Source organism: Neofelis nebulosa, chromosome 4, assembly GCF_028018385.1.
Source record: "Neofelis nebulosa isolate mNeoNeb1 chromosome 4, mNeoNeb1.pri, whole genome shotgun sequence".
In the NCBI taxonomy this organism is placed as follows: Eukaryota; Metazoa; Chordata; class Mammalia; order Carnivora; family Felidae; genus Neofelis; species Neofelis nebulosa.
Genome location: NC_080785.1, coordinates 63,780,772 through 63,924,950, shown reverse-complemented (window position 1 = coordinate 63,924,950; position 144,179 = coordinate 63,780,772). Strand labels below are relative to the sequence as shown.

The following is a 144,179-nucleotide window of genomic DNA, read 5'->3' as shown; positions in this document are numbered from 1 at the left end:
CACCTAAATAAAATGGGTGTTGCCAAATGACCTAGACTAAACCCCTGACACATTTGATTAATAAAATAAACAAACACTTTCAGTCCTTCAGTTTGGTGGACAAAGATGGTTCATTCCTCTTGCTGGATCAGTCTGTCAACAATACCCCATGCTAAACTCTGGTGCTTGTTTTCAATTTTACAGAGAGTTAAAATCATGATCTTGACCTATATTAGCTATGTGACTGAACGCAAGTTACTTAATTTCCCTGAGTTGCAGCCTTCTCACCTTAAAATGGTGATACTCCCTCTCTTACAGGGTTATATTGTGAAAGACTTGTAAGTCATCTGGTATGATTCTGGCACATACATCAAACATTCACTCAAGAAGTATTTGAATGACTGCCTCGTGCTGCCAGGCGTTTGGGATACAGCAGTGAGCAAAACCAGAGATGGGTACTGTTTCTATCTTCTGCACTAGAAAGTAAGCTCCAGCAGGGTAAGGAATTTATCCATTGTTGCATCCTTCACGCTTAAAATGCTACATGGCACGTGCACATACTCACCACTTAAAGGGCAGAGGAAGGACAACAATAGGAAGGGCTGACTGTTGATAGAGTCGTTTGGGAAGATTTTTCTGATCTATCCAAAGAGCTATGGCTATGGAGAGACTAGAGGGAAAAGCATTTCAGGCAGAGGGCCTTTCGATGCAAAGGCCTTGACTCTGACAATAACTAAATTGAGTTGAGAACTGAGAGTAGACTAGTAGGGTCAGAACTAGTGAGAAATGGAGAAAATGGCAGGACGTGAAGTTGAAAGATCGGGGTAAGACTTTTTATGTAGTTTGACAACTGTGTTTTAGTGAGACTATTTAGTTTGCTTTTATTTTGTCTTTAACATTTATTTATTTTTGAGAGGCAGAGAGACACGGAGCTTTAGTTGGGGAGGGACAGAGAGAGAGGGAGACACAGAATCTGAAGCAGGCTCCGGGCTCTGAGCTGTCAGCACAGAGTGTGATGCTGGGCTCGAACTCAGGAACTGTGAGATCATGACCTGAGCCAAAGTCGGACATTTAACCAGCTGAGCCACCGAGGTGCCCCTTATTCAGTCTTTATATATTTAAATACATATTAGTGTTATCTGTGTTTAAATCTGCCGTAATATTTTTCATTTGTTTGACTATTTCTGTTTTTTAAAATGTCTTTTTCTTCTTTTTTGATTTGTTGAGTATTATTCTTTTTTTTTTATTAACTTATAAAGTTTTCTACTGACCTTTTTTTGTTGTCATAATTACCACATACATCCTTGATTTAGGAAGTTTGAATATAAATTAGCACTTTTGCTGTTTCTACTTTTTGGGCAAATATGAAAAACATAAAGCACTTTTAACTGCATTTACTTCCTTTGTGGTAAAGAGGCTATTAGTGTCGTATATTTTATACACATTGGAGATCTTCTAAGACACAATTATTTATTTATTGCCTACGTATTCTTTTTGCTCTCTACTTTTTCTTGAATCCCTTGAGGTATAACCCGGGATAATTTTCCTTCTGCCTGAAGAAACTCTTTTACTATTTTCTCTAGTATGATCCAGTGACAATGAATCCTTCCATATTTGCTTTCTGAAAATACTTATTTTGCTTTTATTTTTAAAGGGTACTTTTACCGTGCATAGAGTTTTAAGTGGGTTTTGTTGTTGTTTTCAACACTTGAAAGTATGTCATTTTGTTGTCTTCTTATCAGGAGGTCAGCTGTTAGTATCATTTGTGTGTGTGTGTGTGTGTGTGTGTGTGTGTGTGTGTGCTTACATGAGAGTAGTATGTCTTTTATGCTCTGGCCCCTTATAAGATTTTTCTCGGTGTTCAGGTTTTACAATCTGACTATATGTGTAGGGGTGGTTTTATTTGTGTCTCTTTTGGTTGGGATTTATAGTTTCCTCAATTCGTGCCTGTCACATAACACCAACATCTGGTTATCTGTGAGTCTTGTTTGTCTTCCATTTTTTAATTAAATTTTGCCCTATTATATTTTTGTTTATCTTCTGACTACCATACATTGTAAATAAAATTTTAGTGATATTTGAGGCTCTACAGCATGTCATTCTCCAGAAAGAATTTACTTTTGTTGCTGGCAGCTAAGCAAGGGTTCATCTCTCTGGGCTTCTTTTTTCTTTTGGCTCCTTCCCCTAAGTCCCCAGCGTCTCTGCAGCTCTCTTTTCCCTTCAGATAGACTTAAAAACACCAATTGTCTAGCTTTTCTAGTTTCTATTAAGTAGTAGCTTGGTCTGAAGGAAATTAAAAGAAATATTCTAAAAGCTCTAGGAACTTATTAAAGAGTTTCAAGGATTTGACATAATTGGATTCCTATTGTTAGGATGATATTTAAGATTATTTTGTCATCCCTTCCCTTAAAATGTCTCTAAAGTTGCCTTTTATCTCCATTTCTACTGTTATCATCCTGATCTAAAGTCTAGTTACTGGCTTGGGTATTGCTTTATCTTACTCTCAGTCCCTGAAGGCCATGCAGCAAGCATATCAAGGTTAGATTCTTTTTCCTGAGATCCTGTTTCTTTTATGTCTAGATTTGGAACCTAAAAATAGCTCCGGAATCCTTTTACTTAAGTAGGTAGTTTTAATAGTCACTTTTATAGAAGAGCAAAGTGGCTTAAGGTGGTTAAAGAACTTGTTCAGATGGAGCTACAGGTTGAACGCAGGCTTCTTGAATTTCAGAAGGTAGAGCTATTATTCTGTAACCCAGTTGTATTCTACTCAGACTGTATTCACTCCAAATGTAGCAGCATTTGTATTCTGTTACTGCTGCAGAAAAAACTTAGTTAAAATTTAAACAATAAGAAAATGTTAACACTTATCACTGTTCATGCTCACTGACATCAAAGTTGCTTGGACCGAAACTTCTTTTCAAAGATGTTCAGAGATTTTTTTCCGAGACATTTAACAATGGCCTATACAATTGTTAATAATATTTTAGAATAGGAATCCTTTCTATTTATATACAAACATTTAATATTATTTCACATACACACACATAACACACACATATATATGCACAGATGCATGAGAATTTTAGAAAGCATGAAGATATTAAATTTAGTGCTTTGCTAGGGCCCAGTCGATTAAAGCGTCCAACTCTTAGTTTCAGCTCAGGTCATGATCTCACATGTTCATGAGTTGAAGCCCTAACTTGAGCCCCACCTCAGGCTCTGAGCTGACAGTGCAGACCCTGTTTGAGATTCTCCACCCCTCTCCCCCAGCCCTGCCTTTAGAATAAATAAATGAATGTGTAAAAAAGAAAATAGTACTTGGCAATTTTTATTATCTAATCTGATATATATATATATATATATATATATATATATATATATATATATATATTTTTTTTTTTTTTTTTTTTTTTTAAAGGATCAGAAAAATTTGTTTCCTGGACTACAGATTCTATCTTTAATTTGGTATTAACTAGGTACTTTGGTATTCTTATTTTTGAGGTATTTTTAGATATATCAAGTGCTTAAATCACTTATTTCCTCATATATTGGGCTACATGTATGTCTATAAGCCTGGGCATAGATTGGGGGGGGGGGTGTAGGGAGGCAGTGCTTTTGTCATTTTTTCTGAAAATGAAATTGCTAATAACATTCTACTCATTAATCTATGCCCTAATATGTGCCATTTATACGTATTGGATTAAAGTTTCAACTCGATCTCAAATACATCCTAGATTCTTGATATCATGTGTGTCTAGCTCACATATTTTGAACAATAACTGGATTTCTATATATCCTGGAGTGACTATTTTTAAACGCCTGGATTTGAAATATTAGAATTTCAGACCTGATAGAACAGAAGAAGTTAGAGTGAAATGGCAGTGATGAGTTGTAAAGCTCTCTGAGAGAAGGTATGACATCGTTGTGAAGAGCTTAGCTTCTGGAACCAAACTGACTGGGTCCAAAAGTTGTTTTTACCATTTATCAACCATGTAACTTTGGATAGGTTACTTAACCTCGTCGGCACAATATTATCAACTATAAAATCAGATGAATAATAATATACTCTTTTAGAGTTGTTGTAAGTATTAAAATAACCATGAAATGTTAAGTGTTCAGAATCTTGTCCCACCCTTAGTAGGAATTTATTTATTATTATTATTATTATTATTACCAATAAAATTTTCTCTGAAGTGGCCCAGACATAATTGGGTTTGTATGGAAGATCTTCGCAATCCGTGACATTCTGTCAGTTGATGTAGTTTCCAGAGATTCTTCGGCAGTTTGAATGAGCTATGACTCTCCGATATGATATTGTTTATATCTGTACCAGTTCTGCATGTGGCAATCTGTGGTCTGTATACTAATATGCAAATGTTCATTTAAAACTCAGTGTTACAAGAGGGAAGGGTAGATTCTGACACAAATAAACAGGACATAACTAAAGAGATTTTTCAAGAGGCAGCAATAAAATTCTGCTTCCTGGCTGCAGAGAGGAATGTTCAGGGAGGTCTGATTCCAAAGGAGGACCAACAAGGAGCCAACCACAAGTTCCTCCAGGTTCTGCCTTAATTGAGTTTCTCTGACCCCATTTGTAATTGAAAGTCAGGTGGACAGAGGGCTTCTGGTGTATCCAGCAAGTCACTAATATTTCTAAGTAAATACATGTTACCACTTTAATTATACAGCCTTGCCGAAATGTTGATGGCCTCAGGTTTCACAGGTGTAGTGTAATGCTAAATTGGCCATGACCACAAACAGGATGTCATTGCCATTCCTTTCAAACTACAGAGCAGTAATCTGGTAATGAGTGAACACCTGGATTTGTACCGCCTTTAACCTAAAAAAAAAAAAAAAAAAAAAAAAAAAAAAGGGAGAGGAATGGCCTGAATCTAGTTTTGTCCTTATGAGAGCTGACCCATGGCTCTCCATCCCTTTATAAGCATTGTATTTGGGTATGTGCCTATGTATGTGTACATTTTTATTTTTTAGAACAGCTCCTTGAGGGAACCATTACTTTTGCCATATTATGTACAGCAACGTGGGTGCTAAATGAATATTAAGTACTAATAATAACAATACCAGTAATTTACAGGTGAGGCACTGGTTAGTCACCACTTGCTATGCGTTCAATATTTAAACTTGGTTATAAAAATGTATCAGATATTTCTTCTATGAATTTAACTTTTAGCATAATCCCTGGAGTCATTGTTAAGGAAGAGCCTTTTAAATGTTTTTTGTTTTGTTTTGTTTTACTTTTTTTTCCACTTTGTTTATTTTGAGATGGAAAGAGAGGCAGTGGGAGAGGGGCAGAGATAGAGGGAGACAGAGAATCCCAAGCAGGCTCTGCCCTGTCAGCTTGGAGCCCAACGTGGGGCTCAAACTCACTACACCTTGAGATCATGACCTGAGTGGAAACCAAGAGTTGGCCACTTAGCCTACTGGGCCAACAGCCTCTGCTGTTTTGTTTTACTTGCAGTTTTGGAACAATTTTAAACTTGGAGAAAACTTGTAAGAATTGAACTGAAAAAAAAATAAAAGAAAGAAAGAAAGAAAAAAAAAGAAAGAAAGAAAGAAGGAAGGAAAGAAAGAAAGAAAGAAAGAAAGAAAGAAAGAAAGAAAGAAAGAAAGAAAGAAAGAAAGAAGAAAAAAAAAATTTAGCCCAGGAACTTCATCCAAGGTTGGCTGATTGTCTCAATAACATCCTTTAGGACATGAGATGCACTCCAGGATCAATTGTGGTACCTGGTTGTCTCATTTATTCTGGAACAATTCCTCCTTTCCTTGACTTTCTTGGCCATATCATTTTGAAGATTATAGGCCAGTTTTTGGAGGCTGTCCCTCAATTAGTGTTTATCCAATGTTTCCTCATAATTATATCCAGGTCATGCATTTTTTTGAACAAAATCTCACAGAACTGGTACTTAGCTCTTTTCCTTGCACCTAATCATATTGCACATGGTGTTAATTTTTTTCATTACTGATGACCTTGACTTTGATCACTTGAATAAGATCATATCTCTGAGGTCTCTTTACTATAAAAGGTATGATTTTTTTTACATTTTGGAATTAGTAAATTATCTGGTAGGGAGAAATTTTGACACTGTAAAATCTTGTTCTTTGGCCCACTTTCGCTGGTTAGTTTTAGTATCCTTGCTAAATAATAGCTAATAATAATAATAATGATAGCTATTGCTATTTCTTGCCTGATTATTACTATATTGGTTGAGAAATGTTGATTTCTAATTTCTTCATTCCTTCTACAGAAAGGAAATTCCTTTCTTTTCTCCCCATTTTTTTGTCTCTATCATTTGAGGACTCATGAATTCTTTTTTTTTATTCCATGAGCTATAGTCAGGTACTGTCATTATTTATTTTGATGTTCAAATTATCCCAGATTTGACTAGTAGACCCTTCAGTCTGGCTTTTGTGTCCTTTTGACATGTAGCCATCATTCTTACTTTCTGGTACAGTCAGATGATCCAAGCTCATCTTGTTCTTTCTTTATACCAGCCCTGGGATCAGCCATTTCACTAAGAAGCTCTGTTTCTTTTAGTAGAAGGGTACGAAACTAGCCCTAGAAGCTAAGATCAAGATGACTGCAAGGTATGCCCATTGCTGGGATAGATAGATACTCCTGCTTCTAGGCTCCTCTAGTGGAAAAAGGAAATTTATACATATACATACATATACCTCTGTTTCTCTCTCCAGCTCTCTCTTTATATGTGTGTGTGTATGTGTATATGTATATGTATAGACACATATTTATTTATTAATACAAACCGTATTTCCAATTCGTTATTTCCTAACACCACAGAACTCATTATAGGAATTTCCCTGGCTTACGATGGGGGTACTTACTGATAAACCCACCTAAAGTTGAAAATATCATCAGTCAAAAATGCCATGAATATACATAACCTCTTGAACATCATAGCTTAGCCTAGCCTACCTTATTGTGTTCACAAAACTTACAATTAGCCTGCAGTTGGGCAAAATCATCTAACACAAAGTCAATTTTATAACTAAGTGTTGAATATCTCATGGAAGTTGCTGACTACTGTACTAAAAGTGACAAGCAGAATGGTTGTCTGGTACACAGTGTTTGTAAGTGTATTAGTTGTTCACCTTCATAATCACAGGGCTGTCTGGCATCATGAAAAGGGATTGTATGGCATATCACTGGCCTGGGAGAAGATCCTAATTCCCAATCTAAAGTGTGGTTTCTACTGAATGGATATTGCTTTTACAACATCACAAAGCTGAAAAACCATAATCAATTAAACCACTGTAAGTTGGGGGCCATCTGTAGCTTTCTCTCTTTCCATATTTGTACCTTCTTCCTCTGACAGTAAAAAACATGGCTTCCATTATTTCAGTATATATTATTTGCTCAATTCACCTATATGTAGCCAACCTTACTAAGCTGCCTTCCTGCCCTCTTGGTTCTGCCTAATAGCTTTTTCACTGAACAGTAAAACAGGGACAAAGAGAAGGATAGAGGGAGGTAGGGAGGGAAGAAAGGAAGGAGGAAAGAAGAGAGGCAGGGAGTAACATTTAAAATCTAAATTGAGGGGCACCTGGGTGGCTCAGTCAGTTAAGCATCTGACTTCGGCTCAGGTCATGATCTCACGGTCTGTGAGTTTGAGCCCCGTGTTGGGCTCTGTGCTGACAGCTCAGAGCCTGGAGCCTGTTTCAGGTCTGTGTCTCCCTCTCTCTCTGCCCCTCCCCTGCTCATGCTCTGTCTCTGTCTCAAAAATAAAAAAATAAAATAAAATCTAAATTGAAATTTAAAAATAGATTTTTTTGCAGATGTTTTATGTTGTAGGTATTACAGAAATAAAATTCTAGGAATTAGTTTTATTATTTTTTTAGATTTTGAATGTATATTCTATTATTTTGTCTTCATATATTCATTCACAGCATTTAATGGTAAATGATGTTAGCCATACAAAGATGAATGAAACATAGTCTCCAGAGAACACAGAATTTCATAGAGAAAGCAGACATGTTAACAATCCCTATGGTAGTCTGATAAGGGTTCTAGTAGAGGAATACAAAGAGTTCCAGGAGCATGTAGAAGACACCATTAGATTTTGAGAGAAGCAGCTGAACGCTTTTCTTGTCCATTGAGAATAGGGATTGATAGGCTAAAAGGTTAATTTCTAATTGGCCTTCTGAATTCTTTTTCTTCATTCTTTGTTCTGCCCTAGTCATTCTGTAGAAGGCCAGAGAAGGTTAGACAAGAGGAAGTCTCCCTGAGTGGTCAGTTAGGATAGCTACTGAACCATAGTGAACACAACTGTGCCTTAAAGGCCTGGTGTCCTGTTTCTCCCAGTCCTGAAGTTGGGAGACTTTGGCAGATTTTGGTTATAGCTTTTACTGCAATGGACCAGAATTTTATTATATTTAATACCATAATTCTTTTGAATACTATATACTTTTCAGTGATTTTAAAGCCACTATTATAAAATGTATAGTATCACATCATACCAATATTCTAGAATTTTTGTGCAAATCAATTTTGCCATTATGTATAGTTAATGGCCATATAGGTAAATAACTTCAGTCTTTGTTATTATAGTTAAAGGGTTCTTTATTATATAAAGTGTCTTTAAAACATGCTTGTTAAGTCTTTCAACAATGTGGAAATGTAGGTTGGTTTTAACCCTTTCCAATTAAAAGTTATTCATTCCTTCATGGCTTCCAAGGAAGAAAGGTAAGGCACTTAGAGAAACTGGTACAATTTTACATGGTGCAAGTAAAATAAGTAAATCCAGATCAATGAATCTTGACCTCTTTTTTTTTTTGTGCCTTAAATCTTCTTAGAGGTAAATAAACTCCCTGTTCTAATAACGGAGTCTCAGGTTCTAGCTCAGAAAGCCATTGTCCCTTATCAGAACTGACCTTCAAAACTTGAGATGCTCTGTTTTCAAACAAAATCAAATTAAAATAAAAAAAAACAACATTCTTTGATATTACACAAAAGGCAATGGTAATGTAATTTTAAAAAACCCATTTAAAGCTACCTTTTGCCCTGCATTACAGAAACTGACAACTCTATTATATATTATTATTATATTATATATTATTATTATTATATTATATATACTCTATATTATATATACTCTATACTCTATATTATATATACTCTATTATATATTATTATATTATATATTATTATTATATTATATATTATTATAATATTAATATATTCTATTATATAATATTAATGATATTATATATGCATATTTTACAACATAAATATATTCCTTAAGCTAAGTACTAGCATTAAAACTGCAAGTGTCTGTCTGTATTTGATATGGAGCATGGATACTAGGTCACATTTTGATAAGGATCTCAGGCCTGTTGAAAGCTGCTTGAAACCCAGGGTGGAGTCTGTGTGACAGGCCCATTATGATTGTGTCTTGGACACAGCCCAATGACACTTTGATTATGACTTACAAGTTCACACAGTTCATAGGTAATTCATATACACTCAAAATGTTTGAGTAGCCAGGTAAGAGACTATTTGCATCTTAGGGGCCCCTAGGTCTGAGTTTGTGACTCATTTCTATGTATCTAGAAACTTTAACAGTCCTCACCTTGGAATCCTGTCTTGGTGGAGGTACAATTAACTTTCATTACTTATTTTGGATTTGGATGGTTTTAAAACCAGAAAGTCACTGGGGCGCCTGGGTGGCTCAGTCGGTTAAGCGTCCAACTTCGGCTCAGGTCATGATCTTGCGGTCCGTGAGTTCAAGCCCCGCGTCAGGCTCTGTGCTGACTGCTCAGACCCTGGAGCCTGTTTCAGATTCTGTATCTCCCTCTCTCTCTGCCCCTCCCCCGTTCATGCTCTGTCTCTCTCTGTCTCAAAAATAAATAAACGTTAAAAAAAAATTAAAAAAAAAATAAAACCAGAAAGTCACTAAGTCCAGTACAATCATCTTGCATCTTGTTTATTTTTTTTAGAGCTTTCTTTCTATTCCTTTTGATTTTATTCATAACTATGGTAAAAAAAACAAAAAAGGTAAATGTCACATGAATAGATAAGAATTTTGAAAATGTTTTCAGATCTGTCATAGGAAGATACTCTTCTGAGATTTCCCTTCTGGATTGTGTTAGAGGAATGATATGATAAAATCTTTTCACAATTATTTTATCAAGCATAATATTCAACAAATGATAACACTAACCTTATTATACAGAGTCTGAGGAAATAGGTAATAAGTATTATTATTTTGAATTTAGTGATAGAAACATGCAGGCTGACAATAACCAGTGATTTAAAAATAATGATTAAGTTCCAGCTAACCTAGTCATTTGACAAGCATTTACTGAAAGTAGTTGAGAAAGCAGCAGCAGGAGTGATGGTGACAATAAAACATAGCAGGATAGACTTGCCTCTTTCATGTCCGTGGCTCTTGGGCCACATGTATAATTAACAATCCATTGAAACCACCAGAGGAATATCTTGTAACTTAGTTTAGAGAGATTTTGTCCTCAGATTTACTAGCAAAGGATATTCTATCATGATCTGGTAACTCACTGTATTCTACAGATTTTAAAATATTAGGGAATATATAGTTAAAAATAGCCAGTCTGACAGAGAACTCGAGTTGTACCTTTTCTTTTAAACTCTTCCCAGGAACTTCTTGGCATTTTCGCAACTTCTGGGGAATGCCCAGAACGTCTGTCTCTCAGCAGATGAAATGAAGCACCAACAATAGACTCCTATTTTGAAATCCAGCAGTTTCATAAGGCTATTGAAATTATGTTCATTACTAAACTCTGCTGGTATAAATGTTACATAACAAAATTATGACTTACTAGTAAATCATTTCATTTGAACTTTTGTAATGCAAAAATCAAGAAACAACGTATTCTACATTTCTTCCTGCCAATAAATATCTACGGTAAATGTACTTTTAAATTATAGGATCTGCAACCCTATAAATGTCATAATCTTTAAAGATATAAAATTCTGAGAAATAAAAGTGACCTGAGATGTACCAACTCACAATGAGATGTACCAGATATGACTGCTTAGCAGAAATATGAAAGTCTGGCTAATGATTTGTTGAGAATAAGTTTGTAAAATGTTTTCAAGAAAAACTATGTGTGAAGAATGATTGAAAGTTTTTTGTTTAAGAGTTCTCTCTTTTATTTATTTATTTTTAATCTTTATTTATTTTTGAGAGAGAGACAGCATGTGAGCAGGGAAGGAGCAGAGAGAGAGACACACACACGGAATGTGAAGCAGGCTCCAGGCTCTGAGCTGTCAGCACAGAGCCCATCGGCGGGGCTCAAATTCAGGAACTGTGAGATCATGACCTGAGCCGAAGTGGGATGCTCGACCCACTGAGCCATCCAGGTGCCCCGAAAGTATTTTTTTTAATATTGTTCCAATTTAATTAAACAACAAGCCACTTCTTAGTACCTTCCTCCTAAAGTGTTATACACGCATAGGCACATTTAAGGATATTCTCAACCCTTCTTGGATCATGGCACTCTTAGTGTCTCAGTGATTTTTTTCATGGTGGCCCGAGGACAAAAACAATATCTAATATTTCTGTTTATTAAGTAAGTAGACCCACGTTTAATAGTATTGTAGTAGTAGTTTGTGTAGTGTTTGACAGATGTTTCTGTGCTCCCCTCAAAATTTAAAACTACTCTGTGACACTGCTGTGTGTTCATAGCGGCCAGCATGGTTTGGGAGCTATGGTCTTAGCAGCATTAATGGCAAAACACTGGTCATGACTTAAATGCTCATTAATTGGAGGATGTTTAAGTGATAGTGTATCTGTGTGACAGAATACTATGTAGGAGTCAAAGAGAATGAAACAGATCTGTGTATATCGGTTTAGAAAGATCTCCAATACATACCATTAAGTAAAACTTGGAAATTTGTAGGGAAATAACTATGATATATACCATTTAAAACCATACATGTATATACATGTATATGTACACAAACACACACAGAGTGTATATGTGTATATATATATATATATATGTATACACACACATATATACATATATATACATACATTTTGTGTGTTGTGGGCGGCAGACATTTTGTGCTGGTCCCTGACGCTCGCTGCTCTGTCCGGTGTGTTCCCATCCGGTATTGTTCGCCACTCTGAAGTATGCAGTAGATAGCCCAGGCTTCCCCCTCAATAGCGGTTTCCCTTTTTCCAAAACTGCTCTGTCTGGCTCTCCACATTCCATTCTTTTCTCTCCCCTACAATTTTTAAATAATTAAGACAAAATTTTAAGGGAATTGTATTGTGAAGGGAGTAAAAGTTATGCCCTGTAGGACTTTCTTGATGATAGAAGATCAATCAAAATCTTAAGACCTTACCAAGGAGCCCTCACTTGCAGAGCCTCTGTCTCCAACTCAGTTTTCCTGACCTCAGGTTCATGCATTTCTCTCAAACTGTGTCCTCCTCCTTCTATACTTTCCTGTAAGTGGCGTCTCTTGTATGTCACACAGGCAACTCCAAACCCTGCCTAATACATAGTCTAATTCCCTGTGGGATCCTGTTTTCCTCTATGGTCCATCTCCCTACCTCCCCTGGCATGTTTCCTGTAGGCAGTAAACACACACCCCCCCCCCCCCGCGCCCCTATCCATGGGGATATGTTCCACGAGCCCCAGTGGATGCCTGAATCCCTATATATTTTTTTTTCTAAAAAATACATACCAGTGATAAATACCAATGCCTAATTTGTTAAATAGGCATAGTAAAGGATTGTCAACAGTAACCAGTAATAAATTAGAACAATTATAATAATATATTATAATAACAATTGTGAGAATGTGGTCCCTCTCTCTCCCTCTCTCTCTCAAATTATCTTGCCATACTGTACTCACCCTTCTTGTGATAATGTGTGATGATAAAATGCCTGCACGATGAGGTAAAGTGAGGTGAGTGATGAGGCATGGCAACATTAATGTTAGGCTACTATTGACCTTTCTGACTGTGTTGGAAGGGGAATCCTCTGCTCATCTGCGTCTAGACTGTGGGCTGCAGGTAACTGAAACCAGGGGTAAGGGGAGGACTACTGTACCAGGTCTCTGGTACAAGTTGGAAAGGGTTCTCTTGGTCAATTCTGACCATCACAATTGCTCAACAACGTCGTTTGCACACACACTCTAGCTCCCAGGCACCACACACCTGTTTCTGCTTTAGGGCTTTTGCTACAGCTTATTTCTGACATACTGTCCATATCACATTCTCACAGAGGCCTTTTCCAACCTCCCAGTTTAAGAAGTCTCCCAGGTAGAGTTGTGAGATAAAATACAAGAGACAGAACTTAGTTTGAATCTCAGATAAACAATGAATATTTTTTTGTAAAAGTATATCTCATATATTGCATGGGACATATTTATTTATACTAAAAATAATGTTATTTATTTGAAATGTAAACTGAACTGTCTCCTGTTTTATTTTTATTTGTGGGGGGGGCATGGGCACATGAGTGGGGGAGGGGCAGAGGGAGAGGAGAGGGAGATAGAATCTTAAGCAGGTGCCACACTCAGCGCAAAGCCTGACACAGGGCTCCATCCCATGACCCCAGGATCATAACCTGAGCCGAAATCAAGAGCCAGACACTAAATTGACTGAGCCACCCAGGTGCCCCTCCTGTATTTTTATTTGCTAAGCCTGGCAACTCTCCTTCTGGTCATTTTCTAATATAACACCCTGTTGTAATTTTCTCCTGGCACTTACCACTACATGATATTCTCTTGCTTATTGAATTTTGTTTTTGTGTTTAATGCCTGTCATCCTCCACAGGAATGTAGGGTCCGTGAGAGCAGGAGCCCTTTTTGTCTTACTCCCTATTGTTGTCCCAGAGCCTAGGATGTTGCCTAGTATATAGTAAGTAGTCATTATACTCTGTTTAGGGGATGAACACACGTTTTCCAAAGACAAATGTTAGTTATCAAAAGTAGTCCATTTTACACTGCAATATTCCCTACCTATCTCGTACCTTGTATTTTGTGAGGAACCCATCTTTCGTGGAGCTCTGTTGTCACGTAATTACACATGGGTGCAGTTTATTCCTTACCACTCCTGATTGTGTCCTTCAGAACTGCTAAAATAAGAAAGGAGTCATGAAGTCCAGTTACAGAAAGAAAAGCTTTGAAAAGGCCATTTAAGAAACGAACAAAACTTTATTACATTTAGTGATCTTGAAAAAGAGAAAGGAGGTCATGTATTTTACCAGGCATATATATTTTAACGAATTTTTTTAAAACCTTAGTAATAACAATCAAAAATACATCAAAATTAACTCATAGGATATTGTCAACACATTAGGTTGTCCTGGGGTTAACTTTAAATGGTTTTTGGCAAAAATCTCACAATAAAGCCTCTTTTAATGTTTTTGAACTTTTTTTGTAGATGTAGTATTATATGAAATTCATAAATTTTTTTTAAAAAATTATTTTGTTTTTAAGTTAATTGGCTTTCTGGTAGTCTAAAGAAAGGTAAACAGTGTTTCTTGTTCATCCTGGTAAATGACGCTTTTTCTGGATATTTGTTTCCGTGGAATACAAATTCTCTGGAATGTGAATCTTATTGATAGAGGATAAAGTTCTATAAAATCTTTTTCACAAAAAGTTTCTATATCTTCTTTGGGTGAATTTGGCTAAGTGATCGTTAGGCAAAACGGTCTGAGCAAAATTCTGAGTTGAACAATTATGAGGAAAATCTAATCAATATAGACTGATGTTGTATAATTCAGATCTCTTTTTTTCCTAATTCCAATGTAAGGATCAGGATTTTAAATTACGTAACTGTAAATCGTGCTGTTTATTTACTTGAAGTCAAAATTGGTGGTGGTTGGTGTGTGTGTATAGAATCTAAAAATGTACATGAAACCTTTAATAGATTTTAAGTCTCCATTTCATTTGTATGCAACGTATGTATAACATATCAATGTTTTGCTTTCAGAACACAGATCTCTCTTGGACACTGGTGATCAAAGCATCTATCTATCATGATATTCAGAACTCCCCTCCAGTATTAACTAAGGATGTTAGATTTTGCAGCTTCTTTCAGAGCAGTTGCTAAGGTGGGTCAGCATAATTAGAAGGCTTCCCTTCCCCTGTCCCCGAAAGCAACTAGGTTTTGCTTGAGTGAAACAAATAAAAAGCAGGAGGCTGGCCAGAGGTTGTAAAGAGTGGGCAGTGAGCTCCCCCAGAATTCCTCTTGGGTGTATCCTATCTTCTCTTTTGTTTGGTGAGTGTGTGTGTGTGTGTGTGCGCCCATTAGCTGATGAAACCCCCTTCCCGTTGAACTGGGACGGAACTAAGTGAGCAGGGTGTAGCTTTGGAGGGTTCTGAAATCTAAGAACAAGCTTCCTTTCCCACCACTTTATGCTGAGTCAGTTCGCGGCAGAGTGCTCTGCAGGATCTAGAAGCCTTTGTGTTCAGATTATTTTACTAGCTACAAAAGCCACACCCTTGTGCTACACAAACAGAACACTTTGTCCTTCCAGGAGGTCCGTACTTTGACCACAGCCCTGGGATTTCAAAGCTGCCTCACAGTGGCTCGCCTATTGTGATGTAAAGTGTTAGGCCAGTGAGAGTCTCTGAGTTATAATGCAGATTTTTACGATTGTGAGCTCTGGGGCTCACGGGCCAGTGGAAGCTTTGAACAACGACCATCACTTAAAAACGCCTCAGAAATCCATGCATTACACTCTCACAAAAGAAAATAGTACAGTGACAGTGAGAAAGAAATGGAATAATGTGTTTTGATTTAGAAAAATCCAGACTTTTATTTTCTAACAACACGTATTCATTTAGAGCAAATACAGCCCCCCCTCCCCCTCCCCCAGCCCCTCCACTCCTTATCTGTGGTTTTGCTTTCTGGGGTTTTAGTTACCCGCAGTCAACCATGATCTGGAAGCAGATGATCCTCCTCTGGACCAGCAGTCAGAAGTATTATCGTATCTATATGTTGATAGGAGCCTAACCCTCACAGTGTCCACATCACTCACCTGACTTGTCCCATCACGTAGGCATTTTATCACCTCCCACCATCACAGGAAGGAGGGAGAGTACAGTACCTTAAGATATTGTGAGAGAGAGAGAGAGAGAGAGAGATCGATCACATTCACATAACTTTTATTATAGGATATCGTTATACTTGTTCTATTTTATTATTAGTTATTGTTGATCATCTCTAACTGTGGCTAATTTATAGATTAAACTTTATCATAGGTATGTGAGCATAGGAAAAAAAACATAGTATATAATACAGGGTTTAGTACTATCCATGGTTTCAGGCATCTGCTGGGGGTCTTGGAACATTTACCTGGCAGATAAGAGGGGACTACTGTCCCCATTTAGATTTGTTAGGATAGTAAATTATCCATTGGTCCACACTGGTACCAGCAGGAAAGAAGTGGCTGGAGGGCTGAACTTGGAGGCTAAGCCACACCTGGCAACCTAAATCTCCAGCTTCTTCCTAGCATAGCAGCAATCATTTTCATGAGATCTTAGTCATATCCTTATTCTCAAACTCTGTTACAGGCTCCAATGCATTGTACATAATATTATATTTCTAACTCAATACGGTAATAATGAAACTACCTTTACGTGAATGGTGATCACTGCCCTATGCACTGCACTGTACTAAATGCTCCATTTTCTCCTTTAATTCTCAACATAAACTTGTTGTAACTTCTGCTGTAATCCTTTTTTCACTAACAAGGAAAGCGGCTTAGAGGTGTTAAATCTTTAGACATGGTCACTCAGTTAATGAGAAGAATTGGGGTTCTAACAAGGCCTGGTAGATTCCAGAGCTCAAGATCATAACTTGCAAGCCCATTAATTGCACGAGACTTTGCACTAAATTAAGGAGGATTTTGAGAGGTAGCCTGGACAAACTGGAAGGCCAGAGGACTTGCTTTGAAGTGTTGCCCTAGGAAGCACATTGGTTTTATTAGATAGGATGCCAGTTGTGGGGGGATGAGGCACGTTGACAGCTATTGCTAGTCACCTGAGCATCCACCTGGCCTAACCAGCTTTGTCCCCCAAACCCTTGGCAAAACCATTTCCTCTCCTAATGCTTTGCAACCTTTATAAGATAATGTGGGATATCATTTTTCCTTTAGCCAAGTAGATCTTAGTGAATTCTCCCTTTTCACTATTAGCACCCCCCTTCCTGGAATACACATTCATTACCATCCACCAAACTATATCCTAAACCATTCTGCAAAGTGAATTTCACACCAAAGTTATTGACATTTTTTCTGAAGTCTCACACTTAGACCACTCCTGCAAATTTCAGCCATTACAAGAACTATTGTGAAACAACCTACCCCTGGCTTTTTTTCTTAACAAAACCTAATTGTATCTGTATGAGGCATTTAAAAATTTTTGACGGGGGGGGGGGTATGAATGCTCATGTTTTTATTCTTTTATTTTGATACGTGACTTTAATAGCAGCCAAAAAAACTAGTGTGTGTGTGTGTGTGTGTGTGTGTGTGTATACAATTCTTTTGGTAAGTCCTCAAACTGAATGCAAATGATTCTAAGAAGTGTTTCTTTCATTTCTTTTTGTAAATGTGAGCTGATTTGGTCACTTTTTTTTCCTGAAAACACACTCTTCTCATGCCTTCTGTGCCACCACAGTCCTCTGATTTTCTTTCTGTCTCATTTGCTGTTCTTCCTTGCTCGTCTTTGCTAGTTTTTTTTTTTTTTTCTTGACTCAACTGCTCCATCTTGGAGTACCTTGGATTTGACTTTGATCTCTCTCCTCCGTCTCTTCTCTATCCCTTTCTGACCTTATCCAGCCCCATCCGAATTTAAAAACCCTCTCTAGGGCACCTGGGTGGCTCAGTCGGTTAAGCATCCGACTTCAGCTCAGGTCACGATCTCACGGTCTGTGAGTTCGAGCCCCGCGTCGGGCTCTGGGCTGATGGCTCAGAGCCTGAAGCCTGCTTCCAACTCTGTGTCTCCCTCTCTCTCTGACCCTCCCCCGTTCATGCTCTGTCTCTCTCTGTCTCAAAAATAAAATAAACGTTAAAAAAAAAAAACCCTCTCTACACTGAAGATCTAACATTTCTATCTTCAGTTTTGACATTTCCCCTAGTTCCAGATGTCTAGTCCATGACTCCCTCCCTATGTACAATGACAAGATTTGTCACATATACAAAGAAGGGCTTTTAATTTTCTCTCAGAATGATTCCTCTTCTAGTCTCGTCCATCTTGGTTATATTTAAACTGCTACATACCATGTTGTTCATGCTATTTCATAGTCTCTTGTTTCTGTATCTCCCCCATCTCTGTCATTCTTTTCTCTCTCTACAGACTAGCTCTTCACTTGTATTACTTCCCGGTGATGGTGCTGAGGAGAGAGGGACTGAAGCTTCTGAATTCCAACTCCAGCCCTGGCTTTGTAAAGAAAGTCATTTGGATAAGCTCTTGTTAGCTGTCTGTCCTGATCTACAATGACCAGCATGGGACTAAGGTCATATGCTATCATCAGGCCTCACCTCTAGTTATGAGTAAGGCAGTTTTTCAGAGAAGGGTGTGAGATGGGCTTACATCCTGGTAATTGTTTACAATCATATCAGATTTATTTTTATTTTAATTTTTTAAATGTTTATATTTTGAAAGAAAGAGAGACAGAGGGCAAGAAAGGGAGGGGCACAGAGAGATGGAGACAGAATCCAAAGCAGGCCCAGGCTCTGAGCCATCAGCACAGAGCCTGATGCGGGGCTCAAACTCAAGAGTGGTGAGATCGATCATGACCTGATCCAAAGTCGGACACTTAACCAACTGAGCCACCCAGGCACCCAGTGATTTTCAATAATTTTTACAGTCATGGCCCCCTTGACTTGAATGCTCATGTAAAAATTTAGAAAGAATCACACTTTTATCAGTAATGATTGTAGTCAACAGACTTCTTTTTGTGTTCCAGCATTTCTTCTTTTTCCCTGTTGATTAACAAAGAACTTGGACTGTATGATTTCCCAACTGACCCTAACATAAGCTCTTTCTCAAGTTCAGCCCAGCAAGTTTGTTTCCCTTTATTTCTTTACTGAATGTGCACGCCTAGTTTGGACTCTTTGCCAAGTAGGCCTTTTGGGGGTAATCTGATGTACTAAGAGTAGCAGTGACTAAGTAGCCTTGAATTCAACCAGAGTCTGTTAAAATTGATGTAATTATAACCTTTACAATATGATCTTGAGTAACTGGTGGGGGGGGGGGAGGAAATGCACTACAGGAATTCCCCAAAGGAATCTAGTGAGAGAAAAAAAATACAGCAAATACTCTTAATTTTGACAATTCAAGGGAAGTCTGATGGATGATACTCACCTTTCTTTAGCCACAATCTTTTTTTTTATAACTAATTTTTTTTTTAATGTTTTATTTATTTTTGAGACAGAGAGAGACAGAGCATGAACAGGGGAGGGGCAGAGAGAGAGAGACACACAGAATCAGAAGCAGGCTCCAGGCCCTGAGCCATCAGCCCAGAGCCCAACGCAGGGCTCGAACTCACGAGATCGTGAGATCATGACCTGAGCTGAAGTTGGCCACTTAACCGACTGAGCCACCCAGGTGCCCCTCTTTAGCCACAATCTTAATCCATACTAAGTCAGTGCATCACAGAAGGAAAAGTTGAATTGTATATGCTAAGATTTATCTTTCTAAAAAAAAAAAGTCACATTCATGCCCGCCCTCAAAAGGGGGAGGAGCTTCTCTCTTCATGAACTAGAGTTATTCATCTTATTTCTTACCTCATCAGTTTCTCAAGAGTAATTTTCAAATGGAAATCTACTAGGCAGTTTTGTTGGGATGGGCCTTCCTTTCTAGCAATGCAGTTATTTCCATTTAATAATTAGATAATTGTTATGGAAATTCCCTCTTAAAAGCATTACTTTAAAAAAATTGTACAACATTTCTCCTCAAACTTCTTAAAGAATGCGTATGTCACACCAAGAATAAATGATGTGAAATTGCTTTTCCGGGACATTGTTCCATTAGAGTGAAAGTAAAACAGTGTTTTAGTAGCCCTTTGCTTCATAGAATAATCATCATGACTGTCATTGTCATGAACTAATTTTGGTCTATTTGAAGACAGAATTCTCTACATGACAGCTAAATTGTTTTGATTACTTGACATGTCACAATATGAAAAATGGTACCACTGAAATTTCCTCACTTTTCCTCCTTTATTGAATCTGAATTATACACCCAAACTGAGAAAAATCAGTCATTGGATAATGAAGATATTCACAAGCAAATGAAAACAAGAGTGAAAACAAGAGTATATATACATATATATATATATGTATATATATATTAAAAAGGGTGAGTTGCGTAATAGATCTTGTGTTATATAAAATCCATTTATCTTCATGAATGGTGTTGCCACCAGTTTTCAAGCAAACTGATAAAAAAATCTTTGGTAGAGCAGTACAGCCTACGGAGAAGATTCCAGTGGGATCCTTGTTCTGCTTCTTCATTGTTTTCTTCTTATTGGAAAAAAAACAATGAGAACGATCACTGATAAATCTTCAAAATTTCTCCAGAAGGAGAGAATTATAAACTCTTCTCAGAACACTTGCATTGGATAATGAATTCTGTGGTCAGATGAGTTTGGGGACCAGTACTGTATTCCATGATTTTCATAAAATTTCCATGATTTCAGCCATGGTCCAGCCTCTTCTTTAGTGTCACTATACAGCCAACCATCTTAACTGACTGAGCCACCCAGGCGCTCCTCCCCTCCCACCACCCCCCCACCCCCCCGCCCCAATAGCTAGCCATCTTTATAACATGTTTTCCTGGAAGTTCCACAGACAATTCAAACTCCAAAACTGAACTCAGGATTTTGGGGTTTTTTTTTGTTTTGTTTCATTTTTTGTTTTTTTCTTTTTCTTTATATCTGCTTTCCTACATCCATTTCCTGCCAGCTATCTTCTTGTCCAAGCCAGAAAACTGATATTCATCCCATATACCTCTCTCTTTGTCATTTCCCTCCCCCCAACCTTGGTCAGTCATCCAGTTCTTTTTTATTTCATGCCTTTCTGATCTCGCTGACACTTACTCTTTTTCTCTATTGTCCATCAGGCCACTAATCTAGGCTCTCACTTGGAAGGCCTGCATTTTTCTCCTCTTCCTCCAATTCATCCTTCACACTGTTGACACAGATTTCCTACACAGCTCTTGCCCAGCAGGTCCCCTATTTATGCTTTTTAAGTGGTTCCCCTTCAGGGTAAATGTCCTACCTCCACTCTTTCCCCCTCAGATCTTCTGTCTTCTTTTCATGAACCCTGTGTTTCAGAAGTTCCCTAAAATTGATGTTCTCTGTCTTCCCATCACTGACTGAACATACTATTGTGCTGAAAACACTCTTCCTATCCTTTTGCGATAGGCCAATTCCTTCTCATTCGAGGCTCAGCTCCTGTGTAATCTTCCCTGATGCTGAATAATGTGCCCCATCCTTATGCTTCCTAAACACCTAGTACATAACTCTGATATAACATTACAGGGGAATGTGATGGTCTGTGGCTAAAAGAATATTGCCCCTGGAATCAGACAGATCTGTGTTTGAATCATGGATCTACTATTTATTAAATAAAAACCCAGAAATGTGGTTTAACCTCGACAGATCTCAGCTTTTTATCTGTAATTACTTATATTGATAATACCTGCCAAATGGAGTCTATGTAAGTTTTAAGTGAAACCAAGTGTATAAAAGCATAAAAAAAAATAGTGCCTGGTGTAATAGGTAGATATAGTTGGGTCTCCCCCAAAACTGTGGGTGTATCGTGTTCTTAGGATTCTCAGGGCTGGGAATAGAATTGGTCCTTTGAAATTCTGACATCCTGTCAGCATTTGACACTCTTGCCAACTCCCTCCTTCAAAAATACAGTCTCCTATCTTGGGTTTCCTGACATAATTCTCATTTACATTCTCCCTACTGTTCTGGCTACTCTTTTTCCATATATTTTGCTGGGTCATTTCTCACAAGAACAACTGTTTTTCTACTCTCTTAGATTAAATCTCAGAGGCATGTGAATTAAACCGGTGAAAGACAGGTTCATAGAAAAGAAGGCATAAAACTTATTATTTTTTTTTTTAATATTTATTTTTGAGAGAGAGAGAGAGAGAGAGCACAAGGAGAGGAGGGGTAGAGAGGGAGAGGACCAAGAATCCAAAACAGGCTCCATGCTGACAGCAAAAAGCCTGATGTGAGGCCTGAGCTCACAAACCTTGAGATCATGACCTGAGCCAAAGTCAGATGCTTAACTGACTGAGCCACCCAGGTGCCCCTAAAATCTTATTTTTTATTTTATTAAAAAAATTAAGTTTATTTATTTATCTTGAGAGAGAGTGGGGCAGAGGCAGAGAGAGAAGGAGAGAGAGAATCCCAAGCAAGCTCCACACTATCAGTGCAGAGTCTGATGGGGGGCTCGAATTCACACACTGTGAGACCATGACCTGAAGCAAAATCAAGAGTCAGATGCTTAATGGACTGAGCCACCCAGGAGCCCCTAAAATCTTATTTTTAATTTTACACACATGGGGACTCCACAGAAAAGAAGTAAAACTTCCCCCGAAGAGTTTTCATGAAGATTACATAAGGTAATGTGTATAAAGCACTTTGTATTGTGAGAGGCACACAGGAAGTTCAAAATAAATGTTAGTTGTTGCTATGATCCATTACTACTGTCTTTAGCCCGTCAGCCATCCAACATTAGTGATCTTTTAAAAATGCAAATCAAATCAAATCATATTTCTACTACAAACTCTTCAATGGCTTTGTGACATCTTTAGAAAATTGACCTTTACAAGACTTGTGTGACTATGATCCAGCTAGCTGTAGTTGAAAGTCCCAGCACGATCTTATACTGCTCTTCCTGTTGATTTTTTCCCCCAGAAATTCTGGATTTCTTTCATTACTTATCTATATGACCCTCTTTTGCAGGCGGGTTTGCACGCTTCTAGTTCTTTCTTATCTGACATACAGTCCTGGCACTCACTCCCTCCAAGTCCCTCAGGCTTTGGTTGTTTAGGAAATCCTACTCTTCTTTGAGTTTTGTTTTGTTTTCCATCAGGTTTTAGAGGAAAAAAATTAACCAACTTTTTGGAGGTGGGCTTGTTCTTTTGGGTTCACTTCTTTCTTTTTTGTAGTGTTCCTCACGATTGTGATTTCTTTCTTTGCCCATTATTCTCATGTTATGCTTTGATGATGGGGAACATCTCTGTCTTCTTCCTGGTTGCACTTCCAGTGTATACCGTGTGGAAGATGCTCAGTAATTCAATATTCACTAAGTGAATGAATATTATGGCCAAAGTGTTGATAATTTCCCATTTATTTTTTGCATATTTCTTCTCTCTTAAATCTTAAACCAAAATTTTCTCTAGTCTAATCCAGAGATTAGATTCATGCCATCTAATAACTTTGATTATTAGATGTGTATGAGTATTAAGAACAAATGAACGATGCTCTAAAAGTCATGAGATTTCTCTCAGAGAAATGTCTACATCTGCAAAATTTTCTTTAGAAAATAAGTTCCCAGGCCTGATACATTTTTAACGTTCAATGAATAAATTATTCATTCAATAAAATTGAGTGTTCTTGATTATAAAAATACTTCTTAATCAGTACAGCATGTCAGTATGGTTGCTATTCTGTTTATTATGACAAAACTGCTTTCAGACATATTTTTACCACAAAAGGGGACATTAGGTTTTATATGGATAGGACTAAATATTTCACAAAATGTATTTTAATTGTGGTCTAACTTTTTCTATTCCTCAATATACTAGTTTATAAATACAGAATTGATCGGTTCTATAAGCTAATGGAAACCGAGGTCTATTGTATTAAAATATCGGGACCCCTTAGATTGTTTTACGTCTGGTTCGTTATTCTTTAACAGCAAAGAGCAACTTTAGCGTTTTCTTCCTCCAGACTTGTAGCAGGTCATGAGATTTGCCCATAGCATTACCTTTCATCATTTTATTGCTCATTCTACCTTTTTAAAAAATCTCCTCACTGTCCCACGCAGCTAAGATAAATGGGAGAATAACTTAGTGGAGCTCACCCTTTTAATTAGTCACTCGCTTGGACTCTGAGCAACTAAGCCAGCACCCACATTGCCTCCAAGATTTATAGCCCAGGGTGGTAGCTATAAATAGCCCATTTCTATCTACACTTAAGTTTCAAAAAAAAAAAAAAAGGAGTGTTGCTGTAGATAAGGTCAAAAATAAGGTTTAGTGGGGAATATAATTCTGGAAGACAGCTAACCACCGCTTTAGAAAATATTATAAGGAAAGAAAATTTGAGTCTTAGGTCTTTACTGTTTCTATACTGTCATGAATCTTGATACCTGCAGCTCTAATATTGTTTACTTCACACAGTCCCTCTGTGCCTCAGATATTAGCTCTTCTCCCAGGACGTATATAGTGAATAGTGATTACGTGTTGCCATCTTGACTGTCTAACGTAGGCCATGGGTTGTATTATCTCTAATTCTGTAATCCCATATTTTTTACATGAAGAAACTACATATCAGCATGGCTAAGCAATGTGCCCAGATTCTTCTATATAGTAAGTTAGGGGGTCTGATGTTCAAATCCAGACCTTTCTGACTATAGTCTGTTCATTTTGCAGGGTACCACATTGCTTATCCTCATCATTGCAGAGCAAGACAAGACTGTATCCAGAGGGCTGATCTCATTATGATGGAAATCACAATGATGGAAAAAATCTTCCATCATTTTTCATATCTCTTGCAACTCCCTGTCCCTTCCCCCCACCAGGTAGGCTCCTTCTTGGTCCACTCTGTCCACTGCTTATACCTCCCTCCACTTTTGGCAGTTGACCTTCCTTAAAGGCATTGCATCATCAAAATACTTTCCATTAAGAGCTAGGTCTACTTAGAGCTGGGTTTGTTCATAATAAAATGTCAGTTTTTGAACAAAGTACCAAATGAGGGCAGGCCTCAGCTAAAACTATCTATAGAAATCTCACCAATACAAATTTGTTCCCTAAGTGACTTAAAATTAAATAATTTCCCTGAGGGAGTTAATACTTCTTGCCACTGTTTAACTTGAACTGAAGGTTTTAGTCAAATTTTTTTTTTCCTACCAATAAACTGGGACCAGCTTTCCTGAGTGAGTGTATGGGGGGTGGTGCAGGGTAGAGTGAGGAGGAAGGGAAGACAGGCCTGGGTGAAAGAGGATATTCATGAGGTCAATTTTGGATACTGACCTTTCTAGGGAGAGCAGTTCTAGAATAAATGCTATTCGAACTGGAACTGCTAGAGGCTGGCAAAATCTGTTCCTTGTGAGCACGAGGCACAAGGAACATGGTTACGTCTCAGTCTTGGAAATGAGATGTTTCCCAGTGTGGATAAGGGCGGTGCTTGAACTCTGGAAAATTGATATTGTGTTCCCATCTTCACCCGTTCATTTCTTCATAGCAAAAGGCTTCTGTCTGAGCATACTTTCTTTCATGCATTCTATGTCCTACATATGTCTTGATGACAAATTACTAGGTTGCATGCTACCCACTCAACTTGCCTAAAGAAGTTTCTCGTAAGCATCCTGGGGACTCTCATCAAAGAAATGTGCAGAACATATAACTGGCCTCATGGAACTGGGAGATTTGTCAGGAACTGACTCTCCTTTTTTCCCTTTCTGGGGCCACATGGTCTCACTTTTTTTTTTTAATGTTTATTTATTTTTGAGAGAGACAGAGATAGAATGCGAGTGGGTTGGGGCAGAGAGAGAGGGAGGCACAGAATCTGAAGCAGACTGCAGGCTCCGAGCTGTCAGCACAGAGCCTGACCCGGGGCTTGAACTCACGAGCTGTGAGATCATGACCTTAGCCAAAGTTGGACGCTCAACCTACTGAACCATCCAGGTGCCCCTAAAAATTATTTTTATTTTATTTTTTTCCATCATGGTAAGTGTACTCTTTAATCCTCATCCTCTTACCTACAACCATCAATTTGTTCTCTGTAGCTAAGAACCTGTTTCTTGGTTTGTCTCTCTTTCTGTCTCTTTTTCTTTTCTCATTTGTTTTGTTTCTTAAATTCTACTTGTGAGTGAGATCATATGGTCCTTGTCTTCCTCTGACTGACTTATTTTGCTCAGTGTTATACTCTCTAGCTTTATGCATATTTTTGCAAATGTCAAGGTTTCATTCTTTTTTTATGGCTGAATTGTGTGTATACCTACATATATAAAATCACTTCTTTGTCCATTCATCTATTGGTGAACACTTGGGCTATTTCCATATTTTGGCTATTACAAATAATGCTGAAATAAACATGGGGGCACATCTACCCTTCGAATTAGTGTTTTTGTATTTTTGGAATAAGTAACCAAAAGTGTGATCCTGGATCATAGAGTAGTTCTATTTTTAATTGTTTGAAGAACTTTCATACTGTTTTTCACAGTGGCTGCATCAATTTACATTCTCACCAACTTGCATGAGTTTCCTTTTTCTCCACATCCTCACCAACACGTGTTGTTTCTTGTGTTTTTTATTTTAGCCATTCTGAGAGGTGTGAAGTGATATCTCATTGTAGTTTTCATTTAATTTCCCTGATAATGAGTGATGTTGAACATCTTTTCATATATCTGTAGGCCATCTGCATGTTTTCTGCCTATTTTTGAATTGGATTATTTGGTTTTTCGGTATTGAATTGTATAAGTTCTTTATATATTTTCGATATCAATCCTTTATCAGATACATCATTTGCAAATATCTTCTTCCATTCAGTAGGTTGCCTTTTAGTTTTGTTGATTGTTTTCTTCACTGTGCATAAACTTTGTTTTTATGTACTCCCAATAGTTTATTTTTGCTTTTATTTTCCTTGCTTCAGGAGACCTATCTGGAAAAATGACCAGTATCAGAGAGATTACTGCCTGTGCTCTCTTCAAGGGTTTTTAATGGCTTCAGGTCTCACATTTAGATCTTTAATCCATTTTGAGTTTATTTCTGTGTATGGTAAAAGAAAGTGATTCAGTGTTATTCTTTTGCATGTGAGTGCCCAATTTTCCCAATACCTTTTGTTAAAGAGACTAGGGCCACATGAGCTCTTGTCCCAGCCTCTCTGTAGGTGTCTGCTGTACATTTTGGTCCCTGGAGACTACTCTATAAACATTTGCAGAATTTCTGTTCCGGAAGGGTTAGTGACAACAGTCTGTGGTGATTGTGGTGGGAATGTTTTGGGGCTAATGTAGAGGCTGTGAGCAAATAGTTTCAAATGAGACTGTATATTTGGATGGGATTATGGGGGTTTAAAGCACCCATCACACTATCATGTGTCCCCTTTCCATTTGGCCTGTCTGTGAGTATCCTGGCAGTTGACTCGATGTGGCCTTTCAACGTCTTGGCTCCAAATTCCTGGGCCAGAGATTATAGTTGCCCCAACTTTTTTTTCATCTGGTGAAAAATATCAGTGCTCTACCTGGTGTTAATAATTCTTTCCTCGTCTTGCATATTCTTTAGCCCAAATCAAGAAAGACTGGCAAGAAGCTGCAAGTGAACAGCTTTCCATCATAGAGAAAACTTGGAGCTTATACCTTTTTAGATGTTGTTACCTTACTACCTTGGTATTTCTTTTTTTGTACTTGTGAAAGACAAATCAAGTATCCTGACTTAGCATGAAAAAGGAAAACAAAGGCACCCATTGGTAAAAGCCTTCCTCAAATTCCCTGAACCAGACATGTCCCATTTCCTTTGCTTAAGCTCATTTCCTGACAGCCAGCCTTGTGCCTTTCTGAGCTCTTTTATTGTAGTTTACTAAAAAACAAGCGAGTGAGCGCTCTGCCTTTTTGCTCACTAACATCATCTTTGGAAGGTAGCTTCTTAGACTTTCCATCTATGTGATTTCTTTGATGTAATTCATTTTTATACACACATAAAGAATTTTAAGAATAACTTTATTAGTACTTTAAAAAGTCTAGAAATATAATTGTCAGCAAAATTACATACCTTTTTTGTTTTCAGATTTTATGCTTACACAACAACAACAAAACACTGAACTCTTGCGCACTTACTTTAAGGAAATCGTTTTCTTTCCTCTGTAGCTTTTGGGAGGAAAGCAGCCTGATCCTTTTTTTAATCTTTTAATTTGTGTCAGTGTATAAAGTTGGACATTTCTTGATTATATTTCTAAGAACTTCTTCCTATAAGGTTTGACATGCTTGGTTGTCTTCATTGTTTCTTTCTTCCTTTGCCATGCTTTTCTATTTTAAGCATTTACCTAAACTCTATTTCTTATAACATTAGACAACTTCATCCAGAACTCTCACTTTTCTGGGTTTTCTCTTCTCCGTACAATAAGATCCCCCTCGCACCCCCCTTTGGTCTGCAGTTTAGGCCAGAATGTGTGTCATCATTAAAAACAAAACAAAACTAAGCCACACACGCAGGCTTCAGCTCTGGCTGGCTTCCAGGATTCCATTAGCCAGACAATGGGCGGCCCCAGCCAACAGGCAGGGGGGCGGGAGGAAGCCTGTCTTGCCCTCTTTGGGTGTCCGGACCCTGAGCAGGGTCAATAGCAGGTTGAGGCTGGAAATGGGGTGGACTGATTGTTTTGCAAATAAATGGTGGTGATAAATATCAGACAAGGCCTGTTCTATTCATATTTGTGTTTAAAAATCAATTAAATCTGGTAGCTTGTATTTAGAACTCCATTTTACAAATTTATTTATTTATTTTTTCCCTCTTAGAACAGTTCAAATAAAACTGTGACCAATTTTGGAATAACTACAGCCAAGCAAGAAATGGCTTAGTGGGAAGCTAAAAATAGATGTCTTCCTTTAGATTTTTTTTCTTGTTTATTTCCAAAAGACTTGCCAGTGTACTTGGGATTATAGTCTGAGGACTAACGTAGTCAAATAAAACAATTAAAACTGCAAGGATTAGCATTTTATTGCATAAAAAAACGTAATTGCTGCTTTCTCTATTTGGATTTCTGAATTCTTCCAGTCCCTCAGCAATGTTGTATCAGTCTTTGCAAGAAATTGCCAAAAGTGAAGAAGACTGAAAGATGATCAATGAACGAGTCTAAAGTTATATTTCCGAGGGAACATTTTAATTTAAAAAACAACTCACACATGTAAAACTCAGTTTACCATATGTTATTTCAGTTACTCCTCCAGTGACCCCTGCAGTTCCTAGAATGTACAGTCCATGAAGGTGGGGATCTTGTGTTACTAATCATGGCATCCACAGATCACTGGGGAAGGCTGAATTCTCAGTCCTGATATGAAAACCTCTCAGACGGGACCAGGGGAGAGACATCTTGTACTTGTTGAAACAACATGCAGGAGCGATGCTGGAGCTGTGCAGGCACTTTACACACATCATTTCATTGACTAACAGTGCTTCCCTCCCACTCCCAACCACCCTCTCCTCAATCAGGAGTTAGAAATTTTCATCACAATTTACAGATGAGTAAACTGAGGCTCAGATAAACCTACTCATTCTTACCAAGCATTTTTTTTTAATCTAAGGCACAACAATGAAAGAATTACATGCTCTAAGTTGCACAGCTGCTAGTAGACAGATCTAAGACACTAATTCCACACGTTATGCTTCCAAATACCAAATGTCACCTGTTTACTGCATTTTTTTTTTTTAACTCACTCTTGTGCAAATACTGAAGACTAGGGAAACCTCATAAGATTGGGCTGGAGTAGATGTAAGAATTTAGGTTTTGCTTTGGGAAGTTTGGCAAGGGTCTGGAAGGAAGACTCCTATCCCTCTCAGTACGACGGGAAAGGGCAGGAAAATGGCATGGAGTCCCCACATAGGCACAACTGGCAGGAAGGTTGGAAAACAGAATTCAGTCTTAAGATTTCTGTTTTGGCATGTGCCTTCCCTGTGAATTTTTCCCTGCCAGAGAAACGCTGGTTCTTTGAAATTTATTCCTTTGTCTCCTTTCTGTTTTCCTCACTCTTTAAGGAGTAACTGTGTACCCAGTCTTGTAAAGAAAAGTAGGGTCTGCCGGTTTGAGCTTGGAGAGAAGGGTGAGCATGTGGGGAGAACAGTTTACAGGTCTCATGATCAGCAGTTTGTAATTTTTCTTTTTAAGTTTATTTATTTTTGAGGAAGGGAGGGCAAGGAATTGCAGAGGAGGGACAGAGGATCCAGAGCAGGCTCTTTGCTGTCAGCAGAGAGCCCGATGCAGGGGTTCAACTCATGAACCCATGAGCTCCTGACCTGAGCTGAAGTTGGACACTTAACCAGCTGAGCCACCCAGGAGCCCTGATCAACAACTTGTTAACTTGGTTATTCTGAGTTTCCACTTAAGGGTACCTATTACCTTTGAAAAACATCCATTCCGGGTTATTTCTATAATATGAGCATGAGTCAGGTGTGGGGGAAGGCAGTGCTGATGAACCGGGAGGAAAACACCATTCATGAGGTAAGGCAGACGATGATTCCTGTAAGTAAACAGGATATGGATGACTTGAGAAAAGCACATAAACAACCAAAATTTTAGGCACTGCTTTCACCAACCTTTCAACTTACAGTAGTTGCGTTTGGCTATAATGTTTCTATGTTTCTATTTTATTTTTCCTCTTCTTTTATATTTTAACTTGTTTCATTGTGACCACAAATTTGATGTAAAATATTAGTAATTCTGGATTTTGTGTTAATGAATTTTAAGAAACACTATCTAATAGTATTTGGATTCACAGTGATTTTTTAAATTACTTTTAATAAACATGAGAGTGAATGAAAATATTTTTTCTCTCTCTTTTTTTTTTGTCTATGTTTTTTGGCCCTCCCTTAGAACTTTTTTTTTTTTTTTTTTATCAAAGGATGACAGGCTCTCCAACGACACCCAGCAAGTCTCTTAAAAATATTGATAAAGCTGTCACCACAGACACATTCTTAGCTAAAGGAATATCAGCACATTACTAGTGTTAGAAATTTGTGTTTTATTGAAAAGACATTTTTTAAGCACAAGGTCTAGCAAAATAATTACAAAATATGTACACATGATTGTGTTGATACAAACATTTTTAACCTGCCGTAGCACTTGAGCTTCTGATTTTACTCAACTTCACTGAACTCCTCTGACACATTTTAACTCCCGCAAGCAGATTATTGGATGAAGAAGCTGAGAGACCTCATTCTGGTGAAGTACAGCAGTAACTAAAATACGTATAATCATACAAAGTAAAGAATTCTGATGCATCTACTATGACTAGTTTATAAAGCAAGCGTAGATTAAAAACAAATGTGCTTCTAAATTCACCTGCAGTTGCCATTGCAAGGGAGATTTTGAAGAAAAGGTTAAATTCAGTGGGGAAAAAAACCCCAAAAAACAAAAAACAAAAACCTGGTTAGTAGCTTGTTATTAAGCTCTTTATTTTAACATCAAAAGAGTGCATGAATCCAGGCTGCATACTTTCCAGTTGGGTTATAGGCTTACTCATACTCTTAAACTTCTTCAGTCAAATATTTTCTTCAACTTTTTGACTTAGTGTAGTAGTCAGTGTTCTCCAGAGAAACAGAAAATAGGATGTGTGTCTATCTATCTTTCGATTGTGGGGGAGGAAAAATAATTTTCCTTCTACCTTTGTAGCTTCTTGGCTGGGAACCTCTACCCTCTCACCCCTTAGTAAAAGACAGATTAGCAGGAGAAGCACAAACAGAAGTTTAATCACATGTATACTTCTTATATACATGGGAAAGACCCAGGAAAACTGAGTAACTTCCCTGAAATGACCCAAGTCACCACCTTGAATACCATTTCCAGCTAAAGACAAAAGAAAGATGTTAGGGGTGGGGAGTCAGTTATGGGAGGTCACCAGGAAAAGCATAGTACTCAAGGGTAAACTGTTGGGCAGATTTAATTCGTTGCCTTCTTCACTGATAAGAGTTCCTAGAGATTTAGTCATCTTCCTCCTCCTGCTACAGATGGGAAACACCCTTACAAATGGAGATTTCCCTTATAAATGTAACTGTCTCTTACAAAAGGGTAACTTTCACTTGGTTTCAGAGCTTCTGCTGTGTCTGCAGTGTCTTAAAAATAATGAGCTACAGATAGTCCTCATGCCAAAGAAACACAATTTGGGGTAGCAAATTTTGGTCTCCTTTACTATCTATCTATCTATCTATCATCATCTATCTATCATCATCTATCAATCATTTATCATCTATCTATCATCTATCATCTATCATCTATCTATCTATCTATCTATCTATCATCTATCTATCCTCTATCTATTATCATCTATCAATCATCTATCATCTATCTAGAGATTCATTTCTGTATTTTAAGGAACTGGTATACATGATTGTAGAGGCTGGCAAATATCCAACATCTGCAGAATAGGCTGGCAGACTGGAGATGCAGGGAAGAAGTGAAATTAAGTTTGAGTCTAATGACAGTGTTGAAGTTGAATTCTCTCTTCTTTGGGGGACTTTAATCTGTTCTCTTAAGAAGCTCTCAAGTACTTGGATGAGACCCAGCCACATTATGGAGAGTAATCCAATTTACTCAAAGTCTACTGATTTAAATGTTATTCTCATCTAAAAAATACCTTCACAACAACATCTAGGCTGTTTTTATTTATTTATTTATTTATTTATTTATTTATACCAAATATCTAGGTACTGTGGTCTAGCCAAGTTGAATCATAAATTTAAACATCTGTGTTGGCAATTACAAAACCATTTATTTAATCTCTGAAGTTAGATACTCAAGTTAGATTCCCTGAAGAGAGAATCAATCAACACCCTATGCAGAATGGCAATGGAGAAATTCTCCATGGGTTCTATGGCAGATATTAGTTGCCTAATAGTTAATTTTCCCTTCTTAGAGTTACCAGATTTAGCAAATAAAATAACAAATAAAATTATGGGATACCTAGTTAAATTGGAAGGAATTTCAGGTAAACAAATAATACTTTTTTTGTATAAGTATGTCCCACATTTTGTATGGCACTTACTTAAATTAAAAATGTATTTGTATTTACCTGGAACTCAACTTTAATTGGATATCTTCTCTTTTTTTGTAAGTGTATATATATTTTTAAAAATTTTTTTTAACTTTTTTTTTAATTTTTTTTTTAATTTTTATTTTTGAGACAGAGAGAGACAAAGCATGAACGGGGGAGGGTCAGAGGGAGGGAGACACAGAATCCGAAACAGGCTCCAGGCTCTGAGCTGTCAGCACAGAGCCCGACGCGGGGCTTGAACTCACGGACCGCGAGATCATGACCTGAGCCGAAGTCAGCCGCTTAACCGACTGAGCCACCCAGGCGCCCCTGTAAGTGTATATTTTTTTTAAAAAATTCAAAGATCTTGTTTGTTTGGAGCAGGTTGAAAATAAAATTGAGAAGAGGGTACAGAGATTTCCCATATACCCCTCTATCCCCATGCATGCATGGCCTCCCTCATTATCAATATCACTTGCTAGAATGGTACCTTTATTACCAAGGATGAACCTATACTAACACACCATGATCACCTAAAGTTCATAGTTTACCTGGGACTCATTCTTGGTGTTGTCCATTCTATGGGTTTGGACAAAAGTATAATGTCCTATAAGCATCATAATATCATATATTGTATTTTCACTGCCCTAAAAATCCTATGTGCCGTGCATATTCACCATACCCTCCCATCCCTGCAGCCAGAACCACTTTTTATTGTCTCCATAGCATCGCCTGCTCCAAGATGTCTTGTATTTTATCTTGCAACCTCACCTTTTCTCATTACCAAATCATTTTTTTGGAGACTGGGTACACATTGCCTTATCTAAAATAGTGTTCCAACCCACATCTAGGCCCCAACACACAGTTGTGCCCTATGAAGTATAATTGGAAGTCAAATGATTGACTTTTTCATCTCTACTATTTGATCTTTGCACTTTTTTATTTCTTTATGTCCAAGCCAGAATACAGTGCGTAGAGGAGGTGACGCCACCCATATGAGAATGAGAGGCACATATTAAAAATGGCAGAGCAGAGCAGGAGAGAAGGAGCCTGACATCGTGATAAGATCCTGGAGTTGATGCACCAGTTCTAAAATGCCCATTTAGAATCTCCTATTATATGGAAACATAAACCTTTGTTTGCTTAAGCCCTTGCAGTTTTGTTCCGGTTACATGAAACTCTACAGCAGCCTTTGATTGTAGATTTCTGTAGGCCTTTGGAGTCAAATTCAGGGAATATCTTGTTTCATTTCTGTAAGATATAACTTTCCGTCACCTCTTCTTGTCTATGAAAAACAACCTTTCCTGCTTCCTGATTCCTGAGTGAATTTGGAGATAGAGAGAGTTGCCTGCAAGCCAGTCTGAGGAAATGATTGGGTTTTTTTCTACTTTTTTCTCCCCTGTATTCTGCGTACTTGTATACTACATATGTGCTGCAACCCAGTTAATTTTGTCAACTACCAAAATAAGTTAAACTTTATAACAACCATGGAAGCGAAAGGACTCCCTTTATATCTGTCTCAAACTATATCTTTAAATTCTATTCCAAACTGTGTTGCTCTTCATCAGAAAAAGTAAATATAAGAAACAAGAATAGAGTCAGCTACTTTTCCAAGAGATATCATATAATAGGAGGCATTATCTAAGACAGTAGAAAAGAGTAGACCATGAGTCTGCATTTGCAACAAATAAGAAAAATATTGTTAATTATTTCTAGCAAATCAAGTTTGTAGCTACAAGTAAATGAGGTTCTTGAGTGACATGAGTAAATGTGAAAAACATAAATATAGGTATTTCCGTATCCAAAAAAATCATATGCAGCTCTCATGAGAGTCTATGGAGCTTGTGTTTATCCAGCACAAAATAAATTCAGTGTGCCTTCAAAGGTAGATTAAGAATCATAATTCCTTCCAAAGTCTTTATCATCCACACATCTCTGGGCCTTCTGTTCACCTGAAAGGAATCTGTGAGTTGCGAGGGTTATTTGTGGCTAGCCAAGGATTTGGTCTGGTCCTTTGAGAACAATGTACAGGTAGAAGACATAGTGTTTGATTTTTGCATTGCCAATAAAGAAAACTAGGAATCACTTATGTTTTTGTTTTTATTGTAATCTAGCCATCCAACCTCTCTGAACCCTAATTTTTGAGGATGAAAAATAAAGGTGGTTATAAATATAATCTCTTTCCAAGGGATGTTCAAATAATTAACAAGAAAAAATTACCATTCTTTGAGAAAACAGATGTTCTATGATATAAATTGTTTCATGTTGTTTTTCAGGACATGGGAAACATGCCTCTTTAGTGAATAAAACCATATTTGACAATAGTCAGTCAGTAGGTTATGAGTTCCATCCCTAAGAGGAAATGTAAAGAGAAAATAATGCTTTAGAAGCAGTGTATTTTTTAGACAATGTGTATTGACCATTATTGTTTTACTTATGAATTACACTATTAAATATATATGTATATTTAAACATAGGTTTGGACTGCGTGGGTCCACCTACATGAGGATTTTTTTCAGTACTGTATGCAAATGCACTTTTCCTTGTGATTATCCTAATAGCGGTTTCTTGTTTCTAGCTTACTTTATTATAAGAATATAGTATACAGTACATATAATATCCAAAATATGTGTTAATGTACAGTTTATGTTACTAGTAAGATTTTTGGTCAAGAGTAGGCTATTGTAGTTAAGTTTTTGGGGTGTCAAAAGTTATATAGATTTTTGACTGCTTGGGGGGAGGGGAATCAAGACTCCTACACCTGGCATTGTTCAAGGGTCAATTGTATGTGAAAAGTAACTATAGTTTTTGACTTAACACAATGATCTCTACTATGCCTTACGAATTGCATTTTAAATAATACCTGATCTTGTATAAATTCCTTTTATATAGGAAAAAAGAGATTCTTGTTTGTAGAGTTTGACTAATAGCCAAGATGTATGCTATATGCATATATGCGATTCACATAACTAGAAAATATTTTTATATTATATTAAGGCATAAGAAAATATAAGGATATTTGGCACAAAGGGGAGATTGGTATTACCTACATTCTTTAAAATTTTTATTTCTATTTATTTATTTTTTAAAGATTTATTTATTTATTATATATCACTACCTGAAACTTTATGATTTGTTTAGTAGATAGGAGAGTTGCCTAATTTATATTTTTCACATCTTGATACGTAATTAATATTCAATGAATGTTTATTGAATCAACCAATCTATTAACAGTGTGTGGTTTTGTAATATTTTAAAAGTTTATTTATTTAGTTTGAGAGAGAGCACACACATACATGCGTGTGCATGCATGCATGTGGGCAAGGGACAGAGAGAGAGGGAGAGAGAGAGAATCCTAGGCAGCCTCCAGGATGTCAATACACCGTGAGATCTCATGAACTGTGAGATCTCACAAACCATGAGTTCATGACCTGAGCCCAAATCAAGAATCGGATGCTTGAATGAGCCACCTAGCCACCCGGGTTTTGTAATTTTTAGTGCCGGAAATTGGTAGGAATCTCTTCTCATAGCGTTATATTACAGACCTTTTGCAATTACTTATTCAACTCGTACATTTGTTTATTCCCTCTTCAGAAATGTAGTGAGGCTTTCTTCGTGGGCTTTGCTGTTAAAAGGAGAGACCCAGGCCACATCCTAGCATTCTTACTTTCGTTAAGTTTACTTACCTTGTTGTCTCATTTTCCATTTTAGAAGGAGGGGTAATGCTTCCTACCTTGTTGGGATAGAATACAGAGAGATAACAGATTTGAAGGTGCCTGTTACAGCAGCTAGCCCATGTTATATTCTCAGCACATGGCAGCCATTCCTACCAGCATCCCATGCCAGGCACAGATTACATTACTTTGTTATTATTTTTTTAAACAAGGAATATATGTGGTGAGTGTGTGATACACTAAGGGGGGGTCTGAAGACCCGGCCCTTAGGCCAAGCTCTATCACTTACCAGTTTTACTAAGAAGTTAAGGACATATTAATCTCTCTGATCCTTAGAATCTTCACATTTAAAATAGGGAGTATGTGGCGAACGTGTAGGATGGAGAAGAACCGTATTATTTTCACATTTCCTAGGCTCCATCACATTCTGTAAGTTCTGGAAAGTGTGGAAAACTGTTTTCTAATGTCAAAAGAAATTGTTGAGAGTTTATTTGGCAGACTTCATGTATTTCCAAATAAACATTTCTCAACACAGTTTGCATTTCTTCATCATTTGTGGAGCGGTTGAGATAAGAACGTGGGATTGGAGCTACTGGTGAAAGAAACTGATGTTTCAAGAGTGTTAGCCTCACATATTTCAGGCTCTCATTCTAGTTCATTCAAGATATTAACAATAAGCAGGTATTGAAAGCAAAAAGGATTTATCTCATAGGGTTTGATTTTAGAAAAGAAGGCCAAATGTGTTCTCTGTACATAAGGTCAATCATTTTGGTCGCAAGTTGTGTGTTAACAGGTAGGTTAAATTAATTTAAAGCTTTTTCATATGGTGTTAACTAAGTCTACCAGGGTATTTCCCACAATTTATTTGAATTTCAACATCTTCCTAAGATCACTGTGGTGCACAGAATACGCCCCACACCCCCCAGCAAAGTTGTCCATGTCCTCGTCCTTGGAATCTGAATATGTTACCTTGCAGAGCAAAAGGAACTTTGCAGGTGTGACTAGGTTAAAGATCTTGAGATCTGATATTATCCTGGATTATCTGAAGGGGTCTGATATGATTACAAGGTTTTTAGAATAGGGAGGCAGGGGGTCAGAGAGGAGAGAAGATGCTGTGAAGAAGGAGGAAGCAGTCATAAGCCAAGTAATGCAGGTGTCCCCCAGCAGCCAGAAAAGGCAAGAAAATGGATAATCTCCTAGAGCCCCAGAAGGAACATAGTCCTATGGGCCGACTTTATAGTTTTGACTTCCAGGACTATAAAATGATAGATGATTGTGGTTTTAAGCCATTATGTTTGTGGTTATTCATTATAGCTGCAATAGGAAACATTCTGTCTTGCAAAAATGACTGCATGATGGGATACCATTAGAAAAACATTCTACTAAATTCACAAGTGGTAGGTCAAGTTAATAACTTTAATTAAAAATGCTCAAAAATTTCATCATCTGGAAGTGCTAGCATATGTAACAAGTTACCTATAGCTACATTTAACTGTAGCAAAACTACCTAGAGTAACTTCTTGCAAATCATCCACTTTTCCTTTTCCAATTAATTATATTGTGGCAAGAACATTTAGCATGCTACTTTCTTAACAAAACTTTAAGTATACAGTACAGTATTGCTCACTACAAGCACAATGTGGTTCAGCAGGTCTCTAGAACTTACTCATCTTGCATAACTGAAACTTTATACACTTGGGACAGCACTTCTCCCTTTTCCCCTCCCCCCAAGCTCTTGGCAATCACCATTCTACTTTCTGCTTCTGTAAGTTTGACTCTTCTACTCTTATCAGTAATATAAGTGGAATCATGCTGCAACTGTCCTTCTATGACTGGCTTATTTCATTCAGCATGATGTCTTCTAGGTTCATCCAGATTGGTGTGTATGGTAGGATTTCCTTCCTTTTTATGGCTGAATAATTTATCTACTGTTGTGAGCAGTAGTTTACCTGTGGATAGAAATTCCAGATATTGTGTGTGTGATTGCTGAGATGCCTGACCTTTACATAGGATTCCCCTCTGTGGTGGTGTTAAAAATATATGCACATATTCAGAAGGTTGAGCCTAAGAGTGTCCTGCCTCTTCGTATGGGTTGGGCTAAATGACTTGCTTCTAACAAAGTGAATATTGCAGGAATGATGATGGTATGTGGCTTTCAGCAGTAGATCATAAATGCATTGCCCACTTCTGTACTCTCATTCTAGGAGAAATTACCTTCCACGTCAGGAGGACAGTCAAATGGAGAAATCCATGTGGTGAGATGCTGAGGCTTCCTGCCAACAGCCATGTAAATGAACCACCTTGGAAGTGGATACTTCAGGCTTAATGGGGTTTTGAAATGACTGAAGCCCTAGTCTAGCCTTGACTGTAACCTCCTAAGGGCCCCTGAGCCAGCACCATTCAGATGCTACTTCTGTCCTAACCCTCAGAAAATGTGGGTTTTACCCCACATGTGTATTACTCAGTAATACATTTTTATTGTTTTGAATTGTTAAGATTTGGGATCATTTGCCATGCACTAGTAAAAAGTGAATATGCTCTTTCATGATATTCTTCCTCAGCTAAGTTATATTGTAATTATTATATAGCTTCTCTGTGTAAATAGAGAAAATGTCTACACAGAGAAACTGTCTTAGTGTTATTGAGAATGTTTAATTTTCTTTTAAAAAAAAAGGAAAAAAAATACAACAGGGAGATTGGGGATGGTCCAGCCTGGATTATGCTTACTATTTAAAGAAATCACATTGAAAATTCTTTTTGAGCAACAAACTATTTATAGGAAAGCCACTCACGGGGATGAAAGGGTAAAAACAAAAAAACAAAAAAACAAAAAACCTTTTCTTTTTTCTTCTGCCCCTTTTATTCCCAGTCTGTCGTACTAATTAACATCATTTACTTTTACAGTTCATGATTAGGTCATATAATTAGAGAAGGATTAAGCTCTTCTCTCTTGGAGAGGATGGTTAATTTAAACTGTTTGGAAGTCGCTTAAAGGAAACCACTGAAGGACTCTGTGGGATGGAATCCAGATATTATGTCAGAAGAGAATAAATGCGACCAAAAGCCAGAATAGTAACTTTGCATCAGTACCAGTGCCAAATTATCTCGAAATTATATCATGGCACAAAATATTTGTTATGTATGAGTTTGAGTGTATAAAGCTGCCAGTGTGTGGATGTTTTTCCATTTATTGACGGGACATTAGAAATTATTCAGATAGTGTGATGAAACTTAACATGACTTAATTATTTAAGGGTTTTTTTTTTTGTGTGTGTGTGTGTGCTTAGATCTTCTCTCTCTCTCTCTCTCTCTCTCTCTCTCTTTGCATTAATTTTTGAGTATCTACAGATATACCACGCAATAGGTTCTAGACTTTTCCCTCTTGCCATGTAGAGTGATTTGAAATTTGCACTTTGAAAGAAATAGCAGCAGTCTCTATCATCCTCTGAAACTCACTCGTCATCAGAGTAACTGAATGGCACTGTGAAAAACTACATCTCATCCTCAGTGGAGATATCTCACTGCAGAAAGAGATAATCTTCAGTCTTCTCAGTGGTTTTGTTGAATCCAAGTCCTCAAGTCAACAGAAAGGTCTTACGACGAAAGAAGTCCCTGTGATAAAAGCCTGAAATTATGTGTCTCCTCTAGAGGTCAGACCTTCAGTAGAATGGATACTACTCATTGTCCTTCATCTGGAATCATGTGATTCTTCTGCTTATGACAGGGACAGGTGACCGGTGTGAATACAGCTACAGTCTAGCCAGACGAAAATTGTTGCTTTGTGAGTGCAGGTACACAGGACGGGAGTTTTCAGTGAGAAGAACTCCCCTCCTGCAGGCTGTCTGGCCCTGGTAAGTTAGTTTACAGCTCTATTTGCTAATGCATCTTTGAGGGGTCTTCTTTCAACCTCTATTGTGTCTCTGGGCCTTTTCAGTGATCTTAATGTAGACAATAGCTTTATTTATGGTGTGAAAGAAAAGGCAGATGGGGGCCCGGTTCTGGTGTTACCATTTCAGGCAGTCATAGTTGCTACACTTCTTAAGTGGACTGACAGGTCTGGGAGGAGGCTGAAAAGCCAGGGAAACATTCCCAGCATAGAAAATACATGAGAAACAAAGAGGCCTGACTGACCATCCAGACACTGTGAATGCCAGGTCACACGGAATCCCTGCATCACTTTATTGAGAGAACTTAGGCTGCAGCTGTTTCCTCTCATTCATTCACGTGGTGGCTGGGAACGTGGGTCAGAGCTGTTATTCCATTCCCGTTATTCAGACCTACCTGATGGTCCATCTCCTCTGTGAGTGTATTCTGAGCATGGAAGAAAAGAAACCTCTTTTTTTTTTTTTTTTTGGAAAGCTCAACAGATCCACTGCTGCTTCTCAGTCTTTCTATTTATCTAAATTTACTTGCTTCAAGAAAAAAGAAAAGACTGCAGTAACTGATCGTTATTTTTCTTTCAAATAAAAAGTGTGAGTATGCCAATTTTTGCTGAAATGTATACAATGATTTTATTTGACTGAAATATTCAACATTAAATGCATATTTATCCAATTAACAGGCACTTGGCTAATGACCTTACTTGGGAATCTTTCTACTTAAAATTTCTTTGACTTTTTTCATCTTTTGTTAAAAAAAAAATTCCCCCTTACATTTGATCCGTTTACCACCATTAGTTCCTATCTAGAGGACACACATCAAAATATATTTGAGGAAGAAAACAAAGGGAACTCAACTCTCAGAGTGGAGTCAAGTTGCTAGAGATATGCTGTGTGACAGCAGGATGCCTGAGCAAACACATATTTTCATTTAAAAATAAATACATAAATAAGCAAACGAACAAACAAACCAGAATCGATGGATTCTTTTAAGCTTTTACTCATCCGACCAAATTAATCAGTCAGAATAATTGAGTCAGGCCCTGGTGCCAATATTTATATTCTAGAAAACAAACTAGCTTTTTATGAGAGTATTCACCTGCTGTGAGAAAACACAGCCTAATTATTAAACAGCTTTTTCAACATTTCTCCTTGGATAATACTTAACACAACATGGAAGGTTCACTTTTTTTAAATTTTTAATTAAAAAAGTTTTTTTAAATTATATTTAAAAATTTTTAAGTTTTTAATTTTCAGTCCAGAATAGTTAACAGACAATGTTGTATTAGTTTCAGATGTACAAGATAGCAATACAACAATTCTATACGTTACACGCAGTGCTCATCATAAGTGTACTCAATCCCCTTCACCTGTTTCACCCAACTCCCCATCCACCTTCCCTCCAGGGACCTTCAGTTCTCTAAAGTTAAGAGTCTCTTTTCTTGGTTTGTCTCACATTTTTCCCCTTTGTTCATTTGTTTTGTTTCTTAAATTTCACATTTGAGGGAAATCACCTGGTATTTATCTGAAGGGTTCTCTATTAATACCCTCTCCTGTCGCCTTCCCCTATGAATGGCTTTATCACTGTAGGACAAAGGAAGAGTAACCATAGAGCTGCTAAGTTGGAATGGATGTGAGTAGGCTGGCAGAAGAAATGAAGCATCACTCACAGCCACCTCAGCATATTCCACTTGATAAGACAGTTGTGAAAGTTTAGGGGGAAAAGTGGTAACAAACTAAGGATCTTTAAGAAACAGGTGTGCCCATTTTGATCAAATGCATTAGCAGCCGATAGCGTAAACCGAGTATGGTCGTAATGGGAGCCTTTGACTTTGCAGGGCTGTTGAAAAAGTAAGCACTATATTTTATGTAAGGATGTTTTGCTTATTATACATTTGGCCTTTTTAGCCGACTTGGGCCACGTAACTTGTTACTCCCTCAATTGGATGTCACAATTTGGGTTCTGTGGGTAGCAGTTTAGTGTGTAGGATGTTTATTAGGAAGGGCCTTGGATCAACATCTGTAGAAGACAGAGGAAGGAAACAAGACTGGGTAGAGGGAGAGATTGAACTGCTATGCAGATCTGAGCAACTGTCTTCACTGACCCCGTCGGGAGCTATGAAACTAAAATGGCCTTTTAGACCTGTCTCGGTTTGGAACAAAATAGCCTCGTCTTTTTTCCTCCTGTGTCAATGGTTGGGTGTGGGACACCTTAGGAATGGCCAGGTTTCATCTGAGTTGGGAGGCGTCTCTCTGTAGCAGAGGTGATCCCTGAAGGGGCTGATAGCTGAGGGTGTCTGGTGACAGCACTTTCAACAGCTGGGCAATAAGCCCTTCCTTGAAGTGTCTGGGTGGCTGATATAGGTGTCCGTTACACCGGCTCACCGACTATCAAAGGGTTTTTTTGCTGTGGTGCACAATACGAAATACCTCCTACATCACCACCCAGGCACATGCACACGTACATGCACACACATATATAAATAAAACAAAAGTTTCACAAAATACCATTTTAATATTTGTCCATGTTGCATGTGGTATACTCTGATATTTTCCTTTTTGATTTGTTTTGTTCCAATCCATTCCATATTGTTCTATTCTCCTTCACTTAGTAAAATGTTGTATATAACACTAATATGATCTCAAGATCCCTTATTAAATTACAAGGTGGAATTTAAAAAATATGGAATTAGATTGATAGAAGTAAACCAGTTAATGCTGAGCAAATACTCCAGTGTAACTAGAATGTGCTAGTGTTCCTTGATGTGGTTAGGTTACTTTCATTTCTAGGAAACCAGAAAAGTGTCATAGCAGCCCTGTGTGTCCTACAGAGAGGGTGTCATTCATTACAAACCTCTAAAACATTGACTGTCTTATTTTAGGTGCAGTGTCATTTGTGATTCTTTGTTCTAACAGTAGGAGCTCCAGGCAAAATTTTCAAAGAAGGATATTAATTACTAGGGAAGGAAATAGTAACTGTCAGTGAGAACCATGACTGCCTTTTACTCTGTAGAGTTTCGGGTTGGTGTCAGGTGTAAACACTTTAGTTTTTCCAGACAGTGGATGCCTGTGATGTGTTTTGGATTGCAAATTTCACATGAGAAGAATTACTGGGAGAAGCAGTTGGTGTCATGTACAGACTTGAGTTTTGGAATATATAGGGTAAATGCCTGAATGGGACAACATGGCTACAAATTGAAGCTAGGAAAGAAAAAAGATTGTATTTTTAGGGGCGCCTGAGTGGCTCAGTCAGTTGTGCTTCAGACTTCAGCTCAGGTCATGAGCTTGCCAGTTGTGAGTTTGAGCCCTGCATCATGCTGTTGCTGTCACCTTGTCAGCACAGAGCCCACTGTGGGTCCTTCCCAATCACTCTCTCTCTTGAAAAATAAATAAAGCAGTAAAAGAAAAAAGACTTCATTTTTAGATAAACATATGAAAAAGATCATGAACATAATGTGATAGAATTTAGGAAGATGACAAATCAATAAATTTCTCCCTGCTCTGGGCCAAAAATAACGACAGACTTAAAATCATATCCTTTGTGCTCGAAATCGGAGAAATGAGTTCAGAGTCCTTACTTGTAGAAGATTTACACTGTAACAAACTAGAAAAAAGATTTTTATGTGTAATTATTTTTGAGACAGAGACAGAGCACGAGCAGGGGAGGGGCAGAAAGAGACAGAGACACAGATTTGAAGGTTCCAGGCTCGGAGCTGTCAGCACAGAGCCCAACGCAGGGCTCAAAGTCACTAACCGAGAGATCATGAACTGAGTCGAAGTCAGACACTTAACCAACTGAGCCACTCAGATGCCCCATTGAAGTAGAAATTGTTACATGCATTTAAAATTTAAGATATGCAGACAGAATAAATATGGTTCTACTGGAGAAGTATAAAAGCAAAGATGATCTTGAGAAACTTAACAGAAGACTATGAGGGAGGGGTAGGGGAAAAAAAGTTATAGAGAGAGAGGGAGGCAAACCATAAGAGACTCTTGGATACTGAGAACAAACTGAGGGTTGATGGCGGCTGGGGGAGAGGGGAAAGTGGGTGATGGGCATTGAAGAGGGCACTTGTTGGGATGAGCACTGGGTGTTGTATAGAAGTCAATTTGACAATAAGTTGTATTTAAAAAAATAAAAAGACGTAGTGAGAAAGAAATGAAAAAGATATACTGTTTTTCACATTCTTTGTTAGGAAATGGGCAATTTGTTGTGATATTGAATCTTGGTGGTGATCTTCCGGGTGGACTTGACAGTTACCATTTTTATAAAAGGAGAAATGGAGGCTAAGATGTGAGTGACTTTTAGCCGGGTTAGTAGAGTCTGGGTGGCTGTTGAGGTCTGGTTCCACCCTTCTCACCACTTCAAAGTCATGTACATGGTTAAATTTCTAACTTTTAAAAATACTAAGAATAAATATATGTTAAAACCAGATATGTGTTTATTCATATATCAAAACAGAAGTTGAAAACTAACCGAGTGTTTCTGTACTGTTTCCATGTATTGCATTATTATTGCTGCTTGTGAGATGAGTGGTATTAAATCATTAAAAAAGTCATTTACTACTGTCTTTGGAAATTTCTTCTCATATGGTAGTATCTATATTATACCAGCACTTAACTGTTAAAGAAATCTAGAAGCCAGCTTTTATCCACAGAAAGTAAGAAGTATGCAAATACACTGAAGAAGAGTGGAGACAAATGTCAGCCAAAGATCTAGAAAACAGTAAAAATCAGAAGTGCTTTATAGGTGTTTTCCACAATGTATGGCTATTTTCAAGTGTTATTACACCTAAAAAGTACAGTGTTTTTATTTATTTATTTTTATTTTTTAAATTTAATATTTATTTTATTTGATTTTATTTACTTATTTAGTCTTGTTTTTTAAAGAGAATATCAAACTATCTTTGATTTGGCAGGACACATCCACTCATGAACCTGTGTTCACTTCAGATATTACTGGTGTGTTCCCAACAATAGTTCTGCAAGAGGGGAAAAGAAGTTTATAAGGGACAAACTTTATTTTTAATCTTTTTTAAAGATTTTATGTTTAAGTAATTTCTATACCCAACATAGGGCTCAGACCCACAACCTCAACACCAAGAGTTGCATGTTCCACCGACTGAGCCAGCCAGGCACCCGTAAAGGACAGGCTTTTTAAAAAGCCGCTTTCAGCCTAGTAACCTCAAAATAGTACAGATATTCAGTCCTTGACCTCATTAACTAACTCACCTTGCATCATTTTATTCTCTGTAAATTAGCTCTGAGATGTGGTAGAGGACAAATTCGGCTTCAACATTGGAGATGAAACATAAACCAGAAGACGTGCTCAGAAACTGCTGAAGACACTAGAAAAGGTAAAGCGTAGTCATATTATCTATCCTGACATTATCCATGCAATTGAGATTTCAGAGTTTAACTTTATTGTCTAATGGCTTTTATATTTCTGTTGTGCAATGGTTTTTATATCTTTCTGAACTTGGCCAAATCATACCACTTCTGGGTTTCACTTTTCCTTACCTGTCACATAGGACAGCATTTCAAAATTTACGTGCTGTACTACACTGCCACTTTTCTCAGCTAAATTGCTCACTCTTCATAGAAGTGATTACAGGAGACTGTATGAAGATATTCAGAGTCTCATACTGGAAGAACAGGAGAGAACAGTTGTCTTATTTTGAATTCTGATTCAATTATATAATCTTTTTTTTTTTTAATTTTTTTTTTTTAATGTTTATTTATTTTTGAGACAGAGAGAGACAGAGCATGAATGGGGGAGGGTCAGAGAGAGAGGGAGACACAGAATCCGAAGCAGACTCCAGGCTCTGAGCTGTCAGCACAGAGCCCGACGCAGGGCTCGAACTCACAGACTGTGAGATCATGACCTGAGCCGAAGTCAGACACTTAACCGACTGAGCCACCCAGGTGCCCCTCAATTATATAATCTTAACAAGTCACTTGAACTTTTGGTGGCCCAATATCCAAATGGTAAAATGGAGATTCTGATTTCAACTCCTCATTTTTCACTGGAATCTGACTGGAAGGCAGCCTGAAAATAATTGAGGAACCTAAAAAATCACAAATGTAATGTATTATTATTATAACAATCTATTACTACTACTGAAAAATAAATCGATTGTTCTATTACTGAGTCAGTGAATTACCACTTTCATATATGAACACATCTTCAACTCCTGATTTATCTAAGATGTTTGTTAAAATGACATGTGGAACATTTCTTTTAATGTTTTTTTTGACATGAGTATTTAATGATGCAGACAGAATGGAAATCAAAACTTCGTACATCATCTGGAGGAAAGATGTATTAGATATTTTGGAATGTATGTTTTCCAAAATCGTCATGGAAAACAAAACGGATTTAGATTTTGAATACCAACTTAAATGGTATTTATGCTTATTGTCTTCTATTCTCTGGGTACATATTTTTTGTACCCAGAGTTTTTGAGGTGTTTAACATGCTCTTTATGAATACCTCACTCAGAATATTCACATTCAGTCTTCATAAGTTTATAAGATTCAGAAAAGATTAAAGATAAGTCAAATGTTAACATTTCGTCATTTTTCCCACTGTGGTTGAAGTGTTGAGGGTAAATGAACTACTGTTGAGAGAGTGCAGAAAAAGAAAAGCATAGGGCCTGGGATTTTGCCTGAGCATAGACTGTGTTTAAGAAACTGTAGCTAAAAATAAAACCCAGAGAGATGTGGAAAGGAGTATTCAGAGGGGAAGGAGGAAAAACCAAATAGAGCTGCACAGTTCTAGAAACTAAGGGAAAAGAGAATTTTGACAACTAGGGCTTGGCTGTTGTACAACAGAGAAAACTAGAAATCTTTGGGAGTCATTCCAGGAGCACAGCATATGAAATCACAGTGTGATTCATGGAGGGCCTGAGAAAAATGAACATAGTATAGCATGGGGGACTTAAGATAGGTGCTTGGCAACCTGAAAGGCCCAGATGTGAGCAGTGAGCACTCCTCCTCAGAGACCTGGTTCCACTTTCGAGGATGCCTTGGTGGGGATAAGTAGGACTCAGTTCAGAAGGAACTGGATAGGAAGCAAAAAGAGACATGTTTGGGACAGCATGAAAACCCAATAACTGGATGCAGGGTTAAAGTTGAAGCTTGGTGAAAGGAATATAACTGAATATCAACTACTGAAAAGAAAGAATATTGTTGTAACAGGGCTAATAACAAAATAACAATTGGGGGCATAATTGACCCCTGACATTTGGATAAGACTCAAACTAACAAGTGGGAATTAAGTGCTTAGCAGATAGTAGACACTCAATACATATTTGTTGGATGAAATATAAGATTTTAGCTCTGGAGAATGGAAGTTTCCTATTCTTAGACAAATAATTCCAAAGGTATCAACTTATAATATTGTTTTCTAAATGTGTTCTGTGAAAAAATAATTTCTCAGGTTATTATGTTTTAAGATCAAAGAGTATTTTGACTAAGTTATGGAAGTGCCAAGTGAAATGAAATTAATTGAACTTCTTTATTGCAAGACTTCTCCAAGACTTCTCATACTTCTCATAATATGTCTTATGAATGTCTGAAAGATAGGTAGTATGTAGGCTTTTTCAAGATTATTTGACCATAGAACTCTCTCCTCAAAAGCCACTGTCTTTCCCTAAGTATCCCCTGGACTAGCATTATGAAGAACATGCATTAGGAAATATTGAACTACAGAGTTCCATAAAAATCAATAGACAATAAAAGGCATTGATGGATTTGGATGCTATGGGGTGGGGGGGAAGTATCCTTTTCAGGGGTTTCAAGGATTTCAAAGCAAACATTGAAAGAAATAGAGAATCCCCACTGTACTTTTAATGTTCATCACCAGAGATTAGAGACTAAGAGTCAAGAAGTTTTGTTAATTTCTGGTCCACAGTTGGAGGCTAGCGTGGAAAGATTTGGAGAATGTGGGACATTTTCAGAAAAGATATTATGGGATGAGGAAGATCATGAGTCCGAGGCAGTTAGTCATTGCATTGTCTTTATGTTATTAAAGTTTATATAATTTCTTCTACTTGAATTCCTATGGGGAAAAAGAGTTGTTGTCTGTGTGTGGGGAGGAAGGCATGAAGGTGGGAGGTGTGGGATGGGAGAGATCTTGTTTCTCTCATACTAGAAGATACTATCCATTTCTATGCCCTGTCTTCAGGGCAGGTGTGCACCTTGATTCACGTTTCTAGTGGCAGTATCCCTTATTGCGTGTGGCATATAGTAGGTGCTTAGTAAATGTTTGAACTAAATTGAAGTTAAGAGGATCTGATGAGATGAGTCAGGTCTTGTGTTCTTACAGGACTCATCTTTACCAAAATGGCAAGATCATAGCTCCTTCCTCCTCCTTGGGTGAGTAGTCTGGGGTAACAGGATCACTCCACTTTTGAGGACATTTTGTTGACATTATCACATGTTTTCAAGGTGCTTTGTACCATGTTTCACCAGGGTGGATACCAGAACATATTCTTAAGAAAAAGCCCCATAGGTTGTTCTTTATTGTTTATGGTGAGACATCAGGGGAGGCTACCGATAAGATTGCAAAGCTTACACTTCTGAAGAAGAAAGAGAAAACGGCAGAACAACTAAGAGAAAAACTTATGAAAGCCTTTATTTCCAGAGAAGTAGGAGGTTTAAAGATCATATCAAACGAATTGATATTCCATCCTTTTCTACAGCTTTTCATGAAAAAGGAAGCTTGATTCATTTCCAGTCAGATCTCAGAATAATGTTACCATAACAGTAGCTAATAAGCTTCTTACAGAAATAAGACTCCAGGGGAAAAAAAAAAATCAAAATTAGCTGATAATGTGAATGTATTATGGTGAACTTTGAATCTGTTTGAAACAATAATTTTTTTTACACTTTCTTTCTTTTTTTAACATTTATTTATTTTTGAGAGAGAGAGACAGTGAGAGACAGAGTGTGAGTGGGGGAGGGGCAGAGAGAGAGAGAGAGAGGGAGACACAGAATCTGGAGCAGGCTTCAGGCTCTGAGCTGTCAGCACAGAGCCCACTGTGGGGCTCGAACCCATGAACTGTGAGACCATGACCTGAGCCAAAGTCGGACGCTTAACCGACTGAGCCACCCAGACGCCCCTGAAACAATAATATTTAATGAAAGTATAAAATATTAGACAGTAAGCACGTTAACTTATTTAACAACTGAATACCTATAGTGACAGAGTACTGTGCTTGTCACTATGGTACAAAGATAAGTAATATGTGTCTTCTACCTTCCAAGTTGTTTATAGTTGAGTTAAAATGACCAGCACTTACCAGGATAATACAGTGGGTGAGGGGTGGCAAGGGCAAGTCCGAGAGAAGATCTGAACGAGGGGTGAGTGGGGAGACTGTAGATTTCAAACTTACGTTCTTGCGTAGTGATGTGAACACGCTGACTTCCCAGCCCAGCCACTGGGTCGGCTTTGAGAATCCTAACTGGGATGTGACTATGTCGTTAGATAGGCAAATTCATGAGTATTTGAATGAGTCATTTTGATTCCGAAGGATTCCTTAAAGGAGAATTTCTCGGTACTTATTAAGAAAATAAATCAGAGGGATCTAGACATCACACACATTCTAGCATCTCCTGACAAATATATTTTATCTCTCTAGAATTCTTTTTTTTACATGTTTACTTATTTATTTTGAGAGAGAGAAAGAGAGAGAGAGAGCACTAGTGGGGGGGGCAGAGAGAGAGAGAGAGGGAGAGAGGGAGAGAGAGGGAGAGAGGGAGAGAGAGAGAAAGAGAGGAAGCAAGCATGAGTGGGGGAGGGGCAAAGAGAGAGAGGGAGAGAGAGAGAATCCCAAGTAGGCTCAGCCCGGAGTCCTACACGGGGCTCAGTCTCGCAACTGCAAGATCAAGACCTGAGCCGGTATCAAGAATTGGATGCTTAACCAACTGAGCCATCCAAGTGGCCCTGCCTAGAATTCATAACTTCAACATTTAGAATAAAATTGAGACAGCTACTTCAAAAAATCATGTGACGTAGGAGCAAGATCATGAACCCTGACAGACCAGCACTGGCTCAAATCTGGGCTCCAATATCTATCTATCTATCTATCTATCTATCTATCCATCTATGAGAAAGAGAGTGCACATGAAAAGGAGAGATGCACAAAGAGAGGGAGACAGAGGATCTGCAGCAGTATCTGTACCGATAGCACAGAGCCCCTTCAATATTTAGCTCCTGGTTGACCTTGAGGGAAATTTCTTCATGCCTCTGTTAGCTCCTGTGAAACAGGATAATAACAGCATCTAATCCAAGGGATTATTGCGGGGGAAGTAACGTAAGTAAGGTAATGCTTTTCCCTTACATCTTCTCGTGGAGCCGAAGTCGGACACCTGACTGACTGAGCCACCCAGGTGCCCCTGTACTTCTCTTCTATAGCACATTTTGCAGTTTGTAATTCAGTAATTGTAAAACCAGCTCTTTCGTGTGAGTAAACACTTCCTGGCAGAAGTCACTGAGGTATGCAGCCTATATTGCCTGACTTATAAACATTGCTTCCGCACTTTCTCATATACAGAACTCTGACAGTTTGCTTTTCCTTGCTCTGTTCCTGTGAGTTTGGGGAATTTCTCTGCTTCTCTTACAATACATGATATTATTGGTGTATTGGTTGTTTGTAACACTTCCTGGGTCTGTTTGTAGGTAACAGTGACCTTCTTCACCAACATCAACATCAAATTCTTTCCCAACAAAAACCATAATGTCCACTATTTCTTCCTGTCCTTAAAGTGGAATTTTCCTGACTTGTTTCTTGGAGATTAAAAAGTAATTTCTGGGCCTACTTCTATTGTTTTGAAAATGTGTATTTCATTTTGCCTAAGTTCCCAGGATGAATTAACTATTAGGCTGATTATTGGTACCCTTGGACTGCCATTATACTGTTCATTATTTCATATATTAGGTAAGAAACCCAAACCCTACATTATATCCCTACATTATATCCTACTCAAAGGCAGAAGGAAAATTAAAGTTATCATCCAACCGATTGTTTGCTCATTATACTCATTTTCATGTTGACTGACTTCTTTATGAATATAACAATATCCCTTTATTTCATCAACTCATGGCAGCACTAAAATAGAATACAACTTCAGGTTTGTCTCCTTGTCTCCTTCCTTGCATTCGTGACGAGGGCTGGGAAGAACCGCACATTTCCAGGAGAGGGGTTTCCATGGAAACCTGGACAAAGGCAAAGCAAAATGATTCTTCAAGGCCCACAAGGAAAAAAAAAATTCCACCTTGCTTTTTGTTTGCAGATCGGTGTCCCCTGAGCAGTTTGGCTGGTGAGCGCTCTCCTTGCTCTCTAGGAATCCCTGCCTGAAATTTATATATAGCATTATGCATCTCTGAAATCTGCAAAATAAGGTTTGGTGAGCCTGGCTAAAAAGTTATTTCTCAGGAGGACTCTAATCCAGAGTTTTTTTTTTTTTCTTTTTCTTTGCAGTAAGATCAAAAACAAATCAAGCATACATTTAAGTGGCCACTGAATTTATGAACATGCAGTTGCTCTGCAACTTATACGGTCTTTGAACTCGGTCTCCAAAAGGAGAGTGTTAGAGCAAATACATGAAATCAATCATTAGAGGCAATCTGGCATTTCGAGAAAATTTGTTAGTTGAAAATGATCAAATGATTTCTGATGAATTTTCAGGTCATGTATCTTGAATAAAAGGAAGTCATGGGGTTCATATGAATTCCTTTGGAAAATGATGTGTCTCTCCCATTAGTTTGTAAGCTTCCAAAGCAGGCTGACTGTCTTATTTGTATATCCTCCCTTGTACTGGGCATAGTACTTTGCAGATATTGGGGCGACTGCATTGATCAGTGAAGAGCGTTCATAATGCAGTCCCATGGAAGGTTCTGCAGCACCACAGTATGAAACAGAATAGTGTGTGCTTCTGAGGCATAGCTCCTGACACTATTTAATTATTCTCACTTTACTTTCTTTTCTTTATTGAACTTATTTGTAATCGCGTTAAAATATATATCTGTTCTTTGATTCATTCTTTCAACAAATACCTGCTGAATCATTATTGTTTACCAGGTGCTACGTATGCTAGGGACATGCCCTCAGGGAGTCTGTCAAGTACTGCTGTACTTTTTAAAAATAATAAAAAAAACCCCCACAAAACTACAGAATGTGACAACTACTGCATGCTGTGACATGTCATGGTATTGAGACTTATTCTGGGGTCTATGGCAGGCCAGGGCAGGGGCATACTCAGCTTAGTGGTGGTGGTAATAGTGGGAGTAGATCTGGGATGAACTTTTAAGAAATAATGTTTGTTCTGAGTTGTAAAGGACAAATAGATGTGAATCAGGCAAAAAAGTGGGGGAAACATATTAAGAGGAAATATACAAATACAGGATAGGCGTGCCTGGTGGCTCAGTTGGTTAAGTGTCCAACTTCAGCTCAGGTCATGATCTCGTAGTTTGTGAGTTCCAGCCCTGCTTTGGGCTTTGTAACTGACAGCACAGAGCCTGCTTGAGATTCTCTCTCTCCCTCTGTCTCTGCACCTCCCTGCTTGTACTCTCTCTTTCTCTCAAAAATAAATAAACATTTAAAAATAAATTTTAAAATACAGGACATAGAAGAATGTCAATGTTTCATGCACCAAACATAGTAATATAGGGAGTAAGAGAAGTAAATATGAGAAGATATAACAGAAGCCAGGTTTTCAAGGGGGTTGTAAAGCTAAGGAGTGTGAATTTTATCCTAAAGTTGGGGAAGCCACTGAGAGATTTTAACAGGAGTATTAAATCTGTACAGTCATCCCGGTAGAAGTGTTGAGGATAGGGAAGTCACGTATAGCAGGGAGACCAGTTGGGAGGCCAAGGGCCATGTTGATGAGAAATGGTGAGGGCCAAAACTAAGATTGTGTAGACAGGGATGGGGAAGAGAGCTGGCTGGGGAGGCTAGGTGCACCTGGTAAACAATTGTTTGGGTGGGGGTATAAAAGAAAGGAACCATTCTTCAGGTTTTTAGTGCAGGTGCTGCCAAGACAATGATATTGTTAAGTGAAACTAGTTTGAGAGGTGAACAATCCATAAAGATTAAGAGCATGGCTTAATCCTTGTGCTGCCTGACTGCTCAAATGACCTCAGGCAAAATTCTTACTCTCTTTGAACCTTAATTCCTTTGAAATGATTACGTGGGACTATTTGAAGGATTAAATGAAATAATGCTTATCAAACATTCATATATTCACTCAATTTATACTTTGTCAGTGTTTATGATGTACCAAGGTAGGGATTCAGAGGTCTGCCCTACTGGAAATTCTATTGGATGAGTTGGAAGGTAGGCATAACAAGTTAACAAATAAATAAGTAAATCGGTTATAGATTTGGAAGAGTGCTTTAAAAGAGATAAACACATTGACGTGACAGGGACAACGCTGAGAGCTCTGCTTGTTGATATGTTGTTAAGAAAGGCTAAAACTTGTAATAGAGCCAGGAACAGTTATTCAGTTGGGGAAAAACATTCCAGGCTGAGAGAACACCCAATTCAAAGACCCTTCAAGTTGCATAGCAATTTAAAGGGCAGTACTCACGTAGCCCCTTAGCGGTTCCTCAAATATAGTAAGCATATGATAAATAATAGACATTTATTTTTATTTATTTATTTTAATAATATATATTTGGAAACAAGGAAGCATCTACTTGACTTTATGCTATGGAAAACTAGCTTAACAAAATATCTCTGTCATTTGTCACAGTAGTCAGACCAGTATTTAAAATTGCTTCCTTTACAAATGTACCTTGGTATTTAGGAATATAAATAAAATTGTTAGTAGGCAGTGGGGGAGGAGTTCTTTAAAGCAGTGCTGAGGTTTATGGGCCAAGCATTCCCCTTGGAAATGATGTGATTAATATACTTCTCAGCTGCTCTGGAAATAGATTTTTTTTCTCTTTTTTACCAATTATCTTGTTTATTTGTTTGAACCTGACTCAACCTTAACACCACTTCAAAGATCCTGTAAACATGGGGACTTGTTAACCCCCTTTTGAAGTACAAAATTCATACAACCACATGTGGAAAACTCTGTTAACCTTCATGCTTTAGTAGTAATCTCTATTATTAGTCACTTTTGTAATTTTTCTCTGCAGCAATAGAAATATATCCTTTAAATGATCAAAAAATGACTACTCAGTATAGATTTAGTGTTATACATTTTTTAAAGATTGCAAATGAAGGCTGTTATGTAGGGAAATTGTTAAGTGACTACACCATCCTATTGTTCAAGCATCACGGCTGAGAGTTTACTGTCATTACGTGCCAAGGAAATAATTTACAAACTACCTTTGTAACACATTGACAAAGGCATATGAATTTGATATAAATCCTGGTTATGAGACCTTTATTCTATTTATTTTACTTATCTTTTTCAAGTAGACTATAGAATAAAAATGAATCGTACGTACATGGTAGTTATAATTTTAAGATAGAAAAATGTAGAAACATTAAATTTGGATAAGGATTAGTGCATTGAATCTATGAAAGCATGTTGATATTATAAATTACAATTTTAGGGGCGCCTGGGTGGCTCAGTTGGTTTGGTGTCCAGCTATGGCTCAGGTCATGATCTCATGGTTTGTGGGTTTGAGCCCCACATTGGGCTTTGTGGTGACAACTCAGAGCCTGGAGCCTGCTTCAGATTCTGTGTCCCCCCCTCCTCGTTGCTCCTCCCCCTCTCACATTCTGTCTCTCTGTCTCAAAAATAAATAAACATTAAAAAAAATTTCAATCACAATTTGAAACATCAAACGAATAACCAAAAAAGAAATTGCTAAGCGGACATCAGAGCCATATAAGACAGGGATAGGGCTGTGTGAGATGAATGACAGCCTCCACGTCTGTTCAGAGTGAATTCTAACAAAGAGCTAATGAAGATAAACAGTCTATTTAAGTGCTGCTGGAAAATTCCCCTTCAGCCAGCAGCTGGCATGACTGTTGTCATTCAAAGGGCATAAGTAAATGTCATATAATTGAGTCATTGAGCAAGTGAGATGACAGTGAGCTACATTCTCATTAACACTTTTCAAAAACTCTTCCTTGGGCTATTAAATAGATGTTATTTAATAGTGGTATTAAAGCTAAAGAAAAACTACACGAAATCAAAGTTTAAATAGGTCTCAGCTCTTTAATTGGAGGTCCCCAGAGACGTTGGCTGTTACTCTGGTATACTGGGTGGAATGTAATTCTATGAAATGACACTGACAGGATTTTGAATCACCATCTTTCAGAGATATGGGAATTACAGACTTCATGTGAGACAATGTGGTGCTTCAATCAAGCACATAGATTGCCATATCCTTGCTCACACAGTGCCTTCAAAATGCCCTTCTTACCTCTGTACAACAGAGGAAGGGTGTCCTGTTTTGAAAGGAAGGCTAAGCCAGCAAGATACTCTTTGCAAGAATTAAGCTGGGTATCCTCCTTGTACCCCCATTTGCTGCTTCCTCATTTATTTCTGGCTTTTATCCACGACTATTAACTAGGGTACTTATTCATTCACTAGTAGGCGTCTTCTAGCTTGACACCATAATTGACCTTGGCTTTGCCCCTTAGTTCTGTCTTTCCCTCTTGGATTTAATTGAACTCTGGGTCTTTGGAACTAACACATATTCTCCTGGTTTAGTCTTGCTACACCCTGCCCTGAGGCTATCCTATTATTAGTCATGCCCAGTAACATAGTTCTAGGAAAGAGAATCTTTAATAATAGAGGTTGTGATGCCAAATCCCATATATCCTTTAGTGACGAACAGAAATAGGTCATTTCTACATCTTTCAAGTTCAAAAATGTTCCCAGCAGATTCTCAGAATCTTAATGAGTACTTAGATTTGGGTTCAATGACACAAACTAGCTGATCTATAGGAAGCAAGATCACCTTATTAAACCTAGAACTGTATCAAGACAGCTGAGAAGATTGTCCTGCCTATAATCAGAATATTTATATAATTCTCACTGAGGATATCCATTAATATCTAGAAAAAACTTTTAAAAAAGCTAGAAAAAACTAAAACTAGAAAAAAGTAAAATTGATTTGTAAACATCACAATAAGTTACATATAGTTGATATTAGTAGAAACCATGAAAGCATGAGTTGTTTAAAAATTCTCTGATATTTCATGAAGCGATTATTGTTTTAGATCAAAATATAGTCACGCTTATCTCGGATATATGAAATGCGTTTATGATGGTAGACTTATTCCACAGCCCACACATTGAAACCAGCTTCCCTGTCTTGGTCATACGTTAAATATGTCCAGCAGTGAATGCTGTGGTTGTCCTCCTGGATCACCCTGGGTCCCCTTTACTGAGACTGAGCCCCCATTCCCCAGCTTCTTTGCTAACAGTTTTGCCACTGACAGCTGTCACCTGTAGCCCTCTTCCAAGGACAATCTTAGGGCATCTAAGCTGTTTTGCCCAGCAGCTGGAGACTGGATTGTTGGAAGTGTCCGGGAATTCACACTTTCCAGGGTGGACCAGGTCAAGGACTCACTGTCATGAGTACAAGAGCCCAGTTCCAAGGTAGGACAAACTCTGAAGATTACTACCATAGACACAGTTTTTTTAATAAATTTTTTTTTTCAACATTTTTTATTTATTTTTGGGACAGAGAGAGACAGAGCATGAACGGGGGAGGGGCAGAGAGAGAGGGAGACACAGAATCGGAAACAGGCTCCAGGCTCCGAGCCATCAGCCCAGAGCCTGACGCGGGGCTCGAACTCACGGACCGCGAGATCGTGACCTGGCTGAAGTCGGACGCTTAACCGACTGCGCCACCCAGGCGCCCCTAGACACAGTTTTGAAGTGATTCTGAGGAGCACATTTTTCACATTTCTTTTTACATGCTTGGAGTGGGATGAATGTTACATTTGACTTGTCATACTTTAATAGGCAGTATTTTTTTCTTTATACATGTAATAACAAGGTATCTAACAGTGAATGTTGAATTAGAGTCTATGAAATGAAGGATTGCAAAAGAGTGAACAAACACTTCTGTTTGAAACTAGCATCTAAACCAGTAGCATGGGAAGGGGCAGGAGGATGGTCCCATTGTTTTGAAGGTACACCACATGGAAATAAAGGCCGATCTTAGTAAGATAAGATGTCAGAGGGAGGAGCCATTTTTAATTAGGTCCCTTCTGTGTGTCCAGCACATAGGTGCTCTGCCTCTTTTTCATTCTTACTGTAACCTTTTGGACCATGGGCTAACATAATCAGAAAGAAATTTTCTGAGGAAGATAGCAGTCCTGGCCCAAGCCCATACTTGGGAATCACTGCATCTGTTGGCATCAACATGGGTTTACAACCATCTGCTTTTGATGACTTTTAATTCTCCCAGCAGCTAGCCCCCTATTCTAGTCTGAAAAGGCACTTAGCTTTTGCAGTGTGCACATTTGGGTCTAACTCTGGCTCTTTGATTTAAAAAAAAAAAAATTTTTTTAACGTTTATTTATTTTTGAGACAGAGAGAGACAGAGCATGAGTGGGGGAGGGGCAGAGAGAGAGGGAGACACAGAATCTGAAGCAGGCTCCAGACCCTGAGCTGTCAGCACAGAGCCGACGTGGGGCTCGAACTCACAACCGTGAGATCATGACCTGAGCCGAAGTTGGCCGCTTAACTGACCAAGCCACCCAGGCGCCCCCAGGCTCTTTGATTTAATTGCTGCATGATGTTGAGTAAATTATTTACCATTTGAAAATAATTTGAAAAGAGTTATACCTATCCCTGACAGCTGTAGTATATTTGTACATATAACATGCATAATAAATATTAGTTCTCCTCCCATTCTCTCCTTCCTTTTCATTGTAAAATATGTTTTCTTAAATAGCAATGAGGTGGGGCGCCTGGATGGCTCAGTTGGTTGAGCATCCGACTTCGGCTCAGGTCATGATCTTGTGGTCTGTGAGTTTGAGCCTCGCGTTGGGCTCTGTGCTGACAGCTCAGAGCCTGGAGCCTGTTTCGGATTCTGTGTCTCCCTCTCTCTCTGACCCTCCTCTGTTCATGCTCTGTCTCTCTCTGTCTCAAAAATAAATAAACTTAAAAAAACAATAGCAATGAGCCATCTGAAGTCAGGAAAGCAAAGTCAGGGTTTTTGGGAGACCTGGTTATGTTCAGGGATAAGGCTTTGCCCTGGGCCATAAGGACATTCTTATCCAGCCATTGTGAAGCCAGTGGTCACAAAGAACTGGTCTTTTTTTTTTTTTTTTTAGCCTACTTATTTATTTTTGAAACAGAAAGAGCAAGGGGAGGGGCAGAGAGGGAGGGAGAGAGAGAATCCCAAACAGGCTCTGCTCTGCCAGTGTGGAGCCCGATACAGGGCTTGAACTCACAAACCACAAGATCATGACCTGAACTGAAATCAAGAGTCAGACGGTTAACCAACTGAGCCACGCAGGTGCCCCCTACAAATTTAGCCTCTTATCTTCATTCTCTCCAGGGCCAGAACGGGTGTGACGTAGGAGAGAACTTACAGGCTGCAGTTAGAAAAACACAGAGTCAGGCAGGCCACCTTCAGGGGCTTTTACTCTGTTAATCGTGTCATGATCTATTCTTTTCATGACCTGCAGTATTTGAAAGATTTTTGTCCTATCAAATGTCATTTAATCATAACTGATATTCCCATTTTTATTCATCTATAACTTTCAAGTGGGGCTACTGCATGTCATAAAATGGCCAGGTTTGCCACTTTGAATTGATATAATTCATCTGTCCTTTCCACAAATATCTCTTGTTCCCTTTCTGTGTACAAGCAGCGTGTGGGTAGAAGGAATACAGTGTGAATACTGTTGTTTCCCTGCCTTGAAGCGTCTTTCCTTCGGTGGCGGCAAAAACCAAACCAAACCAAACCAAACCAAACCAAAACAAAAGCTGAGTGTTTTGATTTAGGAAGGAGACCAGGGCACGATGGGAATTTGAAGGAGGGACTCCTTTAACCTCTTTTGTGGCATAAGCCCCTCCTGAGAGAAAAAAATTTACATGCATGAAATAAAACACATCGTATTACAAAAGAAACGGATTATAATGAGCTACAATTCTACCCACAGAGGTCTTGAGCATCCATGAATTTTAGCATCCCTGGGAGGAAGTTTGTTCTAAGCTGAGGGAAAAACCAGCAAGAATAGTCAAATGACGGAAGGAGGCAGAAAAGAATGTTCTATGCAAGATAAACAGCAGTAAGAGGACAAGCTCAAAGGCTGAGGCTGTTTTAGGTCCGGCTAAAAGCAAAGGGTTTTGTGGTTTTGAATTAGTCTCTGAACCTACAGTATAGACACATGTATGATTTCTATTAGGTTTTATTATATAAACAATACATAAAAATCTTCTTTCAATGAAATATTCTCTATGAACATATGCTAGTGAGAAGAAATACATATGGTTTTAACATATCGAACTACTAATGTTAATCTGCCAACTTTGAAAGTGAAAATGATTTAAATAGATGAAATATAATGACCCAAATAATTCTTTATATTCTTTATAAATTAATTTATATTCTTTATGCGTTAGTTTCTTTATAAATTACTAAATAAAGACTTAAGTCACAATTCGGGACCTAAATGTGTATGGATAAGAGATTCTCTCCTTTTACCTTGGAATTGTCACTCTGAAATAACTTTGGTATTTAGCTTGCAATTGTAGGTTTCTGCTTTTTTCTTTTTTCTGTATGTTTCTGGAGATTATGGCACTATTTATGCAGATTTTTAAAAATGTATTTCGTGTATCAGATGCATGTCTATCACATGGGCACTCAATAAGTACTTAACAGAACAAGAAAGAAACACTTTTCACCTGCTAGTTAAAAAACAGCAATACAGGGGCACCTGGGTGGCTCAGTCAGTTAAGCATCCGACTTCGGCTCAGGTCATGATCTCGTGGTCCGTGAGTTCAAGCCCCCCATCGGGCTCTGTGCTGACAGCTCAGAGCCTGGAGCCTGTTTCGGATTCTGTGTCTCCCTCTCTCTGACCCTCCCCCGTTCATGCTCTGTCTCTCTCTGTCTCAAAAATAAAGGTTAAAAAAATTAAAAAAAAAAATAAAAATAAAAAATAAAAAAATAAAAAACAGCAATACAATAACAATATGCAGTGGTTTAGTTACCGTGTAAAGTCAAGGAAAGAGACAGTCTTTAAAATCAGAAGAAAAAAAAAGAATTGTAACCTTGTTGTTTGTGGCTGGAAATCTTTAGACTTAAGTTTCTTTATAGGTAAAACAAGGGTATTTATATTTCTACTTTAAGACTAAATAAATAACGTATGTGCAGCACTTCATACAAAATAGCCCCCTCCTCTTTTGCATGGAATTTCCTGACTCTTCTCCACACGTGGCACCCACTTGTGCCGAGAGGTCACTAATTTATATATAGAAAGGAGTAGAAGGTTAAGGAGAACAGAAGGTTTGAGTAGAGAACAGAGACTAGGGTTCCCATGTGACATTTCCTAGGCCGTTGATTTCACGATCGTAGTTCTCCAGATACTTTACAAAGTTTTGAGTTAAGTATGTAAGAATTTAATTGTTTAGGGGTCCCATATAAGACGGCTGTAGTTATAAGACTGTATTGAATGGACAGTAAGATTAGATAGATTAAAATGCCTTCTGAAATATATTTTCTAAGTTGGAACAACCTAAAGTAAAAGAGGTTATATATACACAGAAATTGTTCTTCAGATATACTTTGAATTCTTAAACTTGATCCAGTTTGACAAACTATATTGGGGACCTATTAGGTGTCAGGCTGCAGATCTCAAAGCAGATAAGATGTGTTTTCTGGCTTCAAAGAAATCTCAATGGCATTGAGAATTAGGAACGGGGTGGGGTAGGGAAATGGAGGGTGGGATTCTGGGGGGCTGACATGCACAGAAATAACTACAAATTCAATGACATGAATGTCAATATAGCTCCAATGTAGAGATACTTCATAGATAAGTGAGCTATTTGATTGTGGCTGCTGGGGGCAGGGAAAGGAGACTCTCTGGAGGTGACAGGTTCTGGGACTCTAAAAAAGAATTTCATACACCCAGGTGGGAATCATATACATTTGTCTGTAGCTGAGGACAAAACCCAATGTGAAGAGAGATGAAGAGATTTTCTATAAAAATCAAGACAGAATGATGAATCATGAAGGAAATTAGGAGACTTGATTTGAGCATGATGGTCTTTTTTTCACCCTTCAAACTTTTACAACACACACACACACACACACACACACACTCATACATTTCTTGGCAGTTTGAAAATTCTGTTTCTCAGTCTTGCTTTTTACATCAGGAAAAACATACAAGTAACTGCATCCCAATATTCTGTCATTCTGTTACAGAAAAAGAAGGAACTCAATTTGCAGGAAAACAAATTGAAACTTTATTCACCTTTACGTGGGCTTCACTTAACATAGGCAAGGGAGTTTGGGGATACTATTGATAATGGGCACTCTAGTCTTCATCTATTTTTTTTTTTAAGTTTATTTATTTTGAGAGAGAGGGAATGAGAGAGAGAACGCATATGTGCACAGGAGAGGGGCAGAGAGAGGAAGAGAGAGGATCCCAAGCAGGCTCCATGTTGTCAGTGCAGAACCTGACTTGGGGCTCAGTGCCACGAATGGTGAGATCATGACCTGAGCCAAATCAAGAGTCAGGTGCTTAACCAACCGAGCCACACAGGCGCCCTGCTAATCTTAATATTTAAAAGATATTCCACATGGTGCTTCTCTCAGTCTGTCTTTGAAGCATCTGCTTCTTAGAATTCTTTGTACTTGTTAATTGATCTTGAGTTCAAATGGACCAAAGCAAAAAAATACCTTTAAAGTGGCCAAATGCAAGGCAACCTAAAAGGGCAAAATCAGTTGTGCCACACTAAACGGACAAAGACCCTTTGAAAAAAAACATTGCCATTATAGCAATATTTATTGTTTAGTTAGAATTAGAACTGACTCCCAAGCTGCAGCCCTCTGCAGAGTGGGGAAGGCAAAGACTCACAAATGCAAGGACCCGGCTTTTGGCTTGTAGATTTGTTTGTTTACCGCCAATCCATGCCCTTTCCCATTATCTTGCCTCATGTTCCATTTCTTAAGAAGACCCCTTGCTGGTTAAGCACTTATTAAATGTGATTCCCTAGAAGCTGAGTTCCCTGGATAATCTGGTTTTTGCAGTGGGGGTGGGGGGTGGAAGGTGAGGGGGTTGTGAAGGGAAGGAGGATGGTGAGTGAACAGTTTTGCAGAAAAATGGCATCCCCCTCTTCCTTTGCTGAACCCCCTGGCTCCCCTCCAGTCATCCCACTCACTGCACAGATAGCTTGGCAAGAGACAGAAAGGGCTAGAAGGTGAGGCGGAATTGAGGATTTGGGCAGACAGACTCCCGTTTCTATGTAAAATCTCTGAGGCGATTGATTTGAAGATCTCCGTTGCCCAGATGCTTTACAAGTTTTGGGGTTAGGTTGGTATACATTTTCATTTTCATTTTAAATGCCAAGGTTACTTAAACTCGTATGTAAAACAGTCACATTCGAAGGGATTTTTAAGAAGAATGTATCACTTCTGTTACTAATGAGTGAGTGCATACCTTGACTGCATCATCCACAGATAGCTTTTTTTTTAATAAAAAAATTGCTAGATTGTAAACTAATTCTAGTCCATGAGATCTTCTTCTCCATTAATCTGTGGTTTATTGCAGCAGTTTCTCTCTTTAGCTTGGCAAGTTAATGTTACAAAGACCATCTCTTTCAGGGAATGTTCATCTGATGATGATCCTTCCTTTACAGAACTAGACTGAGATTTAAATTGTGCTTCTAAAGAAACAGAAGTTCTTTAGCTTTTTTTTACTGCACAGAATTAGCATTATTTTTCTCTTTTTGATTATTCATGGACATAATTAAAAGGCTTTTCTATTTGTTGACTGTAGATACTCTATAGCTTCCAGGCTCCACATTTCAAAATGCAATAGAGTTATTATGATAAAATATGAGCAAGGCAGTAAGCAGGAAATATTGTAATACAGTTTTGCAATCCAGGCTTTGAATATAAAAGTTCCCAGATCTTTTCATTACAGTGCCAGCTGATAATGTATTTCTCAGCTTTCATTAAAAAAAAAAAAAAAAAGTTGAGGATCTGCGATTTTGCCCAATAAAGCTGGATATAAATGAAGTATCTGCAACATAATCCTAGGAAGCATGTTTTTTGTTTCACCAGGACTTGCTTATTTTACTCATATGAATAATATGATTGATTTTTACTTTATCTCCAACTGGCAGTGTAGTCATAAATCTATCTGTGAGGTACCCAGGACAGAATAAAATGTTATTTTTCCTCAGTGTGGTCTCGTTTGATTACAATTGCAGCCTTGCCTGGCCACATTCCATCCATAATTAATTGTCGCTTTGGTTTCCAGTTACAGCCAGGCCAGGGCTGTGGCTGTTCACATCTTTAGATAACGGTCCACTATGCCAGCTGGCAAGTGATCGGAGACCTTTCGCACTGAGCCTAATGGGCGCAAAAGCCTGCGCCTTTGTCAGGGGCAGCTCTTGAAATGATAGCATGCCAGAGAAGGTCCAACTTACTGTGGCTGATGGTCTCTTTGGCTTTGTACCCTTCTGAGTAAACCCCATATGCAGAGAGATTTCATTCTGCCAGTTTCTTTTAGTACCTTTCATTCTGTGATGGAAAGTATTCTCGGTGGGAATAGGAACATGAATTTCTTTAAGGCTTTAATTTACCTCAGGGTCCAGATCATTCTCTGTTTCCTGTATATTGAGCTGTAATCTCATTAGCATTAGTGACTGCTATTTTGTCATAATATAGATACTTGTTTTCCATCATATTCTTTCTTTCTTGGACATAGGGTTTCATATTACTCCCAGGGAAAGAATGTGACGTGTACTAGGCAAAAAGGTTAGGTGATTATCTATCCATGTTGAAGTACCATGTCCACCACTGAGATTTATTTTTGAGCAAGAGAGCATGTTACAATTATTGGTACAAAGACCTACGAGATGTAATTTTAGATAGATATATTTAGTGCCCTGATTCACCCGCCGCAATGCTACCCTAAAAAAGCTTACCACATGGGTTGCCATTGTTTGGTACAAATTACAGAAGAATCTCATAAAATATCAGAATTCTAGTCCATTTGTGATTACTCAAAGAAAATTTAAGCCAGGTTTTCAAACTCCAATGTCTTCAGGAGCCATGTAGGTAACTCTGAATGAAGTGGATGAAGTACATGATTTTGAGTGACTATATGAAAAAAAAAAAAAGCAGATGGTTGGCATGTAGAGTAAATAAAGAAATGGGAGAAAGTGGGTCTAGTCACATCAGATCTTTCTTTTGTCTGAGGAAGCCGGATGGCTAGATTTTTATCTGACATGTCTTATTTTTAAATGCTGACAACTGTAACTAGTTCAATTAAAAAGAATGAAAACAGAAATGATTCCCTTTGTGCAAAGGGCTGGATGTGAAAGGTGACTTTATATTGTAGCAGAAGTCTTATGACAGAATAAGACATTAAAAATGTACTTCACAGGGTGCCTGGGTGGCTCAGTCGGTTGAGCGTCCGACTTCAGCTCATGTCATGATCTCACAGTTCGTGAGTTCGAGCCCCGCGTCAGGCTCTGTGCTGACAGCTCAGAGCCTGGAGCCTGCTTCAGATTCTGTGTCTCGCTCTCTCTCTGCCCCTCCCCTGCTCATGCTCTGTCTCTCTCTGTCTCAAAAATAAAAAAACATTAAAAAAAATTTAAAAAATGTACTTCTGCCTTTAATAAAATTACAGGCTAAACATGTTTTACATTGATATATACATGTAAAAAATGAAATTAATAAAAATAATAGTGATCCGATGAAATAAATCATTACATTTTGAATGTCTATAAAAACCTCTCACAAAACTGCAATCAGAGAATAATATCTTCTCTCAGTTATGGTGAAAGCACATTAGGCTGGTCTGGAGAGCAGATAGGTTGTATTTGTATTGTCTTCATGAGCTGTGATGTTTTCTTACATGCTCCGTCCCCCCTCCTCCCCCACCACCCCGTTCAACTTGAGTCCACTGCCGTATGCCATGAAATGATTGATCAAAAGTGAATTTTTCTTTTTATATGGTCAAGTATTAGTTTATACCTCTATATAACCTGCCCCGCATTTCACGACGCTAAAAATAAAGAGTAGCAGAAAAATATGACCCTATTAATTCAACACTGTATTCTGTAGAGCAGTCACACTAAAACCTAGGTTTAGAACTCAATAAACATAGTGCTTTGTTCATGGTAAGATTTATTTTAATGTTCATGATAAGGATGAATGAATAGTCCTAAGGAGTCCTAAGGAGATTTTGAGGGGGAGATAACATAGAACATGGTACATGGAAAATCGAGGAATGTAAGACTATAAAGACTGTAAAACTTTGTTCCTGGGGCGCCTGGGTGGCTCAGTCGGTTAAGTGTCTGACTTCGGCTCAGGTCATGATCTCGCAGTTTGTGGGTTCGAGCCCTGCATTGGGCTCTGTGCTGAACACTTGCTCAAAGCCTGGAGCCTGCTTCTGATTCTGTGTCTCCCTCTCTCTCTGCCCCTACCCCACTCACACTCTGTCTCTCAAAAATAAATGAATATTAAAAAAAAAAAACACCAAGCTTTTGTTCCTTTTTTTGTTTGTTTGTTTGTTTAAAGGGATGTCGAAAATAAAGATGTAAGTTTAGGACTTGATATTCTAGAGAAAAAAAAATGAGAAGGATATATAGATAATAGGTGTAGTAAATAACCAAGCAATGTTGGATGTGTAAAAAGGAAACATTTCTTTATTTTCTTCAAGTCAAATATAATGTGATGTCAAACCCTTATTCATCAAGGTTTCCAGGAAATCAATGGGCCTGTCCCTCCCCTGGGGTTCCACAAAGATCCAAGGCATCTTAACATAGAGTGGTGTATTCCCTGAGGTTCCTCTGATCTTCAGATCTATATTCCTCTGAGATTCTTTGATTGCAATCTGTCATGAGGCCTTGAAATCAGTCACGTCCATGGCTTATGGTCCATTTTTGGGCATAAGAATGTTGTTCCAGGGCTGGGAGGCCCAGGGCTGAGGGCAGCTTCCCCGGCTTACCATGTGGCCCTGGCCTCTGAAATTCCTCTCTCCTAACATGATACAGCCCGTGAACTTAGGCTTGTGTCAAGAAAGGAAGGTTATCTTCATCTCCTGAGGTTATCTGCTTGCCTGGCTATCTTCTTGGAACAGGTAAAGAGAAGAAAGATTTAACACAAAACACAAGCAGTTTTATTGTTTTCGTTATTCTTTTACAGCAATACAAATAAAGCAAAAATTAATATTTTAATAAAGTATATTGGCTCATAAAACATTTTGAGGTATCCAGTTAGAAAACCCCCAAAATATCTAAGTACATATAGAAGTTAACAGTGGACATGAGTAAGAACCAATAAAGGGGGAAGTATGTATCATTATGGGAAATAATGGAGTGAGGAATATCTGTTATCTATCTACCATTTATCGATCATCTTTCTATCTTTTTTTAGTGATATTTGTGCTGTTTTCCCAATAAAGTTATAAAAGGTGGAGATTGGGAGAACTGTTACTAGAAAACGACTTTACATAAGACACACCCAAGAATGCTTAGCTTCTTTTTGGGAATAAGCATGTCAACCTGTCTGAGGTGAGGAAGTTTTAACTGAATTTTACAACGCAACATGTTTTGTTCTCATGTACCTTAATATAATGTGTTTTTCTTTCCAAAAATTATACCTCAGAAAAATGAAAACTGCCTGATGTTTAAGTAATTACAAATTTTCTCACATGATAGAGCTTTCTAAAAGTTAATTTGTGGGGCATCTGGGTGGCTCAGTCGGTTAAGCGTCTGACTTCGGCTCAGGTCATGATCTCGCGGTCTGTGGGTTCGAGCCCTGCGTCGGGCTCTGGGCTAATGGCTCAGAGCCTGGAGCCTGCTTCCGATTCTGTGTCTCCCTCTCTCTCTGATCCTCCCCCATTCATGCTCTGTCTCTCTCTGTCTCAAAAATAAATAAACTTAAAAAAAAATTAAAAGTTAATTTGTACATCAAAATACAGCTTAGACTATGCATATTAGAAACATATTAGAAACAATTAATTTCTCCACTCAAGAATCTGATGCATCTATGTGCTTTTTATTATTAGGGATATTACCTCACTATTGCAGGTGTTGATATGTGTGGACAAACATTAAGATCACTTTAAAAAGCAAGTGAGTCTATCATAGAGGTCACATAAATGTGTATGGGGTGGATACGAGGCTTAATGTTTTGGTTTATAGCTTGGGTTATAGTTTCCATCATATATGGATGAAAACGACTGTATTTTAAAAATTTGAACAGAAGTGAAAAACAGATGGATGTTAAAACTGGTAGATGACAACAAGAAGCTAAGTGACGATGATAAAAGATGCATGTAAATGGCGTGGAAGGGAAATATGGAGAAGTGAGCAAATTGCTTCATGAGATTAAAGAGTGGAAAAGAGCAATATTCCAAAATAAATCTATTCATTTAAAAATGTAATTTTAAACAGAGATGTGTAAGTAAGTTAATGCATCAAATATTATAAGTAGACTTTTGACTTTTTTCTAAAAGTTTATTTAATTCTTACATTTAACCCTAAGGAAACTGAGGTAAATTTTTTTAGAAGGCGAGGCTTTTCTGCATTCAACTCCGTAAGGTAATTGGAATTAGGGGTCTATATGTACCTGAAAATATAAATGTATCGGAACCTTAGAGGATTCAGTCTAAAGCAGGGGTTCTTAAGCCTGGGAGGATATTAGAGAGTTTGTTAGTCCCCTTTAATATGTGAAACAAATTTTGAGTGTCTGCTCATATGTGCATTTTTCTAGGGTGAGGATACCACACAGCTCTTTTTCAAAAGTATCTCAACCATTTACATGGTTAAGAATGTATGTTCCAAAGCACTATAAATTGAAGGGTTTGTGGCTACCAGACATCCTGGTTTCTCCTGAAGTGAGGAAGAAAAAAGTGAGAATAAAATGTATTTGGTCTCTGGAATCCACTGTGGCTATAGATGGTATCTCCATCGGGGATCATGAGTCCAAATAAATATGCAAAGAGCTTGACCCAGGTAGATATTAAAATCCATGGTGTGGGGAAGAACTGAGAGGTAGTAGCATTCCTAGAATTTTCTAGGAAATGGTGACTGTTATAGAGAGGTGAACACTCCTGGTGTTTTGTTCAGAGTAGGGAGTTTACACGAAGAACCACATAAAAAGCCCTTGAGGTAGGAATCAGTAGGCTTTTCTAGACAGTGTTTCAGGGTATTAAACAAGTAGACTAGTGGTTCACCAGGGCTCCAGCCCCAGAGAGGACCCTGCTGCAGTGGGAAACCAAGGCCAGTCAAGTAGACTAGGCAAACTGAGGAAGTAGATGCCATGGACACCTTTCAAGCTCAGGTTGGTATAGCCTATGTATTTCAGTAGTAAGTAGCCCAAAAGTTAGGTAGGCCTGAGCCTGTGGCTCAACAAAGCTCGAGAAAGGCAGGTCTGGTTAAGGCACGGTACTGTAGAACAAAGCCTTGGCTTGCAGTCAGTTTGGTGACCAGATATTTATTCAGATATAGGTCACACTTATTTGTAAAGAGCTGTGATTTTCTTATTGCTTTAATTATATTTAATGTTGCTTGTTGACACCTTGGTTTACCGTTTGTGGTGAATAGGCAGAAGATATAGACTGGGGTAACACTGGCATGGACACTTTTTTATAACTTAAGAGAATGATTTTAAATCAAGAGAACAGATGATGACTCTAAATGCCAATGAACCCTTAGGCTGCCATTACATTCTGCACTGTATGACTATCAACTTTGTTTTAAAGGAAAGAAAGCAAATACCACAAATAGGAGAAAGATTTTTTCTCCCATTAAATCCTTATGATCACTGAATATTTGAGTTTCAAAGTCAAGATGAAAGGATAAGCTTTATTATGAGACAAAGATGCAAAGCCCTTATGATGGTCGGTGGGAGCAGGATGCCAAACTCTCCAAACATGCTACTGAGAATTTCCCTGAAGAACTGGCTTACAGGTGTCTGGGTGGCTCAGTCAGTTAAGCATCCAGCTTGGGCTCAGGCAGGTCATGATCTCACAGTTAGTGAGTTTGAGCCCCGCATCGCTCTGCACTGACAGCTCAGACCCTGGAGCCTGCTTCTGATTCTGTGTCTCCCTCTCTCTTTCTTCGCTCATGCTCTGTCACTCTCTGTCTCTCAAAATAAATAAACATTAAAAATAACGGTAAAGAACTGGCTTAATAGTCATAAAATTATTCCTGTTAGGCCCTAAATGATTTCATTTGCCTAATTAAAAAAAAATCATGTATGAACGAAGAGTATCATGGTTTACAACTGTGTCTGATACCAGTCTCTCAGAAATGTATTCAATAGTACTGTTTTTGTTGTTGTTGTTGTTTTTGTTTTTATGTTTTTTGGCTCAATAAAATTCTTTTCCTGTCCTACTAGATTAAATCTCTAAAAATCTACTGAAATTCATGTCAACACTCACTTATTTTTAATGGGTAAAAGAAAGGAGGAGAACCACATCTTTTCTCAGAAACTTTAAACAGTTAAGAATCTAGTGAACATATTAGAATCTTATCTATAGTATATTTTATTTACAGGATAGAGAATTTCATTTTCCTGTGTCTAAAGTTGGAAATACTATTATTTCATGTTATTATGCTATGTTGCATAAATGGTTTCAATTTGCTGATGCTGCATAAAATTTGTTTCTGTTTTTTTAATCTGCCTTTGAATTGAAGATACTGAACAAAAAATTACACTAGGTTTCACTTAAATTACTAGATCATTGGTATTTTCAGAAATATTAACTTAAAATATAAGAACTCAAATACACATTAGATACCTAAAGGACTTTTCTTTAAAGCAGGATGCAGCAAAGAACTCTTATCCATAAATAGCTTAGAGTGTAAGCATGTGTACATTTGTGTGTATGAACCCTGAAAAGACCTCTAATATCTTGGGGTGCCTGGATAGCTCAGTCGGTTAAGTGTCTGACTTCAGCTCAGGTCATGATCTCATGGTCCATGAATTTGAGCCCTGTGTTGGGCTCTGTGCTGACAGCTCAGAGCCTGGAGACTGCTTTGCATTCTGTGTCTCCCTCTCTCTCTGCCTCTCCCCTGATCACACTCTGTCTCTCTATCTCCCAAAAATATATAAATATTAAAAAAAAAAAAAAAACCAACAGACCTCTAATATCTCTGTATGAAGAAAACACTTTACATAGGAGCATACATGGGTGGTCTCGATATAGGAGGAGCATAGTTGGAGGAATTTGGAAGAGTTTACTTTCAAAGAAAAGCAAAAGAAGGAAGAGGGGAAAAAAGACAGGTTTCTGGTTGGAAAAAGTAAATTGCTACTTGTTCTTATTCCTGGAAGACAAGTAGACCCATAAAGGAAGCCATGACAGGCACATCTCATTTTACTGTGCTCTGTCTTACTGTGCTTCACAGATACTGCACTTTTTAAAAAACAAATTGAAGTTTCAAGACTTTTAAGACTGCAGATGTGAAAATTGCAAGAGAACGAGAATTAGATGTGAATCCTAAAGATAGGACTGAATTGCTGCAATCTCATGATCAAACTTGAATGGATGAGGAGTTCCTTCTTATGGATGAGCAAAGAAATAGAACCTTCTCCTGAGGGAGGGGGTGCTGTGAAGATTATTGAAATGACACAAAGGATTCAGAATATAAACATGGACTTGTTTGATAAAGTAGCAGCAGGGTTTGAGGACACTGAGTCCAATTTTGAAAGAAGATCTACTCTGGGTAAACTGGCATCACACAGCATCACATGCTACAGAGGAACTGTGAAAAGAAGAGTCTATTGATGCAGCAAACTTCATTGTTGTCTTATTTTAGGAAATTGCCACGGTTACCCTGACCTCTAGCAACTACCACCCCAGTCAGCAGCCATCAGCATCAAGATGTACATAAGGAGTTTTGCGGGTGATAGAAATCTTAATATTGGTTAAGAATTTGCCAGCAGAGATCAGAGTGTTGCAATTGGAAGGTAGAAAGAAGCGAAGAATGATTCTATCCCTAGAGCCTCCAGCAGGGGCATGGTCCTGTTGACACCTTGATTTCAGACTTCTAGCCTCCACAGAACTGTGAGAGAATGAATTTCTGTGCTTTTCGGCCACCTAGTTTGTGCAAATTTGTTATAGCAGCCCTGGAAAGCTAATCAAGTAATCATATTTTTATTTTTGTTTTTTATTTTTTAAGTTTATTTTTATTTTAAGGTTTATTTTATTATTTTGAAAGAGAGATAGAGAGCAAGTGGGGGAAGGGCAGAGAGAGGGAGACAGAATCCCCAGCAGGCTCAGCACTGTCAGTGTACTGAGCCCGATGTGGGACTCGAACTCACAAACTGCGAGTTCACGACCTGAGCCAAAATCGGGAGTGGATCGCTTAACCCAAATGAGCCGCCCAGGCACTCCCATATTTTACAAAATAGCTATGGAAGTAACCACAAGAAGAACCAAAACCAGTTAAAAGTTGTTGCCTTTGTAGAGATGATTTGTGAGAGGGGAAAGAGAGGGCATTTCTCTTGATTTGTTTTTTAACAAAATGATTTATATTTGATATAATACTAACATGTATTACCGAGTTAGACATTTTTAAAAGAGTGATTAAGTGGAAAAGTTTCCAGGGTCAAATATAAGTGAGCAGATAATTAGGTATGGAGCTTAGATGGCTGAAAATAGGGTCGATTTAATTAGAACATAAAGATTTGAACTTCTAATAGGACCAAATGTCCCGAAGGGCACAATGGAATGAGCTGATTGGTCTAGGAAAAGATTCAATAACTAACTCGAATTACTGTAATTTATCTAAAGACTCTCTCATTTTGCAATAACAAAAAGAACTTTGACCTCAAGTGTGTGACTAAGTGTATGGTGTTCGAATGTCTTCTCTCTGAGGGATAAATGAGGGCCAAAGGTTGTGAGAGGATTTTCTTCCTCCATGATTCAGGCCCTTTATGGAGGAAACAGAAAGAATTAAAGATAAGAACAGGGTGCCTTGTGTTTGAGGGTACACAGGGGGAATCATCCCAGTTAATGCTCATGGTGCCATTGCTGACTCCAGCAAAGCTCACAGAGATTGCAGCCTCGATTCTATGTTTCCTCATTTAGTTTGCTCCATCTCTGGATGTTTTCAGTGGGCTCCAAAATATCACAAGACCAAATCAGTTTCATATCGCTCTACTCTAAACAGGAAGTACATTACTGGTATACCTCTTTCTCTCTCTTTATCTCTCTTTCTCTTTCTCCCCCACCCCCACAATACATGTGTATCTGCATGTCTGTCTGCCTAACTAGCCAGCTGTATCTGGGCACCACAAGAGATCCTGATTCAGTAGGTGTGGAATGGGGACTGAGATTTTTTTTTAAAAGACTGTTTTACAAAAAACCCTATTTCTAAGTTTATAAAAGAGACACACTGATCCTTTGGCTCTCGTTCTAAACCACATGCAAGTAATCACAGAACAGATTTTAATTCAGTCCTAGTCTACCAGTCATGCAACTCCCTGCAACGGTATTGCCTCAATCCCCTTAACTTTGGGAAACCAGCCTATCTCTAAACTTCTCACTCTGCCTAAATGGGATATAAACTGGGTTCTTTGTTTGGTTTAGAGAGATTGTGTCCTGCTAGAACAGTTTCTCCTTAGCAAGTAAGAACTTCAAGTTTATATTAGATTCAGAAGGGTGGTCTCTTCTCTCCACACTTGTCCAATGATTCTCAAAGTTTCATCTTATATAAAATTATATTTTTTCTTCTTTTCTCTCCCATACTGAAATACAGCTCTGAATCACTTTGGCAAAGCAGTAATCTGAACCAATTCTAATTTGATGGACTTTATACTGCAGCGTGGGCTGCATATGGCTGACTGGTCTCAGCACCTGCCACTTTACATAGCAAAACTTCCACTGGTCCATAGAGCGATGAGAGAAACAAAAACAATATTCATAAATCAGTTGGGGTTTATGAAAGGAAATAAAAATGATCCCTGGGGTTTATATTATATGGGGTTATCCTGTGGAATAATTCTGTAAAGCTATCACATTTACAAGGTATTTAAAGTTAACCACTGAAATACAAAATTCAAAAGATTTACTGAAAGGCAACGCTCCACACTTAAAGCATAACTGAAAAATGTGCATTATGTAGTAAATGTGAAAAAAAAGGTATCCTTAAAAACATAGTAGAGAAATTGAACTTCATCAAAATTAAATCTTTGGCTCTATGAAAGCCTCTTAAGAAAATGAAAAGACAAGCCACAGATCCACAGATAGGGAGGAAATACATATCTGGCAAAAGATTTGTATCTAGATTATATAAATTAGTTTTAAAATAATTATCTCTCTTGAATTTCAGCAATCCATTTATAAAATGGGCAAAAGATATGTACAAATGTTTCACCAAAGAGGTTATAAAGATGGGAAGTAAGCACATGAAAAGATGTTTATCATCAGCCATTAGAGAAATACATTTGAAAACCACATGCGATGCCACCGCATTCCCCTCAGAATGACAAATAGTGATGATACAAGTGCTCTGGTGCATCGTGTAGTAACAGGATCACCCATACATTGCTGCGGGGGTTTATGGATGAAACAGACACTCTGGAAATATTTTGGCAAGTCCTTAAACTAAATAATGGACTTACGATATAGTCATCTATTGTATTCATGGGTATGAAAACGTATTTTCACAGAAATTTGTATGTGAACGCTCTTGGCAACTATAATAGCCAACCCCCGGAAATTTACCAAATGTCTTGCAGTGGGTGAATGGTTAAACATCCATACCATGGAATAGTAATCAGCAATAAAAAGAAATGGGCTGCTGGTAAATAATTTGCATGAACCTCAAGGAAATTATGCTAAGTGAAAAAAGCCAATCTCAGAATGTTACATACTGTATGGTTCTATTTATATAATATTTGTTAAATGACATAATTATAGAAAGGGAGACCAGATTAGTAGTTGCCATGAGTTAGGGATGGGGGGGTGGTGGTGGATGTGGCTATAAAGGGGTAGAACACGGGAGTTATGTGATGATGGCACTATTTTATATCTTGACTGTAGTGATGGAAACATGAACCTACCCATGATAAAATTGCATAGAACTAAACACACACATGCATATACAGGAATGCATGTATAACTGGTAAAATCTGAATAAGCTCTATAGTTTGTTTTTTAGTGTTTATTTTTGAGAGAGAGAGAGAGAGAGAGAGAGAGAGAGATAGAGAGAGAGAGAGACAGAGTAAGAGTGGGAAAGGGGCAGAGAGAGAGGGAGACACAGAATCCGAAGCAGGCTCCAGGCTCTGAACTGTCAGTACAGAACCCAATGCAGGGCTTGAACCCACAAACTGTGAGATCATAACCTGAACTGAAGTAGGATGCTTAACCAACTGAGCCCCCCAAGCGCCCCTCTATAGTTTGTTCCAATGTCAATTACCTTGTTTTAATATTGTACTGAAGTTATTTAAGATGTTAATGTTGGGGTAGGCTGGGTGAAGGCTGCACAGAATCTTCCTATACCTTTTTTTGCAACTTCCTGTGATTCTATAATTATTTCAAAATAAGAAGTTAAAAAGTATTAATAATATTTATTTCAAAGACTGAGAAGTCATTTACAATGCTTGGAAGTTAATTAAGCCATGTTTAAAATGTGTTCACTTCAAGCAGTTTGATGATTTAGTAGTTTAAAAAATAATTCATTACCTCTGTCAAATCCTACAATTCATATATATATATATATATATATATATATATATATTTTTTTTTTTTTTTTTTTTTTTTTTTTTTTTTTTTTTTGTCCATTCAAAAATTGAAAACATCTTTTGATTTAGATAGGTTGGTTACCAAATATCTTCTTGGGAAGTATTCATCTTCATTATGAGATTACATTTTTGCAAGTTTTAAAATTTATAAATTTTATTTTTTGTGTGTTTTATTCCAATTTCATTTTTTAAAACATTTTAAAGAAATATACTTGTTATTAAAATCTAAAAAGCAGGGAACCAAAAATAAAATAAAATAAAAATCAGGGAACCAATGTTCTACTGCCCTAGTGTATGTAAAATATAATTCTCTATTAAAATATTTGATTAACATCTTCTCAGAAATACATCTGTTAAATGAACAGCGTACAGCTGTGTTTACATTTTATTTTTATGCACACGGAATTGTGTTGAAAGAAAGAATAATAATGTTGGTTCCTGTCACACAGAGAATGTGTTGAAATGGCACACATTTTTCTATTTTTCCTCATGTTCTTGGTTAGAATTTGTAAAGGCCTGGCTTTTCTTGGCTAAACTGGAACTAGCTTGAAAAAGTCCATGCTGGCAGATTTTCCAGCACTGTCTTGAGTTTCACTATGTCAAATGGAATTGATTTCTATTCCACAATTAAAATGTCACAGTTCAGGAATTGATTAAAAAGGGAACACAGGCATGTCCCAAGGAATTCCTTGAGCCTAGTTTTCATGTTTTACATTTTTCAAAATGAGATCGATTTTTATGTCTAAATATGAAATTAGGTTTCCTATTCATGAAAAAAAAATCTCATTCTGAAAATATTAGGGTATCATACATTTATTGTGAACTGTTAACTAATTTTCCAAAGGAGCTTTGCAGTGCCAGAATTTTGCACACTTTAGATCAGATCGAGTCCTCATACCTCCTACCTGAAGGCATCAGCAATCACCTTAATGGCAGCTTCTAACTCAATGATTTCCCTGTAATCCACTTACAAGAAGCTGTGCCTTGGCTTCTGGTTCTTCTCAGAGAATGCTGAATACCAAAGGCCATCAAACCCACTGTATTCTTTTGTCCCTCTTATTTAAAGGGTTTTCTCTTCTGATTATTCTGGCTGTGCTAAGTTGTACCAGATCTTGTTGTAACTCAACCGGGATATTTAAAACCTGCCTTGGTGGCCCAGTCAATTGAGCATTGGCCTCTTGGTTTTGGCTCAGGTCACGATCCCAGGGTCATGTCAAGCCCCGCTTCGGGCTTTGGGCTGAGTGAGGAGCCTGCTTAAGATTCTCTCTCTCTCTCTCTCTCTCTCTCTCTCTCTCTCTCCCTTTGCCCCTCTGGCTTGCTCTCATTGTCTCTCTTTCTAAAATCAAATATGCCTAGTCATCTTGAACACAGAACAAGAATTATTTATATAATGTACTAAAATTTCTAAATTTATATTTTATATTAATATTCCAAGCAATATGCAGGTAGACATATTTGCATGTGCCTCTGGCCTAGAAAACTTCTAGCTTAAGGCTTAAAAAAAATCTCATAAATTTTAATTGTGCTTTCTACTAACATATAATGAGCTTTCTTAGTATTTTGTGTTTTGGAGCTGATGAGTATGATTATGGATTTGCTATAGGGGTACTTGTATTTTTTCACACAGATAAGCCACAGGGCCGAAATGCCTTCATATATACTGTTCAATGTATGTTAAAACCAGGTGCATCTAGTTAGAAAGTATAGTTATCTGGAAGCTTTGACATATTCTTGGGACCTATTTAATGGCTTAATTCTGGGTCTTCAATGTTGTTTTGTGGCCATAGTAAATGTATGCGATAGACTTAGTAGCATCCATTCCTAGGTCACAAGGACAGGCCATTAGCAGAAGGAGCAGAATCCTTTCCATTGACAAGGAGACTTAATCATTTCCCACCGATGCTTGCTGAGCTATGGTGCTTGTACCCCAGTCTTGGATGGGTACGTTTTAAAAATAATTTTATATTTATGTTAATTTGTTTTACAATACAGCTAAATTTTAAACCCATGATTTCGCATCTACTATTGCTTAAAGGTAGTAAAGGAGGGGCGCCTGGTTGGCTCAGTCGGTTAAGCATCTGACTTCGGCTCAAGTCATGATCTCGCGGTCTGTGAGTTCAAGCCCTGTATTGGGCTGACAGCTCAGAGCCTGGAGCCTGTTTCAGATTCTGTGTCTCCCTCTCTCTCTGACCCTTCCCTGTTCATGTTCTGTCTCCTCTGTCTCAAAAATAAATAAACTTTAAAAAAAAATTAAAAAAAGGGAGTAAAGGAAAACATGTATTTATTTAAAGAAAATATTGTGTGAAAAAAAAAATATAATCTTATGTTATTATGTGAAGGTGCCGAAAATTTTGAAGTCTTTTTATTTTGAGTGAATACATTTTGTGAAGCGTTGTTTAAGGTGTGAACAGTGTTAGTATTAGAACACAAGAAGGGGGCAGAGAAAACAGGAAATGTACTTTTATTATTACAGGCAGATGTTTACTAATTGTTATCCCACTTAAACTTCTTCAAAAGTTTAGGTAGGAATGGTTATCCATAATTTGCAGGTGACTGAACCTCAACTAAGTGGCAGAGTATGAATTCAAACACAGGTCTCCCTGCTTCTCCTGCCTTTCCCCCCAAGGTAAGAGAAAATAATGCATAAGGCCACATAGACATTTTGGCAGCTGTATTTGATTTCTGGGTCTGCCCCTGACTGAATGGGCTCCTAATAAATTATTGCCTGTTATTTTTCCATTTTTAAAGAACACGAAGATTGACCAGTTGGGGTTTGTTTTGCAAGTGCCACATCTAATACCTTTAATTTGAGTACAGCTTTTCAAGTGAGAGTTAAAGGCAGACTATGATATTATTATTATTATTATTATTATTATCATTACTTTTAAAATTAATTTAACTCATTGGTTCAGCAGATCAAATTATCTACAAAAAAAATAAAATACATGTGTATGGGCAATGTCATCCTAACTTTATTTAAAGTATGTAGTTTTTTTTTGAAAAACAATATTGTTCTTTGAACTTAATTATGAGACTTGTATTGGGGAAGGCTCAACTTAATGACAACTAATCGCAGGAACCTGGTAATGAGTAGAAACCTAGATGAGGAGGCAAAGAGATAGCAATTGAAAAGACAATTCTTTTAAAAAGAGCTAGTTCAAAGCTTTTCTTCATTACCTCCCTCAGAAACAAGTCTTAGGTTTCTAGTACGAATGAGAGTCTTGATTTTCAGGGTACTCATTCTAGGCAGTTGTGGCAGTGAATGTGGTCTGTTCTTTCTCCTCTCAGGCCTCCAACACCCACTTCACACACCCACACACTCCCACATGCACCACACACACATACACACACAGAGTCATGCCTTATAAACCTGGAAATGAGGGAATAACATTGACTATTGAGATTTAAAATATTTAACCCATGCTTAATGGTTCAAAGTTCAGATATGCTGCCTTGCCTTAAAATCCTGTCTCCAAAATGCACCAGAGCATAATCTTCAAATGGGGCACTTACCAAAAATACAGTCTGAACAGAATTAGTGGGGAGTGGCCTGAAATCTCCGTGTTGAATGGGCCTCCCTTTTGAAAGGATGGTTCCCTCCGATTTGTCTAACTCGAGCGAGGCAGGGTTTGATTTACCCGCCGCTGGTGAGGCTTAAGGTTCAGGATCCACGTCCTTCAGGCCCTTCTGAAGGCCCCCAGTGTTCTCCTGTGAGGCACAAGGAGGCACTAGCCTCTGGCTCAAGGCGTGAAGGCGCCCTTCTAAGCTGGGCGAGTCGGGTCCTGAGGCCGAGGGCTGGGTCTATGCTGCCATCACTACTTTTGCTTCAGCAACTGGCCCGTGTAGATCAGGGAACATCCTAACACCGAGTGAGACCCAAGGAAAACATCTGGACCAGAAGCTGAATCGTCGCTTGGACGCCACTATGACCCAAGTTCATGGCCGTCTTGTCCACTTCCTCCTTGCAGGCTGAGGGGCAGGAGCGGGGAAAGGAAGAGGGACAGAGCAGCTGCCGCAGCAGGGGGCCCTGTGAGCCTGCTAGATCAAAGGGCTGGGGTTTCCAAAGGACCGCTCCCCCCATTCATTCCTTACTGTCTTGAGCAAGAAACCAGGCAGAAGATACAGATGTGGCATTACAATTACAACTTGAGAAACTACGATAAACTTCTAAACCTCTATAATAAAAAACAAATTTTGATATGCTAGACTAGAGGAAAGACAGAATATCTTTCTATTCTCTCTATACAAAATGATATTACAGAATTGTTGTCGTATGAAGAAGGGCTCAAAATGCAGGGAAAATATGGAATGGTGAATTAGGCAGTATATACAAATATACTTTTAGTAGATTTTGTGTTGCTTTGGATATTTGCCAGCTTCCTAAATTTGTGAGTGTTTGTGATTTCTTTTGTCATTCTAAATAAATCATCAGTTTCAAAGCTAAAATATCCCCCCCAAGCCCCACCCAGGGATCACCAAATTATATAAACTCCAGCACCAACCAAACCTGGCTCTATCCATGAATTATAGAAAAAGAATAATCACACAATCTTTGCCAGATCCCATCAAAGAGCTCTCTATCCGGGAAAGATGAAGCCTTGCCCAGCTTATGTGAGTTTCCCTGTTCTTTCTCAGAAATACCAACTATGTAGAATGAAGTTTGGGTCTGTCCATCACAATGAGATTCTGCTCAATAACCAAATCATATTCTACATTCATTCAGCCGCTGCCTGGTGATTGGCTTTCCTGGTAGTTTTCTAAGAAGAGGGAATCTCCTGGTCAGTTCAGTGAAGAACCTAGTCTTATTGGTTGACACTTGCTGTTTATTAATTACCTGGTTTATTTATCAGTCCATTGTCACTTTGTTAGTGTGTGAATATGTGTTCTTGAGAGTAAGCCATCCTGGGATATAAAATCAAATTTCTAAGGTGGAAAGACTATTGAGGGGCAGATCTTGAACTGTAGTGTCTGCACCAGGGGAAACACTACCTTACAAAGGTAGTAAGGAGGTGCAAATTTCCTGCCATTCCAGGAAAAACTGTTCCTACATACAGTTTCAACTTTCTTTGTAGTGTGCACTCATTTTTCTCTAAATTCTTATATTTCATGAAAGTAAAGAGCCCTTTTTGTCAAGAAAATTATTTCATAATTCAGTTTGTAACTTTAAAATGAAAGGCAGTTATTATTATTTTTTCTTGTGTTCTTTCCCAGAAGTTTGAAAGGTAGCATTCTTTACAGTTTTTTTGTATCATGTGCGAGAACTATCAAATTGAAATATGTTGCTTTAGCACATATCACAGCCAAATAATACTTTATCCCCCTTCAGATCAGGAAAATGTTTTAAGAAAATTTAAATGTAGGCTTAAAAATATGCACATTTCTTTTCAAATACAGTTCCCAAACTCCTACTGTGGTTTTTAGAAAATCGCCTGTACTTGTTCTTTTCTTAAAGTTCATTTGTTGAGTTCAGTTGTTCTGGGGCCCAGAAGATGAAAGACATCTCTGGATATTTTCTAATTGGAGCCACATACATTAGGAGAGAATGAACTCATAGGACCTTGCAATCTAACACAAGTGTTACTCCATTTCACATATGGGAAAAAATTAGAAAATCAGTGTCCAGGATCTTGAGAATCTTGGTATTCTCTGTCAAATTCCACTGTTGTGCAAAAGATTCTTCCCCACCCTCACCTTTCATGCCATCCATCAAGAACCAAACCACACTCCCAAATCAGGAAATTGGGATAACAGGTTAAAATGAAAAGCTGCTGGGAAGCAAGGATTTTTTTTTTTAGCGGTCTTCTAAGGAAATTCAGAGAGACGTCCTAAGAACAGTTTGGAGTTCTGAATTCCAGAGATTTGGCTACATGGGTTTTATCAAGGCACCAAAAGTGATTAGTTTCTCAGAAATTATTTTTTAAGGTAATGATTTATTGTCTCTCTGACTTTTATTTCATGTCAGTTTATGAGAGAGATTGATGATCGTTATTCTGGAGATGTTATAGTTTAACGTTTAAACCTTTTAGTATGCCAAAGTAAATATAATTACTCCTTCACTTGGTACAACATTGTGAAAATCCTATAGGCTTTGTCCAAATGTGATCACTGTAGTAGATGCTGTGGTTTGCTACCCAGATGCCTCCTTTATGATCAAAGTACTCATTGTACCAACTGCTGAAGGCTTGCATCTCAGTACTTCACAAGATATTGCCCTCTGCTGAAAGGAAACGCTTCACCTACGGTTACAAACTCTCGCTAGAGGTAGACCATGTCCAGTGACTGGTGGAGGCAGGGGAGTGGGATAGTGGAGGCTCGGGCATACTTTCTCATCCAGCACAACTCTGGCTGTTCCACTTTTGTAGCACCATGTGGGATCTGGTGAAGCTTCTGTTGTACTGAAGTTCAACTCCTGCCTTATCCTGCTTCTGTCACTCCCTTAAAAGGAATTTATCCCCAGGGCATTCCCCAGTAAGATTACTGCTCACAAATTTCTGTTCCTAGTCTTTTCTTTGGGGGCTCTTACCTAAAACAGTCATATCCCCTATCATTTTTTTTTTTACTTTGAAATATGAGTTGTCAATTTAATTAATAGATTCGAGCTTCTGATTTTCATTTTGTGTTTAGTAGCCATGCCAGCAAAATAATATGATCCATTCACAATCAATAGTAATAAAACTGCTAATCTGAAATCTATTTACATAATCTGTTAGACTCAAAATATATACTTGAAGGTACAAATGCATGCATGACTACTAGAATCAATGACTATTAAATGTGCTACAGGGGCACCTGGGTGGCTCAGAGCATCCGAATTTGGATCGGGTCATGCTCTCATGGTTCGTGAGTTCGAGCCCTAAAGCCGGCTTTCTGCTGTCAGCACAGAGCCCACTTCAGATCTTCTGTACCACCCCCCTTTCTCTCCTCTCTCCCCCTCAAAATAAATAAACATAAAAAAATAAAAGCAGGATTCTCAACACTGACTTGACATTGGCTGTACCTAGTGTACTTCTAAAAAAACGATGATGTTTTAAAAAAAAAATTAAAATGCTACAAGTGACCAACTTTCTTGATGGCCTGTTTAGTTTCTTTTATAGTCCATTTAGAAATTCTAGTTTCAGCCTCGGGATACTAGGAGAAATTTAGGTCAAGGGACATTATACTGTAGTGCTCCCATCCTCTAAAACGTAATAATAGTACCTTCTGTGAAAACACAGTGATGACCTAGATGGTGATGGTTTTGGGGGATGTCAGATGTCCAATATCTTTGTGAAGAGTTACATGATTAAAATACGATCTATGATTTCTCCCTATGTTTAAATGAAGGGAATCATGAGAGAAGTAGCATTTCTACGGTTGTGTAGATAAATATCCAGGTTGCTTCTGCTTCATAGGCTGAGAAAACATGTGCGAACAGAACATTAAGCTGTCTCCATGTTTTCATGACATAGATCACTCAGTTACTAGCCAATTTCCTGTTACCTCTCTTAACATCAAAATAATATATGGCTCCCTGCCCCCCCACCCCGCCAAACACCGTGTTGTTAATAAAAGTGAGAATAATGACATTTCCCTTTAGGCAAATCGTGTGTATTGTCAAGACCTGCTATTGCTTATTTTAATTTGTGGAAATCATAACTGGTCCTTCCTAATGTGACGGTAGAGAAATATGGTAAATCTGACCTTCTTTTCACTTATCAGACTATTTAGAGGCTGAAATAAAGGCTTATAAAACCCAATTCTGAGGGCAAAATTCCCCTCAACTGCTTTTTGAGAAAGGGCAGAAGCTCATGTTTATTTAAACTTAAGGGACAGTCACACATTTTGACTAAAACCAATTTTTTTCTCATTTCAAAAGTATATTTTTAAGGAAGCAGTAGTACATTTTTTTAGTTATGGCTTTGTTTTGTGAAAAACTGTAGTTATTTTATCATCAACAACATATTGATAGGATTTTTGTGGAATATTTAAATATACAAGAAAAAGTTCAAAGTATACAAAATATATTTAGATTAAATATAATGTATGTTGGGGCGCCTGGGTGGCTCAGTCAGTTGGGCGGCCGACTTCGGCTCAGGTCATGATCTCAAGGTCTGTGAGTTCGAGCCCCGCGTCGGGCTCTGTGCTGACAGCTCAGAGCCTGGAGCCTGTTTCAGATTCTGTGTCTCCCTCTCTCTGACCCTCCCCTGTTCTGCTCTGTCTCTGTCTCAAAAATAAATAAACGTTAAAAAAAAAAATTAAAAAAAAAAAAAAAGCTTTGTAAATATAATGTATGTTGATGGGAGATGGAATTATAATTGGACAAAGAGCCTATAAGGTACTTTAAAAATTCAATTTTCTTTGGTTTTGTATGACATGAAGCCATGTCTTATTATCCAAAGAAATGTCATAAAATTATTAAGTACACAGTCATTTTTTTAAATCCAAAGCAGTAACATGCCAAAGTAATTGAAATCATATAGTGCTCCCCCACTCACCTGTTTTTCTCACATGCAAACAAGATTATATATCTTCCATGAGGTATGGTGCACTTTAAGAATAAAGTGATTGGGGCACCTGGGTGGCTCAGTTGGTTAACCATCGGAGTCTTGGCTCAGGGGTCATGATCTCATGGTTGTGGGATCAGCCGGCGTCATGGGTTCTGCGAGGAGTATGGAGTCTGCTTGGGGTTCTTTCTCCCTCTCTCTCTGCCCCTCTTCTGTTTGTGCTGTCTCTCTCTCTTCCTCTCTCTCAAAATAAATAAAGTTAAAAAAAAAGGATAAAGTGATAAGGATAGGTTCATCAAAAGTATGGCAAGCCCTGAAAATTATATGACATGAGATGAGCCTTCTGTAGGAAATTTATTTTCTAACAGCCTTCACCTCTCTTGTGCTGTGATTCTAACACCACTCTGTGCCTAGTGTCTGTACCTTTAGTTGACTCATTGCAATGTGAGGATTGGCCCCCTGGGTTCTTTGGGCTTTGGGGCCTTCTGATTGCAGCAGTTCTCCCTGTATGAGAGCATAAACATGCCTGCTTTGGGCTCTTCCCCAGGGAGTTAGCCTTTTCTTCCCTCTTCTGGCTCTACCCCCACGCACCTGCACACACATATCTGTGTGCGGGCCACCAAAGCAACTTTAACTGAACCAGGTCCAGACCACTCCCATTTTTGTTCCAAACTGAGAGAAATGAACCAGAAAAATCACACCCCTTTCCCGATCCTGGCTGCACTTCCAGCATCCTGCTTTGTTTTTCTTGATCACTGATGGAATTGAGTTGTCTAAATGCAGACATGTTTCTAAGGAGACTGTGTGTGTGTGTGTGTGTGTGTGTGTGTGTGTGTGTGTTTTGAAGGACCAATTACATAATGCATCCATTTCAAAGACAGATGTCCTTCTGCCCATTACTACTTAATTCCTACCCAATTTTGAAAATCCATTTAGGTCCTTTCAAACTATTTACATATAAATAGTAAAGCATTGCCATAAGAAAACATTGTAGAAATTTATTTAAGCAGAGGAGTTTGCCCAACTTCGGAGGAATAGAATATGGTTATCATGGTCCTACATGTATATTATGGGGCAACACTGATTTTTTTATGCTTGTTTAATACATCAGAAGAAATTATATTTACTTTGCAAATAAGCACACCTATATGTCGATGGAAATAAAAATCCAGAGTTAGAGATAGAATGTGATCAAACAGATACTATAGTCAAAGCTTTTCAACATTTTTAAAGTGGCCTTTAGCTAAAATTTTACACAAAAACAAAATGTGGATCTGTTCTGATGGTGGGTAAGGAAGGAAGTGGGGTTGGAAGGAGGCCCAACTGTCCCCTCCAACAATGGCACTGTCACCCCTTTAGGTGGTTGAATACTCCTCAGATCATGATTTGAAAACTGTATTAGTCCAACCTTTCACTTTACAGAGGGCTCCGAGACACGGAGTTGTAAGTGACATCACCAGAATATCCCAGGTGATTTTTGGCAGACACATGTCTCAAATCATGGTATTTTGTACTTATAGATTAGGGCCTCTTTCATCAACACACATGTCTACCTCTGCATCATAATATAAATATCATATAATCTGTGAATTTTATCCAGGGATGGTATTTTCACACTGTCCCTTAATTTCCAAACAATTCACCAACTCACAGTTTTTGAACGATTTGAGTAAAGAGGCCAAGCCCATCAGCTATTTGATCACAAAATATTCCATGAGTTAAATAGAGTCTCTTTTATTTAAATTAGTTCTGAACTACATTATTCCATGGATGGCCAAGAAAATATAAATAGCTCAAAAGCATTTCTGCATTTATCCAAAGACCAAGTTGGCTGCTAGCTGGCAATTTTAAGCTGATAAAGAATAAAGGCCACCCTATTTTAAGCTCTTTATCCAGTTAGCTGTCTAAAATGATTTCACAGCTCAGGCAGGAAGGGCTAGCTGGGTAAACAGAGTATTCACAAATAAGTTCTGTAGAATCCAGTGTGGAAATTGAAGAAGCTAGGAGAATATTTGGCCTTAGGACAACTGAGGAATTTGAGTCAAAAATAAAAGTACTCCTGATGATTCCCTATTGACTCAGGGAGTGGCTGACCAGCCCTGGAAGTCATTTCTTTGCATTCTGCTTTTAGAGGTTTGAGCTCTATTCTAAAAAAGAAAACATTGAGTGCTTATAGCAGGGCATTGAGTTTTTTGTTGAAAAATTTTTTCAAAAGAGCATGACTCCATCATCTTTCTTTTTTAATGTCTATTTATTTATTTTTAGGTAGAGAGAGTGAGCTAGGGAGTGGCAGAGAGAGAGGGAGAGAGAGTCCCAAGAGCCCAGCTTGGGGCTTGACCTCATGAACCAAACTGTGAGATCATTACCTGAGCTGAGATCAGGAGTCCAGTGCTTAACTGGCTGAACCACCCAGGCCACACCATCATCTTTCTTACTCTTCACTTCTGGTTGGCCATTTTTGACTCTGGGGTAAAGCACAGATACATGGATTTTCTTATTTGCGGTCAGAGTGCATGCTTGCAGCCTCCTTAAAGCAAAAAGACTCCATCTTGTTTGTTCTCTAAGCAAAGTAATCCCCAGAGTCTGACAGCACATTCCCTTCATGATTTCACATGAAATCATTACATCTGTCTGGAGCCCCTGACTCATTTAGTGATATCAAGATGTAAACTCATTGGGAACGACATCCTCCTCCCTGAGTAGGCGTGCTCTTTGTTTTACTCGGACAGCACACGTGTCCAAAGGCAGGTGCGACTGAGGGCGTCATTGGCCCTCAGGGTAATTGCAGTGAGCTTATAATCAATTGATCATTGCACACTGCTGCCTTCCAGCAGGTAGGAGCAGGGGAAGATGGAATGCTGGTGAAATTATTATTAGGGGTGAGGCATTGCACCGTCGCAGACATAATAAAATGCTTCCTTTGTGGAAGGGTGTAGACCTCAGATGCAAAGTCCACAGGCCCTGAAAAGTGGCAGGGCTGGCTCAGCAAGATAGGGAAGTAGGAAGAACTCAAAGATTGTATTTAATCTTTCTAGTTCCCTGTCTCCCTAGATATCCAGCCTCTTCTAACTGCCCCACTCTCTTTAGTAACAGGACTCTCCCCCACTTTAATATTCTAACAGATAGACACAGACCCTGTACAATGAATGTCCTCCTTGCTATCTTTACATGACTCTTGCTCTCCCTACATTCTGCTAGGAAGATGTTAAACTATTTTGGGTTAAAGTATTCAAATGCAGTGGGTTAACAATCAGCAATGTGTTGAGGGATAAGTTGAATGGATTTTACACCTAAACAGGCCTGGGTTCAGTGATTCCCCTTATAGTTTTGGTGTGTCTTTGGACCGATTCTTTAAATTATTTGAGTCTCATCTTATCTGTAAAGATTGGATAATAATTTATAACTCATTGGGTCATTCTGGAAGACTAGGTGAGATATGATACATATAGGGTTGCTATTCAAAAATGTTGGTTTCCTTTTTTCCCATTTCTAGTTTGCTACCAAGGCCACCCAGCATTTATAGATTATCAGTGGTATTAAGTCTCTGAAGTATCTGACTGTAGATATTTTGAGCATGCAAGACATCAAAAGTGTAGGCTTCCAGGGAAATTTCTTTTCTGAGAAGTTTTCAAATTGTGTGTGTGAGTATATTTGTATGTTCAGGAGCATGTGTAGACGCAGAGATTTAATCATGTGTGTTGGGTTTCCATTTTTTTCCATCTCAATCTTTACCCCAGGAAATTGACTCATTTATACTTTATCAACTGGCTCCTATGCCTTGTGGATTTTGGTTCAGTTTGGTTGTTGGGCAACCCCTGTAGAAAATCCAATTACTCATTCTTTTTGATATCTTTTGGAGAGGCTGTGTAGAGTGGCATTGTTGATCGAGGACATTAAAGCTCCCATTCCCTCAAAGCTTCCTGTTGGGTTGTACATCAGGGGAGGTAAAGAGAGTGACCTCTCTACCAGATGCTCTAGGGTTAGTTCTCACCTTGAAAGGTCACTCAGCCTTTCAAGGTGGACATCTCTGTATAACTTTCTCTTCTGGTTCCAATGATTGCTCCTTTTGCCTCGTCCTTATGGACCTAAGGGTGTTAATTCATTGTAACCAGTTCAGCATTCTTGCCCTGTTCTTTGTGATTCTGCTACACCCACACTTCTGTAAATAGTCTCTTTGTAAATAAACCCTCCTCAAATTATCCTAATTTGAGTACACCACCTGTTTCCTGTTGGAATCCTGATTTGTACACCAGTAAATACCATAGAATTGAGAAGAGGACTAATTCCTGTAATCTAAGTTAACAAGGTTTGTAGATCAGAGGTCCAAAATTTATAGTGTGCTCTCTACGACATGTTTTAACTTGAAGTGTCTGTGAATAATGATCATTACTGTTTAAACCTCCACTGTGATCTTTCTTAATGATTAATTGATGTTACTTGGGAAGCAGAATCCAAAACCAGAAGAGAGAAATAAAGAAGACCACTCATGTGTGGAGTATACTTTCATGCAGATATTCAAAGAAATTTATTGAAATAAATTTGAATTTTCCTATAGAATTGTGCTCTTAATTTTGATGAATTTCCCTTCAATCTCTTTGAACTCAGCACTCTATCTGGGGTATAGGGTTTCCTGAAATCCTTTTTGCTGGATATTGGAAGAGCCCCGCTTCAGACTATTATTGAAAACTAAACAAACACTATTAAGACATCATTTGCCAATTCTGTAAATCTTCTCTTCCTGTTGTATCTTGTGCCTTTAGGTTTAGTTTTGGAGAGATTTGGAAAGGCAGCATTAGCTAGAAGGAGAAATTTCCTGAGTGTTCAGGAGCCTGGGATGATGGCAGCATTGATTCACACCTGGCCCACACATGGGTTTGTTTGGTCAGTGATGGCCAGGGGTGGAGCGGAGTCTCTTATAAAACCTAAACTTAAAAACCCAGACTCCAGATAGAATTTATGCTTTATATGAAAATACAATCTAAGAAAGAAATGTGTATTGGGCCCAGAAGAATTCTCCTTTTTTAAACTCTCTGGGTACTTTTTCCTTTATGAAAAGACTGATGATTATGGCAAGACAATCTTGAAAATAACAATTTATGATCTCAGGGCTTGGAAATTTTATTTTATATTTTTTTCTTTATATTATTCATTTGACAGCAATTGTTTCAAGGGATGGATTGCACTCCCTTGGCAATCTTTTCATCTATTAATGTAACAATAAACTTAAATCAGTGCATATTTCACAGAGAACTAGCAATATTTTAGATTTTTGCCTTTTCATCGGCATTGGGTCAGGCTAGAGTATAAGAAGGCTGTTGATGGATGTACAAGTTTTTCCACTCACTACACCCTTTATTTGCAGAGCAAATAATTGTGTAGTTATAGCATGTGTGAACACAGAAGGGTAAGATTAGCAATCTTACTGTATGACAAGTAAGACAAAATAATCCAAAGAGAAGAGATTAGTTTCTATGTGGCTCTTCAGACATGTTCATTTTAAATTTTTTTAAGGTTTATTTATTTTTGAGAAAAAGAGAGAAAGAGAGAGAGTGCTAGCAGGGGAGGGTCAGAGAGAGAAGGAGACACCGGATCCGAAGCAGGCTCCAGGCCCTGAGATGTCAGACAGAGCCCGACGCGGGGCTTGAACTGGCAAACTGTGAGATGATGACCTGAGCCAAGGTTAGAGGTTTAACTGAATGAGCCACCCAGTCGCCCCCAGACATATTCATTTTATAAGACAGCATGATATTGTCAAAACAGGATGGTTTCAGTTACTGTTTCTTTTACTAAGTATTTCCTACAGCTATTTGCTTACCTTCTCACTAACAAACAAAAAAACACTTTATTTTGCATTTGTGGGGAAGAGCTAATTATTTCCAGTATTAATTCCTTTGTAAAAAAAATCAGTCTTCTTCTATGTAGATATATTTGTGGTTGAGATATACTCCATCAGAATGTTTAAAAATCCTTTAACAAGATCTTTAACAGGAACTTACATAATTTGACTGGAGATGAACATTTTCTGATACACAGAGATTTGGTTTAAACAGATGGTCTTAATCTGAGTTTTACTGAGACCAAAGTGACCCATGGGAACACTTGATACGCCCAATGAATGCCCTGATATACACAGAATTGTATGTAAATACATTTACATGCTCCCCCTATTCCCCAAGAGTGGGTTTAAAAAATACTAATATCACCTCACTTACAAATTGTAGCAAGTAAAAAATGAAGCTTTTTGTCTTTTTTAATAATGACAATGGTAGAGGTAGTAAGTTTTTTGGATAGTAGTTCTTTTATTGGTAAGTGCTGACTGTGGGATTCCTCAGGGATCAATATAGCATGACTCAATCATTAATTTACTTGGATTTATTTATTAAATTAATTTATACATCATTAATTTATAACATATCATGAAAACTTAGTATATGGGGGCAGTGAGGGATAGGACAATAAATCATATATTGTGCGCTATGTGAGTAGGTATAAAACAAGATGGGCTAGAAGCATTTCTGACTTAACCCTCCTGGGAAATTGCCCCAGAGCTCACAACTAAATAATACAGGGATGGAATCATCAAGAAATGAAGAGGCATGTAAAAGAAACAAGCATAAAGATCAGTATGATACTATTTAAAAAAAAATGTTTATTTATTTTTGAGAGAGTAGACAGGGGCAGAGAGAGAGGAAGAGAGAGAGAATCCCAAGCAGGCTCCACTCTGTCAGTGCAAAGACTGGTATGGGTCTCCATCCCATGAACCATGAGATCATGATCCGAACCGAAATCAAGAGTCCGTCACTTGACTGACTGAGCCACCCAGGCAGCCCCAGTATGGTACTTTTTGACATAATTTACCACAACAGTTAATTGTCCTAATGTTTGAAAAGCCCATTATTATTATTATTTCTGAAAATTTTTATATATAAATATGTATGTCAAACCACTTTAAAAAAGTGGAAAGATATACCATGCAAATAAATGCTCCTGCTACCCAACCCTGCTGTTCCAGTTTACTTTCTGAAAGGTAAATATTGTGACTGTTTTGTTTTTCTTTTTATGATAAACATGATGTTTTAATCAGGATACCTTCCTCTGGGGCTTTCTTGGTGTTATACTCAGCAGGGGTCTAATATTAGGAGGCTTTCCAGCAGTCACCTGATAATTCTCAAAACTCTAATGAGGTAACGTCAGATACTTTGTGCCAGTGTCTAGAAGCCGGACCTCTAATGGTTCCACTCTCATAACATGGCTCTGGGAAAATCACTAAAAATCTTTTTCTCCCTGGACACAGACGTGGAGTTTGAATTTGGATTTGGGCCCAGGACTATCCCGTCACTAACGTTTGAACCTGAAGATTCACCAGGCTTTACTTGCATAGTACCAAATGCAGCTTAACCCTCACAGCATAAGTGGTTGCAGAGAAGTACAGCAGAAAGACTTGACATTTTTGTGTGTCGTTATTTCCCAGCTAAACATGAATGACAACAGCAAGTGCAAGTCTTGAATAGTTCCATATTAGTTATTTTGCAGAATGGGCTCTTCTTGGGCAATCACGTTTTAAAGTCGGATAGTTTGGTCTACGTCCTCCGTTTAGCTTACTACTTGGCATGGGCAGTTGCATCACCTTTTAGTGCGACCTTTGAGGTGATAGAAACTGGCAGTAAAGATTAGATCTGTTTCCTGCTCATAAACACCCTTAAGTCACATTAGATGAAAGCAGTTCAATGGTCAGAAATTATAGCAGACGGCAGGTTTGGTAACTGTCTCTCTCTAAGTTACGATTATGGCAGTAAGGAAGCAATTAAGATAGGTTTGGGTCAAATATTTTACATAAATGAGACATTTTCAAATAGTTATTTAGCTTGAAATAGTTATTTTAATTAAACACACACACACTTGATAAAAACATTCAAATTATACACCTTGTGTGGGATGAAATGAAAGGCAGGTCTCTAACAAATCCTATGCCACTACCTTCCAAAATGACCCCGCTGAAGAAGCAGACACCAATATTAGTGATTTCTTATGCATTTCCACAGAATTTTCCATACATGTAAATATATATGACATTCTTGTAAAAATATATAAAACTAACTTTACCTAAAAAAATCTATTATACACAACCTATATGTATATATAAAAATGAGTGTGTGTGTGTGTGTGTGTGTGTGTATAGCTATTTTTACTTAACATTTAATTTTGGAGATTTTTTCCCATATCATTCTTGGCTCCATTTCACCATATTTAACAGTGGTATGATATACAATTGTTTTCTTAATTTATTTTTTATCAATGGATATCCATATTTTACCTAATATTTGGCTCAGTTTCTTAAATGAATACTCTGTACCTCCATTTTTTTGCCTATATACAGTTTTGCCTACATGTATGTGTTTCTCTGTAGAGTTGCTCAATGAAATGTTTGCCTTTAGAATTAAAAAAAAATTAAAAAATATTTATTTATTTTTGAGAGAGAGTGTGTGAGTGGGGAGGGGCAGAAAGAGAAGAGGGGGAGGCACAGAATCTGAAGCAGGCTCCAGGCTCTGAGCTGTCAGCACAGACCCCGACACGGGGCTCGAACCCTGAACCATGAGATCATGACCTGAGCCAGAGTGGGATGCCTAATCGACTGAGCCACCCAGGTGCCCCTGCCTTTAGAGTTTTGATGAATAATGTAGATATTGCCAGATTACCCCTAAGGAGACTGGACCATTTTCACCGAAGCCAGAAATGATTATGGTTCCTATTGTTCTACACTTTGCCAACGCTATGTGTTATCAATATTTTTCATTATTTCGTATTAAAAGGTAAAAAAAATGTACTTCATTTCTATTTCACAGTCCGATGTATATGATCTATCTTTTGACTCTGTTTGAGTCAATGTTGCTGTTTGCCTATCTGTCTGGTGGTTTGACAATTGTATATTAAGGCAATTAAAACATATTTACATGTGTTGTAAATAAACTCTCCCAGTGTTTTATTCATCTTTTGACTTTGCTAATTAAATTTCTTGCCATGTGGGGCTTGCAATGTTTATGACATCAAGTCTATTAATCATTTCTTTTATAGGGTTCTGGATTTTATTTTATTTTTTTAATGTTTTTGTTTATTTTTGCAGACAGAGAGAGACAGAGACAGAGCATAAGTGGGGGAGGGGGAGAGAGAGAGGGAGACAGCATCTGAAGCAGGCTCCAGGCTCTGAGCTTTGAGCACAAAGCCAGATGCGGGGTTCGAACTCATGAACCACGAGGTCATAACCTGAACCAAGGTCGGATGCTTAACCAACCGACTTAGCCACCCAGGCGCCCCTAGGGTTCTGGATTTTATGCCTTGTTAGAAAGGCTTTTTCCATTCTAAGTTTTGTTGTTGTTTCCCTAAGCGTTCATTGTTTTCACAGCATAGTTCTGGTTTCCTTTTTTGAAATATTTCATATATTTGAAATGTATTTTTATATAAAGGATCTCAATTTCCCCCCACAAATGACTAGCTAATTTTCTCATTATCACTCTTGATTTAACTGGCCTTTTCCAGCTAATTTGTAAAGCCACCTTTCTCATATACTCAGTTATCACATACATTTGACTCTATTTTGAGATTCTGCCCTCATGATGTGTTTGTTCCTGAAGCACTGTCATATTTTATATGCTTTAACTAAATAAAGGGCTAGTTCTCCAAGACCACTCTTTCGTGTCTACTCATAGCTATCCTAGCATTCTTATGCTTCCATACCTTTTTTTTCCCTTTTCCCTATAGAATTCTTATCAAATTCCAAAATAGACAATGTTATTCATACTTTTGTTGGTAATCACACTGAATTTATGAATTAATTCAGGGATTAATTAATTAATTGTGTCTTTATATCAAAGAGGAAGATATATTTCTATTTACCCACTCCTTATTAGAATATTCAAGTTTTCTTTACCTACATCTTTTGCATTAAATTTGTATATTTGTTTAATATAGGAAAGTTAACAGTTTTTGTGAACTAAGTTTTTAAGTGGCCGTATTAGTAAATTCTCTTGTGGCTTTTAATAATTTTTCAGTTGATTGTTTTGTGTTTTTCAGGAATATAGAGTTGTCCCAATGAAGGTATACACACACATACGTAAACATACACACACGTATATAAATTATATATAATTATATATAATTATATGCACACATATAATTTATGTATATAAATTATACATATATTTATGTATATAAATTATATATATAAATTATGTATATAAACATGTGTTTATATATATTTATGTATATATGTGTATATATATTCCCTATACCTATGTATATGGCACTTTTAAATTTTATTTTTTTTATTTTTTTTTTTTTTTAATTTTTTTTTTTAAATTTTTTTTTTTTCAACGTTTATTTATTTTTGGGACAGAGAGAGACAGAGCATGAACGGGGGAGGGACAGAGAGAGGGAGACACAGAATCGGAAACAGGCTCCAGGCTCTGAGCCATCAGCCCAGAGCCTGACGCGGGGCTCGAACTCACGGACCGTGAGATCGTGACCTGGCTGAAGCCGGACGCTTAACCGACTGCGCCACCCAGGCGCCCCAATTTTATTTTTGAACAGATAACATATCCATAGGGTTCAAAAAATTGTAAAGAAGAGAAGAGATACAAAAGAAAATACTGAAATCCTCCCTCCCATACCTATCTCTGGACTCCAAAGTCTCCTCATGAGTTAACGTGTTTTTAGTTCTTGTTAGTCCTTTCAGAATCATTCTGTGTATATACCGGTGAATACAAAACAAATACATTTGCTTTGACACTAATGATGGTGTGCTGTACACACTGTTTTATACTTCATTTGGGGGTAGAAGTGCAAGAGTGAGGAAGTAAAGAAATAAGCCCAGATGTTTATTATTTCCTTCAATATCCATTTTCTTCAGTTCTTACTCATAGTCTACTCTGTGTCTTAGATGTTGGACACAAATCCCTGGGATGTGGGACTGGAAGGCAAATGAAAGAGAGGCCACAGAGTACTTTGCTACACCTTGCTGACCTACCATAGTTATTGGGCTAACCTGGTGTGCCTACCGCCCTATTCCATTTGAATTTCTTCCACAGAGCTCCTCATTTCCCTGTTAGGCCAGAGCAATGAGCTATCAACCATACCCAGACAAATCTGGATCCAGTTGTGGGCTCAGCCATGTCAGTATGCCAACCAGCGCAATGAGAGTATGAATTACTGCCTTGGAACATTCCAAGACTGTTCACATTCTCAGCCCAAGTCTCTGCCAGATGCAACCGCAGAGATTCAAAAGACCTCCACACTACCCTAAGCCATAAGATCCCTGTCATATAGCATCATTGATCTTCTTTTACTCCCCCTCCATCATTATTCTTGGCCAATAATTGGGGGAATATGTGGCTTTAATTTTTTTTCCATAACAAGAGAGTTAAGTTTTGCTTAGTAGCTGAATAGTAGAATGTTTCATATATAATGGAGTAAAAAGTTTTAGGAACACCAGATATATAATGGAATGGAATCCCATGCATGCAACATTGTGTGATTAAGAATGCAGTATCAGAATAGAAGCTTAAGGAGCAAAGCATGATGGTGTAACTTTTTCGGCATAGTTTTTTTTTTTTTTTTAATGCATGGTTTTTAAAAAAAAACAGCTTTATTGAGATATAATTTATATGCATGTACTTTACAATTTAAATGCATACAACCCAATGGTTTTTAGTATATTTACATAGTTGTGCAACCATTCACCAAATCAAATTTTAGAACATTTTTATCATCTTACTAAAAAGACTTACACACTTTGGCAGTCATTTCCCAACAGCGCCCCCTCATTTCCCCTCTCCCCTTCTGCTGCCCAGCCCTAGACAACCACTAATCTACTTTCTTTAGAGGTATGCCTACGTCTGCCAATTCTGGGCATTTCACACACATAGAATCATACAATATATGGCCATTTGTGACTGGCTTCTTTTGTTTGCATAATCTTTTCAAAGTCAATCCATGTTTAACATACATTAATGCTTCATTGCTTTCTGTTGACACATATTTGATTGAATGGATAAGAATATATCATATTTTGTTTATTCATTTACCAGTTTTTGTACATTTGGATTGTTTCAATTTTTGGCTATTATGAATAATGCTATGATGAACATTCATGTACAAGTCTTTGTGTGAACATGTTTTCAATTTTCTTTAGTTTATTATGTAGGAGTTGAATTGTTGGGTTACTCTATGTTTAACATTTGGAGGAACAATTGTACTATTTTCCAAAGTAGGCATACCATTCTAAGTTCTCACCAGCTATGTATGAGAATTCCAATTTCTCTATAGCCTCAGGAAAATGTTATTGTCTGTCTTTTTTATTATAACCATTTCCTAGTGGTTGTAAAATAGTATCTCATTGTGGTTTTGATTTACATTTCCCCAGTGACAAATGATTTTGAATCTTTTTTTCATGTTCTTAGCCATTTGTATATATTTTGGGGGAGAAATGTCTATTAAAATTAATCCCTATGTTTAATTGGGATGTTGCCCTTTTTTTTATCATTAAGTTGTCAGAGTTCTTTATATTTTGTGGATTCTAGATGTTTATCAGATTGATTTACAAATATTTCTCCTAGTGTGTGTTTTCTTTCTTCATAATATCTTATGCAGCAAAAAAGTTTTTAAGTTTGATGAAGTCAAACTTATCTATTTTGCCTTTTGTCACATGTGTTTTGATGCCATTTATAGTTTTAGTTTTTAGAGTGAAACCTATGATTCAGTTTTAGTTAATTTCTGAATGTGTGTAGGGTGGTGTGAGGTAGGCGTTTAATTTCTTTCTTTGGCATGTGGGTGTCTGTTGTGATTTTAACATATGTAAATGGTGCTCAACGTGGAAGTGATCATCTTTTTTTTTTTTTTTTTTTTGAGAGAGAGAGAGAGACAGAGAGGGAGACAGAGAGACAGAGAGAGAAAGCGCATGAACATGCAGAGAGCAGGGGAGGGAGACAGAGAGAGAATACCAAGCAGGCTTCGCACTGTCAGCATGGAGCCTGACAAAGGGCTTGAACCCATGAGACATAAGATAATGACATGAGTGGAAACCAATTGCTGGATGCTTAACTAAGAGAATCATCCAGGTGCTCCGTGATTGCCTTTTTTTGAGATCACCTGAGGTCTTTAATTCTCTCAATAGAACTCAATAGTCATACGATGACTTAAGGTGTACACACCATTGTATATTCTGTATCAAATTCATAATTGAAAAAAAAAAAGTTCTTAGGACAGGTTGCGGCTTGCTTATTTTGTCACGTTATAGAAAATCTAATGCCACAGAAGGACTTGGAGCACAGCAGCAATAGAAACCTCTACTTTCTAAGTCACTTCTTTGTTTTAATGCTTGGAAAAACTCATTTGGCTATTCCTATATTGAGCCCAGAATTCAGAAAGTTTTTTCTGCTCAAATGGCAATAAGAAACTTTATAGCAATCAAGGATAAAAGTGAAAAAAAAGTGACCTGCTTTGGAAAGGTATGTTTATTTAGTAGTTCTTGTTTTTCTTCCACGTTTATGATGCAGACTCTTAATTTTTTTTAATTTTATTTAATTATATTTTTATTTTAGAAAGAGAGAGAACATGAGTGGCAGAGAGGGGCAGAGGGAGGGAGGGAGAGAAAGAGAGAAAGAGAATCTTAAGCAGGCTCCATGCTCAGTATGGACACAACATGGGGCTCCATCCCATGACCCTGGGATCATGACCTGAGCCAAAATCAAGAGTTGGAGGTTCAACTGACTGAACCACCCAGTCACTTGTTAAATTTTTGAATATTTATTTATTTATTTATTTATTTATGCAGACTCTTAAATTCAAATCAAAGGAATTAAGCTTCCTTACATGAAGATTTAAAAAGGTCCAACTTTGTGCTCATAAAAAGGACAATGAATCTTTTTAAAGGAAATATATGTCTATCAAGTCAGTTTTAATATTTTTTCCTTTCTATTCAGAACAGCATCAATACTGGGGATTGAAGGTGCTAAATTTTCAGGAAAGAAGCTAATAACATTTGGATGATGCAAAATTAACTATTAAAAAAGCACATTATTATTATTATTTTTGAAAAGCATATTAAATGAGTTTTCATATATAGAAGGTAAAGGTGATCAGTACAAATCATCAATGTCCAGGCCATTTAAAATGACTTCAACAGATAATATTTGGTGAAACAATTCCACACAAATGACAATGTTTGAATACATCAAATATTTTACCCCCAGAGTCAATAGAATTCATTGAGTGTTATATAAATCATTCAAGTCCAATGTCTGCATGGGTTCCAAATGACAATCCAAGGAACACAAAGATACTGGACCAGAGGCAGCAATCCATCATGAATCAATTTAGCCTTCACTTGCCTAACATTCAGTCTTAAATAGATATTCTTCCATTCTCTCTGTTATTGACAGTGATTAACCCAAGAAGTTTTAGTCTAGTATTTCAATAAGCTTAGATAAACATATACATCTCTCTCTTCTCTCTCTCTCTCATCTATCTAATTATCTATGTTTTTTTTCTTTTTTTGTAGTTTTGTCATGAAGTTTCCATCCTGCTTTTATATCCATTGTAACCACTGAGAGTGATTTTGCTCTAATTTATTTCCCTCTGGCTGTCAGAGAGGCAGGGTGAGGTGGAACTGGTGATTATCCTTAAGATACTGGGGGATAACATGCAATTATGCCAGTTAGCATGGACTTCAGCCAGCTTGTGCCACTTTCTTTCAGTGGGGGTTTATTTTTAGGTAGTAAGCCTTTGCGCACAATGTTAACTTGTTCACTCGGGAGAAAAGAAATCAGAGAAGTCCTGGAGTGGAATTAAATTTGATGAATCAGCACCACTTATGAGAAGTAGTGAAGCAAAAAAACAAAAATAATTTAGCAAAATGGCTTTTGAAATGACTAAAATTAATTATAGCCTCTGGCCAAAGTTTCACCCTAAGCCAAGGCGCCTTACATCTCCCCTCCTTCATCCAAATCAGCTTGCCAAGCATTTACTCTTGAACACTCCATTCTACCCTACCCAACCTCCCCTAGTAATGCCCATGTCCCCTAGGTTGGCTGCCTGTTGTTCCTGGAGGGACCCTTCACTTCCCATACAGCACTCCCCGTGGTTCTATGACAGCTTAAGATTTATTTCAACTCTGCTCTAGGTGTTTGGTTTCCTGTTGTTCACATTCTGATCTTCTCTATCATGAACTGAATCTGGGAAGGCAAATTGGATCAGAAAATAGTGGAGATGGTGCCATAACAAGTCCTTAGAAGAATTACTTTAGGACGGGTAAGTTCTTGTCCTCCATGAAGCCGAACCCGTCTTTGCCAACGAATAAGGCTGGCTATACTTAGAATTAAGTAACACACTCTTGTTCAAAAATCCTTTCTGAGAAATCCAGTAAAGGCCTTTTTAACAAAATTGCTGTGAAACTTTTGCTTTCATACACATAAATTTTATAAGAAATTGAATTGTTTGTGTAAATATAATACCCATGCTGCTTCTGGTTGAGTATTTATGACAAATAATGACTGTGCTATCTATCCCTTATGTCCATGTTACTTCCTAATTCCAGGTGACTTTGCAGTAATAGAGTTTTCTTTGACAACACACCTACATTTTGTTATTATGTTGGTGATTAATGTCTCAAAGGATACAGTTTTGGAGGGCAGACCCGGACATTATCATTACTGATGTTGGCCCAAGACCTTTCAAAAGATAATGGTGTTTTGGGATGCATGCTGAGCAGTTAAAATATAGTCATCAAATTATAGAATTGGAAAGAAGCTGATAGATCTAGGTTCCTTATGTTCCACGTGAGAAAAATAAAGTTTAAGGCTTGACCAAGTAACAGAGCAAAGCAGGGATCAAAACCCAGGCCTCCTGGTTTGCAGCTCAAGCAGTGGTAGAGTTCTGGCTCTTCCGTGTTCATCCATAGACCCCCCAGTGCTAGCCATGCATTCACACTATATTTGAGAACCCTACTCCTTCCTTGGGGCCGGGGCCAAGGACAAGATGTGTGGTTATTGAGAGGTCTCTAAAAGTTCTATAACAAATGAGAGTTGTGATTTTTCCACAGGAAGATTTGGGGAATCTATGGTAGCTACACAGGAGAGTAGGATTGGTTAGTACAAAAGACTCTAGAATTCATAGTTTCCATTATATAGGATCAAAAAATACTGTTAAAGGAAAAACCTGGGACACAATAGATTTCCTGAGTCTTTTTTGTAGTTGTCGTGTGGTTTGTTCTGGTTTGTTTTAAGGCTAATTCTGGTCTCATCTACTATCTAGTACCTCTCTCAATAATTAACTTTCTGTCATAAGGTTGATTCTGGTCTCCTCACAAGTCTAGTATCTTTGTTAGAAATTTGGGATTACTCAGGCACCTGCATGAATCAGTCAATTAAATGTCTGACTTTTAATTTCAGCTCAGGTCATGATTTCAAGGTCCGTGGGACCGAGCCCTGCACTGGGCTCTGCGCTGACAGTATGGAGCCTGCTTGGGATTTTCTCTCTCCCCTTCTTTCTCTGCCTCTCCCCTGCTTGTGCTGTCTTTCTGTCTCTCTCTCAAAGTAAATAAATAAATAAATATTTACAAAAATTAAGTAAGCAAATTTAGTGTGTTATTAATTTGGGAAAGTATCATTTATTGGCCTCTAATAATTAAAAATGTATTTATGTATAATTACGTATGTACTATATCAATATAGGTTCATTCATTCATTGCAGATGAAGCTAAAGTCTATTGTTAACACATCCATATTCACTTCTCAGACATGGCAACTATTATCAGTTTGGTGAGGGTTCTTTCAGAATTTTTTGTATGCATATACAAATTCTTCTTTTAGAATTTACATTACAGCTTAGTGTACATTTTTTTTTTTTGCTGTTTCTTTTCCTTTTGTCCCCCAACCACATCTTAGATATTTCTCTATGTTAGTGATATAGGAGATACAGCATGGTTTATTTAACAATCCTCTACTTATGGACATTTAGGTGATTTCTGACTGTTTTTTGTTTGTTTGTTTGTTTTAAAATTGAAATATAATTGGCATAAAATATCCTAACAGTTTCAGGTGTATATCATAGTGATTTTATATTTTTAGACATAATGAAATGATTCCTCAGAAGTCTAGTTACCATCTGTTATCATATGAAGTTTTACAATATTATTGACTCTATTCCCTGTGACTTATTTATTTTATAACTGGAAGTTTGTACCTCTTAATCCCCTTCACCTATTTCACCTGTCCCCTCAACCTTTCCCCTCCTGCTCACCAACAATTTCTTGTATTTATGAGTCTGTTTCTATTTTTTTTTTTTTAGATTCCACATAGATAGTATTTGTCTTTCTCTGAGTTATTTCACCTAGCATAATACCTTCTAGGTTCATCCATGTTGTAGCAGATGGCTTCATTTTATGGCTGAGTAATATTCCATTGTGTGTGTGTGTGTGTGTGTGTGCATCACCGCTTCTTCATCCATTCATTTATCAATGGACACTTAGTTTACTATCGTATGTCAGCTATTGTAAATAATACAATATCAATGAGCTGACTGCTACTGTTTTCTTCTGGAAGTTTTATGGTTTCACATCTTACATTCAAGTCTTTATCCATATTAAATGTATTTCCATATATGGTGTAGGATAGTGGTCCAGTTTCATTGTTTTGCATGTGGCTGTCGTGTTTCCCTAACAGCATTTACTGAAGAGGCTTTTTCCCATTGTATGTTCTTGCATTCTTTACTGTAAATTAATTGACTGCATATGCATAGGTTTATTTCTGGGCTCTCTATTCTATTCTATTGATTTATGTGCCTTATGCTGTTTTGATTACTCTAGTTTTGCAGTATAGATTCTTTCTAATTCTTAGCAATTGTACACAGTGCTGTAGTTTACATCCCATATGGGCCTTTTTGTTCTTTTTTTTTATAATTGTATTTTTTAAATTTTAATTTCAGTTAACATAGAGCGTTATATTAGTTTCAGGTGTACAATATGGTGATTCAGCAGTTCTATGTGTTACTCAGTGCTCAACAAGATAAGCGTACTCTTAATGCCCTTCACCTATTTCCGGGCCTTTTTGTTCTTATGTGACTTTGTTGGTACGTGTACACGTACACATACAAAGAGTTGTTCATCATACAGTGAGCACAAGTTCTTATTTTAACAGACCCTGCAGATGCCCCTCCAGGTGGCTATGTTACAGAGAATGTATATGAGGGTGTTGGGTCCCCTTCACTGTTAGCTATTCTTAGTGTTTTAAAAATTTGTGAGTGGTGACAAATTTGTGTTGCTCTTGAGATTAAGCAAAATTTTTTGCTATCCCACTGTTGTCTATAGTATTTGCTAAACACTATAGTGTTTTTAATACGGTATGATATTCCTCTTTTCATTTTGTTGATTGTGTCCTTTGCAGTGCAGAAGCTTTTTATCTTGATGAAGTCCCAATAGTTCATTTTTGCTTTTAATTCCCTTGCCTTTGGAGATGTGTCGAGTAAGAAGTTGCTGCAGCTGAGGTCAGAGAGGTTTTTTCCTGCTTTCTCCTCTAGGGTTTTGATGGTTTCTTGTCTCCATTCAGGTCCTTCATCCACTTTGAGTTTATTTTTGTGAATGGTGTGAGAAAGTGGTCTAGTTTCATTCTTCTGCATGTTGCTGTTCAGTTCTCCCAGCACCCTTTGTTAAAGAGACGGTCTTTTTCCATTGCATATTCTTTCCTGCTTTGTCAAAGATTAGTTGGCCATACGTTTGTGGGTCCAATTCTAGAGTCCCTATTCTATTCTATCCCAAGGGATACAGGAGTGCTGATACATAGGGGCACTTGTACCCCAATGTTTATAGCAGCACTTTCAACAATAGCCAAATTATGGAAAGAGCCTAAATGTCCATCAACTAATGAATGAATAATGAAATTGTGGTTTATATACACAATGGCATACTACTTGGCAATGAGAAAGAATGAAATATGGCCATTTGTAGCAACATGGATGGAACTGGAGAGTATTATGCTAAGTGAAATAAGTCAAGCAGGGAAAGGCAGATCCCATATGTTTTCACTCATATGTGGATCCTGAGAAACTTAACAGAAGACCAGTGGGGAGGGGAAGGGGAAAAAAAAGTTACAGAGAGGGAAGGAGGCAAACCATAAGAGACTCTTAAATACCGAGAACAAACTGAGGGTTGATGGGGGGTGGGGGAGAGGGGAAAGTGGGTGATGGGCATTGAGGAGGGCACCTGTTGGGATGAGCACTGGGTGTTGTAGGGAAACCAATCTGACAATAAATTATATATATATATATATATATATATATATATATATATATATATAAAAGTATGTGTATATATATGTATGTGTATATATATATGTATATATGTATATATAAAAGTATATTTCTCTTTATTCCTGGTTTGCTAAGATATTTTCTTGTTTTGTATGAAGGGACATCGAAGTATATTGAATTCTTTTATTCTGCCCCAACTTCTATGATAAAAACAATTTATTCTCTAAATTTTAATGTAGATATTACAGTAACACATTTTCTCATACTAAATAAAACATTTTTTCTTTTTTTTTTTTTAGAATAGACTCTAAACAGTGATGATATAGCAATTTGTATGTTACTGTATTCAGTTTGCTAATATTTTATTCAGGATTTTTGAATCTGTTGTTCAAAACATTCTTCTCTTATGCAGTCCTTATGTGATTTTGGGTCCAGTGTAGGAAAGCCTCATAAATGAAGTTTTGGGTGACTTTTTCTGTTTTTCTATAATTTGGAAAATTGTATCAGGTAAGGATTAATTTTTCTCTTGTCAGTTTAATAAAACTAGTGACAATATCAGATTTTATTTTTGTTTATCCTTTCCACTGTTTTTCTTTTTAAGATTTAGTAACTATTTCAAAATTAAAAACTCTTATTTTTCAGTATTCTATTACTGATGTTTTATCAGACCAAATTTCCCCACTCTTAGTTTATTGCTTCTCTTTCTTTCATAGTATTGGCTTTCCCTGAATGATTGGAAATTCTTGGCTGGAGAGTTATCTTCTTCCTTGAGGTTTCCTATTGGACTATCTATTAGTTCTAACACTATTTTTGTAGAGCAGGTACAATGATCAAGTAGTGGTTGGGAGATTTAAAACCTTTAATACATGCATTTTAATTTTAATTTTTGCAATGCGGTGCATGATTCTGTTCACCTAGATTAAGTTAGGCAGGTGTGGCTTCATGTGTGGCTTTCCTGCTGTGACATAAAAACTAAATTTACAAAACAGGCCACCAGTGGTGGTGATGAGAGATGAGACAGGCCAAGAGGGATGGCAGTTTGTGAAGCTCCACAGATTAAGTTTTTCTTCTACTCTATCTATATCCTCAGGTTGATGTGGTTTATTGTGTAAGAGATTACCAAATGCCATTTAGAAGTAAGACTTTTGACTAAGGTGGATAATCAATCAGGGCAGGAAAAAATAAAAGTTAATGTAAAGAATGATAATAACAGGTATTGGTTAAATTTTGGGAAAATAGCCTCAGAAAGCGCTGTATGTAATTTGATATATTTTTGTGTGCAATTTGGTGATATGTATCAAATCGTTAAATCTGGGAATAAGCCAGGCAATCCTATATCTAAACGCTTATTTGAAGGAAATAATCAGAAAAATGCTCAAAGATGAATTCTGAAAATGTTTACCAAAGCATTATTAAGAATGGTTAATAAACTTAAAACAGCCTAAAAGACCAAAGATAGGGGATGATTAAATCAGAATATTAATAAGATTTTATCAAATAAAAACTCCAGTGGCTTATTTTGTTTTGTAAATGCATAATAAGATGTTCCACATTTGAAAGTTCATGATTCGAATTAGCATACTGAACACTCTGAGAAGTCCTGCAATTAAAACTTTTACAACTGTTTCCACTTTGTTTGATCCACATGACTCTCTTCTCCCTTCTTGTAATTTAGAACATCTTGGAACACTTTCAGAAAGTAGTTTGGAAAAAAGTGTTAAAAAGTTTGTGTTAGATCCATTTAATAAAACATTACTCACTAATAAAGAATTTAATGAGGCATGTTTACTGACTTAGAAAGTTTAAAAAATAAATAAATAAATAAGTTTTAGTAATATATATAACCATATTACTGACTGTATATATGTATGTATTGTATAGGATATATACATTACATATATGTTATATATCATATATAACATGTACTATGTATTAAGGAAAATTAAGCATATATAGAATGATACTATTATGTCAAATATCTCCGTCTAACAAGTTCATAGGAGCGTTCTGGAAGAATATACATTAAAAGGTTAATGTGGCAAAGAAATCATGAATAATTTTATTTTTATATTTCTTTTTTAAATTTCTTCAAAAAATTTCACACGAGGGATATATTATTTTGTGGCCAGAAGAAAACATTAAACATCCTATGGAAGTTTAGAGGTAATTTTCCTCAAGGGCTTAACATTTTATTGTAAGAGAGTTTAGAAAACATATTTGAATGATAATAGCATTACTAGAGTAGTAAGTACATGACATCTTTGAGTAGATATACAATGCAGTTAGGGTAGACTACCCTTATTTATATGTAAAATGTTGATTTTTAGAAATTCAAGTAAGTACTATAGTGATTTTTTTTTTTACTCCAAGTGTACTTGAATAATTAATTAATCTCCACATTCAGAATTAATGGTAAATAAAAACTTGCAGTATTCAATAATATATGTCAGTTTACTTTGGCTTTGGATAAAAAGAAAAAAAAATTCTTCAAGCTTAAGTAAGTTATATTATTCACTTATAACAATTAAAATGCCATCATTAGCATCACTCACTTCTTCACTAAGTTCACTACTCTGTGTGAACTTGGTTTTGTTCAAAGTGCACGGCCAATGGCTCCAACCACAGTAAAATGTTTTTCGGGCTCTTTCTCACAACTTTGTACTTTGATTTGATCCTTCTGTTCTTTGAGCCAAATCTTCTCTTTTCATATTCCTCAAAGTTTATCCCATATAGGAGTCCTTTGAAGTCAAAGGCAAACAAGATTTGGATAACCTTATTTTTCCACATCCGAGTTTTGTTTTTAAGACATGTTTTGTTTTGTTTTGTTTTTCTGTCCAGATGAGGTTTGCTAAGGACCAGATGTATTCTCAAGGCTCAGGTAGGTATGCACCCAACCAAACAGCCCCCGGTGGTTCCCAGTGATTTTCTGGAATGAAAGAATAGGAGAGATGGACATATATATGTTTATATGTTTCCTGTAAGGTCAACAGAAGAAAAGTCATAAATGTGTTTCCTGAAGAAAACCTAGAGGTCAAGATAAGGAAAGACCTCTTCCCAGAGCTACACATTCTTTCCTAAGATTTCTTATCCTGGTAAAATTGGTGGAATAAAAATTTTAGCAGGTGACCAGGTTTATTAAACTATTTTCCCATTGTTGATCATTTATCATTTTGTCTTTATTCTCAGGTGATTCCATTTCCATCTATAGAAAGTTAATAAATACCTATTAACAACTATTTTATTAGTTGTGCATTTGTGGGGCTTACTTATTAGTAACTGAGAAATCCTTAGTTTCAGTATGAGGAACTGTTTGAAATTAACATGCATTGCAAACGAAGATAAATTGGATATAACTAAGTGAATTGGAATCCTGCCCATTTTGTTCTCATAATTCTTTCTTACTGTACGTTCCCTTCTCTTCCCTCATTAGGATAAAAAATATTTTCTTTTGAATTTTTCATTCGTGTCACTGAAGAAATTTCCTAATGTCTGTGCCACTTGTTTTGCTCTCCAGAAATCTTTGGCCTATTTGGAGACTGTGTTTTGGAATTAATAATGACATTTGTTACCAGGTTTTTAAAATGGTGCTGCAGATGGCTGGAGTGGGCAAACATGTAACCACAAAACACACAAGATTTCCACAAATTGCATTAAAAACAGCCAAGGTGTTTTTCCAATCCCCAAACAATTGTTAATTGCTTTTCCCACCTTAGTAGAGTGTAGAATGAAAATTTTTATGTAAAACATTCAAAACTTGATATTTAAAATGATTTTTAAAAATTTTTCCAATTTAGGAGATTTTCTATGTGACAAATAGTAATATTCTGGTAACTTGTAAGTTTTCCTTTTGAGTAAGTTTAGACCATTTGTGATAGTTACATCATTACTATATGATTGCACACATAGCCTGTATCCATGCACAAAAGTCAAAAGCTTCTACCTGAGAAAGTTCTCAATTGATGCATTGATTTCATCATATTCATTACTTATTTCTTTTTATTTTTGTCCAAATTGAGATAATTCTACCTTTTGGAGAAGACTTAAAAATTAATGCAAATTATAAGAATTTTGCAAAGATGCACAGGAAACTGTAAACAGTGCTTACCTCTGTGGGATAAAACTGCAGGGTTGTTTTGGGTAAAAGGGACTTTTTTTTTTTTTTTGGCTTTTTACCCTCTGAACAGTTTGAGATTTTTACTATGAGGATTTTACTATTATAATGAAATAAATTAAAAAGTTATCCTGGTGTACTATTGAATTATTTCAGAGAAGAGAAAACATAGTACGTGCTAACCCTTTATCGGACTTCAAGAAACCAAGCATAATTATATTTTAATTTAAGTAGTTGCCATTTGAGGCAGGTTTGTGGAAATCTACTTGTAAATAGGGGAAAGTTCTTTCATGAAGACATATGTGGATTTCATATCAAAGGACTTCTCTCCCATTCCATTTCCACACAGTACCAGAAATGAAATTTGTAGAGGCTGTGTCATATAGAGCCTACACCTCAGTCAATATAAGTGATATTATTGCTTAATATTTATAACTTTTCTGGTATCCTGCTGTAGGGGAGAAAAAATAATTCCCCCCACCCCCCACCTTTCTGAGTTCTTAGCTGAGGTCCCTATGGTAAAAGCCAGACCAACAAGGGAAAAATAAATTTATTAACACATACAAGTCACATATACATGAGAGATGCCCAGGAAAAAGTGAGTAACTCATGGGATTCAGGCTTAAATACTATCTTAGTAAGGAAATGGGAGGAGTATAGGCCTTTTAAGGGAGAATAAATGATTTTTGGAAAGATGAATGTGCCCTCAGTAAAATACACGGGGGATATGAGAGTTTGTGAAAGTTTTCTGGGTGTCGAATGGACTTCCAGGCTTCTCTCTTGTGGTAAGAGTCAATTCTTTCTGTTTGATGAAATTTCTGGGTAGATTTGGGGACCACTGAGTACCTTTTGAGAATGTGTCTTTAGACAGATAAATGGAGTTCAGAGAAAGCCTCTCCTGCCTTTGCTGTTTTTCAAGTGCCTACAGCTCAAAATAATCAATATGGCAAAGTGGCATCTTTCGGGGTGGTACATTGAGCTGCCTTTCGCTGCCCCAGAGAATAATCGTGACTACTTCACAATTACATAATTTAATATCCTTTACTAGAGGCTACCTTCAAACATCAACAAAATGTTGAAGAGAGCTAACTGTGGCTCTCTAGTAAACAAAACCTTATATCCTAAGGATTTTTTTACCCTTATACCTAATGTTAGTTTTCTCCCAGATCCAGAGATCCAATTTTAACCAAAATATAACTTATGGAATATTTTTAGTGCTATTTGAAAGAGTTTGTAAGTGTCTTTAGATTAATTGATGTAATAAATATAAGAAGTAATAGATGCCAAAAAATTTTTTTTAAATAAACCTAGTTAAAAATCCTTCTAATAGGAAAGGGCTAATTCCAAAAGAATTTGCTATTGAATTGGATTTCTTAAAATACACATAAATTTTTAATTACCATTACAGAAGGATTCTGTATCCAGTCTCCAAATTTAGAAAGCCATCGGTGTTGGATCTAAGTTCACATTTATTAATAAAAGCTTCTGAGCAGAAGATGGATAGCTTTAACGGAGGGCACTCTCACTACACAGTCAGTGCAGTTACTGGGTAGACTTCAGGACCCAAAGAATCATCTGCAGATGTCATATTAGTGTTTAGTCATCATCAAAGCCTGCATCACTGTATCACATGACTATACCAGTAGTGCAGTGTGTTCTCCATTGAACTTTTTTTGTTTTTTGTTTTTTTTTCAGCTACATTTATGGTGAAGGAGAGTACTATGTCTTTGAGTTTGTCTTTCAGATATTGTTACGGTATTAAATGCAATGGCACCTCATTTCATGACACCATGCAATCTGTTAAAAAACCTTAAAGAAAATGAGCATCTCTCAATCAAGGGATATAACCAATTCTATGAAAGTTTTATATTATGCTTTTTAAAAAACTGATGTTACATTTCAAATGTCTTTCAATTACTTCCTTAATTGTCTCTTTTCTCACTTGGAAAGTACATGAGAAATAGGTCACATTTTTAGATATGGAAGGAATGCAAAGCCTATATTTCACATTAGAATGAAAGTGCTAAAAATTGTCTACACTTATTTTGGTGATGATATTAAAAATATAGTTATTCGTATGCATGATCATTATCTGTTCTCACACGGGCTTTGTATCTGAATGATTTCCAAAAATACTAGGGGCACAGCATAAATGAAGTTATGAGTTATCTAATTAATGAAGGCAAAAACCTTGTAGTCATTGAATTAATATAGGCCTTGAATTAATATAAATGAAATTTCTCCATTACAGGTGAAGTTTAACCAGCACATCTGAACTTACTCACTTTTCTGCCTGTTTCTTAAGGTAGGTATTTTCTTGAACTTGCTGTGTCTCCTTCCAGATCATTTTATTCTCTAGTCAGAGCTGTTATTTGGTCCCAAATTCCTTAGAAGAGGTTAGTTTGTAATAATTTTTTACTAAGGTTGTCACCTGTATCTGGATTTTACCTGGAAATTATTTTCTCTGAAACAAATAAAATCTTTTTTCAGGATGCTGGGCCTTTGCCATTAAAAAATATGTTCTTCAGAAGAAATAGAAGCTTGAAAGTTATAATTGCAATAATTTCCTTCTTCCTTAAACAAAACCAAAAGAATAATTACTTGCTGAATTATAGACTCAGTTTCTAGTGTAAGACTTACATAAATCTTTTTTTAAAAATAGATTTTATCTTCTCTTTTGACAAAAGATAATACATAGATTCTTTTTCTCACTATTATTTTCTTATGTAATATTCAGTAATTATAATTTTCATAAGGTAATTCAGGAAAGAGGTTTCAAGATCATAGTTTTTCCAAGCACACACACACACACACACACACACCCCTCTGATACCCAATAAAAAATGGCTAGGGAAAAATGATTTAAACCCTTTTGTTACAAACAAACTATTTGTGAACAATTCCCCACCAAAAACATTCCTCTCATTCTGTATCTTCTCTTTACCAGTATCCATATTTTTCATATTTCCCAGAAAAAGATTTCACTAGGTATCATCAATATGGTCAAGATACTAAAGAGAGATATGAAAGGGAGAAGCCAAATATCCAAATACAGTATTTTGGAAAGCAGAATACAAACAAACATTTTTTAAAGAATATATATATATTCTTTATATATATAATTCTTTATATATATAATATATATATAATATATATATATTATATATATATTATATATATATATAATATATATATACAGGCATATTTAAAAGGTATTGCTTTGCATGTAAATACTAATAAAATATGGCCTACCCCATAGAAAAGATGTTTTGACCCAGTAGTACATAGTCAGAATGGTGGCCAGTCGGATCATGTGCATAACCACCAAGGATAATCAACTCTGGTTGTTTAGCTCTAATGATAATATCTCGTCTTTAAGAAGTGCTTTTACAATTTACATAGTTAAATCTCTTATAGCATAATAAAATAGTTTTAGTCTCATTTTTGCAAATGAGAAAACAGAGACCTGGGAGATTAAATGTGTTCTTTGGTGTCACTCACCAAGCAAATGGCAGGGCCACACCCGAACTCGAAGCTTGTCTTAAATCTAAAATGTTTGCTTTTTCTTCTATCCATGCTGTCTCAATCTTGCAATAAAAAGTGCAAAGTCCCTATTAATGATGTGGCAGGTAGATTATTGGCAAGGTCTCTGATTCCTGGGATGTGTATTTTGAGCCCTGTTACCTTTCTCTTCGCAGCCATGGTTAGTTACTGATTCGTTTTATCTGATCTTGCACTGCCCCGTCTGTAGCAGCAGGGAACTTAGTCCTGGCTTTACTTCCTGAGTGGAAGGTGGGACATGAGGTCCAGGTGTCAGTTCCTGGACTTATATGGAAGGGAAAGAAAATGATTAATGTGATTAGGGCTTTTCAAATCTGTACTGTATGGACTGTAGTGACTCAGAATTCTCACCTAGTCCCAACCCTTTTTTTATGGTTTAGGAGAATTCCACCACTCTTGCTTTTTATTATTACCTAAGAAAGAATAGAACTTGTTCTAGGAGTGGAAGGCTGAGGGTTGAAAGATGGAGATCCTTTAGATCAGAGGCAATGTAGTGTTAGGAGCTGATTCTGGAGTCTGGTTCTACTTCTGGCTCTGCTGCTTTCTAATCCTGTGACCTCGATGTTACCTAATGTCTCAGTTTCTCCATCCGTAAGATGGAGATAATAATCATAATCAAAATCTCATAAGGCCGTCATCAAGAATAGATGCGCAGCATCTATGAAGTGCATATAAGGGTACTTGACACATAAGCGCTACATAAATATCGGGTATCATTTGGCATTGAAGAGCTTTTTGTGCAATTAAAAAAAAAAGTGGCACAGCATATCTTTATGATGCCTGAAGATAATGTTCAAAAGTATAGTGAGAGCACCTTTATGTTAAATGTAGCTAGATAATTTCTGGAACAGGATAATCAGGTGTAAATCAGAACCAAGTACCTGTACCCAATCAGTGAATATACATAATGGATGTCATTTTGCAGTGGCTGAAATGGTGCAAAGGAAGTGTTCGGTTAATGATTTATAAGTAGTTCATTAAGAATAAACCTCTCTACTTCAATAAATTTCTCAATCAGTAAGTATGTGTTGGTTTATGACTTTCAAAAGATTGTTAATTTATCGTGCTAAACTCACATGGCAGAGAAATAGAACAGAGGAACTATCTTTGGCGATCGGCAGAGAAATCCAATAGAGAAACTATCTTTGGTGAACTACAGACTCATGACAGTCTAAATGAAGGTGTGGTGTTGTAAAAACTTACATTTTTTTAAAGCTCTATATCTTTCTGTTGGCTCGCTCATCCGAGAACCACGTGAGAGGCAGCACGCTGTGGTCACCATGCTGCAGGGAAAGGACATGGGTTGGCTTCTGCCCTGTCTGAGTTTGAATTCAGCTCTGCCACATGCAAGATGTGTCAGTTTAGACATTCAAACTTCCCCATTCTCAGTTTCCTTATCTGCAGAAGAAGCAGGAGATAATAATACCTACTCCATAGGATTACTTTACTAATTGAATAATCTATGTGAAGCACCTAGATCTGTGGACCGTATAGGTTAGCTCTTTGAAATGAATTGCTTAATGATCCTGTGAATGTGATTTCTGCGCTATTCCCAAGAGAGACACCTGGGGATCATCTTTGATTTATTTTTCACTCTTAAATCACCCCTACCCTACATTCATTTGTTTTGCTAGGGTCTTGTTAGTGATATCTCTCTAATCTATGTTATAACAAGTCTGTCATTTCTTATTTTTTGAAGTTTATCTATTTTGAGAGAGAGAAAGAGAGAGAGAGAGAGAGAGAGAGAGAGAGAGAGAGAGAGACAGAGAGCATGCATGTGTGGAGGAGGGGTAGAGGGAGAGGGAGAGAGAGAACCCCAAGCAAGCTTTATGTTCAGCACAGGGATTGACACAGGGTCCTTCTAATGACGGTGAGATCATGACCTCAGCCAGAATCAAGTGTCAGATGCTCAACTGACTGAGCCACCCAGGCTCCCCAAGCCTGTCATTTCTGTTCCAATTATATCTTGATGGGGTTTTTCAATAATCTCTTACTTGATCTCCCTTCTAACAAATGTATGTTGTAAGTATTTTAACTCACTATGGGGACAAGGTTTGTGTTTACTTTTTTTTTTTTTATGTTTGTAATCTTAATGCCATCCTAGTGCCTAATACATAGTAGGTACCGAATGCACACACACACACACACACACACACACACACACACACACTTTTTGAAAAATTAACAAAAGAATGAAATTCATATCACTGAAATTACTCTCCACTCTATAAAACTGATCACATTATTTCTGGTTGTAACCTTTCGGTGGTTTCCCATTTGTATTAGTTGAGGTTCCCTAGAGAAATAGTGACACATAAAATTCAGTATCAAATCATTGCTCAGAGGATAATATCAAACCCCTGGCAGGGAATCTATGGCCTTCCATGATTTGGTCTCCAACTCTTCAAACTCATCGCCTGCCATTCTGAATCACTCAGAGTGCCAATCATGAGCCATACATCCTAATCCTCCGAGCCAGGACACCTCATGTTTCCTCCACACCAAAAGTCCCCGTGCCATATATCTTTACTTTCTAAAACTCATTTTTAACATTTCCCTCTTTTCTGAAGGCTTTCACGATGGTTTTCATTCTGCTGTCTGTTGGAAGATTATGGCTTCTATGAGTTTGTGCGTCTACTGTTCACATGCCTACTCCTGATATGGAACTCAGCACCATGGTAGTACTTGCTGTGTGGTTTCTTCTAGACTTCTCTGAGAGAAAGACTGCATTTTAGTCATATTTTTATTTACATCTCTAGGAGACAAGTTCTTTTATTTATTTATTTTTTTGGAAGACATGTTCTTAAAAAGTGCTTGGTTCATACTGTTGAATGTATTCATGGCAAAATGAATTAGTGAGTTGATAATTTTTTAAAATGACACAGAAAATCTTTATTTTAATTTTTATGCTTTTTGGATTTTTTTTCTCTTTATAGAACCCAGAACACAATTTGAGTTGCAGCTATTATAAGGAACCATACATTCCAAACTTCATGGAGTTTGAAAATATCAGCAATAGAGTCTGTCCTTTAAGTATTCAGAGACTTCTATCACATGACAATGTCACCTCTGAGGATAAACCTACTGGTATAGACTGGTTCATTAAAGAGAATAAAACTTCACAGGAGTGAGGAGAGCCTTAGGAAAATGATAGGGGAGACTTATTATCATGAATAATGAGAAAATTGCCATTCTCACAAGTTTTCTTGGTCCATGTGCTAGCAGCTTGATTTTTAAAACTTTCCATATACACATAAATGAAAACATTAAGTTATGAAAGAACTACAGTCTCAAATACCCTTGTTAAATGATAAATAACCTATGTAGAGCAGGCAAGCACAAGAGAAAATTTCCAAGTCTAGCAATATGGAAGTTATACAAATATGCCGTTGAGCATTTATATACCAAAATATATGTATGGGGAATTGAAGCCATCAAGCCAAACATATTTAAAACAAACCCAGGACATTGAATAAATTGGTTAATCATTTCATGCTTTATTCTTATCATTTCTGTGCTTTATCAATTCTTATATTTTTGTACTTTAGCTAATGTATAATTGGTGCTGGCTTTCTATTTTCTCCAAAAATTGTGCGAGTATAAAAATAATGTTTAAAGTCCCATTCCACTTTAGAGATTAAAAACTTATGTGAGTTGTCCAGAGTTAAGTCTTAGGTGAATGTTGGAAATATTTCTGTGAAGATTCCCTACATTCCGGGTACCATACAGTAGGCTGAAAAGGCATGATAACAAATAAGGTTTTTTGGCCACTGCAAGTATGAGCTTGAGTTATGTTGTGCGCTTCTGAGACACAAGTTCAGACATTTCTTAGATATTCACACTGCATGTGGGCTGATGTTAAAAGGAAGAGATGACCCTTATTTCTCTTGCCAAGGGTAAGCTTCATGAGGTATAAGGGAATTAAAGAGGATTTTCCTCTCTTCAAGTATCAACTCCTTCTAAAGGAGTATCTTCTCAGGTCATGTAGTTTCCTAGATGGTGCTTTGTTACTCTGAAAGCTTCTCATTCCTCATACTTTGGGGGGCAGCACTGACATGAGAGGGGCAGCATGTGTGTTCATTAATACGGGACTTGGAGTAAGATGACCACGTTCAAAATTCAGGGCAAGTTATCTCACCTTTAAGTTTTCATTTCATCACCTTGATTTAATATCCAATATTACCAGTCTCATTGCATTGTTGTGAACTTTAATGAAATTTCTATGTAAGCTGGCACTGAGTAAGTAGACAACAAGCATTGTTTTTAATAGTTATGATTAATTTATTCCCTGTTTGGTTTTCTATTCTTTTATTTCTGTTAACAAGCACTTTGGGGGAAAAGTTAGAGCCTATTTTTTTTTTTTTTTAATTTTGGTGATTTGGGCAGTTTTTTTTGAAACTGTTTATTTTCTGTCAACCTCATTTCTATTTTGTTTGCCTTTGTAGAAGAGCAGCTTAAGATCATCCAGTGGTTGTTCCTGCCCATTCAGTGGCCGGGCAGAGGGAGCTGCACGCCAATCTTCAATGGTAGGCTGAGCGCTCCAGTCTTCAGTAGGGAGCTGCTGAGTAGGCACAGAGGGTACCTGCATGCCTTCAGACCGGTCCTCGACTTCAGGTCAAGTCCGGTGAACTCAGGAGCTGAAGTCGTCCCTTTACCTGAAATCCCTCCTTGGTCCCAACTTTTTCAGCAGCAGCCTGCTCTTCCTTTTCAATGTATTCAGGATCTCTGTAGAAGTAGAGATCAGGCACGCGCAGGCATGGTGACCTGCACGGGCATAACTTCCCGGGCCAGCATCCACCACAACAGACCCACCACGTGAGCTCCACCGTTGTTGCAAGGGGTGACAGTGTCCACATAGTGCAGAGGAGAGTGTGTATTACACTGAGCGATGGTGGGCAGGTTAACATAAGACACCTCTATGAGAGGCTGGTGGTCAACCCTGGGAGCAGTAACCACCAGAAGTCTCGGCTCCACGAAGGTGCCCGGATGTGGTTAGGGAAAGTTCCAGGAGTGAAGCAGCCAGCAATAGAAGTGGCTCCACGAGCAGCAGCAAACTTCAGCACTGCTCGCTCGCTGGATGATATGACACTGACATCAGCCGGATTTTCAATGGCAATGGTGGCTCTAGCTACCAGCACAAGCTTCTCCCAAGTTCTCTTCAGTGTTATGTAGATACCATCACTTTTTCTTTTGTAGACGTACTGTTCCATTTGAAAGTTGAGGTTGGTGCCACCCAGGTGGGTTCCTCTGCGAAGAATTTGAGGACATCTTCCTCTTTCATTTGCAGGCCATCAGGGGCTCCCAACATCGTGAAAGTTTCTCTCTGAGTTAGGACGGGAATGCAAAACGCCCTATGGACCCCTCCCTGGGCAGCGCATAAAGCGATTTCAGCAGTTTGATGAGCTATGACTTTCATTCCAAAGGTAAAAATCCAGACAAAGTTTGTTGTATGTATCACTTACTTTTAGTTTATTTGTATAATGCCACTTGCCCGTCCCCCTCCTCTCTTGTCTCCTGCCAACGGCGCGGCATTTGCATGTTTGGCTAGGAGAGATACAAAGGGAGAAGCCGGGAGTGATTCTTTGCAGGATTTCTCTCCTAATCCCCAAAGTCTATCTTTTCTATCAGTTCTGCTTTGCTCCAGGTTCACGTATATACAGGAAATTGATGACAAGGCAGTGCTATCCCACGCCGTGCTTCAGAGTAGTGTGTTTATCAGCAGACAGTCTGGCAGCCGGAGCTGGGGAAGCACATACTAGCTCTGCATGGCAGCAAACAGCCTCTGACTTGGGCAGTGGCATCCAGGAGCCGTCCCCCTGGGGCAGTGGCATCCAGGCATTCTACGAGGTGCTCAGGATGCCAGCATGAAGTCCAAATGTACTGCTTCTCCTCTTTTTTGCTCCCCGTGGAAGTTACATATCTCATAGCCTTTGTTCTGGTCCTGATACCACTTTTACCAGTCATTCTATTTCATTGTGTTCTCCTTCCAGAAAGGGAGCCAGTCAATTAATGAATCCTTTGATTATCCTAAATAACTTACCAATCTATATAATTCAAATAAACTGGATTTGTGAAAGGATAAAGCCAAGAGAATTATTCAGAATTATTTGTTTTCCAAAGTATACAACATGGAATACTTTGATTTTTTTTTTAGATGTTCTGAGGTATTAAAATATAATGCTGAGTTAGGGCAACATTACACGCAGAAATGATGATAAATTAATTTATAAAAACACTTGAAATGATCTAGATAAGGACGGCTGATCTTAAGTTCAGAGATAAGTTTATAAGGGCAATAAAAAATGGAAGTCCTGGGGCGCCTGGGTGGCTCAGTCGGTTGGGCGTCCGACTTCGGCTCAGGTCACGATCTCACGGTATGTGAGTTCGAGCCCCGCGTCGGGCTCTGTGCTGACCGCTCAGAGCCTGGAGCCTGTTTCAGATTCTGTGTCTCCCTCTCTCTCTGACCCTCCCCCGTTCATGCTCTGTCTCTCTCTGTCTCAAAAATAAATAAACGTTTAAAAAAAAAATGGAAGTCCTATTAGAATATTAGCCAACAGTCAAATGTTTGCTTCTCTGTCCATATTCATATATGAACTGGTGATATGAGGTTGATGGCATCTGTTGGATTGAGGAACCTCAGAAATCTTTACGATGGGACACACAATCATATTATAATATATAAATGTATCAAATCAACATGTTGGATACCTGAAATTTTACACAGTTACATGTCTAATATATTTCAATATAAAAAAAAGATCAGACACATAAATGTTATTTGTTAACTGAGGTAAGATGGATTTTATTTCTGGTAATTAAGGCTTATAGATATATTTATTTATATACATATGTTTAATTTAGTAGTAATAAGGGGGTAAAGTATTCTTTGAATTTTCAGATATTTATTTACTTATCTTTCAACTTACAGATTACCTAAATTCTAACTTGTTCTCTGAGCTTTCATTGTGGCCAATTTGACTACTTCAGTCAGCACTTAGAAAGAAATTCCACTGAATTAAAACTGAGGAACAAAAGTAGACAGTGATATTTTTTTCCTGTTTGCTCCACTCTTTACCTTCTTTTGGAAAATGAAAAGCACATTCTGTGTATTTGTGTATTAATTTGTTCCTCCTGTAATCCATTCCCATGTGATTCTGCATGGAGTTTCCTTCTCAGCACCTTCCCGCTATGCCACAGGAGGGGGCATACAACCAAACAAAATAATCAAAGGCCTTCTTGTGAACTTTTTAGGCTACAGTTATAGGAAAAGATTCCTTTAATCTTGGGTTGTGAACTTAAGAGAGGAGACAGAGCCTGGACTCTGTTGGGGGCAATGAGTCTAGCTTTTATCCTTGCAAATATTTACATGGTGATTCGTATGTGAGCCATTTTTCTAAACACTGTGCATATTTCCAATATATACAATATGAACTCAAAATGAATTAAATGTAAATTTAATTTATAAAACTTCTAAGTAAAACCGTCTATAAAAAACCTTGTGAGGGGCACCTGGGTGGTTCAGTTGGTTAAGCGTCCGACTTTGGCTCAGTTCATGATCTCGCGGTCTGTGGGTTCGAGCCCTGCGTTGGGCTCTGTGCTGACAGCTCAGAGCCTGGAGCCTGTTTCAGATTCTATGTCTCCCTCTTCCTCTGACCCTCCCCTGTTCATGCTTTCTCTCTCTCTGTGTCAAAAATAAATAAATGTTAAAAAACAAAACAAACAAACAAAAAACCTTGTGAATTTCAGTTAGGCAACGATATCTCAGATACATTGCCCAAAATACTATCTCTCTATCTATCTATCATCTATTTATCTATCTTATCTATCTATCTAAACTAACAAATTGGATTGTCAAAATTAAAAATTTCTGCTGTAAGTATTCTAAATAAATAAAGATACTTAAGAAATTGAAAATTAAAGCCATAAGAATTGGCTGATAAGATGCTTGTATACAAATAACATCTAAACAACTATTAACTCATAAAAAAATAATAACAAAAGAGTTTTTTTAATGGTAATAGATTAGCACAAACACTTCACCAAAGAAGACATATAGATGGCAGAGCAGCATGTGAAAAGATGCCCAACATCCTTATTCATCTGATAAACCACATGAATATATCTCTATATATTTACTAGAATTTTTTTTAAATAAAGTAACAACTCCAGGTAGTGGCAAGGATGCAGAATAACTGAAATTTTCATATATTAATGAAATAATCTCTAAATGACGCAGCTAGTTTGGAGAACCATTTGGCAATTTCTCTTAAAAGAAAATATTTACTTACCTTCTGACCCAGCAATCCAACTTGGCATTACTCGTAGGAAAACCTGTGTCTACACAAAAGCCAGTAAGCACATGTGCATAATAGCTTTATTTGGAATTACTAGGACTGGAAAAAAATCCAATGTCCTTCCAGTGATAAAGACATAAGTAAAATGAGGTACACCCATAAAATGGAATATTGCTCAGCGATAAAGAGAGTGAAGAACTGATTCATGCAAAAAGATAGATAAACCAAAATGCATTATATTATGTGGAAGAAGTCATATTCAAAGTCTACATACTGTTGGATTCTATTTATATGACATTCTTGGAGTAGCCATCATATTGGAACAGGAAGAGAAGTGTGGAGTGGGGATTGATTGACATTAAAGGGAAAGCGGTTACTTTGGGGAAGAGGTGACAGAACTGTTCTGTTTTGATTGTGGTGGTGAGTTTATGAAGGTGGACTTTTGTCAGTGTTCACAGAACTGAATACTTAAAGGGTAAATTGTACTGTATATAAATTACATGTTAAATTCTAAACTAAAGAAAAAAGAAGAGGACATTGGCCTCACTTAGGATTCATATCCATACAATAAAATCTCTTGCGGTCATGTGCCTTGGCCTTGCAAGGCATGGCAGGGAGGTGTGGCTTTTTGGAGGTGCTGTTCTTTTTGTTGGAGACAGTGTTGTGAGAGAGGGAATCACTTTGTACTTATATGTCACTATATACTAATTGTTTATTTACTTTTGTATATGCATGTTACAATTGACATTAGAAGTGTATAAAAGAAAACATCTGAAAAGCTTCCAAACCTGGAAGCAATCAAAATTGTCTCAAACTATGAAACATATACCCCAAACCTAGTGAAATATCGATGAAATCAAGGGAAGAGTGCAAGAGAAAACACATATGTCTATAGATTTTGAGTGGCACAGAGTATTCTGTAAAAACAATAGCAAGTGATAGAAACTTGTTGTTTCTCACCTGAAAATACAGAATTGAGAGATGAATTCCAAATGACTTCACAAAATGACCGAAGGATATGTGTTTGTCACTAAGGTTCATTGGGTCCCCATCCCATCTGCTGCAGAAAGTTTCTAGAGTCACAAATAAGGCTGGAAGAAGCATACTTATTAGAAAATCCAGCCCTACCTCGCTTCTCTTCGGATTCTTGTGGAGTCTGGGTGGGGTATATACATGTGTTTAGGTTTGTGTATGGTTACAGATGGAGGCCCTGCCATTAGTTTCTGTCACCTGCAACCAAGAGAATCCTGATTGATACAAAGACTACTTTCATTGACTTTTTTGCCAAGGCATTTTCTTCACTCTCTAAGTCCTTACTCTCCTTTAGGGCTTGTGATTTTCCAAATAAAAAGCAAAAATGTTCTGCATATTTTTGGTTTATCTTCCCATCATATTCCTTTCATAAGGAATTTTCTGTGCACACAATTGAAGGAAAAAAATGAGGAAGATACAGGATGAGGAAACCGAAGGTTAATATCTCAAAATATCATAAACTCATAATTATAAGAAGTTAAAGTGACTACAAACAAACCTAAAAGTAAGTATGCAAAACATGGATGGCAAAACTGTAATGTATGAATAACAGCTGAAGTTAATGCGAAATTATGCTTTTTCTTGGGGTGGCTGGTGGCTCAGTAGGTTAAGTGTTCAACTTTAGCTCAGGTCATGATCTCAGAGTTAGTGATTTTGAGCTCCGTGTCAGGCTGTGCTGACCGCTCAGAGCCTGGAACCTCCTTCGGATTCTGTGTCTCCCTCACTCTCTGTCCTGCCCCCACTTGTGCTCTGTCTGTCTGTCTCTCTCTCTCCCTCAAAAATAAATAAACAGGGGCGCCTGGGTGGCTCAGTCGGTTAAGCGGCCGACTTCGGCTCAGGTCATGATCTCGCGGTCCGTGAGTTCAAGCCCCGCGTGGGGCTCTGTGCTGACGGCTCAGAGCCTGGAGCCTGTTTCAGATTCTGCGTCTCCCTCTCTCTGACCCTCCCCCGTTCATGCTGTGTCTCTCTCTGTCTCAAAAATAAATAAACGTTAAAAAAAAATTAAAAAAAAAATAAACATTTAAACAAAACCTAAAGTATGCTTTATCTTAAATATGAAGACATTAAGGAAAGGGCAATCCTCCTAAATTAATCTATAATTTTCTTTGTTCTTGGGCGCGGAGGAGAACTTGATGAGATGCTACTAGATTCACCTAAAAGATTAACTGTCTAGGAAAAAAAAAAAGTAAAGTTTCACTATCCCATTGGCTTTTAAAATCCTTACAATCACTGTTATAAAGCAGTGGAAATACAGCTGAATACATATGGGGATTTAGTAACTGATAAAAGTGACATTTTAAATAATTATGAGAAATTATCTTATAAATTATATTTGAAAACTGGCAGGTGATGTAGGGAAAATGATGCTGGATTTCTAATATTTACTTATGTAAGACTTTAAACTTCTAACTTTTAAATGTACAAATTTGAAACCATAAAAATACCAAAGAGAAAAATTATAGAAAATTATTAGGAGAGAATGTTTCCAAGTAAAAAACAACAAAAAACTACAGCTTTATAAGGAAACTTTGTTTTGACTGCATACAATTTAGTAATGTTTAAAGAATAGTGAGTATTATAAACCACATAACAGAGAAAAAAAAGAAATAAATACTTATCAATGTCAACTCCCCTAAAGTAACCTATGAATTTCGGGCTAAACAAATAAGAAAATCAATAAGTTAGCAAGGGATATTATAGTCATTTTCGTGGTTTTTTTTGTGTGTGTTGTTTTGTTTTTTAAAACACTCAACATTTATTGAAATAAATGTGAGGTTACTTGTACAGGTTTTTTGTCACATCTCATAGCATTTAAAAATGTTTTTCATGTTTCAATTGTCCCTACCAGCTCATGCCAAATTCTAATTACTTTTTAAGTAATAGTGAACTAATTAATTCAAATATAATACTCATAAGTTCTAATTCTAGAGGATGCAATGAACTGGGAATGATATATTATTAAGAATTTTATTAAAGCCATTTATATTCTGGAAACACAATCCTAACATAATTATAGAAAAGTTCAATGAGAGCGAATGTAGCCTCAATTAAATAACAAACTGAGCTAAAAGGACACAACTTGGAATGAATTTAAGGAGAAAACACATCCAATATTTCATTGTGCCTGTGGATGTTGGGGGTGTGGTGCCTGTTGTAAACGTGACTCAAGTCTGCACATCAGCCTCCACCTAGGGGTCCTCATAGCCCACCCCTCTGGCTCCCCTGGGGACCTGAGGATGCAGAGATGCCTTGACCCTGGTGGGTCTCTGCCTTGGGCCTCATGTGGATAGCAGGTGCTAGCTACATGGTCCCCTTGAAGACGCTGGATTTAGGAGCACCTGGGTGGCCCAGTCAGTTAAATGTCTGACTCTTGATTTTGGCTCAGATCATGATCTCAGGGTCGTGAAACTGAGCCCTGCGTTAGGCTCTGTGATGACACTGGCTCTGTGCTGACAGGGTGGGGCCTGCTTAAGATTTCTCTCTCCTTTCCCCTCTGCCCCTCCCCTGCCCTGCTCCTACTCTTTCTTTCTCTCTCAAAAGAAAAGGAAAAGAAAAAAAAAAAGAAAAGAAAAGAAAAGAAAAGGAAGAGAAAAGGCCAGATTTAAAAAATTCCAATCAGCCCTTTTTTTGCTCGTTGTGAAAATTTTCTTTCCCTGGATCCCTTGAGCTTTTCCTTGGTCAACAGAACTGTCAACCAACTTTCTTGAGCTATTTGCTCACAGAGCTAATCCACTTTACACAGAAAGAATGGTGCTTTCCATATTTTTTTTTTTCTCTCCAGGTATTTGGCCATCTTCCTGTAGGAGTCAAGGGTTTGATGCTTACGGCTGATGTTTTTATATACTTTGGAAAATTTCTCCTCTATTTCTAAGCATTAAATTCTCTCCCCCATTGATTTTCTGTGAAGTTGCATTTCACAGGTGTTCAGGATATAGTTCAGGGATCTCTGGGGTTTCAGCTGAAACCTTTGAACCTTGCTTTAACTGTGAATTTTCACATTGCTCTGGTTGGAGACTTTTGATTTGAACTATAGGTAATTTATGTATTTGATTTTCCTCCTGTACTTTAAGAATGTTCCTTGTTTTCCTCTTAACAGTTTTTTAAAGGTAACATTTAAGTTAATATCATCAGTGAATTTCTTCAGCTAGACACCTGACTGATAATCTTGGCCTCCATTTTCTGATTTACTCTTTCTTTCCAATTTCCTGTTGCCATCAACATGTAAACTTTTATAAAGAGAGCAGATAAGTGTATCACTTTCAGCACAGAATCATTCCTGGAATTTAATAGGCTCTCTTTACCATTCCCAATCTGTTACCCTATGTGTTGAAGTTTTCAAACATTTTTTTCTGTTCCTTCAACTCTGCCACTCTTTCTGACCATTTAGCATCTTCCTGGGCACAAAGCTTCAGGCTTTCCTGACACTGAACATCTTTAAAACCATTAGCTATTTCCCTCTGACATTCTATATTCTTTTGAGATGACTTTAAGGTATTTTTCCTCTTAATCACTTGGAATTGGAGGTATTTTGATGTCTCTTTGAGTGACACTCACTCTTTAAGGCTCTTTGAGTGATGTCTCTTTGATCCTCCAAGATCAGCCATCTTTACTCCATGAAGTAAGATTTTAGGGGACTTACTTTCTGTTCTTATTTGAGGAAGTCTCCCCCAGGGAAAAGGGAGACCTGTTCACTTGTTTACTAAGTGCAGGCACACACAGTGTTTGTACTTCCAGAGGGCTGGGCTCTGTTACAGGTGACTCGAAGGCTCTAGAGGCTTCTGTAATGGGTTTAATTTTCTCACTGATTTTATGATACTTTTTAACTTGGGCAGAAAATCTTTGGCTGGCTTATTCTACTTCAAAGTACACTGGCATTTTACTGTACAAACAATCAAAACAGCACATATCAAAATTTTCAAGGAAAATTGAAATGCCCTGGAGCCTTGTGTCCATAATTCAGACAAGAGCAGCAGTTCACAATTGCCCCAGATCTAGCTGGAAGGGTGTTTCTGTGGCCTTCAGGAGGCCCTCCCTGGCCCCAGTGGGTACTTTGGCTCTGATTCTGATTGTTAGCTTATGGGTTACAACTGCCTTCCCAGAACTCTGTGAGTTCTTCGTCAAACCATCAAGTCCTGACAATCAGGAGAGACCATTAGTGAGGCTGCAGGAGGGGTCCCTATTAAAAAGGTATTTCTCTCTAACTTTGCTTTGGGACTGCACAAGTGGAAAGCAGTTTTATTTGTACAGTACACTGGGGGAAAGGCCAATTACAGGCAAAACAGACTAGCCCATAAGCCATGAGCATTCAAGGCTCATCTGGCCCCACATGAATCCTGGAGGATCCAAGCACTGCACACCTTAACCAAACCCATAGAACTGACCGTGAATAAGCTCATCTTTCCAGTCCTGGTGTTGCCCCTTCAAGAGCTTCCTGACCTGCGGCTTCTAGCTTATAAACAATATTTGAGGAAAGCAATGCAGATTATAAATCATCTTCCAGGAGAGCATCTTTTTTAAGATGACTATCCTCTGAAACTGACCATCCTATGAGGTTGTTATGTATCTTTTGACCTATAACCTGCAGCCTACACAGGTTAAATGGCTTTTTCAAGGACAAAATCTTTGCAGTTGCAGGGTTGGATTCTGAACCAAAATCATCTGATTCCATGTAAAGTTAAAATATTGTTTTTGTTTGTTTCCTTAATGTGAATGCCTCCCACTCCCTTCTCTTTTTAAAACAAGGATTTATTAAATATTTTCTAAGGTCCAGTCCAGAAAAAATTCTATAATTCCTTCATTATTCCTTTTTTCTCTTAATATAATAGCAAATTGACCATTTTTTGTAATACGTATTATTTACCCATTTACCTAGCTAGCTTAATGGAGTGTAGAAAATTGTTATGTCTATTACCCATTTCTTCATTACTCTTAGCTACTAGATCTCAGGAGGAGCATGGAGCAACATTTCATTAAATACTAACTAATAACCTGCTTCTCCCTCTTTTCAAAATTTAGTTCAGAGGATTATGTACAAGAGAATCTTTTTTAGAAAGAATTGGAATAATTGTTATAAATAATTTAATATCTTAAAATAAATTAGTTGTATTTTTCTTGAGTGTAAATTTCTATGTATTTTGGTTATAAATAATAAAATATTTTGAAGGAGAGATTTTTATTTTCATGTTTTTATTTCTCTCATTTGCATTTGTAAGTCTGATGGAAGTTATTAAGTCAAATAAATTATTACTGTTGAGCGTTTTGTTACTATGGTTTCAGACCTCCATTTTTTATTAATAGAACTCCAATGGGGGGATGAGCCTATCTTACTTTAATAATTTACTTCGTTTAAATTACCAGACACATCAAAAGCCAAAACATGTAAAGACTGTAACAGAAAGTAAAGTCTAAATTTTTAACCAAATAATCCTTGATCCCTTTTTTTCTCTTCATTGCTCTTAAAATCAGTGAAAATAACAAATCCCAAGGAATAAAATTTGGGGTTTGCTTTATTACTATGGAAATCCCTCATACAGAAAAAAAAATCTTTATTTCCAATGGAAAAACAAAGTTGAATTGTTCTAGATTTGATGCATTTAGGATATCCTTTCTCTCTTTTACTTCCTTAATTGTATTCATGTTTTTATCTGTTGGTTTCAAACATCCCCACAGCTCTCAGCTCCCATTTCCTCTGCAGGATTTTAAGCAATTTGAAGCCAGCCTTTCAGTGACTATGTCTTCTTTCCCTCTTGTAGTCTTTCTTCCCCCTGGACCTATCATAGTGCTTCGAAAATAGTAGAAGTTTATTCAATGTCTACTGAATAAACGGAAGGGTTGAACTACTCCCCTGAAACTAGAGCATTTTCCTTACATCTTAGAGAATATCTTCTACTTTTGCAAAATGAAAACAGGACTAACTGAAGCATAGCATGGGGATGTGGCGAGTAGGGGTTTAAGTGGAGGGTAGGTATCAGTGGGGATCCCTAAAACTTGCTCTAGGGTGGAGCTTAGGCCTCCCTAAAAGATAGGACTTAAGTTTCCGGCTCTCCCATGGAACAGGGTTTCTGTGTCTTGCTCAGAAACTGTCCCCTTTTTCTTTCATGCCCCACTCAGGTAAAATGTCATTATGACATAATAAAAGGTATAAGCATTTGGCGTTCAATTCTGTAAGGGATCCTTCATCCTTCCTTTGTCTGATTAATTTCTCTTTCCACTCAACTGGTAAACAACTCTCCCAGGAGAGATTAGTTTTTTTCTGTCTCTTTCCCCTCCAGTATATGTGTGTGTGTGTGCATGTGTGTGTGTGCGTGTGTGTGTGACTTTTTTTTTTTTAAGTATTAGATGTTTTAGGTGGTTGGTCTTCTCTAGTTTGCTTTAATTTTTATCTTATTAACAATAGAAAAGTAAGATCACTTTTATTTTTATACTCCTCTCTAAGCGAGGTAGATGTTATTAGAATAATATTGAATAATATTGAATAACTGAAAAGGATTGAGTACACTTGGTATCTGGGCCACTCCACAGATAAGGGAGGTCATGGGCAGGAGGAACCACTCCTATCTCCAACCTCCCAAGTGTTTGCCATAGGGAATTAGTGACTCAAAACCTTAGGTCCTTGAGTTCATAGTACTTAGGTATATATTAATGGAATGTTTTTTCTAAGTGACTGCTTTCTTTGTCAAATTTCATTTTTCAAGAGAGTTATATGGTATAAATCATTTTAATTTAAATTTTCTATAGAATTCCAAAAATCACAAGGCACCTCTTCTCACTTGAATCCACTTGTTGACCCAGGTCATGCCTAATTTGCCTTTGTAGAGAATGCAGTAACTGCAACTAAAGGTAACACTTATTTTTCAAGAATGCTTTCGTCAATGAGAAATTCTGCAGCTCACTTTAATAAAGCTTTTATGTTAAGTAAACAGAAAGATATTCAGAAGTGCTAAATATACTTTCTTACTGTCAACATATACAATTATAGAGGAGCTTTTCTTCTCCAAACACAATAATTAATTCAAATTAAACTCTTGGCAACTCTTTTGAAATGGACTGTATTACATGCAGTGTTGTTTTGTTATATTCTAAGGAGACTGAGATGGAAAAAGAAAGATGAATTATATTTTAGAATATAATCTTGTAAAGCTATAAGCCTCTACTGGTAGCATTTTTTCTGTGCATGATTCTTTTTTTTTAAATTTTTTTGTTTACATTCATTTATATTTTAGAGAGAGAGAGAGAGACAGAGAGAGAGAGAGAGAGACAGAGCGTGAGCAGGGGAGGGGCAGACAGAGAGAAGACACAGAATCTGAAAGAGGCTCTGGGCTCTGAGCTGCCAGCACAGAGCCCAATGTGGGGCTAGAACCTATGAATAGGGAGATCATGACTTGAGCCAAAGTCGGATGCTCAACTGACTGAGCCACCCAGGTGCCCCATTCTTTTTTTTTTTAATTTATTTATTTTGAGGGAGAGAGAGAGAGTGCATGAGAATGAGTGAGGGAGGGGCAGTGAGAGAGGGAAAGAGAATCTCAAGTAGCCTTCATGCTGTCATTTTGCAGAGCCCAACGTGGGGCTCCATTTCACCAACTGTGAGATCATGACCTGAGCCAAAATAAGGAGTTGGTTGCTTAACCGACTGAGCCATCCAAGCACCCTGTGCACAATTCTTAAATATACAAATCAATTAAAATTTTATAAATGTAGATGCCTGTAACCACCACATAGATCAAGATACAGAATATCTTTAGCACCTCAGGACCCTCCCTCATGTCCCTCCTTATGTCAATTCACAAAGGTAACCATAATTATAACCCTCATCATCATGAGTTAGTTTTTCCTGTTCATGAATTTTATATAAATGGAATCATATGCTATTTTCTCTTTTGAGTTTGTCTTATTGAACATCATGTCTATTTTATTCACTTAAATTGTGTGTAGCAATGGTTCATTGTTCTTTTTATTACTGAGCAGCATGAATACTGCACAATTTATTTATCCATTCTACTGTAGATGGACATTTGAGTTGAACTCAGTTTTGGACAATTATGAGTAAAAGTCCTTGTACAGGCTTTTGGTGAGTATAAGAACTCATTCTTGTTGGAGCACATTCCCAGGTCCAGACTTGTCGGGTCATAGATATTTTTAGTTCCACTATATAGCCACATAATATATCTTTTTTTTTTTTTTAAGTTTATTTAGTTTGGGTGGGGAGGGGCAGAGAGAGATGGAGATAGAGAGATAGAGAATTCCAAGCAGGCTCTGCATTGCCAGCGCAGAGCCCAACTCAGGGCTCGAGCTGATTAACCATGAGATCATGACCTGAGTGGAAACTAAGAGCCAATGGCTTAACCCACTGAGCTACCAAGGTGCCCTTAGCCACATAATATTTCAAAGTGGTTGTACCAACACACATATCCACAGCAGTGTGGAAAAGTTCCAGGCATTCCACGTTTTCACTATCGCTTTGTATTGTTATTTTCTTGTTAAACAATCTGTTGTGTGTATTGATACATTATTGTAGTTTTAATTGGCCCTTCCCTGATAATTAATGTGTTGGGCACATTTTCGTATGCCATTGACCAAACTAGTTCTCATTGATAGCCATAGTTATGCAAAAATTCCACTGGCCTTTACTTTTCTTAGTAACTCTTAATATTCTTGTCCCTGTTTCCTTTTTGTTACCTTTTGTAAATCTAAGCCTAGATTTGCTAAACTTAAAAATCACTGTGAGATGGACCCTGTCATATTTCAGAGTGCAGGAATCAAAGTTTTTTTAGAACAGAAAATGACTATCTTTGTGCTTGTGGTCTGACTGTTGTTAATTTTTTTTTTTTTAATGGGAGGCTTGGGCCTAAATATAAATTGTCTATCTTTTGGCAATAATGACAAAAAAACAAAAAGAAACAAAGAAACTAATTGCTTTGTTTGCTTTCCTAATAGCATAAGGAAATTTTTGCAATTTATGTCTTATTAGAGATGGTGCTTTTTTTTTTTTTATAATGGCTAAATATACATTATTAAGATTGGAATGAGTTGCTTTTAGACATAAAGAGTTCCCATCACTAAATATATTCCAGCAGAAACTGATGACCATCTGCCAGAGAAGAAGAATACATCTTTGCACGTAGACTAGTAGTATTTTAAGTTTCCTTCAGACTATAAGGTTTTTTTTTAATTCTAAAATATGGAAATCCTTCATGGCACAAAAATTTGTCACGTGTTTTTTTGTTTTTTTTTTTTAAGATGCTCACTTTTCATTAGCTTACTTGATCATGACAGATACTCCTAATGGTACATTGTAAAAATTTTATTTTTATTTTATAGATGAAGAAAACAGGGTCCTGAAATTGTTCCAGCTGGTTAGTCTACAAAGTGGCAGAACCTGGAAGAGGTTCCAGTTTCCCTGGCACTGGTCCTGGTTTTCAATTACTGCATCTCTGGGGCTGGAGTTTATAACCTCAGAGAACAGGAGGAGCAAGCAGACGTACAGTGCAGGTGCAAGAGTTTACTCATATGCTGTTCATTATATACACATTCCTGTGGAGGATTCATAGGAGAGGGGATATACAGTGTTGGATGAGATTGTACAGGGAACGTAATGTAGGGTGAAGTTGAAAAGTGGTAGCTGCAATGAGGTTTTGGGTTAACACGAGTATCTCAGGAGCCCTGGGAAGGATCAGACTGATAGGAAATACAATGAATGCACTATTAAGAAAAGATGAGTGCACAGATCTCTATGGTCAGGTGAATGACATCATGTGAGTGTCCCATTGACTGTGTATTGTGGCCAAGAGTGAGACACAAGGTGGAGGCTGACTGGACTTGGGAAATTCTCAGAACACATGTTCTGTATGCCTTTTCTCCAAGGTTACAGAGAATGTAAATAACAATGACGAATCCTTAAAAACATAAGAAATTGGGGAAAAAAGCAAAAGCTACTTATGATTCAGCCAAAATACTGTCTTTACACAGACTTTTAAATCAGGTACCTTGAATCAAAAAGTCTCAAATTTTAAGTATGGGCTTGATAACATAGCAAAATATATTGGGCGTTGTGTTTAATTGTAAAATTCACTTTTCCCCGAGAAACTCTCATGTGCTGTGTATACATATTGAAAACCAGATGGAAAATCCTGTCCATTTTTTATTGTCTTCGGTGTGGCTTGTGTTTTATCACTTGCCAAGTCATGGCCACCTGTGGCTCTGTTTTGGCCACTCTGCGTTTAACAGGCCAGACATTCTGTTCACAGGAAGGGCCTCCTGAAGCCTAACTAAAAAGCAAGTAATTCACATGACCAAGGTTCTGATAATAAGAATTTGCTGAATACATAATTTGACGTGTTTTGCTTTGAGCCGACGCTCTATCCAGTGCTTTTGTTGGCATCACTGCCAAAGACTTTTGCACACAAACAATTAGTAGCAGGTCGTTTGATTTTCCACACAGGAAACCCAGCACAGAACAGCCAGTCCTCTAAAGATATATCTTCTCTTTTCCTATTGTTTTCATTCTGTTAAACTGTAGCCATTAACACATTAATGGACCAATTATTGGTCACAGGACCTTAGGGGTGTAGCACTCATAGTCCCAAGAATCTCCCTAAACTTAGATCAAGGGCCCTTCAGAATCTCCTAAAGTACAAGATTGGCCAAGATGACTCAGTAAATAATCTGACCAGATAGTGTAGAAGCAACACCTTGGTAAGATGCTTAACTGGTTAGTTCTTGTAGAAGATTCTAAATGGTGCCATATTTTCATATATTTTTGGTAGTTTGACAACTGTCCTTATATCGTAAAATGGTTTCTTCTGTACTTTGAATGCCTATGGTAAATGTGGCCTGACTTCAAACACAAAATTTAATCAGCCATTTAACTTTGAGAGAAGACTATTGAATGCGCACATCTCAATTATCTTTACCTGTAAAATGAATGCACTGCAGAATTGATCCAGAAGATTCTTTCAGAGGTTCTCAGTTTGGTCTGCCCGTGGTATTCACCTGAGAGGCTTTAGGAAATGCTCTTGCACATGCCTGACCTCTGGAGATTCTAATTTAATGGTGTGGTCTGGTACAAAGCTGGACTGGTAGATTATAAAAAGTTGACTGCACAGCAGAATCACCCAGGGAGCTTTTAAAAATCAATGCATAGTCTGCAGTATTTCTTAATACTTCCCAGGTAATTACAATGTGCTGCCAGGGTTGAGAGTTATTACTCCAAGACAATATCATCTGTCATTTGACAAAAAATATTAAGAAGCTATGTGGATATGTTGGTGATACACAGTGTATGCATGTAAGATTGCTCACACCATCTAGGCTGATTAAATTTTGTAGCCCTACATAACTCTAAGCAAACATGCTCATTCATCCATTTACTCAGAAAACATTTACTAACTACTCACTATATACTGTGTTCTTTACTAAGTACTTATAATCATGTTTATAATGTTACCACTTGCATTAAAAAATTTCTTGAAAACACAAAATTTAAAACAAATGCAATACTTTACATTATGGGCCACAATTAAACTTTATTTCCAGATGAAGAAGTTCATGAATATATGTCCTTTAAAAACTAATGCACAGTGTGCATAAACAACAACTAGAAAATGAGCATAATCTTTGAGTTAGCAATTCTACTTACAGCAATTTATCTTAAAGTACACAGAGGTATTTATGCAGGGATATTAATCACATCTTTTGAAAGCAGCTCCAAACACAGAACATGCACCAGAAGTTATAGTACAGCTACATAAGGAAATATTTAGTCATCATAATTATAAATGTGTAATTATTGACATAGAAATATTTTCATGATAATAAAGTCTGGATGAATGTATATTAAAAAGGTAACTGCTTTCCATTGTAGTGGGGTTAGGTATATTTCAATCTGATAATTTTCCTTTTACTTATTTGTAATTATAATTATTCTACTATGTATTACTTATATTAAGTTTCAGGGGGTGCCTGGGTGTCTCAGTTGGTTGAGCGTCCAACTCTTGATTTCGGCTCAGGTCATGATCTCACAGTTGTGAGATCGAGCCCTGTGTAGGGCTCCATGCTGGATGTGGAGCCTGCTTAAGATTCTTTCTCTTCCTCTCTCCCTGTCTCCCACCTTCTCTCAAAAAACACCAAGTTTCAGAAATGATTTTGAGAAGAAAACTAAGTTAAATGCTAAAGCCAGTCTGGTTCTAGTAAGTCTTTATTTGGCATTCATTTTTTTGTTTGTTTGTTTTACAAATTTATAAAAAGCCCATTAATTATTTCCTGAAGTGTTTTATAATTTTTGTTCTGACACACAGAGACAGATGTTAGGAGTTTTCTGGGATAGCCCACTAGTCCAGTGAGCTAGCTGGGAATTTAAGAGATACTGAGAGAAAGAAAAGATTTATCGTTCTAACCATTGTCTAATGTATACGAGGTAAAAGTGACCCCAAAACACCCCAAAACAAAAAGCATTATAACAAAAAGTTATAGGCAGAACAATACTTGCCCCCAAAGATGGCCACATCCTAATTCTCAGAAGCTGTGATATGTTGTGTTGCCAGGTTAAGGTTACAGGTGGAATTGATGTTGCTAATCAGCTGACCTTGCAGATGTGACATGTTTGGATGATCCAGGTGGGCCTAATGTAATCAGGAGAGTCTTTATAAACAAAAGAGGGTGGAGTTAGAGTTGGAATGGGGCAGTGGCAGGGTTGGGAAAGATTTCCTCTGCAGATACCAGCTCTCAAAATGGAGGAAGGGGCCCCAGGCCACAGAATGCAGGCAGCCTCTTGGTGCTGGAAAAGTGAGAAGATGGATTCTCTCCTAGAGCCTCCAGAGAGGAACTGACAACACCTTGAATTTCCCCTCAGTGAGACCCATGTTGAACTTCTGACCACCAGAGCTGTAAGTTAACAAATCTGTGTTGTTGTTGCTCATTAAGTTGGTGATAATTTGTCATAGCAGCAATAGGAAAGGGATGCCAATCTTATCGAATGCGTAATGTGAAGAAAAAAAAAACAACAACCTTGAAATCCTCATAGTTTGCCTTGGAAGTTTTTCCCATAACTTTTTCTGCATTTGCTCCTCTCCCTCTGGTTAGAGGAAAGTTCTTCCTACTGTCTGTCCTATTTGTGGCTAATAACAGTGATGCTGAGGCAGTGGTGAAGCAGAATTTGATTTTCGTATAAAGCTGGGAGAGGTATGAAAGAATAGAAGGCACACTATAAAGTGCAGAATTAAGAAAGGATAGACAGTAATGACGTGGATTTAATTTAAAAAGAACTCAAAAGAATGTTAGTAGTGCCTAAAAAGGAGTTATTCTATTTCTTAAAGTGGAAGCAAAGAAAGGGGAAACCCACAAATGTTAATATGAGAGTGAAAATTCAAAGTCATCTAGGCTAAGGAAATTAGCTTCATTATGGCTTACAGACAGGAAAAAGAAAATGTATATAATTGTATGAGGACCTGGGGATTTTGCTTGGTTGGTTTTTCAGTTGTTGGATGATCAGGAGGTTTAGCAGTGGCTATAAGGCCATGATGGGGGAATGCCAAAATGAGACACTTGAGCTCAATTCAGTAGCTGTCACCTGTACAATGGGACTGGGGGTGCAACCTTTAAGGAATGTCTGCATGGGTAGGTCCATGTCTGCAAAGGTGGCAGTGACTTGTCTGAATCAGAAAATAAGAGCTGAATGTGAGGTAACATATTGTCATCTCGTGGCTGTGGCTGAGGCAGAAGCCTGGGAAACTGACAAACCATTCTCCTAATGATACAGGTAAGTGAGATTTCAGCGGCCTTCATTGCTCTGTTTATTACTGAACTAAGTGATTCCCAGAACTGTGAGACCAAAATGATTTAGTAATTTTTTTTTTTCCCTCTCTGAATGGTTGAAGTTGGGGTGGGTGACCAACTCTCCTCCCCTTTGCTAGGAGCTAGGAGAGGGAGAGGATAAGGTAAGTGGAGGTTAAAAATAATGAGGGACAAGTAGCTAGCAATACATTTAGTGAACATCCTTGTTAACAATTTTGAGGATAGTGCACTGACAACAATGGGCTATATCCCACAGTTTATTAAGACGTTGGATTATTTAGTAAATATTCTCAAGTGCATCCAAAACCAGTGTAATTTTTAAAGAACAAAATACTCAAGTTCAGAATAAAGTCTGAATTACTTTGAGGAAAAAGCACAGCTTCATAAGCAGGGTAGTAATTTGATGTGACAGAACCTCCAAGAGACATCTTAGCAACTCCTTGGCCTTTAAGTCTTGAATGCGTGACTTCATGATTAGAACTGATCCTGGAGTCAGATGGATGCATGGCCCAACCTACACTTTGCTACTGTCTACAATTAGAAACTTGTCTTGCTTAAACTTACCTGATTCTTACATTTCTAATCACTGAAATGACTATGATGCAATCGTAATTTTAAGACTGATAAAATAAAAGCAAACACCTGTAAAGTGCTAGTTGTACCCTGCACACTTAAATTAACTCATTTTATCCTTAGAACAGCTTTATAAAATTGCTACTGTTCTTACAGTTGTATTACAGATGAGGGTCAGAAGTACACAGAGGTTGAGTTGCCAGATATTATACATTTAGAATGTGTGAGAGCTGGAACGTGAACCCACAGTGTTGCCTACAAAGGTCACTTCATAACATTCTCACATTCTCACTGGACTGTCATGAAGTGTTACTTAGATAAGCATGTGTATATAATCATGTCTTCCCCCTTTCATCTTCCTTTGGATCTTTCCCTTCTTCAGACCAAAGGGGAAATTTTACCACCATCTTGTGTGGAACTATTCCTGGGTATGCGTGTTTCTCTTTACATGTTCTAATATTAAAATATAATTAAACATAGACTAAAAACTTGCTTCCATAGGCTTTCTCAACTTTGTGGGTGGGCGATTGTGCTGTGCATTGTAACATGATTAGCAGCTTGCCTGGCCTCTTGTCCTCTACCTACTAGGGGCCCTCCAGTTGGGACAAACAAAATGTCCGAGGACGTTGCCAAATGTCCTTTGGGGAACAAAATCAACCACCATTAAGAATCGCTGCTCTAAAGCAAGAAAAATACAGTGTATCTGTTGGGCAGAACATTGACTGTTAGAAGGTTAGTTGTTGAATGCAAGTTGGTGAGAAACTACTTTATGGTAAATTTACTTTGCAAAATCTTACCTTGTACTCTTCTTTATTTTTAAAAAAATTTTTAGAAATTTTTAAAGTTTATTTGACAGAGAGAGCCAGAGAGAGAGACAGACAGACAGACAGACAGAGACAGAGAACAAGCAGGGAAGGGGCAGAGGGAAGCAGACACAGAATCCAAAGCAGGCTCCAGGCTCTGAGTTGTCAGCACAGAGCCATATGCGGGGTTCGAACTCATGGACTGTGAGATCATGACCTGAGCTGAAGTGGGACACTCACCCAGATGAGCCACCCAGGTGCTCCCTTGTAATCTTTAAATAGCACTTTTTACTTTTCCATACTTTGTGGGTGGAAATGTAACTTTCACCCTTAAATATAAGAGAATTATATAAGGGAAATTAGAGTAATGAAAAATATTTCTTTAAATTACTAGGGTAGCAGCTCATTGGCCAACAAAGTGATTTGGGCATTGAGAGTTAGTAACTCAGCTACCTCCTTCTCATGTTTTGGAGTTAAATATGAAGGGATGTATCAGTGATAACTTTGGCAAGGCATGTAACCATCGAGTTAAAGTCAGGCTTTGTTTGTATACAGCAGAGAGTAGATTATATTAGAGATGCTGTTTTCATTATTACTAGAAAAAAAATGGGTGTGTCCCTATTCCCCGCCCCCGGTTGTTAGAGTTCTCTCTTTAAGCACAGTGCCTGAGTCCTAAGAATGGAAAGACCTCTAGGCACAGGGTCCTAGATAAGAGCACTTTCTGACTCAGAATGTGGAATTGAGGGATGTATTTTTATCTACACATGGTAGGTTAGAGTCTCCATTTTTTTCCCCTTTAAAAAAAATGCTTGGCAAAAAGCCTTTCGTATTGGAATGAATCAAGACGGATGTTTAAACAAGAAGTCATATTGCATATCATAAGTATAAGAATTGGAACACAAGTTGCATGATGGGAAAATTGGCACAAGGTTATGGAATAACAGTGAGAAACAAATGTTGGTGAGGATTGATTAAAGAACATGAATAGAAGAAATACAGAAAATTCTATCCATATATGTGGTACCTATATCAGTAATTTATCTGGAAATTTATCTCTCATAATAAAAATGAATTCACAGCACTTATGAGAGATCTTAACACACCTTAGGAATGCAGTATATGTTAGCATTATTTTTATTATCTCTTACTTCCTGACTGATGATGATAAGGATATTGAGATGGGTAAAATGAATATGATGGGTTAGCAGAATCTAAGTGTGAATACTGGACTCTAAAAATTGCAGACAGATCTAAAAGGGAGTGAGATTACAAAAATAGTTGAGGGATATATAGGAAACAAAATGCATGTGGGGAGAAAAGAGGAAAAGGTAGAAGTGAATGCACTAAGTGGGGACGCACCTAAGATCATTTGGGATAGAGCTAGGGAAAGAGTCAAGTACAAAAACTTTGAAGAAAGGGGAGTTTAGAATAATAGGATCATCGATTATTCTATACATCGATAATCTATTCATCGATTATTCATCATGTCGATTATTCACGAGGCAAAAAACTTAAAAGTAGGAAACTTTTGCAAGAGGGGAGAAGGAACTTTGTTTTAGACAGCTTTAATTAGAAAATAGTTCTTTGAACAGTCTTGTTGAAAATGATTCTGGATGATCTCCCATAAACCTACATCATTAGGAACAGAAGGTTTCTAGGAAGCAAAATATTTTAAGGGATTACCAATATAGTTGATTAGATTTACTTGGATTTAATATGTTCACACTCTTTTGGTGGTATTAGTTGGGTCACTGGATTTCATTCCTGAGGAAAATCTGTGGTAAGGCAACAGTAATGACAGTCAGGACTAAAATGCCACAGGAGCTTGCAGCAACTTTAAATGTCAACCAATACAATGTGTTGAAACTTGATAACTGGAGGACTCCAAAGGCTAAAGCTTTACATAAAACCTTTAATGTCAGGAAGTAATATATTATGAAATGTCATTCTTTGATTTTTATGGATGAGACAACTACAAAGTTATTTTTAATAAGATAGTCCTCAAAATAACAAATATTTCAGTGTTGCTCAGATTCATTAAAATTATGTTGAATTTTATTTAATCCCAAATGGGACTTTAAAAAGGATACATACTAACTTCATTATGTAAATATATATAACAGTAGAGGGTCTTGTTAATGGTAAAAGAGTATTTTCATAGGTGGTACGAGAAGTATGTGTGTGATCTACATACCCACCTCATTACATACTTTGGGGGGGATGCCTTTGTGGCTCAGTTGGTTAAGAGTCCGACTTCAGCTCAGGTCATGATCTCAGGGTTTGTGAGTTCAAGCCCCATGTCAGACTCTGTGCTGATAGCTGAGAGCCTGGAGCCCATTTCAGATTCTGTGTCTCTACCTCTCTCTGCCCCTCCCTCCCCTGCTCGTGTTCTGTCTCTGTCTATCTCTCTCTCTCTTTATAAACTTGGAATATTAACATGTTAGTAGAGAACAAACACTTAATATTAAACTTCATATAATGTACTTCTGTATAGGTATCATTCAGAGGATGTACCTTTCTAATCTCTAGAGGGCTGTTTTTATTGCATGAAAATACATAAAAATGCCTGGTGAGAAATTCAACAGTTGTAGTGACACTAGGGCTTCTTGAAGAATGCCAACTTCTCAATCTAGAAGAATCTTCTAGAGTTGAATGTTATAAACCATTTCATAAAATTTTTCCAAATTGATTTAATTAGTTATGCCACGAGGGCCCCTTGGCCTTGTGGACCTTTATTAACACAGATCTTACAACAGAAATTAGATGTGGACAACAGAAATGAGCTCATTAAGCCCAGCATCATTGCAGAAACTTGGCATAAAAATGAGTGAAAACTTGGAAGTAGAAGGAACATGAATGAGAACATGTTGGGTGATTGGTTTTATTTTTTTAATTTAAAATGTTGACTCAAAACTTACAAAGTAGTTGATGCATGGGGCAATCTAATCTAAAAAGTGGTATAATAAGGTCATCTAGCAGGTCTTGCTGGTTGGTTAGTTCCAACATACTCATTTCCTTGATTTGATAGTGACATCCTGAACAACACAGCTTTCTATACATGAACTTACTGGAGATAAATGTCAACCCTCATCTGAACTATAAATGCTGGGAATTTGAATGTGGAAATATCTATCAGACAATTTTGTTAAAAAGTAGAAGTCTGAGGTGAAACAAAGTTCATGGAAACTGTTATGAGATGGACTTACTGTGATAGAGAAATTATGTGCTTTGAGTTGTACAAAACCTATAGGGTTTTTGACAATCTGGCAAAAGGCCTAATGGTTGCTATGCTCCATTATAACAATTTTACTGCAATCAGTAATGAATCATAATACATAATTTCTTATCTTTTTGTAAGGACTTGTCTAATATACTGATAAATATGGCCAGGATAACAGTAAGAATAGTGTAATGAAAAAACGTTGCATAAATACCATCCAGTTTTGGACATGTCAGTAATACCTTGTTTGGTCAGAAATCTCTGTTGCCTACTCATTCTACAAATATTTTAGGACTCAGATTTATGTAAATCAGACATTTTTACTTGGAATACCATTAGCTGAAATCAGTAGTTGAAGAACTGGCTGAACAGTATTTCTGCTGTAATGGCACAGGAAAATTTGTATGGTTAGTGGCTCAAGGCTAAAGAGAATCAAACACACAGCTGTGGGAAAAATGATACCACAGTTCCTAGAAGGACAGGGGTAGGGAGTGTGGAAAGACTTGCTGATTCCACATCCTCCTTGGGTGGAGGGTGAATGGTGGGGGTGGTTACATGATGCATAATGTGAAGATCAGTAAGGAATGAGGCTTTGTCTCCTCAAATAACAATCAATGTGGAAAAGTAAGTCTAAATAAGGAATATTTAAAATTGCAGAACCTTGTGCCATTTAATTACAGCAAGAAGGTTGGCAGTTAATTTATCTTCTTAGATTTTGTTACTAAGAGTACTGGTGGGAAAACTTGAGATGCATAGAAACCCATTAAATCCATTCATTTAACTGGAGAATTTGTGGAAAAGTATACAGACAGAGAGGTTATGTAAGATAGCCCCCAAAGTATATATTTTTTAAAGCAGATAGTGGAGCAAAACAGAAAAGGCTCACTAGACTGTGATTCCATTTAAAAATTTAACCAGTGGATAGTGACCAAAGGTCCTGGTGCTGAGTAAGTAGTTTTGTAACCGGTCCATCTACATTGTTTTCAACTGGGATTTGACACTGACTATCTAGGAGATAGAATGCAAAAGATCGATCTTCCAGCAAGTTGTGGCAGTAAATATCACACTGACCCATTGGGGTTTTCAAAAATGTAAAAGGCAAAATACACAACTGGTTATGTTTTTCTTCTATGTACAATGAATTCTATTAAGATGATCTTCTGTTCTTTACCTCTTGAATAGCCATCTGCTTTAAAACAGATTTTTAGTCCTTTTGTCTAGTCTATATCCGTTCTGGAATGGAGCCTGTAGTCTGTTGCTTCCCAGGTCTGGTACTTGGGGGCAGGGATGGGAAGGGGGAGGAGGAAACCTTTATGTCCTTTCATCCAAATGCTGTTAGGTACCTTTTAATCAAGATTCCATGCAAGTTACTAGGTAATGCTATGTTGATGGCTACGGATTCTATAAGACGCTAGCAGTTACACACTGAGCAAACAAATGTTCAATAGAAAGTAGAATGGGGCCGTCCTACTTTGATATCCTGGCCTCTTTGACATTTTGAGACTACCAGCAATGCCAAAACAGGGTTATAAAAATAGTGGATAACGTAAAATATAACAGTAGGAATTTCCAAATGATAACTTGGGTGTAGAAAAAAAAAAAACCCAGTAACCATTTATCTAACTCCGTCTCTAATTGAATGCTTGTTTATTTGTGATGACAAAACATCGTCACTTAGTTGTTTTAGTCCTTCTATGAACTTGGATGTACAAAAACAACTCTTATTCTCTGACTTCTTCCTTACCTTTCCTCAACTCTTGAATTCTTCAGTTAACGGTAGGAAACCTTGCTCTTCATATCCCCATTCATTTTTCTCAAATACATTATTTGGGCAGATAATGGCTTCCTTTCAGCTCACTACCTCTTCCAGGACTTTGACAAGTATTATTTTGAAGTAGAAAGGTCAAAGCCTGCTTCTCCACCCTGCCTGAGGAGCTATGACTTCACTTTTGTGAGATGAGAATCCAGTGCTACCCTAGCTGTTGCCTAAAAAGGGGATACACTCATAGATCAAAAAGGAATTATGGAGGATACTATTTGGGGATAATACCAAAATCAATATATAAACCGCTTCTTAAATGTAAGGCTCAGGCAAAATAGTTCTGCTGGCCCTCATTGTGACAGGTCTTGCCTCGACCCACACAAATGTGAGTAACATGAAAACAGAAGTATCGAAAGGAAAAATCTAAATCACACCAAAATCTATTCTCCATGTTTTGTACCTAATACAAGTCAAACCCCAAACCAATACAATTTGGTGGCAAATCTTCGAAGAGATAATTTGTGAGTCTTTAAGGTATGCAGAGGCCATCAAATTTCGTTAAGAGATAAGAAAGGCAAAGTTGGTATACTTCTGTGAAGGGGCATTTGATACATAAAGCAATAAAATGTGTTATTTGAGGCTAACTGGTAAGCTGTTTGACAAAGCCAGTGAAGAAGAAAACTCAACCTTTTGTCTTCATCTTCTTTTAGATTTTTTTTCTCTAATATTTTTCATATTTCTACTCATCACGAAAATTTGTAAGGCATTTAGTTTCCCACTAAGATGATAATATGCAGAACAATAAACAACTAGGTTAGAATATATCTTTAGTATTGTTTTTTACCTTGAAATTAAAATAATAACGGCATTCTGCCCACTGAGAAAGATAACAAAGATGTCTAGGGCTCTCAACTATCTTTACGTGGTCTCACAACTACTTCTTTTTTAAGTTTATTTGATTTTGAGAGATTGAGCATCAAAGGGTGAGAGGGGCAGAAAAACTTGGGGAGAGAAAATCCCAAGCAGGCTCCAGGCCCAGCACAGAGCCTGACATTGGACCCTATCTCAAGACCTTGAGCTCATGACCTGACCTGAAACCAAGAGTCAGACATTAAACCAACTGAGCTGCCCAGGTGTGCTCCAAATCATAACTACTTGTAAAACACAGTCTTGCCCCTTACTTAGGACAATCTTGGAGGGTCCATCTTCCCAAGCCAAAAAGTCCATTAATATCCTAAATTTACAACCTTACTAAGAGACTTATCCTTGGGTATACTCAAACTACTTCCTTTTAGAAATGTAAATGGAAGTTCTTCACACAGCCTAGGCAAAAATTAAAAATCATGTAATCAAATAGTCCAAAGATAATTTTATACTTTGAATATTATAGAAGTAGTTTTATTGACATGTGTCTGATCTTCTTGTCCTTTTTGTTTCCTTTTCTCCTTGTTAATAACTGGATTTATAAACTCAGATTTGGATCCATCTGTGTTAGGAATGATTAGGTCATTAAGTACTGTTTAAAAGTAATTTTTTTATGGATGTATGATACTTGCTGGTAAGAATATATCATGTTAGTTTTAAACCATTTTCGAATGTGCAATGTTTAGATTTGTTTCTAATCTTACTGTAAACAGCTTTGTCAGAGTTATGAGCATTTTTATGTACTTACATACATGTTAGGTTGCTCTTCAGAAACATTATACTGATTGAAACTTGATGGGATAGAGTTAAGAGTTGGAGTTCAGTGACCCTACAGGCAGGCATTCTGTCCCGTGAGAAAGAGATGGTTTTATTAGGATGTGGCATAATAATTGGTAATAATTCCTGTGACTTTTATTGATGATTATTGTTCCATCAACCTCGACCTAGAATGTTTGGGTGAGGGCCTAACTATTATACAAGGAGAGAACAGTTAGTTTTTGTTTCCATATTTCCTTAGAAAAGGCAAAATTTCTGTTTAAATGAAACCATTCACTTGGACATAGAAACATAAACCTATATAACCCTAATCCATACTCTCAGCCTCCTGACATTCTAGAAACTCTCATCTCTAGCCACATAGAATATCTGACCCAGGGAACATAACTTTTTTTCTGTGCTTTTGCTCAGGTTGTTCATAACTCTTGAAATCCTTTTATCTAATTGGAGTCCTTCTTGATGATGCAATGCTTGATTCAAACTCCTATCCTTGGCAAAGCCTTCCAAAAGATCTTCTTTCAATCTAGAATCAGCCACTCAGGGCTATATTTTACTTCTGAAATAAACTTGCTCATACTCCTCTGGGTTTCACAATTTTTTTGCAACTAGATTATAATTTACCAAGTATTAATGGTTGTACTCACGATACTGTCTCCCGGAGCTCTGCATGTAGTAAATGTTCAATAAACTTTGATTGAATTGAACTGAAATGACCTATAATGATTCCATCCCTCGAGGTATCCATCAGTCATGTCTCAGGACTTGGGTAATAACTGCACATGATAATGTAGTGTAGGCTAAGAAATAAGGTTTACTGGGGAAGGAGGAATTTCATACAGAGAAGGCAACTCTTCTGTTATCCTGATCAACCCGTTGTGCTGTTGAGAGCCATTCAGAGCATAGGGCATAGCTGTGTGGGTATATATTCTAGTTAACACACCTCACCCCACTGTAGTTACTGTCCTTTTGTAGGGTGCAGTCCCAGAACCAACCTGTCTAGGAGATAATGCACCAGGACTTGTATATTTGGGTTACCTGATATTTAATAAGTCCTCTGGGAATGCCACATGACAGAGCACAAGGAGGTTTTGCATCAATGGTGTGTTATGGCTCCTCATGCTGGGGGAATGGAGGCAGTGATTCCTTCAGAAGCTGACTTCGGGTGCAGCCTTCCACCTGGGTTATGGAGAGAAGCACCTTCTCCTCTTTTCCTGCATCCCAAAGGGATCTACACACAGGCTCCCTGGTCACTTTCAGACAATTGTGATTACTGCTGTCTCAACTATTCTCCTTCATGTGGGACACCTTTTGAGACCTAGACCAAATTGCATTACTGTTTCCCTTCTATTTCTATGAATTTTTTGCAGCAAACATTTAAATGCTATCACCTGTTAGGCACTATGATAAGTGAAGGAGAAATAAAAATAACATAGTTTATGCCCATAAAATACTTGAGGTCCAATGGGGCTTTGTTCTGATCTAATTAATTCAGGAAGCCAGTTTTAACATAATCTGTTTTAGGTATAAATAGTTAATTTTTAAAAATTAGTAGCTTATTAGCTACCTTATGGTGGAAAGTAAAGCCAGTCAGGGTATATAGGATGGCAAGATGACAAGTACTGTGCTAACCAGCAACCTCTAGGAATACCCTCCATCTTTCTGAAGACTTTTGTTATTAAATGAAAAGTCCTCCATTTAAAAATACTTTGAGAGAGACAGAGACTATATGAGTGGGGGAAGGGAAGAGAGATGAAGAGAGAGAATTCCAAGCAGGAAGCCTGCTCAGGTCTTCAACTCACAAAACCATGAGATGGTAACCTGAGCCAAAACTAAGAATTGGACACTTAACTGACTGAGCATCCCAAAAAGTCCTCTGTTTTAACTTGGAACTCAGGCCATGTACTTGGGGAGACTCGATGTAAATTCCTGAGAATACATGACTAGATAGTTGTTTTTGAAATGAAAATTCAATCTTACGGGGATATATTATGAGTAAAATTATGTTTTAAGTTTCTCTGCATTTTTGAATAATCGAAATCAATGAGATACATAAGGGAAATGGTTGACCATAATAAAAATTTAATGGACTAACAAATTCCAATGATGCTCTTTGACCCTGTGATGAAACACATGCCTAGTCCTGATATTCTGGGGTTCCAGCTGCTCAGCTTTTCTGCAAAGCTGTGGCAGATGGAGG

The 144,179-nt window shown here is 37.5% G+C and overlaps 2 long non-coding RNA genes across 4 annotated transcripts; both read left to right on the top strand.

The window, feature by feature from the left end:
- The first annotated feature begins 13,714 nt into the window (after positions 1-13,714).
- Positions 13,715-25,446, top strand: LOC131509343 (uncharacterized). 3 transcript variants are annotated; one of them, XR_009260441.1, is made up of 4 exons: positions 13,715-13,864; positions 14,942-15,062; positions 18,310-18,506; positions 24,631-25,446. It is a non-coding gene; the product is annotated as an uncharacterized LOC131509343 (long non-coding RNA). The 3 variants fall into 3 exon arrangements; XR_009260443.1 differs by having other exon boundaries at positions 13,716-13,864; positions 18,310-18,469; positions 24,631-25,445; XR_009260442.1 differs by lacking the exon at positions 18,310-18,506 and having other exon boundaries at positions 13,759-13,864; positions 24,631-25,011.
- A 14,890-nt stretch (positions 25,447-40,336) lies between these two features.
- On the top strand, positions 40,337-116,892 carry LOC131509344 (uncharacterized). The gene is made up of 5 exons (XR_009260444.1): positions 40,337-40,458; positions 45,747-45,842; positions 105,976-106,015; positions 109,500-109,553; positions 115,255-116,892. It is a non-coding gene; the product is annotated as an uncharacterized LOC131509344 (long non-coding RNA).
- Positions 116,893-144,179: the final 27,287 nt, after the last annotated feature.